The sequence below is a fragment of the Thermobia domestica genome, chromosome 3 (genome assembly GCF_964235325.1).
Source record: "Thermobia domestica chromosome 3, izTheDome1.hap1.1, whole genome shotgun sequence".
Lineage (NCBI taxonomy): Eukaryota > Metazoa > Arthropoda > Insecta > Zygentoma > Lepismatidae > Thermobia > Thermobia domestica.
The window spans coordinates 196,654,155-196,798,333 of NC_137456.1; the positions used below are offsets into that span (position 1 = coordinate 196,654,155).

The 144,179-nt window shown below is 37.8% G+C and overlaps 2 protein-coding genes across 4 annotated transcripts; one reads left to right on the top strand and one right to left on the bottom strand.

Moving 5' to 3' along the window:
• The first annotated feature begins 1,434 nt into the window (after nucleotides 1-1,434).
• On the top strand, nucleotides 1,435-105,099 carry LOC145681562 (uncharacterized). The gene is made up of 2 exons (XM_081753201.1): nucleotides 1,435-1,570; nucleotides 104,527-105,099. The coding sequence occupies exon 2, from the start codon at nucleotides 104,546-104,548 to the stop codon at nucleotides 105,089-105,091; it is 546 nt and encodes a 181-aa protein (XP_081609327.1). The 5' UTR covers nucleotides 1,435-1,570; nucleotides 104,527-104,545; the 3' UTR covers nucleotides 105,092-105,099.
• A 12,320-nt stretch (nucleotides 105,100-117,419) lies between these two features.
• LOC145680919 (uncharacterized) lies at nucleotides 117,420-142,977 on the bottom strand. 3 transcript variants are annotated; one of them, XM_081752082.1, is made up of 5 exons: nucleotides 142,648-142,977; nucleotides 135,534-135,682; nucleotides 133,613-133,769; nucleotides 130,616-130,866; nucleotides 117,420-117,772 (listed from the first exon to the last, which is right to left on the bottom strand). In XM_081752082.1, exons 1-5 carry the CDS (start codon nucleotides 142,709-142,711, stop codon nucleotides 117,716-117,718), a joined length of 678 nt encoding a protein of 225 aa, XP_081608208.1. In that variant the 5' UTR covers nucleotides 142,712-142,977; the 3' UTR covers nucleotides 117,420-117,715. The 3 variants fall into 3 exon arrangements, with proteins under 3 accessions (XP_081608208.1, XP_081608207.1, XP_081608209.1); XM_081752081.1 differs by lacking the exon at nucleotides 117,420-117,772 and having other exon boundaries at nucleotides 127,828-130,866; XM_081752083.1 differs by lacking the exons at nucleotides 117,420-117,772; nucleotides 135,534-135,682 and having other exon boundaries at nucleotides 127,829-130,866; nucleotides 142,648-142,973.
• Nucleotides 142,978-144,179: the final 1,202 nt, after the last annotated feature.

The window sequence follows — 144,179 nt, forward strand, 5'->3', positions numbered from 1 at the left end:
AGAAACTTATACATGAACCAACAAGTAAGTGTTAGGATAGGGGAAGAACTGACGGAAGAGAGTGCAATTGGAAGGGGAGTTCGACAAGGATGCTGCCTCTCGCCAACACTATTTAATGTCTATCTAGAAGAGATAGTGAAAAAGAGTTTACATGATGATGATGGTATTTCAGTAGGAGGTAGAATGATTAGATGCATAAGATTTGCAGATGATATGGCGCTTTTTGCAGAATCTGAAAAGAAAATCAATAAAATGTTAGAAAAAATGAGAAAGGGCTTTGAAGAATATGGGATGAAAATAAATGTTAGAAAGACAAAAGCCATGGTGATTGGAACGAAGGGGTCTGTGTCAAATATAAAAGTAGAAGGGGAGAAAATAGAACAAGTGAATAGTTTTCGATACCTGGGTAGTATTCTTAGTAATGACATGAAATGCGAACGTGAAATAAAAGCAAGGATAGGAATGGCGAAAGAAGCCTTTAAAAGAAAGAAAAGTCTGTTTTGTGGGACCTTGAACAAAGAGTTCAGAAAAAGACTCATAAAATGCTTTGTGTGGAGTGTTGTACTGTATGGAGCGGAAACATGGACATTACGTAAAGGTGACGAAAATCGACTGGAAGCCTTCGAAATGTGGGTGTGGAGGAGAATGGAAAGAATTAGTTGGGTCGAGCGGAAAACGAATGAGAGTGTTAGAAATGGTGGGTGAGAAAAGAACACTTTTAGATATATCGTTCAAGGTTACAAAGTGAATGTTTCATATGAAGGTTAGCCAATTACTTGTTTTTTTTTTTTTTGCCAGAGCACGTCACATACCGTGTCTAATTGTCATTTGAAGAAGAAAAATAATGCTATGGGGGGAACCGACCCCGCCGCCAGTGATTATGACTGAATTGGGGAAGGTATGGCGATCTAATCCGCTTCCGGCTTCTTCCGATCATGTAAGTGACGAACCAAGTTTATCTACAACTGGGTTTGCAAAGGATAACAGTGTTCCCGACGAATCTCAGTTTCCTGCTTTACCACCGAGATCCGTCGCGCCTTTACCATTATCAACCATGTCAGTATTGGAGGAGAAAAAAATCTTGGTGTCTGAGCAACAGCCCTCCGAGTCGTCTCTGGTCTCCACGATACATTCGGAGAATCTCAAGAATGCAGATGTGACCATGTGTCCAAGTGAACACCCCCCCCCTCACAGGGTCTTGATCCTCTTAGCAATTCAGTTATATCACCCAGTGCTACGATGATTGCCGTTGATCCGGCTTCCCAACAAAAACGCCGAAGGGTATCTAGATCGACTACAAAAAAGAAAGAACATACAGCTGTTGTTGGTGGTTCTCAAGGTGCGATACAGTCCAAGTCACGTGATCACAGCCTCAAAGGCCGTGCTCCGTGTGATTCCGAGATATAGCGTGCCTGCATAGTGTGTTTGTTTTTTTTCTTTTTTGCGCCTTCAGTTCACGAGTGCTTTTAGTTGCATTGAGTTGTGTGTTTAGCAAGGTGAAGATTTTTTTTTCGTTTTTGTGTGTTATACATTTCTTGTATACTGCAGTGTCTTTCTATGGGCGATACAAGTAAGTTTTTGTTTGTTCTGCTGTTAGTGTTTTTGTGTGGGAGTATGGCGCAGATCAATGCTTTTACTTTAATTACTCTCAACATTAATAGAATTAGTTTTGCACAGAATTTAGCGTTATTACAACAATTTATGAACGGAATCGTGCAGATGTTTATTGTTTAACTGAAGTCACTTTTCATACATTTGACTTTCTCTCTGACTATAATACTATAGTGAATTCTGAAAAAACCACTGGTGTCGCGATGTTAGTACGAAAGGGTCTACCTAATGATAGGGTTATGCTATCTCCGGATGGGAGAGCCATCCGTTGCTATATTCACGGTATATGTATTATATGTTTATATGCCCCTAGTGGATTTCTTAAAACACGAGGGAGGGAAGATTTTTTTCCAGTGTCATTCCATCGTTATTACCTCCAGGTCTTACTTATTGTTTATTAGCCGGCGATTATAATGCGGTGATCGACGCCCGTGATTCGCTCACACCATCACCTCCGTGTCATGCCTTAGTTGAGTTGGTGAGAGTTCCTCAGCTCCATGATGCTCTTCTAGCATCTCACTCTAAGCATGCAATGGCGTATACCTGTACTACGACACAAAGTTGCTTGGATAGGATTTACGTCGATGCTCGCTTAAGTAAGGCTGTCCTCGCAGTTCATACACGGCCTTTATCGTTCTCAAATCATGCATCTGTATTAGTTCATTTTAAGCTGCCTTTTTTTCTTCCGGCGGGAAGGGGACGTTCCTTCTGGAAGATCAACAACGAAGTGATGTTAAGAGACGACACTGTTGAAGAGTTTACCGAGCTTTTTAAGTACTGGCGTAAAATGCAACGTTATTTTCCAACGGATGTTGCGTGGTGGACTACTTATTGTAAACCCAAATTCCGTAGTTTCTTTCACTGGAGAGGGAAATTGTCCCAACAGCACGATCGTCAGCTATATGAGTTTTATTATAGGGCACTAAGTGACCTCTGGGCTGCACAGCCTTCTCTACTTAATCTGGCTTGTATTAACGATATTAAACGTAGAATGCGTCAAATCGATACTCGAGTATCGTTGCAGGCGTATTTTTCAGAAGATCTATATCATTCTTTTTCGGAAGAACCGTCTTCCTTGTATCATGTAGATCTCTTGTTTCAACAGCGACGAGCTACATGTATTGAACCGTTAGTATTGGCCAATGGCGATACCATTTCCCACCCTTTACAGATCTTACAAGAATTTACGCAACACTTTATAGCCTTCACGAGCGCATCGCATTCGAACTTTCTTTTTGCTGCTGAGTTTCTATCAGCCCTTCCCCAGCGGCTGCCTGCAGACGCTTGTCAGGCTTTATTGCGCCCAATTACGGCTGACGACATCTTGGCGGTTCTCAATAAGTCTAAGGGACGTAGTTCTCCCGGCATTGATGGCTTGAGTGTATCTTTTTACCGTCATTACTGGCCTATTCTTCGTGGTACTCTTGTGACACTTTTTAATTCCTGGTTGTCTAATGTGCCCTTTCATTCTAATACTGCGGTTGTCGCACTTATACCCAAATCGTCCCAGGCGAAGGTTGTGGCTGATTACCGCCCTATTTCTTAATTGCCAGTTGATTTGAAATTATTTACTAAAGTTCTTATAGCTCGATTACATACAGAAACTTATCAGTCCGTATCAAGCAGCCCTGCACGAATCCAATAACATTCAATTCACCCTTCGTACTCTTCGAGACCTTTTTGCATACTTTCAGTCTCGCGGTGTCCCAGCCGGAGCGTTAGCAGTAGACCTAGAGAAGGCTTATGATAGTGTCGACCACAATTTCCTTCCTCTAACCCTCGACGCTTGGGGTTTTCCCGCAGCTTTCTGTCAAGTAATTTCGAATTTATACACCACCGCCACGTTTCGTCTCCAAATTAATGGACATCTATCTGACCTCATTCCCTTAAAGCGAGGTTTGCGCCAGGGCTGTAGTTTAAGCTCTATTTTGTTTTCGTTAGTTATAGACCCTCTCCTCCATCGTTTGCTGCTTGTGGCTCCCCCAGACCCTACCCTCTTTACTTCTCAAAACATCTATTGTTTCGCTGATGATCTGACTATTACAGGGGTCGACGCGGTTGCTCTTCAGGGTGTCTTTCCGGTTCTCAAACGATTCTCGCGTTGCTCTGGCCTTCAGTTTAATGAAAAGAAAACTCAAGTATTACAATTTCACGGATTTTAGTTACCCTCTCCTAACCCAGGTACGCAGCCTATACCGCATGTGACATCCTTAACTATTTTAGGCATTCCATTCACGTCACTTCCCACTCCCCATTATGAAGAAGTTTGGCAACCTCTCCTTAAGCAAATTCGAGGGTTGTTCTTCACCCTACGCTTTCGTCGCCTTCATTTATGGCATCGTATTCATTTTATCAATATCTACGTGGCATCTAAGTTGTGGTATAGGGCTCGGGTATTTCCCCTCCCTGAGATTTACGCCAAAAGATTTGAATCTCTGTTCCTTTGGCACATATGGCGGGGTTACTATTTTCGCATTCCCAGAAATGCCATTTACCACTCACGTTCCCGCGGTGGTCTCGGTTTAGTTCATATCCGTCTCAAATGTCAAACTCTCTTCATGGCAGATTCCTACGTGAGTCTTTCATCCGTCGACTCTATTACAAACCATTGGTTTAGTTGTTTTTGGCCGGAGTACGCTCACCCTGTCACTCTCCCTTTTATTCAATTTGCCGATCAGTGTCCGAAATATGTTTTGATCTTTATTCGATATTGGATTTATGCCGGGGTGCCTTTGGTCCCTCAGCAACACAATGCTCGCTCATTATATTCTGTTCTCTTCACATTGTCCTCTCAGCCGACTCAGTTACGAGTCGTACAACAGTTTCCACATATAGAGTGGCAGCAAGTGTGGGCTAACATTTGGAACCCAATCTTACCTTCCTATATGCAAGTGTTATGGTTTCAAGTAGTCCATCAACTTATCCCAACACGTGCGCGGCTTTATGCAATACAACGAGCACCTGATGCTTTGTGTACTATATGTCGTTCTGAGGACACTTTGGCTAATCGGTTTACAACATGTGAGGGAGCGCCAGTGATATGGAACGCCTTGCAGGTGATGGTGGGTCGTATCACTCGTCGTCCGAGTGCACAGTTTCACATTGATCATCTGCTCCTGCCGGACTTTCATTTTTTTCCCCACTAAGCATCCTACAGTGCTTTTCCTGCTAGCCAGCACTTTACTATATTTCCAGCGGCATATCACGTTACTGGATGCACGCACTTACTTTGATTTTCTTCAACGTACACGCTGGAAATGTTATTCTCCGCAGCAGGAAAGGATTTCTTTTAGTAGGTTTTTAGAAGTGATTTTGTCATGAATTAAGTTCCTCTCTCGTTTTTTAATTATTATTATTATTATTATTATTATTATTATTATTATTATTATTATTATTATTATTTAAATATGCATTTCTTTATTTCTAGTTCTCTGCATTTATAGTTGTAGACCCAGCATTGGTGATTTTTATATTTATGTATAGTGCTTTTCTTGTTTAGACTCAGATAGTTGAGTCCATTTTGTATTTTTCAAGAAGGTAATAATAAAACTGATAGCGTAGTGGTAGCGTAATGGAGTTACGATTAATAAAATGTCCATCATAGGTTCAAATCCTGTTCGTGTAAAACTTGTATTTTTTACAAAGTGATAGTGAAGAGTCGATTTCTCATATTATACGTGCAATGCTTAAGAAAGTGGAAGCTAACACCTTTATCATGATAGAGATGATTTACGAATGTTGGTTGTGAAAGGGCAAGGGATTTACCAGGACATTCGAAACATTTCATTGATCTGCAGTAAACACTTTTCGTGTTATCGTTCTCAGAAAGAAATATTACAGCATTTGTTTAACAAAGCTTGGGTAAAACAATCTGTGGTGTAGTGGTAAAGTACCAGACTTCTAAGCAGAAAATCTGGCTTGGATTCCCCACCGGGTAGTATGACTTTTTCGCATAAAATAATGGCTGCAAACAGAGATTTATCTTCTGTTCGAGAACTTACAGAGCATCACTGACGAGAGTTCGAATAAACAGTGCGTGCGTTCTTCATCATACACTGTAATGATAAGTATGTTTCATATTTCTACTCGTCCCTCTCTCTCTCTCTTTCTCTCTCTCTCTCTTTCTTGTCGTTTCCCTATCCTGTCGTTGCATCTTTCACTTCTCCCCCTCTCTCTCACATTCACACGCACTTCATCTGCGTGTGCGTGTTCCAAAGTTAAAACGGAGCAAGAGAACGGTAGACGTGGTCTGGAGAATGTAATTAACTGACAACTTCAGCGTCGAGTTTTTCGTGCTCCAGTCCTGGTCATCTCTGAAAGAAATACTGTTTAAACGCAAGAGAATAAGCAAAATATCTTTTTTATCATCTGGGTTACCGAGTCTCAGTCGAATTACGGGTCACTATGGGTTTGAATCCTCGATCCAGTGGTGGTCCATAAGCTAACCAACATCATCCGACTGACACTATGATCCGTTTTAGCTCTAGCGTCTTCATTCTCTCTGAGAAAATTACAATGTTATATTCGCAAGAAATGAAAGTGATACTGGATGTTCGGTACAGATAAATCTTCGGAAAAGACTAGAAAATAGTAATTTCTTTGGTTATTTGAAAACAAAATTTTATTTATGCTAGTTCGACACAAATTTGTTTCCATCTTATAATTCAATGTGATTTATTCATGTTGAAATTTGAAACATGCAAGGTCTGCTACATCTATAAGGAACATCCAATTTTCCATTTGAACATTTGTAACTTTGCATTATATACGGAACGGACTTTTAATATAGGGTATTTCTGATAAAAATTTACCGGCAAAATAGCAATCATTCAATTTTATCTTTCTTTCTTTCTTCCTTTTTCTTTTCTTTTTCTTTTTTTTCACTTTGCATTAGTAGTCTGGAATGGAAGATATGACCTACGCTACCTACTGGGTTTATTAGAATGTAGTTTGCATCAGTACGTCCAATGAACACTACCGAATTTACAACCGAACCACGCAGAAACAAAGCATGTGTGTTAAACTGTTGACATTATCTTAGATGTATCTGTGAGATCTACAATTCTACTGGAAATTGAATATGCTATCCTTTATGAAAGGGACCTAATGAATGTTTCAAGCATCCTCCACATATTCGAATAGTCCTGAAAAAATATATAAAACAAACGTTATTTCTATATTACTGTTGGATTTCTGGTAATGGAATTTTATAATGTTAGGTTCTTTTCTTGCAAGTTTAAAATTCCTCATTTTTATCTGTTCTCCCTTTCACTTTTATTCTTCTCTCGCCTTCTCTCTCTCTCTCTCCCTGTGGCTCGTTTCTGAACCTTTGTGAAATAGACATTCATTGGTTTCAATTTTTAATTATGTGTGTGTCAGTTTCTCCCTAAATTAACTTATGAATCTTGTTTCATCTCGGTTTTGTTATTTCATTTTATCGATACTAATACATGTGTAGTTTGAAATTATAATTGCGTTCATGTTGTTAGCTAATTTTAGTATGGGAGAGAAGAAAGGAGGAGTGGGAGGGGGTCTCTCTACCAGACACGATTATGGAATAAGAAGGTGTATATTGGGTGGCCTAGCTGCACGGCGTTAAGTGTCGCAATTTTTTTTATGCGGAGTGTACAACGAATTTAGCGCCATACAATATATATATATATATATATATATATATATATATATATGTGTGTGTGTGTGTGTGTGTGTGTGTGTGTGTGTATGTGTGTGTGTGTGTGTGTGTGTGTGTGTGTCAAGAAACAATAAAAGTTATTTTAAATAATAGATAAATTTGAAAAGAAACGCACAGTATACTCTTTCCTATATCACATCAATCGCTATCTCATATTTCACAATGTTGATATACGGCAACATCACCTCCACCTTATTTACTGTATGTCAAAATAATGTGACCATATGGAAACACTCATATTCAAATCGCTATCAACAATCTATTAATCATTACTGATATGTTATAAGTGTTGCTTTTTGATTCTTGTTGTCATTGCGACACCTCCACTCTAAAAAGTTAATCAATTCACAGTAAATAATAATAATAATTGATAAATTATATTACCTCTTTTGTCCTCTACCCTCCGAACTGCTAAAAGCTACAGTTCAGCCACTGTGGAAGCTAAGCATTTCTGACGAACGCTGGCAGCGCTTGACAGTTGAGTCAAAAGGTTGTAGACAAATGTCTACAACGCGACATAACGGGCATGAAACATCAAAACTATATATTTAGCTTCAAAGAAACGAATGTTGCCATATGGTAACAAAAATTCTTTAAGGGTTAAATGACATACGAATGTAGACCATAACACAACAAATCTGATAGATTGGAAAGCAATTATTACGTGCTGTACGTAAACCACTATATTTTTCACCACTTGCTATATTTTTTACTCAACTTAATTCGTCCACCTACTGCAGTCGAATAGAGCAATGAAGTTGTAGCGGAAAATAAGTTATCGGGTGAGGTAGCTTTCTCGAGTCGTGCCGCATTATGTTTGATCAGTTTGTTTGCAATATGAATGAAGCCTTCGATTATTGAGATAATGTTGGCACGACTACTGTGTTCTCCAACGATAGATCATGATTGCAACTTCCGAACTTGCGAACCACTTTTCGTTTAGATATCACATGCTACATTCATCCCAAGTTGCTATTGCTTACGAAGGTGGATAAAGAACTTGAGTGAAAAATATTGTGAGTGGTGAAAATATTCTGGTTTATGTACAGTAAGTGATAATTGCATTCCAATCTATCAAATGTTATTGTGTTATGGTCTATATTGATAAGTATGTAATTTAACGAAAGATAGCTATATAAACCCCACATTGTTTTCGACCAAAAGCACAAGAAACAAAGCAATAAAAAAAAGCTGAAGCGGTTCTTCCAGACTGGAACAGTTCTCTTCGGCATTATATGAAGCAAATTGAAAGTAATGTCATGAATAATAATGTAATAATAAACAACTTGGATATCAAATTTCACTGTTAGTTTTCTTGGCTTGTATATTGTTTAACTGACATGTGTTTTCGTGATAATCCTAACTTTCAATATACGAGTATCAGTCTCCTAGAATTTCGTAAATAACTATAAAGATGATCTTAAATCTTCCAAATAAGTGCAGATAATGATCAATAAAGTTGATAATTGACTTTTTGAGAACATGCTGGTCCTAATTGATGTATCACATGACTACCTTTCCATTTCAAAAAATATCACATATTTCAAAATGGCGGATTTCAAGATGGCCTCGGAGGTTCGTGATCTACCCTGTTCATTCTTCTCTTGTTAGTATGTGAAACTACCACCATTTGCGTTGTCTATCTTTCACTATTTTTACGATTCAACAGTTTATTTGATGTATTTCAATAACAACATAGCTCTTCTCCCACCAACTTTGACCTCCTCTGTTTCTTATGGCGTTCAGCCGCCATAACTTTGTACATACACATATTTTCACACCCTCTATCAGATGCACTATGTCTTATGCCACAACTCGATTCACCAATCTGGACCCTTTACTTGTTAGCAATTCATGACAAACTATTGCATGACCCGAATAACTCTAGTAAATCCACAAACCATCATTTGTCTTATTTTACCGAAATACGTCATGAATTTCGGACAACCTGATATTTGAAATGTTGTTAATACGCAAAGTTCATTGATCTCATCACTTATTCTTTACGATCATCACAACCTTTAGGGTACTTCCCGTAGACATAGAAAGGTGAAATGGGTGTAGCATGCAAGTAAACCAATGAAAAGCAACAGGATAATATTTACCTCCTCCAGACCCCCCTGAAGTGGAATATGTTGATTATTCAACAAAAAGACTTGAAATCCAATCAGAAAATTCATAACATATAAAATATGTAGCCAAGTCTCGACTATGCAATAATAATAATAATAATAATAATAATAATAATAATAATAATAATAATAATAATAATAAAGAAATAACATAATTACAAAATCAATTACGTAAACAATACCTTCCAATTAAGAGAAATGATTGCCACGACAACGGGTCGTAACTTGTGGGGGCAGGGGGGCCATTGCCCCCACCTCAGGGAAACTCCCTGCCCTTCAAGGGGTTCCCATTTTAAGACAAAATTGTCTTACTCCATATACGATACGAAAATTAAATTATAATTCAGTAAAAAAAATGTCTACTTTTAGGGGCACTAGAAATAATATATATTCGTATATTATTGTCAGGTTTGTTAATACGTATATTACCAGCAATTAAACGGGTTGAATTTGTCACTGACAGACTTTCTTTTATTACTCTTAAGGGACGGTGGCGTGATATTATTGTTTTAAATGTACATGCCCCAACGGAAGACAAGGATGACGATATAAAAGACAGTTTTTACGAAGAAGTGGAACGGATATTTGACCAACTCCCGCGATACCATATGAAAATTCTACTAGGGGATTTCAATGCGAAGGTAGGACGAGAGGATATTTTCAAACCGATTATAGGGAACGAAAGTCTGCATAAGGAAAGTAATGACAACGGTGTTAGTCTCGTGAATTTTGCAACATCCAAAAACCTAATCGTGAAGAGTACAAAATTCCCACATCGCGACATTCATAAATACACTTGGACATCACCAGACGGGAAAACACATAATCAAATTGATCACGTTTTAGTAGATAGAAGAAGGCAATCTAGCATAATTGATGTCCGGTCGTTTAGAGGGGCTGATTGTGACACTGACCACTACCTGGTAGCAGCGATAATACGAGAGAGGTTATAGTTGAATAAAGGTAATATTCATTGTCCGAAAACGGATAGATTCAATTTAAAGAAATTAGAAGAGAGCCAGGTAAGAGAGAAATACCAGATTGAAGTTTCGAATAGATTCTCGCCTTTAGAAGATTCGGAGTGCACTAGTGTTGAGGATAAGTGGATTGAAATTAGAGATAGCATTAAAATTTCAGCAGAAGAAAAATTGGGACACGCGGAAATACGTAGGAGCAAACCATGGTTCGACCAGGAATGCATAAAACTAGCAGAGAAGATAAAACAGGCAAAATTACGCTGGCTACAAACTCCGAATGAAATAACTACACAAAATTTCGCAGATATCAGGCGGGAAACATCCAAAACTTTTAGAACAAAGAAACGCGATTTTCTGAAATCTAAAATTAAGGAACTTGAAGATAATAGTAAAAATAAAAACATCCGAGATATGTATAAGGGAATCAACGAATTTAAGAAAGGCTATCAATCTCGTGCTTATATATTAAAGAAATCTGACGGTACAGTTCTCACTGACACGGATAGCATCTTAAATAGATGGAAAGATTTCTTTGACGATTTGCTTAACACGCAACCGAAAACTAGTGTGCGTGGAGAAAAGGAGATACACACCGCAGAACCGTATATTCCAGAACCCAACCGAATAGAAGTAGAAACTGCTATAAAGAAATTAAAGAAACACAAATCTCCGGGTGTAGATGAAATTCCGGCTGAGTTAATTTTAGCTGGAGGCGAAAAATTGTGGAACAAGATACACAAACCCATTCTCCTTATCTGGAACAAGGAAGAATTGCCACAAGAGTGGAAAGAATCAATCATTGTTCCAATTCACAAGAAAGGCGACAAAACTGACTGTAATAATTATCGAGGCATTTCTCTTCTGTCAACATCCTATAAAATCCTTTCAAATATTCTATTAGCAAGACTGACCCCATACGCAGATGAAATTATTGGAGATTATTAATGCGGATTTAGACGGAATCGATCAACTATCGACCAAATATTTACCATTCGCCAAATACTCGAAAAAAAAAGAGGGAATACAATACCCCGGTACATCAACTATTTATTGATTTTAGAAAGGCGTACGACTCGGTTAGGAGAGAAACATTATACAACGTTCTTACAGAACTTGGAATACCGAGAAAGCTAATTAGATTAAGATATGTTTAAATGAATCCCAAAGTAAAGTCCGGGTAGGAAAATTTTTGTCCACGAGCTTTCACGTCGAAAATGACCTGAAACAAGGAGATGCATTGTCGCCATTATTATTTAACTTCGTTCTGGAATACGCTATAAGGAAAATCAAAGATAACAACCAGGGTCTACAGTTGAACGGTATTCACCAGGTTATGGCATATGCTGATGATGTAAATTTAATAGGTGATGATAGGAGAACAATAGAAAGAAATGCAGAGATCTTATTAAACGCTTGCAGGGACATGGCTTTAGAAGTAAATGCAGATAAAACTAAGTACATGGAAGTGCGTCGGGACCGGAATACAGCAAATTATGGATGCGTTAAAATATTAAATAATACTTTTGATAAAGCGGATACTTTCAAATATCTAGGATCAATATTAACAGAGGAAAATCATATTCACGAAGAAATTAAATGTCGACTAAAAGCAGGGAATTCGTGTTACTATTCGGTTCAAAATCTCTTGTCGTCGCGAATTCTGTCGAGGAATTTGAAGCTTAAAATATACAAAACGATAATCATGCCTGTTGTTTTGTATGGCTGCGAAACATGGTCACTTACTCTGAGGGAAGAACATAGACTGAAAGTATTTGAGAACAAGATCCTGAGACGAATATTCGGACCCAAGAGGAACGGGAATGGGGAAAGGCGGAAACTTCATAACGAGGAACTGTATAATTTATATGGTTTACCCAACATTGTTAGGGTCGTGAAGTCTAGGAGGCTTAGGTGGGCGGGTCATGTAGCTAGAATGGCAGAAAGTAGAAACGCTTTCAAAGTCTTGACTGGAATACCAATCGGAAAACGACCATTAGGAAGACCTAGGCGCAGAAGGGAGGACAATATTAAAATGGGTCTCGCAGAGATTGGAATACAAAGTAGAAACTGGATGCAGTTAGCTAAGGATAGAAGTCAGTGGAGATCTTTTGTGAACGCGGCATTGAACCTTCGGGTTCCATAGGCCATAGAGTTAGTTAGTTAGTTAATAATAATAATAATATTAAGTAGAAGTATTAGTAGTAGTAGTAGTAGCATCATTGATAATAATTGTATTGTTTATATAGGATACTTGAAGAAAGTACTTGAAACTACACACAGCATTTGGCTCGATTTTCTTCGTTTTGACTCGACTCGAGTCAAATTCGAGTAAAGTTGCAGGAAATTTTTCGAGTTGAGTTCTCAGTCGAGTTCAAAGATGTCTGTTTTGAGTCGAGTCGAGTTTGAGTGAAAACTCGAACTCGCTCGTGCCCATCCGCACAATTCTTCTTCTAGTTTCCAAACAAGAAAAGACGATAGAAATTATTTTCACATTCTCTGAATTAGTGCTCTCAACGGGTCGGGTCGGGTCGGGTTGAAGACCGACGCGACCCGACCCGTGACCCGAATTGACTGACCCGACCCGACCCGACTGACCCGAACCGTGATCCGATCTGATTGACCCCACCCGACAACCCGACCCGAATAACCCGACCCGAGCTGACCCGATTGACCCTACCCGACAACCCGATCCGAGCTGACCCGATTGACCCGACCCGACAACCCGACCCGAGCTTACCCGACCCGACAACCCGACCCGAGTAGCCTGACCCGACAACCCAATCCGAGCTGACCCGACTGACCCGACCCAAACTGACCCGATCCGAGTCGGGGCGGGTCGGGGCGGGTCAACCCAACCCGTTTGAGAGCACTATGGTCACGACACTGGGTGAACGCCAAAATGCACTCCCATTGGGAATTAAACCAGGACCACGTGTACCGAAGTCTTACACGTTAACCACTAGCTAGATCAAGCGTGGGATTTGTATATGCATCTTAATGAATATTTAGCACTTTTTAGGTTTAGTTATTTCTTTTTATAACTGACACCAATGTCCGACGTGGGAGAAATTTTTTTCTTGCTTTAGTTCTATGTGACGAAATTTTTCTTCAAGGTCAGTGTTCTCACCTGCTCGGACGGCAGGGGGTCTTGTCGGAAGGCAGTAGCAAGAGTATCTTGGCGGAGACAAAAGGAAATCGCTTAACTACAATGATAAGGGTTGAGGAAACGGGAGAACAACTGTGATTTTTTCCAACCCCTCAACTTTCATTCCAAAATAGGTTCCTATGATTCCGGGACCCGTGCCACTTTGATTTTTCTTTCTCGGTAATTAAAACGTATTTTACAGTATATATAGTAGCATGTAAGAAGATACATAATATGAATTTTGTAATTTAAAATTTAAAAATACAGTATGATAATTAATTATAAAGTACTAATTTTATTTCATCACTTTCAGCCCAACAAATGAAATTCAAACAATTCGCTCCCTGGGTCTTGGTCATCAATGCTGCGTCTTATCCTTTGTCTTGCAGTCAAGTCTTGGTCCTGAATTTCGTAGTCCTGGTTATCTTTCATGCTTACAAGAGCCAAGAATGCTCGCCTCATCGGTACAAATGAAGACCAAGTGTGATTTTGATTATGGTTTTTCATACTATACGGAAACCAAGAAAATACGCTCATCGCTACTTGGTGATCACCAAAACAAGGCCAAGAGCAAGATTACTATGCACTTCGTCTTGCATATCCAAACTTTATCTTGTTCTTGTATCGGTGTCCTTGGGCTTGGTGAAATAAAATGAAATATTCAGTTTAAGGTCCCTCGATTCTGCACCGAGGCTAAGGGATATAGTGACCATGAGAAATGAATGAAATGGAATGAAGAAAGTGAGAGGAAACAGGAGAAACCCGAGAAAACCCACTGCACGGCGTTTTTCCACCACAAAGCCCACTTAGCACAAGCTGGAATCAGTGGCGTCGGAAGTATTTTTCAGCTGGGGGGGCAAACTGCTGTCTTGAAAATAGACACAGGAATGTAACATAGGTAAGATAATACGAATATATATTTGTAATGTAACAATAATTTGATTTGATTGGTTAATAATAATAATAATAATAATAATAATAATAATAATAATAATAATAATATAATAATAAAGCTGTAAACAGTTTCGCGAGAGTGAAATTTCCATCTATGAGAGGCATCTTAGTTTACATCTTTAGATTAATTAATCCCGTGTCAGTTCTGTGCAGAAATTTTCAACCGTGAATTCTGCTCTGGTGCAGAAATTTTCAACCACTGAAATCAGAATTAAAAACATATAAAATTGTAAAATTTGTACTGCTCACAATGACTGTTTGTAAGTACAATTTTTACCATTTTATATACTAGTACATATCTTTAACTATATTGGACAAGGTCACACGGTCACTATTAAAGAGTCTTAAAGCTGCTTAAATCACTTGGAAACGAGAAAATTAAAATTATATTATTAAAAATCCAGTTCTAGTGTTGCAGTACATTGTAATATTAGAAATTGCTATTCAGAACTACAAACTTTGTAGCACTTTGTAGTAGAAAGTAACTTGAACATTATAAAACAGGCTACATAATCAAGTAAAATATAAGAAAAAATATTTTTTCTACCTCCTTGACTTCGTGCCAGAAATGGAAAAATGGAATTTTCACTAAAGACTTCATAAAATTTATATAGATTATTCAATTACGCTAATTATCCAGAGTTATTTGTATTTTTTACTACACTTACTTCAGTATATCTAGTTTATTACGTTCACCTCTCTTCCTAATCTCATTATATTCACTTCACTTCACACTAATAAAGTACGACACAATTAATAAGGAATAATTCAAGTTTATATTGAATTTTAAGTGATATTTTGTAATTTAAATAATTGATTATATAACGCATAACATTTTCGCTTACGTAATTCTACATTTATTTCTTTTCAAAATTGACCAAAAGTGTCTTTTCTTTCGCTTGTCTTTGATATGAATTCTCTTGCAATGATATTTAAATCTAAGTTTGGTCGCTACCCATGTGCAACAACAGCAGATGAGCCAATCTTTCCTGCGTCATGGACGTCCTCAAATATGGTTTTGGGCGATGCAAATAGCTGAATGATCTTTCGCAAATGCTCAAGAAGATGGCATAGTGAGAACGACAGTCCCTAGACGATTTGGTCGAAAAGGCTGCGAACAGTTGGGGTTTGAGCACTAATAGTTTTTAATATTCTGGTGGTCGTCAGCGACTCAGTCGTCATCAAAGTAGGTGGAAGCAGCCTGAGCTGAGCTCATAATCCATCCAGGTTAAAATCCGACGCGTGAACTCCCAATTCCTGCTTCAAATAACCTCTTGAGAGAGGCCCACCAGCACATGTAGCTCGTTCACAAAGTATCTTCTGGAGTTTTATGGGTTGTTTGAGGCCTGGATGATTGAAATGACGCTGTACTTCATTCAACATATAGTCAATGATTTCGATGTACTTTTTCGAAGAACTGGTACAGGTTCTAGAGTAGGTGCTATAGAAGTTTTATCAGTCTGCTCCAACCTGATTGGTGGTCTGTTTGATCTTGAAGTGGGCAATTTTAAGTGTGGTCTGTCTGCGTTTTCCTTTGCTTACTTATAGATGTTTTCAAATGCACTGTCCGTTCGTAGGTTTCTCAGAGTATCCTCTAGATAGAATCACTGCTGCTTTTTTAGCTCCAGAAGCAGAAGCTTTAGAATTTTGAAGCACTTTCGCCAGTTGTCCGTAAAGTACTGTACAAAAGCACGTATACTATCAGAAAAAAATATCATTCTGAATTTGTTCATTCTTTTCAAATACCCTTTTAGAGTTACTTTTTGATCATTATTTGGACCACTTCTATTACTGATGATTCTTTTCCAACGTGATTTGAATTCGTTTGTAGTAAATTGAAATCTGATTAGAGATTTTCGCCTAACACACCAGCGAGTAGGACAAAGACGCAGCAAATGTTTAGGATTACTTTCGTTGATAGTTTTACAGGGATCGAGAACAATGTTGGCGTATGTTGTCTGTCGTTTTGCAGAATCCAGGTTGATGCTTCAAACGTCTTTCACTATGGCCCGTACGTCCCACAAAATTTCGCATTTTCGTGCTACTTCCTGCAATGGAAGATCTAATGCATGATTATTGCAATGAATGTATACAGCTTTCGGATGTTGAGTCGAAATTATCTTCTGCACACCATTCACTCGTCCTGACATAATAGCTGCACCATCATGACATTATTCGCGTATATTTTCTGCATTCAGGCTAAGTTCCTTTAGAATATCTTTGATCGTGAATTCTGTTTGTGCCATGTGGGATGATCATTCCCAAAAATATTTTGTTGGGTTTGATGAATCAGAGTCAATACAGCGCACACAGAGATAGCTGTTCTTTCTTTGAAATATCAGTGGTGGAGTTGGCTATGATTGCATAAAATGCAGACTCTTTAACTTCTGCTACCAAGTCTCTCTATATTGCATGTTCCATAATCTTTAAAATTGCATTCTTTTAATCAGCACTAAGCCAGTTATCCTGTCGATTAATCCATTGATTGAGAACAGGCACATCCATTTTTCTTTCAGCCAGGAGCAACATCAAATTATCCGTACTATGCAAATGTTCACTGATTGCTTGACCACTGCTAGCTAAATATCTAAGACTACTAATTATTAGAAGCAGCGACTGTCTTCCTTATTCTTGTTTACGAACTTGGTCTGAAAGTTGAGCTGAAACAGGTGTTCCGTTTCTGCACTCAATCTTAACCCTTTCACTACCACTGGGACATATGTGTCCCACGATACATTCTCAGAGGATCCGTGAAAATTTACCGCATGTTATTGCTATGAATCGATATTCCACTAGTAAAGAGAAGCCTGCTAATAGTTCACAGAATTGTTATGAACATTATCAAATAGACAGTAGTGGAAGTGAACGTGGTGATAATGGAACAGATTAAAGTGAAGAACAAGGTGCTAGTGATAAAGCAGTAGTTGCATGTACTGTCATTTGGAAAAGGATGCTGAAATGTAAAATATTTGTAATCATAAATACGACCCAACTGTTTTTTTCTGACAATATACGTATCATAATTGAAAATACATGATGATCATTCATGTCACTACCACTGGGACATATAGATCCCACGTAAAAATATCAGTGAGATACATATGTCCCATCCTTCTCACGTCGAAAAACGAAACTGCGGAAAATGTTTTATATATATATATATTTCTTTTACATTTCAAATATATATGTTTGAAAACAACTTAAAGTAGCCATATATGAATGTTTCTCACTTCGAAAAAAAAATGGTAGTGAAAGGGTTAAACGAACGGAACGACAATGGAGTTCGCATTTTTCATGTGCTCTGAATTATTAATCCTACCTTGTATATTTTTCCTCCTCACTAAAAAAACTTACTGCACTCTGCATATTGTTTCTAAGAACATTAATTTCACTTTGTGGAAAATGTATTTAGGCCCTAAATGTCCTGTTACTCATTTCAACTGTTATATTTTTCAAACTTTAAAATCTCGCTCGACGACTCGTTTCATGTTGCAGACTTACGATTACTTAAACTACAATTTCTAAAGAATTTAGTGTTTTGAAAATGTACACCAATGGAAATAAAGAGAATTTTCAATTCTTTTTCCTAACTCTTTCTGTCTAACATGGGGGTAGAAAAAGCGCCCGGTCCCTTGTTTCAAAGAGAAAGATGAATCTGGAATAGAGAATTTTTTCATATTACCATAAAAAGCAAAATTTAGTAATTATAATCAGTGTTGTGTGATGTTTTTACAGTCTGAAAGTGAGGGGGCAAAACGAGAATCTTGCCCCCCCTGAAAATTTCAGGATGGGCAACTGCCCCCTTGCCCCCGATTCCGGCGCCCATGGCTGGGATCGAACCATGGACACCATGAGGGGCGGAGCAAAGGGAGGGCCAAGGGGGACCAGGCCCCCTTGCTCAAATTCTTGGCCCCCTAGTGCCCCCCCCACACAGATGATGCTATTATAGGTCGACAAACAGTGAGTTGTCAGTGGCTACAAGTGAAACTACTTCCAAAACATCTCTGACAACAAAGTTACGAACTGCAGAATACCGTTGCGTTCCGAATAAAATAGCTCCACTCGTTTTAGTTTGTAGTACGGGAAGATTTAATTAACGGAAATCTGTGGGATGCTTGCATTGACCATTGACCTCGCCCCTGGACATTCATTTTAACCTCTGTCCATTATCTAGTTATCTCCTTTGTTTTTGACAAACAACCAGAAAAATAGAAAATCAGTCGGCATTCTCATTCGCTTCAATGTTGAAAGTCATACTAAAATATCATATGCATACTTACAAATAACATGCACTGCAGTAAAACATTACACTTGTGTTGGACGAAAAAAGTCTTCGTACACTAAGTAATTGATTTCCATTGATTATGGCGACATAGAACAAATGCACAGCATCCATTAAATAATTTGGTATTATTATTATTATTATTATTATTATTATTATTATTATTATTATTATTATTATTATTATTATTATGAGTTTATCTACCAAACAAGTATTTATTGATTAATAAAAATGATTAATCAATTATATTTAGTTACGTATGGTAGATGACTTCAGATTATATTATTTACTGACCGATAGTATTCCACGCTGTCGTATCTGTGCATAAGAGGTAAGTTCTAATCTTTTCTTTGTAGAAGTTAAGTAAAAGAACCTGTTTTACCTCGAAATGCTTAATTTCAATTTTATTTACACAAAGACAATTCTAACATACAAGATGATATTAACGATGCTATTTGCATATACGAGTTACTTGTCACAAAAACTAATTACGCTAGGAAACTAAAACTATGCTCAAACTGTCTTTCTTAGCTAACTTTTGGTAGCAATTGAAACTCACATGAGTAGCTAAGTGGTAGCAATTGAAACTCACATGAGTATATGGTAACCTCTCACCCGAAGTCCAAGGTTAATCTCTTTGCACATGGCTAAAAAAATAAAATAAAAAAAAAGTCTCTGTTGCCTCCGTTTTCACTCTCCCCATCTGCCAGCCTGAATCCCCATTATACTACCAAATGTTATCAATCTTTAATTTCAAATTAAGTGCTTTATGATTTTTTTGAAATTATAAAGTCTCATTAGTTTCTATCACCGTTGTCACTTAGGACAAGTTATTATAACAAAGGAAAAACATATTAATGGTTCCTCTTGATTACTTTTCAAGGCTTTTTCTTATAATTCACTTAAGCACTATCACTTTTTTTTTTTTTTTTTACAAATTATCATATCCATTTATTCCTTTTTTTTTCATAAAATCTGTTTTCAACACATTATATTATCATGCGGTATTAAAAAAAAACTGGAACTTCTGATATTTATTTACCTCCATCATTTCATCCGGAAAATTAGTGTGATCTGTACATGAGGGAATGTTTTCGGGCTGCTAAACTTAAGATTACTGGTGCCATGCTATAACTTTGAGTTTCGCCTTATCTCAAGTAGATGCAGACATGTCAGAAGGTTTGATCCTTGTAGATACACTAGTTCAAACGCTGTCCAAGATGAGGTCTGGTAAATATGACTCTCAACGAACAATATTCGAACAAATTTATCAAGAATGTTTGGAGATGTGCAAAGAAAATGGTCTCGAATTCCAGAGCCGGAAACAAATAGAATATAGGGGTTCCCCGTAGAAACGAACTAGACATCCGCCATCGAAATATCACAAATTCATTTTGGATGAATCTTTTCCTTCATTGGATGCAGAAAACGAATTTTCTAAAGATAATATATATATCAAGAGACATTTTTCTCCCTACTATTGATAGACAATCACTGATATGGAAAACCACTTTGTATTAGTGTTGCCACGAGACGAGACAAGACGAGACTTCAGGATGTCTCGTCTCGTCTCGTGCAAAGCATGTCTCGTCTCGTGTCTCGTCTCGAAAAAATGTGCACGTCCCGTCTCGTGTCTCGTCTCGAGAGGTTCTGTCCCCTCCCGTCTAGTCTCGTCTCGTTTGTCTCGTTTTGTCTCGTCTTGTCTCGTAAACAATATAGCAGCATACCATGGGAACGAAAGTAAAATGTAGCAGGCTGCACCATGCTAATCAAGATACAACTAAGTTACAAGTATAACCCAGAACACACAAGACAAGAAATGTCACGGTAGCTACACCGTGAAGCCTTCACTTCTGGTGTATGTGGTAGTCGGTTCGATCTCGGTTAGTGCCATGTGAGCTTTGTGGTGGACAAACATTGAATGTGTGTGGGGACCGCGTTGGCTCAGTGGTAGGGCGTTCACCTCTGGTGCTTGGGGTCTCGGGTTCGATCGCAGCCCCGCCAAGTGAACTTTGTGGTGGACAAACACTGTGTGCGTGGGTTTTCTCGGGGTTCTCCCGTTTCCTCCCACTGTCTTCATTCCACCATTTCATTCATTACTAATCATCACTGTCTCCTTTAGCCTAACCGGCATAACCGTGGGACGTAAAACTCAAAGACTTCATTTCATTTTTCGAATGTGTTTTCTCGAAGTTGTCTACTATCCTTCCACTTTCTTCATTCCACTAATTTTCCCATGATCATCCATTCGGCCAAAGTTGCCTAAAGGTCTTAAAAGTAAATTCAAATAAGCTCACAAGGCAAGGACAAATATTTTACAAGATAATATATCTCTGCCGTTAGTTGTCTGAGACTTCTCGACCCTGGCTTTTTCTTCTTCTTCTTCTTTTTTTTCATTCTGAAACATTGAAATTTGTTTCACCAGTTTCAATACACGAATGTACAGGAAATTGCTCATAGGTACGTCGAAGATGAAGACACTAATGTCAAATAATGTTTACACGACAAGCAAAGTTCGATATATATATATATATATATATATATATATATATATATATATATATATATATATATATATATATATATATATATATATATATATATATATATATGAGGCGTATAGTTTCTAAATCCGCCATCTCCAATTTTCAAAAAAAATGAGGTAAGTAGATTTACTGGTATTCCTTTCCATGCCCTACATGATGGTGAAAAGAGTTGTTTGAAATGTCGCCACCTCCACCCTCAATTACTGCTTTAAAGTTCAGGGTATTCTTCAAAAGCCGCCATCTACACTCAGCAGTGTGTTTGTAAACCCCATCATCTCGATTCTATGCTATGAATTGAAGACCGACGTTAATGAAAAAAAGTTGCAAGATGTTGTTCAACTCCTAACGAAACACTTCGGGGAGAATTGGCGTGCTAATTCAAACTTAGCCATTTATGTTGATGCTGAAAAAAGACTGACTGCTTCAGCAGAAGAAAGTGTAGATGAGGATTAGGCTGAATGCCAGTGTTTCGAACATGATTCTGATGAGAACTATATATGAAAACAGTGTAAAGATCACTTTCAATCCTTTTCTTGTTGGTAAAGGTGGCATTTATTCCGAAGTTCCCATCCTGTTATGTCAGGCTATGTAAGGTTAGGTTAGGTCCCAATGTGTTAGATTAGGTTAGTGAGGTGAGGTTAAGTAAGCTAATGTTATGTTAGGAGATGATTTTTCTAAACGGGCTGGGAACTTCGGAACTTGACCCTTAAATGTAGCTAACGTACTATGATTATAGCTTCATTTTTTTTCCTTGTTTGTGCATATTATAATGTCACCCAACAAGTTAATATCGTTGTTTAGATTCAGTTTATCTCCATCTACTGTTCTGTTCTGAAATATTTATCAGAAATTATAATAGTAATGACTTGGAAGCAAATAAACCCCCAAAAAAACTTAAGTACGTTTGTTTCAAAGTCCTCCATCTCCAAAAGTTGTTTTCAAAATCCGCCATCTCCAAACTGCTTTCTGCAATAACCGAGAAATGGGATGAGAGAGATTTTTGCCATTTGGTACTTATAATGAATGTCCAGAAAGCAGGAAAGTATTTATAAAAAGAAAATGTTATCTCACATAATCTCTGAGTTATCAGTTTTTCCTGTTTTTCTCGAAACCTTTTATGAAGGAGATGGCGGATTTAGAAACTATACGCCTCATATATATATATATATATATATATATATATATATATATATATATATATATATATATATATATATATATATATATATAGAGAGAGAGAGAGAGAGAGAGAGAGAGAGAGAGAGAGATGGCAAGATATATAGATAAATAGATATATATATATATGTGTGTGTACACTTTGATTTCATATATTCCAGCCTTTAGGTTTCACAGTGTTAACCTATACCAATCCAAAAACTACTTTCCATTTTAGCATTTTAGATTTGTTGCAATTATTATTATTTTTTTTAAAAAAGAAAAAAGCTCGGAGCCAAATAATTTTATTGAGTAATGGAAAGTATTTGATTGAAATTTTATATGTTACTGCACAGTAAGCTCTACATAAAGTGCCATAGTAATTGGAGCTGAACGACACATCGGACGAAAGAATGCTTGGGGCCAGTCTTCACCTCCATGGTTCAAATCTGTTCCCATAACCGCGGGGTGTGTGCTACTATGTGGTGGTTGCCCCGTTTGTGTAACAAACTCATGACAGTACATCCAGATTAGCTAGTGGTCTAAAAAAAAAGTTGATTTTTGGGTAGCCACTTTGGATTAAAGTTTCCTATATTGTCGTGATCTATTTGCAATCATACAACGAACATCTTCAGGATAGGTGCTAATTACGACGGGTGGTGACTGCCCCTTCTAATTATTGGTGCTGACTGCCACGAGCCTGGGAGAAACTGTATATGGAAAGAAATTATTAATTAATTTAGTAGGAATTAATTTAATAATCATCACAGCAAATCTATGTGGTATCCTATAAGTTACAAAGTTCCTCACTAAGTGGAAGGACATACACTTGGATGTTTATAAAGGGATTTGGTCTTTTCTGTTATATGTACAATTGGCACATTTCATTGTTTATATTAATTGTTTTACTGTATTATTTAATGGATATGATGGTCTGAAGCCAGCTGACAAGGGAAGTTCGGGAGAAAGCACTCGCCTGCAGAGAAATAAGCATGTCATTTGAAGGACCAATTCATGCTGATTACAACAGGTAATAAAACTCTTGTACATTGAGAACTGTTTGAGATATTCAGCTTGGAAGTTTATATGAGAAAATGAGTAGATGCACGTTTCAACGCATTAAGTATTCTCTCCCATGGCGAAGCCTGATGGTTTGAACTTGCTATTGCTTGATCACTGGGCAAGGGCGCCGATTTCTCTGTAAATTTGAGGGGGGGGGGCATTCAGATACAGAAGGTATATACTGTATATGAGGATTTTAAGAAAAATTGCATTCAAATTATGCAAAATATAGTATATTCATAAATACACTACGGGGGCTCACATGAGCTTTGGGGGGGGCCTCGGCCCCCCAGGATCGGCGCCCTTGTCACTGGGGTCCATTCACAGACAAATTGTCCATTACAAGTTGCATGACGGATGGTAAAGACGTAATGGTTGAGAAGATACGAAAGAATTGCACACGATTTGTGCAACCATTTGATGTGTTCCGGTCAATCAAAGATTATGTAAGGAGATTTGTACATAGTATGAAACTTCTTCATCCGGACGTTATAATGTACCAATGAAACAATCAAATAAAGTTCGTGTCCATACGAATCACTTCCGATCACCGCGATACATTGGATTGTTTCAGTTTGCAGGTTACGAACAAATTATAGACCTATAACTTTTTGAATCACTTGTCGAATTTGCTTTTTGTTTTGGTTCTGCGAACTGTTCCCTTGACAAATGCAACGCAATTGCACATGTAAAAATGTTCATGGTGCAAGGGAGTCTTTTGCCTGCGTCATTTCTTCATAAAACAAAAGAACAACAGTGATCAATTTTCATCTCTAACCCATGATTATTGTGAACAATGTAATGATTAATTGTATCTAACAAACCCGTTAGTTATTGCGAAACACTTTTTTCTATTACTTACGATAGCTTTTAATTCGTTTGTCAATATTCGTTACTAATTATGTTGTACTTAACGCGTATAAATGCGCATATCCTCATTTTCTCGTATAAACTTCCAAGTTGAATATCTCGAACCGTTCTCAACCGTACAGGAATTTTATTAGCTTGTTGTAATCAGCATGAATTGGAGGTTCAAATGGCATGCTTAGTTTCTCTGCAGGTGAGTGCTTTCTCCTGAACTTCCGTTGTGAGGGACAGCCAGCAGTGCTTTTTTGATGGAACTTTCAAGAGATGCTCGAAACAATTTGTGCAGCTATACACAGTTCATGCTGACATAGGGAGTTCAAGTGAGAACACATAAATCGTACCAATTTTGTACGCACCGCTCCCTGACAAAACTGAAAGTACACTCATGTCCAAAATTATTGTCGCATATCTATAACTGTCTTCTTGTAAGAATATAATTTGATAATGATTTTGCAGAGTACTTTTAATACTGATATTATGTGTATAATCAGGAAATGTATATTTGTGGTAAATTTCATAGGAAAAAATATAAATACGAAAATCATATTGAGTGAAATAAAATGTAACTAAATGGACAGGAAAATTTTATTTTCCTTTCATTCTTCTTATTTACTGCTCTTTTGATATGAAATTTACCACATACTTGTCTTTGCCGATTATACACATACTAACATTATAAGAAATACCGGGTGAATTCGTTATCAAATTATATTACTAGAACAACATATTTATAGTCATGCGACAATAATTTTGGACATGAGTGTACATACAGAGACCTGTTTACTTTTGTTAGGAGTTGGTCTGAACAACACCATCCTAAGGGTCATCACGTTTCTTTCATGCTTCTTGGCGTCCGGTAATGTTACGTCTAGCAACTTTCTCTCAGGCAGTCAGCACGCCATCGTGGCAATCAGCACCTTGATCTTGGCAATCAGCGCCAGTCGTGGCAATCAGCACCAATAATTAGCTGTGGCAGTCAGCACCCCACCCATCTTCATACCAAGCCGAGCGGTCTGTGGCGATAGATCATCGGCTTGAAGGCCCCGAGTTGAGTCCCGGAAGGGTCATATGTATGGATTTTAACAGCATTTGTTTTTTCATATTGTTTCAGGGGGGATCGTACGGGATAAAAGGATTTCAGTCTGAAAAAATTGGAGAGAATATCCTCCCCAGGATACTTTCATGGGAGTAAGGAATTAGTAAAAATATAGGATATATATTTTATAGCAGGTTTAAAAATATGGTTTGCATATCCTATTTCTTTTCTGTTAATTATGTTCTTCAATGTTCGAATTTTGATCATTCTCATGATATTTTCTGCTTTCAACGGAGTTCCATGAATACTATACCAAATGTTCTTTACACTCTGCAAGAAACCATTTCTGAAGATAATTCAGGTCCTAATGAATATTATTCACTACGAAAGGGAAGTATTCCCCTCCTCTCAACATGAAAGCAGAGGGCAATTTCGCACTCTGGTCAGATCAAACATTTTCGCGTAACAAAACGAAGGTCCCCCTGTAAAACCTCTTCACCTAAAGTATTATTATTATTATTAGTATATTATTATTATTAGTATCATAAATTTGCTGAAAGCAAACAATTTGAAGGGTTCGTCCATATCTTTGCTTTCTTTGTCCTTCGCCCGCCTTCCAAAAAGGTGAATTTTACAACATGACTGCTGTATAATAAGCGAGCGATTGATAAAATGGTAAAAATGTGTTTTAATGTGTATGTATGTGTGTGTGTGTGTGTGTGAGAGAGAGAGAGAGATAAGACAAAATTTTAGTTGCAAGATGACATACTTCAATTGCCGTTTTCGGTTCATATAGCAAAAAGAACACCGCCACTAGAGAATAAAGACAAGTGTAGTCTGTTCTGTTCTCTTCCGCCATGTCAGTCAGAAGTTTCAACTACAGCCTGTAATGAGTGTAGACCTTACCCAGTTTTCAAATTGAATAGAGGGTGGTGGTAGTTCGGTTTCTTGACCTTGTAAAAATCTTTCCTGTCTTTGATTTTGTTTGTCATCATTCCAGCCAGAAATGAAAAAAATGAGAATTCCTCAGTTTACAGCAAGGGGAATTGGGGACAAGACATTAAGAATGATATTCCTGGAAGCTCATGTATCACGATTTTGTCATTCAATAGACAGAGGACACTTTTCTATGAAGGCTTTTCAACATGTTTTCTCACAAAGGGGATTTTCCTTTTGCAATCTATATGACCACTGGCAATTTCAATCTTGGCCATTCCCGCCAGCGTTTTCATTTTCCAGACACGAGACGAGACGAGACATTTCACGAGACGTCCTTGAATACACACACACACACACACACACACACACACACATATATATATATATATATATATATATATATATATATATATATATATATATATATATATATATATATATATATATATATATATATATTTAGGGTGGTCCTTATTTATATGGGGAAAAATAAATCTAGGAATTTCCTTGGACTCACCCCCTAAAATGGTTCCATATGGAACAAAATTAAGCCAGGAGAAAAATTAGATCCATTGAATAATAATAAATGGTGCCTCAAACGACCTAAAATTTTGAATGCTTTTACAATACATAGTATATGGGGAAAAGCTGGAATAAACTCTTGTAATTTACAAACGGCTTAAGGAAATGGAAAGATATCTTGGATAATGGAACTAGAAGAAATGACCAACCTAATTTTGTATAGCCTTATTATCGCGGCCATCTTGAAGTCCGCCATCTTGAATTCAGGTCAAAATTTTCAAATAGGAAGAGGGTTGTGTTACATATCATTTTGAGGTGGCGCTTTTCCAGAAGCACAAATCTCGTATTTTTTTCAAGCTACCAATAATCTTGTAAGAGTTATAACGTGTGAAAAACGAAATGCTTCGATGTAATGTTATTTTATTGTAGTTATGGACCACAGATTTGTAAGAATTTTGGAAGTATTTTACATAAACTGGAAACAAACTGCTAGAGAAAGTTAAATCTTTGTTTTCCCATGAACTACCAATAAGTTTTTCCATCAAGATGATTCATAGACCATTATGAGGAAAAAGAAAAAATATAACATGGAAGAAATTGAAGTATCCCTTACTTATGTAGTACTGTAGCTTTGGGGTAAGTTTTCAATAGGTTTTCACTCTTATACACTACACAGTTCACTTTTGTCACACCTAGGAAAAGATTATCTATGAGAATTCACTATGTGCAAAATAAACTTTTTCTGATACTCATTTTTCGTAAAAACGATGTTGTAATCTTCTGTTAGTTTGACTCCCCTTTCTGCTGCATCGTTTATTACGGAGATGAATTTAACTATTGTCTTTCCTTGAAGATAGTCATTGTTATCTGACCATGAAATCGGATCACACTTAAGAAACCCTTTGGGTAAATCTCACGAGAAAAACTTGTTTGTTGTATTAAAATCACTGATTTCTCTTTTCGCAAGAATTTTTATGATATTATCCTTGCGTCAAGTCTCTTTGCTGCTTCATGGTCTCTCCTTACAGTTTTAATTCTTTCAACCAATATTTGTTTTTCCACTATGTTAACTTCATCATCAAAAAACTCCAATGCTACGTATTCCTCCTCCAAGTACCAGAGATGCCGAGAAAATTTAGAAAGAGCCACTTCAGATAATTCATTATCTATTTGCCTATAACTGTACAAAGCTTTCAAAAATTGCAGGTCTTGTAATGGTGAATGGGATACTTGATCACATTTAAATCAAGCTTGGACATATAGTCGTATCAGAAAAATTCATGCATTCCGAAGACCCGTTTCTATTTGTTTCTTTAAACGAAAATGTTGGCGAAAGAGAAATATTTTTAAACAGTATATTGCTTTTCCCATCTACCTTGCATGGTGAATTGCTCCAGGCAAACGAAAGAAAACTCTTCAAGGAGGTATGTAAGTTCTAAAAATTTACTGTAATCTTCTTTGCGGTGTCCTGCTTCTACAAGTTTGATAGCAAAATTCAATACTTCATTTCTTACATCTGAAATGTTGTTCCTTACGTCATTATTATCATCAATTCTGGAATAAAGTTATTACAATCTATTTTAGACCAATCGTTCTGAGAATGCTTAAATAGGGGAACGTCCGGTCCAGATGCAAACGAAACACGACACTTGTCAAATACACATTTTAAAACCAATTCATAAATGTAGTGTCTACAAGGAAGGTATAGAAGATCATTTTGGAGCATCTGCTCTAGCAGAATGAAAGCACCGTTCACATGACACATATTGCAGGGAATAGTGTGACAACAAACTGCCTGCACGAACTTTACCAAGTTCAATTCTTCAAGCTAATAAACTGTAGTAGAAATAATATGTTTGTTCTCCTCTTCTTGATGACAAACTGAGAACACCAATTAGCCTCTCATGAGCATCTCCTCTGATAAATATTGATGACCCGTCGATAATCTCTCTACCACTCAAATTCGGCAGTAGTTTTCCGTCTCATTGCACAACTAACGCACTTGATGCACTCCGAAATTGTTTTTGTGGTCTTATGCAATTTCGCTACGGATTTTCTCTCAGCATCGATGCATATTTATTACTAGTTCCTTTACATTATGGCCTAATGTTTCTGCCGTCGCTGTCAGAATATGTATTCTCGTTCTATCAGTGCACTTGTATCGATCAAGAGCGGCAACCTGTCTTGGAGTTTTAAAATTAGTTTTCCCTTTTACATCTTTTGCAGGATCCGGGCGCACACAGGCACATATTTACATGTTATCTTACATACTCAACTGGGTTTTCCTCTTCATTTCTTGAAATGCTTACCTCCGTGTATTTTGGTGTAAAATTCATACAAATCATTTTCAGAAGTGCATTTTTCTTTTGCGTTCCTCTTTCTAAAAAGCCGCGCATATCCCTCTTGTTCTGTTCCAGACAAACTCATGTCTTTACATTTAGTTGTGTACGAGTTACTACTTGTGAAAAAAATAAATATTTTCACAGGTAATAATTCTTAGACGAGTAAAGCTATCTTTAAAATAGTGCCAGATTTGTGTGTCTGGTGAAACGCCACCTCAAAACGATATGTCACATGACCCTCTTCCTATTTGAAAATTTTGATCTGAATCCAAGATGGCGGACTTCACGATGGCCGCTGTGACAATACTATACAACATTAGGTGTGTTTCTTCCTCTAGTTCTATTACCCAGGGTATTTTTGCGTTCCTATAAGCCGTTTCTAAATTACAAGATTTTATTCCAGATTTTTCCCATATATTATGTAGGCCTACTGTAATCGGATTCAAAATTTTAGGTCGCTTGGGGCACCATTTAATATTATTCAATGAAGTTAATTTTTCTCCTTCCTTAACTTAGTCCCATATGGAACCATTTTAGGGGGTGAGTCCAAAGAAATTAGGAAATCAAAAATTAAGGACCACCCTAATATATATATATATATATATATATATATATATATATATATATATATATATATATATATTGGAGATGGTCCCCTCAAAATCCTCTTGGGCCCTTCATAGGCCCCCCCTGAAAAAAACTAGCTACGCTACTGGACACCATGCACCAGAGATGAATTCTCTACCACTGAGCCACCGCGGCCCTGCTTGGGCTTGGTCGTCCATATCCAATATCTCTTTTGGTTTTGCTTAAACAACTTCGTTTTGTTCTAAATCCAGACTCCATATTGGCGTAGATATTAATATTACAGTCGATTTGTAAAATCAATCTTCCACATTTAAAAATTAAAATACACACAAGTACAAAAATAAGCATTTACCATAAAAACACTAGCTGCAAGTGTTCAAAATAGATTTATGGTTTCCTTAAAATCAATTGAAAATTGCTATTTTTAATTAGGCAGCTAGTGAAAAACAGCAGCTTTCGACTCCAGCCGAGTTTAAACTCAACCTAAACTCAGTTGACCAAAGTGAACTGACCCGACCCGACAACCCGATCCGAGCTGACCCGATTAACCTGACCCGACAACCCGACCCGAGCTGACCCGATTAACCTTCGAGTAGTCGCGCCGCGGTCAAAAGCACCGCAGGGAAATTATTTTCGATCGTGTGTCCATTCTGTTTGTCCGACAGACTTTTTCGTCTAGCTAATCTTCCCCCTCACCTTCCTGAACATTCCTGCTCAATCACTCCGTTATCCGTTGTTTAGTTTAACTACTAGTGATTGTTTAGTGATTTTGCGGTGCTTTCCACCGCGCGCGACTAATCGTGTAATGTTTTATCTCAGTGTTTCATTCTGCACGTGACCTTTGCTTTGGAGATGTTTTAAGCTATATATATGTATAGATATATATATATGTAGTCAGAGCAGGAGAGCACGAAATAAGCGACGACGAACTGTAGAACAGTGTAAGTTTGAAGATAACTTAAAATAATTCAATGTAGTGCTGTATAGGTGAAGTTTCAAAATAACAAGACCGTAAAATAATTAAATGTAGATTTGATTTGATTTCAATTTAGCGCCCTTTTCAGCATCAAGGCTATGTAAGACGTGGACCTACTGCTTAAAGTGGGATCCGAACCACATGAGCTCCCACCGGGAATCGAACCCAGAAGTCCCACACCAAAGACGTGTATGCTAACCGCTTAGCTACGAGTGAGCTCTAATTGAGTGTAAAATGTGCTGTGAAGCTTTGTTTTAGTCTTATGTTTATATTGTATATTTTTTACTAATTTACTATTGCATTTAGACGAACCAGAATTGACAAAAACAAAAGATCGTCATCAGATTTAGAATTTTCAATAAAGCCAGTGCGTAGCTATCTATCTAAAGAAATATGTAACGAAAAAAAAACATTTTATTCCAAATAAGAAATAAAAAAAACAGTACATGTCTAATTGTAGGTTCCTCTAATAGTTGTTACTGTAAAACTTATAATAATAATAAAAATGTTATTCTCTCTTAATCAGAAAATATACAAAATTACGTTTCTAATAGAAGGAAAATGTTTAAAACGATATTTGCAACACATTATGTTCGTGCGGTTCTTTTGACCGCGCGCGACTACTCGCGTTACTTTTTCAGCGCGACTTCTCGAGGGTTAACCCGACCCAAGCTGACCCGACCCGACTTGACCTGACCTGACCCGACCCAGACAGCAATTTAAACTTGCTGTTGCAAGCTCAATTAGCTTGCCGCAAGCTATACTATGAAAGCCAATTAGCTTGCTGCAAGCTTGTGGCAAGCTAGTTAGTTACATCTAGGCAAGGCTTGCGGCAAGCTTGTCTTCACAAGTTAAACACAAGTCAAATTATCTCAAACGCAAGCAATTTAAACTTGCTGCAAGTTGCCACAAACTTGCTGTTGCAAGGTCAATTAGCTTGCCTCAAGGTATACTATGCAAGCCAATTAGCTTGCTGCAAGCTTGTGGCAAGCTAGTTAGTTACATGTGGGCAAGGCTTGGGAGGCAGGCTTGTCTTCACAAGTTAAACACAAGTCAAATTATCTCAAACGCAAGCCAAGTGTAAGCGTATTCTCAACAATGGCAAGCTTTATTAAGCTTATTGCAAGCAAAACACACGCCAAACAAGTTATATGGAAGCTTGCAGTAAACGAATTTAGATAAAACAGTATGAAATTCGTATAATTTAACCGTCTGACTAAATCTATACTACAATATATTGTCCCCTTCCCTTCCCAATTATTGAAGCAAATGCACAACCGTGAAAACACCCGTCTCCAATTCGCTTCTGCAAAACATCAAAATAAGCATAATTGTTACCGTTTAGTTGTGACAAGCAACGGTCACGGTCACGGTAATTTTGGAATTGTGAGTAGAGTATCGGGCCGAAGCCCCTGACTCCATGAGTTAGATGGTATAAGAGATATATACAACAGGTGCAGGTAGTTGGGTGGGTAGTACTATTGTTTTGTTTGGTGTGATAGGCTACATCGGCAACTGTCGCAGAGTAGCTGATGATGACATCAGTACGAACGCTAAGAAGATATTAAATGCGTGACGTGCGATGGACATTTCGTAGAGCGAATTCGGTGCCGATGTTAGCTATTGCTGGATTAATGTGTCTGGGTAAAGTGCGCCAGAATTTACTGTGGAGATGTCGTAGTAGTTATCTAACAGTAGGGAGCTCTAAATCTTCCAGAACCTGTCTGTTTGCTGTATATCTGTCGTGACCAGTGATTATGCGACCAGCTCTAGTTTGCACACTTTCAAGTGTTTGAAGATGACTGTATGAAGCGTGTTGCCAGGCAGGGCATCCATATGAAAGAGTGGACAGGATTATCATCTTAAGTATGTGAACACGGACCTCATGAGAAAGTGAACTGCAGCGAAAGATGGGATATAACGCTGAGATTTTACGTAAAGCTCTTTGCTTTATACCACTGATGTGTGTGGCGAACGTTAGCCCACGGTCTAAAGTCACTCCCAAGTATTTGGCGTGGGTGGCGTGAGAAATGTGTGCGTTCTCATAGATAAGATGTCGAGGGGCGCGGACGCGTCTTCTACTGTGGATGACAGCACAACTTTTGTCTGCATTTACTTTAATCCTCCAACGTCTTGCCCATTCTTGAAATCTTGTTAGTTGACGTTGCATATAGATGTAGCATTGTGCAAGGGAGCTACTTGTCTCGAAAAAGGCAGTATCATCGGCGTACGTTGCGAGAAAGCTATGTGGTAGTGTCGGTAGATCTACTGTATACAGAGTATACAAAAGCGGTGAAAGTACAGCGCCCTGTGGAACACCTGCTTTGATAATCCTAGAGGAGGATTTGGCACCATCAACAGACACATGAAATTTTCTGCCAATGAGGTAAGAACGAAGTAAATGCAGAAGACGATCCGGAAGACCTTGGGTGTACAGTTTATATAATAGCCCTGCTAACCATACTTTATCAAATGCTTTTGAGACATCCAGATATACGCCAAGGGTGTGTTGTTTTCTATTGAAAGCTACAGTTAAATGATGTAATGTAATACAGTTACAGTTACGCGTACGAGTTGCGTAGTAGTGCTATGTTGTGCACGAAACCCAAACTGATGAGATGGTATGAGATCATTATTGAGTACATGCTGTCTCAGCCTCCAGAGTAACACACGTTCAAATAATTTACTTAAGTGCGACAGAAGACTGATCGACCTATAGTTTTCCGGGAGCAACGGATTTTTTCCAGGTTTGGGGATGGTGATGATTCGTGCTTCCTTCCAGGTCTTTGGGAAGTAGCATAGTTCAAGGATGGCATTAAATAAATAGGTTAAGACGACCAGTAATTTCCTTGTGGGTTGTTTTAGTATCTCAGTTCTAATCCCATCAGGCCCAGATGCTGTCCTTGCCGGCAGACATTTTATATGTCGTTCTATTTCCCGAGGTGTTACTAAGGTTATATCATCAGTTGGGCTTTGTTTGCTTATGGTATATAATGTGGTTCGGATGTGCTGTTTGAAATAAGGATCAAGAATTGCTCTTTTGGGCTGGAACTGTTCTTCCAAAGAGTCGGCGAAAATATCTGCTTGCGACTGAGGGTCTTGAGTCAGTCCTTGAGGTCCTTGAATGACTCTAGCTTTTGAAGCGTTTGTAGTGCGTCGGAAGGACTTGGAGTGCGTCCAGATTTTGCGATCATTTACTGTGACATTTCCAAAAATGTCTTCCCAGTATTGTTGGTTTTGTCGCATAGTTAGCATTTTGAGCTTTGCACGCAGTTTGTTCCATAGCGTCTTATATGCTGGATGTAATGTGTGCTGCCATTGACGCCTAGCCCAGCGTTTTAGATGGATATACAGTTGTAGATGAAAACTGTCGCACTGACCGGTTTGGGTTGAAGAGATTTTGGTGGTGGTGCTAGCTGCTTCTGCAGTACGAAGTGCTAAGGTGACGTGAGAAACTGCTTGTTCGATGTCCTCAATAGTGGCTGGTCTATCTCGTAGTTCGATCATATTGTTTAATTCCTGTTTAAATACATCCCAATCAGTTTCTGTTGTTTTGATGAGAGGGCTGGTATGTGCGAGGCTGCGGTGTGAAACGTTGAAAATGACAGGATCATGATCAGAGTCTAAATTCGAGATGACATAGGGATGTACAGTAAAGGATACATGTTTGCAAATAGCGACATCAAGAACATCGGGTTAACCACCGAATTTTGGATGATAAGTCGGGTCTCGTGGAGCACTGATAATGAAATTAGACGTTAGGATATATTGGTGTAAGGCGTCCCCTGCGTTGTTAGTTTTAATTGAGTGCCATTCGCCATGCTTAGCATTAATATCTCCACCCAAGATGACTTTTGTTCCTAAGCTAGCTATGATATCAAAGTCTGTAGGCTCTAGTTGTATGGCTGGGGACCTGTACACAGTGACCAATATTAGTGGAAAGCCTGGAGTTATTAGCTCAACAGCAAGGGCCTCCAAAGTAAGTAGGGGTGGTATTGTAATCAACCTCACTGGGAATGACTTTTTGATGATAAGTAACAATCCTCCTTTCTGTCTACCCACTCCATCCTGTCTGTACACAATGTAGTTAGGTAAGCGCCAGCTAGTGATTCGAGCAGTAAAATGCGTTTCTTGTACAAACATAATATCAACTTTATGTTGGATGAGAAATCTAATAAGTAGGTGTTCATGCCCTTCAAGACCATCTGCATTCCACGTAGCAAGAATAAGGGAGTGATGGAGAACCTTGGATTTAGAAGCAGCCATCGTCAACCATTTTCTCTATAGTTTCTATTACAACTGCAGCCTTAGAAGCTGAATCGACTGCTTGTCGGTATCGTGTAATCCCACGTTTAATATGAGTTATTGTTTTACGGAAAGGTAATTCCTTGAGGAAAGAAAGAACGGACTTTAAGTCCAGATCTTCTTTAGAGTTCCCTTGATTGAGTGCAGAAGTTGTCTCGATGTTGGAAGAAATGGGAGCTTCAGGATCATTATCTGTAGTCATTGGCTGGTTATTAACAGAATTGGGAATGGAGGTTTTCTCTGTCGTTGGTTCTTGTAAATTTTTCTTGGGTGCTTCTGGGTGTTTCTTCGGCTGCTGTGCCGGTAATTTTAGCGCTTCAGAGTAAGACTTAAATACCGGGCAACCACGGTAATTTGCCGGGTGATCCCCCTGACAATTTGCACAAGTGGCGCGTGTTGATGTGTCTGGTTTACTGCAAGACTGTGTGAAATGCAGTTGTCCACATTTGAGACACCTCGGGTGAGCTTGGCAGGTATCTTGAGAATGCCCCAAGCGTTGGCACCTGTAACATTGCAGCACTGAAGGAGTCTCATAGGGTTCGATCTGGACCTTGTAGTACAGCAAGTTATTAATTGCATATATCTCTTTAACAGCTGCAGTTCTCTCCAAAGCTACCAAAAACAGTGGCATCAGTATTTTCTTATCATCAGTCTTGCTTTTGCGAGACATTTGGTGGACACTTATTGGTTTGAAGCCTAATCGTGTAAGTTCTTCCTTCAGGTCATCTAATTCGATGTCAATAGGCAATTTACGGACAACTACCTTTATGGGCCTTTCATTTTTTGCTACTCCTGTGGCATATTCAGTTTTCGTTTGCTCACAATAAGCTTTAATAGCGTTATAGTCATCTTTGGTAGACGCTTGAATTCGGATGCGCTCCTTATTGGGCTGAGCTAAGGGAGGCTCCTTCAATGCTCGCGACAAGGTCTTTATAAATGTATATGTGTTTGTTATTCCGTATATGAAAATCGGAGGCGCCCTGAAACTGGAGAGCTTGTTAGTCGGTCATTGTTGTTGCTGGTACTAGTATTATCTGCTTGCTCAGGTGACAAAATATCGAACCTATTACTGGTGGGAAGAGGTGGATATTCTTGGGTGCTATTAATTATTTTATCTGCCTTGTTGAGGTTCTCCAAAGAAGACCTTCGTCGCTTGAGTGTTCCCACTACTGTGAAATCGATATCTTCGGTGTTATGCAACGTTGATGGCTGCGATTCACTTGACTGTTTAAGTGTAGTTGTCGTTTTCGCTTTTAGCTTCCCTGGGGCGGTTGACTGTTTCTTTTTGCCTAAAGGCAGAAGAAAATCTTCCGGTTTATACGTTGATCTTATTATTTTGCCCCTGATACTAGGATTCTTGGATGATTGTGCCCTTTTCTCAGGCTTGACTGGGGTCTTCTGAGAAGTCATCTTTATTCCGAAAGTGGGAGATGGCGCCAGCTTACCACAAAGGAGGGTAGTGGAGTATCTAGTAAAAGATATGTTCTTAGAGCGATGCTCTAAGTTTGGACTTGAATAATATGGCTTTTCCTCCGAAGAGGAAGCACAGAAAGTAATCGTTAGCCGGTAGAGATGCCGAAGTCGTCAACTGGTTTTTTCGAGTATCACCGCCTCCGAAGAGGAGAGTCTCAAAATAAATCGTTAAGCCTAAAGAATAGCAAGGTCGTCTAAAAATAAGATCAAGTTAGTGTGTCAGCCTCCGTGGAGGCACAAAAACAATTCGACGGTTGTTTCCTTAACCTCGATGAGGTAAGTAATCCAACCGTATATACGAAGATCGCGAATCAATTCAACAAATGGGGATGGAATATTTAAATGACTCGTTTATTTTTCTCCGCCAGCTACGGATACCCTATTTTTTTTACCTGGTTAGAGATTCCAGGTGGCCAGTTCGAAGCAACGGTCACGGTCACGGTAGTGTTGAAGTTTTATGCAGAGTATCGGGCCAAAGCCCCTGATTCTATGAGTAGAATGAAAGAGATCAAAATACAGAGGTACAAGTGAAAAACTGGGTATTACTATTGAGTTGGTAGGTATGGTAGACTACATCTGCAACTGTCGCAGAGTGGCTGATGGTGACTTTAGGCGAGCTTTATAGAATCATTATATGCGTGGCATGCGATGGACGTTCCGGAGAGCGCATTCGGTGCCGATATTAGCAATAGCTGGGTTAATATGCCTGGGTAAGGTACGCCAGAACTTATGGTGAAGATGGCTTAAAACTTCTCTAACAGGGGGAAGCTCTAGATCTTCCAGAATTTGGCGGTTGCGAGTATATCTGTCGTGACTAGTGATGATACGACCGGCTCTAGTTTGCACACTTTCGAGTGTCTGAAGGTGACTGTAAGAGGCATGTTGCCAGGCAGGGCATGCATAAATAAGTGTGGACAAGACTATGAATATGTGCACTCGGGCCTTATGAGAAATTGAACTGCAGCGAAAAATAGGATATAATGCTGTGATTTTGCGTAATGCTCCTTGCTTTATGTCCTTGATATGCGCAGCGAACGTTAACCCACGGTCTAATATCACTCCCAAATATTTAGCATGTGTGGCGTGAGGAATGTATGCGTTCTCATATATTAGATTTCGACAGGTGCGTATACGTCTTCTACTGTGTATAACAGTACAACTTTTGTCGGTATTTACTTTAATCCTCCAACGTCTGGCCCATTCCTGAAAACTGTTCAGTTGACGTTGCATATAGATGTAACATTGTATAAGTGAACTGCTTGTTGTGAAAAAGGCGGTATCGTCGGCGTACGTTGCTAAGAAGCAATGTGGTGGGGTTGGAAGATCGGCTGTATACAGATTATATAAAAGTGGTGAAAGTACAGCGCCCTGTGGAACACCTGCTTTAATTGGTCTGGATGAGGATTTGACACCATCAATAGACACATGAAATTTCCTGCCAAAGAGGTAAGAACGGAGTAAATGCAGAATACTATCCGGAAGACCTTGGTCGTGTAGCTTATATAATAGTCCTGCTAACCAGACTTTATCAAAAGCTTTTGAGACATCCAGGTACACACCAAGAGTATGTTGTTTTCTGTTGAAAGTCACAGTTAAGTGATCTACTACTCTTACGAGTTGCGTAGTAGTGCTATGTTGAGCAAGAAACCCAAATTGATGGAAGGGTAGAAGATCACTATTGTCGACATACTGTTTCAGTCTCCACAGGAACACAGGCTCAAATAATTTACTCAAATGGGACAGAAGACTTATCGGCCTGTGATTTTCTGGAAGCAGCGGATTTTTCCAGGTTTGAGGATGGTGATGATACGTGTTTCCTTCCAGGTCTTTGGGAAGTAGCATAGTTGAAAGATGGCATTAAATAAATATGTCAAAAAGACCAATAATTTTCGGGTTGGATGTTTTAGTATCTCACTTCGAATCCCATCAGGCCCAGGTGCTCTTTTTGCAGGCAGACACTTGATATGGCGTTCTATTTCGCGTGATGTTACTAAGGTGATGTCATGTGTAGGTTTTTGATTACTCATGCGATATAATGTGGATCGGACATGCTGTCGGAAATAGGGCTCAAGACGTGCTCTATTGGTCTGGAACTGTGCTTGCAGAGAGTCAGCGAATATATCTGCTTGCGACTGAGGGTCTTGATTCATCCTTGTGGTCCCTGTAGGACTCTTGCTCTGGAAGCATTTGAGGAACGTTGAAAGGATTTGGAGTACGTCCAAATTTTACGATCATTTACGGTGACATTTCTAAAAGTGTCTTCCCAGTACTGTTGATTTTGTCGCTGAGTCAGCATCTTGAGCTTCCCACACCGTTTATTCCACAGAGCCTTGTATGCAGGATGAAGTGTGTGCTGCCATCTGCGTCTAGCCTAACGTTTTAAATGAAGATAAAGTTGCAGATGTAGACTGTCGCCTTGACCTGTGTGTGTTGGAGAGATTCTGGTAGTGGAGCTAGCTGCCTCCGCTGTACGAAGTGCTAATGTAATGTGAGAAACTGCTTGGTAGATATCCTCAATGGTGGCGGGCCGATCTCGTAGGTCGATCATAGTGTTTAGTTCTTGTTTAAATACATCCGAATCAGTTTCTATTTTCTTGAATATAGGGGCAGAATGGGCGATGCTTCTATGTGAGACGTGAAAAATGACTGGGTCGTGATCGGAGTCTAAATCCGAAATAACATAAGGATGGACAGTAAAAGACACATCTTTGCAAAGAGCGGCATCAAGCACATCGGGCCATCCGCCAAATTTTGGATGATGAGGAGGATCTGGTGGATCACTGATGATGAAGTTGGACGTGAGTAGATATTCGTGTAAAGCATCTCCAGCAGTGTTTGGAGTAATGGAGTTCCATTCTCCATGCTTAGCATTGAGATCTCCAGCTAAGATGACTTTTGGCCCTAAGTTAGCTATGACATCAAAGTCTGTGGGTTCTAGTTGTGTGGCCGGGGACCTGTACCCAGTGACCAATATTAATGAAACTCCTGGAGTTATTAGCTCAACAGCAAGTGCCTCCAAAGTAAGTAAGGGCGGTATTGTAATCAACCTGACTGGGAATGCCTTTTTAACTATAAGTAACAATCCTCCTTTCTGTCTGCCCACTCTATGCTGTCGGTACACAATGTAATTTGGTAGGCGCCAAGTAGTGATTCGAGCAGTAAAATGTGTTTCCTGGATGAACATGACATCGACTCTATGTTGGGTTAGAAATCTGATAAGCATATGTTTTTGTCCCTCTAGGCCATCTGCATTCCAGGTAGCAAGGATAAGTGTGTGATGCAATACGCTGGATTTAGAAACAGCCATCGTCAACCATTTCCGCTATTGTTTCTATTACCACTGCAGCCTTGGAAGCTGAGTCTGCAGCGTATCGGAAACGAGTGACACCACGTTTGATATGGGTTAATATTTTGCGGAAAGGTAAGCCCTTGAGTAAGGAAAGAACGGACTTTAAGTCGAGGTCTTCTTTAGAACTATCTTGAGGAAGGGCAGTAAGTGGCAGGGTGTGGGAAGAAGTGGAAGCTTCAGTATCTTCGGTATTTGTAATAATGGGTTGGATAGTGTCAGCAGCCGGAATCGAAGGTTCCTTTGCTGATGGTGTATAGAAACCTCGTTTGGTTATATTCGGTTGTTTCTTTGGCTGCTGTGCCGGCAATTTGAGAGCTTCAGAGTAAGATTTAAAGACTGGACAGCCACGGTAGTTTGCCGGATGATCTCCCTGACAGTTTGCGCAATTGGCAGGTGTGGATGTGTCTGTTTTACTGTAAGACTGCGTAAAATGTGATTGCCCGCATTTGAGACATCTCGGATGGGCTTGGCAGGTGTCTTGCGAATGTCCCAAGCGTTGGCACCTGTAACATTGCAGCACTGAAGAAGGTTTATATGGTTCAATTACGACTTTGTAATGTAGCAAGGTATTAACTGCGTATATCTCTCTGACAGCTGCGGTTCTTTCTAGAGCTACCAAGAACAGGGGCATTATTATTTTCTTGTCATCCGTCTTGCTTTTACGAGATATTTGGTGGACGCTGTTTGGTTTGTACCCCAGTCGGGAGAATTCTTCCTGGGTCGTTCACTTTTTTGCTACACCTGTGGCATATTCAGTCTTCGTTTGCTCGCAATAGGTTTTGATGGTGGTATAGTCATCTTTGTTGGACGCTTGGATTCGAATGCGCTCCTTATTTGGCTGTGCTAAGGGAGGCTCCTTCAATGCCCGTGACTAGGTCTTTATAAAAGTATATGTATTTGTAATGCCGTATGTGAAAATCGGAGGAGGCTTATGAGTGGGCGGCTGCTTTGGTGGAGCAGTAATATTGCTGGCATTAGCATTATCTGCTTGGTTGGAAGACAAAACATCAAACTTGTTGCTGACTGGGAGAGGCGGATAGTCTGATTTTTTGAGGTTTTCCAATGAAGACCTACGTCGCTTTAGTGTTCCAACTACTGTAAAGTCCATATCTTCAGGCTTATTTGAAGTAGACGGTTGGGAGGCACTTGATTGCTTGAGTGTATTTGGTTTCGATTTGAGCTCCCCTGGAATGGCTGTTTGCTTCTTCTTGCCCAAAGGCAGAAGAAAGTCTTCTGGTTTGTATGAGGCCCGGATTATTTTGCCCCTGGTAGCAGGAATCTTGATCGATTGCGAGTTTTTCTCAGATTTGGTGGATGTCTTCTGAGAAGCCATCTTTATTGTGAGAGTGGGGGATGGCGCCAGCTTACAGGAAAGGTAGTCGCGTTCCCAATAAGTTTTATGATCTTAGAGCAGTGCTCTAAGTTTTAATTTGCCAAGGCGTTTTCCTCCGAAGAGGAAGCACTACTAATCGTTAACCGGTAGAGGTGCCAAAGTCGTCAACGAGGTTTTAGGTATCTCTGCCTCCGAAGAGGAGAGTATCAAAATAAATCGTTAAGCCAAGAGAAATAGCAAGGTCGTCAACAGATATTATCAATTTGATGTGTCTACCTCCGTGGAGGGTTAAAAATAATTCGACGGTTGTTTCCTCAACCTCAACGAGGCAAGTAATCCAACCGTATATACGAAGATTGCGATTTATTTCAACCAATGGGGATGGAAAACCTAAGTGACTAGTTTATTTTTTTCCGCCAGCTACGGATACCCTATTTTTTTTTACCTGGTTAGAGATTCCAGGTGGCCAGTTCCGAAGCACCACGGTCACGGTCACGGTCACGGTAATGTTGAATTTTTGTCAAGAGTATCGGGCCAAAGCCCCTGACTCCATGAGTAAGATGACAGAAAGAATATATACAGATGTGCAGGTGGCTTGTTGGGTATTACTATTGTCTTGTTATGTCTGTGAGGCTACGTCTGCAACTGTCGCAGAGTAGCTGATGTTGAAGTCATTACAATCTAAGTAATGATATTAAAGGCGTGGCGTGCGATGAACGTTCCGTAGAGCGCATTTGGTTCCAATGGTAGCTATAGCTGGATTTATGTGTCTTGGTAAAGTATGCCAGAATTTATGGTGGAGATGCCGTAGAACTTCCTTAACAGGAGGCAGCTCTAAATCTTCCAGAATTTGGCTGTTGCGTATATATCTATCGTGACCGGTGATGATACGACCGGCTCTCGTTTGCACACTTTCAAGTGTTTGAAGATGACTGTTAGAAGCATATTGCCAGGCAGGGCATGCATAAGAAAGAGTTGATAGGACTATCATCTTCAATATGTGCACGCGGACCTCATGAGAAAGTGAACTGCAACGAAAGATGGGGTACAATGCTGATATTTTGCGTAATGCTCGTTGCTTTATATCTTTGATGTGTGAGGCGAACGTTAACCCATGATCTTAAGTCACACCCAGATATTTAGCGTGTGTGGCGTGAGGAATGTGTGCGTTCTCATACGTTAAATTTCGAGGGGCGCGGATGCGTCGTCGACTGTGGATAACAGCACAGCTTTTGTCCGTATTGACTTTAGTTCTCCAACGCCTTACCCATTCCTGAAAGCCGTTGAGTTGACGTTGCATGTAGATATAACACTGTGCAAGTGAGCTGCTGGTCGTAAAAAAGGCAGTATCGTCAGCATACGTTGCGGAAAAGCAATGTGGTAAGGTCGGGAGATCTGCCGTGTACAGATTATGTAAAAGCGGTGAAAGTACAGCACCCTGTGGTACACCTGCTTTGATAGATCTAGACGTGGATTTGACACCGTCAACAGACACATGAAATTTTCTCTCAGCAAAGTATGAACGTAGTAAATGTATAAGACGATCTGGAAAACCTTGGGTGTATAGTTTATATAATAGTCCTGCTAACCATACTTTATCAAAGGCTTTTGACACATCCAGGCATACTCCAAGGGTGTGTTGTTTCCTGTTGAAAGCCGTTGTTAAATGATCCACTAATCGTACGAGTTGCGTTGTAGTGCTATGTTGAGCACGAAACCAAAATTGATGGGAAGGTAGAAGGTCTTTATTATCTACGTGATGTTTCAGCCTCCAGAGAAATACCCGTTCGAAGAGTTTGCTCAAGTGCGATAGAAGACTTACCGGCCTGTAGTTTTCCGGGAGGAGTGGATTCTTGCCAGGTTTGGGGATTGTGATGACACGAGCTTCCTTCCAGGTCTTGGGAAAGTAGCATAATTGAAAGATGGCATTAAATAAGTAAGTTAAATAGACCAGTAGTTTTTTAGTGGGATGTTTGAGAATCTCAGATCGAATTCCATCAGGCCTAGATGCTGTCTTTGCCGGCAGACATTTTATATGTCGTTCTATTTCCCGGGGTGTTACTAAAGTGATGCCATGTGTAGGGTTTTGTGTCTTTATGCTATATAGTGTGGTTCGGATGTGCTGTTTGAGGTAGGGATTGAGGCGCGCTCTGTTAGGCTGGAACTGTTCTTCCAGAGAGTCAGCGAAAATGTTCGCTTGCGACTGAGGATCTTGTGTCAGTCCTTGAGATCCTTGTATGACTCTTGCTATGGAAGCATTTGTAGCACGTTGGAATGATTTGCAGTATGTCCAAATTTTAGGTCATTTACTGTGACATTTTGAAAAGTGTTTTCCCAATATTGTTGATTTTGTCGCGTTGTCAGCAGCTTGAGCTTTGCACGCAGTTTGTTCCACAGCGTTTTGTATGCTGGATGTAGAGTATGCAGCCATCGACGTCTAGCCCAACGTTTTAGATGAATATAGAGTTGTAGGTGGAAACTGTCACATTGACTGGTTTGCGTTGGAAAGATTATGGAGGTGGAGCTCGCTGCCTCTGCTGTGCGAAGTGCTAACGTGACGTGAGAGACCGCTTGGTCGATGTCCTCAATGGTGGCGGGCCGATCTCGCAGATCGATCATAGAGTTTAGTTCTTGTTTGAAAAGATGCCAGTCAGTTTCTATTTGCTTGAAGATAGGGGCAGAATGAGCGATGCTGCGGTGCGAGACGTGAAAAATGACTGGATCGTGGTCAGAATCTAAATCCGAAATGACATAAGGATGAACACTAAATGATACATCTTTGCAAAGAGCAACGTCAAGAACATCGGGATGTCCGCCGAATTTTGGATAATGAGTTGGGTCAGGTGGAGCACTGATGATGAAGTTGGAGGTAAGTAGATATCCATGTAAATCATCTCCAGCAGTGTTTGGAGTAATCGAGTTCCATTCTCCATGTTTAGCATTGAGATCTCCAGCTAGGATGACTTTTGGCCCTAAGTTAGAAATGACATCGAAGTCTGTGGGCTGTAGTTGTGTGGCCGGGGACCTGTACCCGGTAACCAATATTAATGGAACACCTGGAGTTATTAATTGAACAGCAAGTGCCTCCAAAGTAAGTAGGGGTGGTATTGTAATGAACTTGACTGGGAATGCCTTTTTGATGATAAGTAGTAATCCTCCTTTCTGTCTGCCCACTTTATCCTGTCGGTACACAATGTAATTTGGTAGTCACCAAGTAGTGATCCGAGCTGTAAAGTGTGTTTCTTGTATAAACATGACATCAACTCTGTGTTGTGTGAGAAATCTAATCAGCATTTGTTTCTGCCCCTCTAGACCATCTGCATTCCACGTAGCGAGGACAAGTGTGTGGTGTAGGACGCTGGACTTAGAACCAGCCATCGTCAACCATTTCCGCTATTGTTTCGATGACTGCTGCAGCCTTGGAAGCTGAGTCTGCAGCTTGTCGGAAACGTGTAATACCACGTTTAATGTGTGTAAGTATTTTGCGGAATGAAAGAACGGACTTTATATCCAGGTCTTCGTTAGGGCTCTCCTGTTGTTGAGTAGAAGCTGAATCGGTGTGGGATGAAGTGGAAGCTTTAGCATCGGTACCATCCGTAGCCACAGGTTAGACATTGACAATAGTGGGAATGGAAATTTCCTAATCTGATGGATCTTGGGAGCTTTTCTTGGTTTTATCTGGATGTTTCTTCGGCTGCTGTGCCGGCAATTTTAGAGCCTCAGAGTAAGATTTAAATACCGGGCAACCGCGGTAATTTGCCGGGTGATCTCCCTGACAGTTTGCACAAGTGGCGGGTGTGGATGTATCTGGTTTACTGCAAGACTGTGTGAAATGCAGTTGCCCACATTTGAGACTCCGCGGGTGGGCTTGGCAGGTATCTTGCGAATGCCCCAAACGTTGGCACCTATAACATTGTAGCACTGAGGGAGGCTTATAGGGTTCGATTTGGACCTTGTAATGTAGTAAGTTGTTAATTGCATAGATCTCTTTAACAGCTGCAGTTCTCTCCAAAGCAACCAAGAATAATGGCATTAGTATTTTCTGGCCATCCGTCTTACTTTTGCGGGACATTTGAAGGATGCTTGTCAGTTTGTAGCCCAATCTGATAAGATCTTCTTTCAGGTCATCTAATTCTGTATCAATAGGCAGTTTTCGAGCAACTACCTTAATGGGCCTTTCATTTTTTGCTACTCCTGTGCCATATTGAGTCTTCGTTTGTTCACAATAAGTCTTAATAGAGTTATAATCGTCTTTGTTAGCCGCTTGAAGTCGAATGCGCTCTTTGTTGGGCTGTGCTAAGGGAGGCTCCTTCAATGCACTTGACAGGGTCTTTATAAAGGTATACGCGTTGGTAATCCCGTATATAAAAATCGGAGTCGGCTTGAAACTGGAGGGCTTGTTAGGCGGTGGAGTGTTGTTACTGGAACTAGTATTATCCATTTGTTCCGATGACAGAACATCGAACTTATTACTAGTGGGAAGAGGTGGAAATTCTGGGGTTTTATTGTTTAGTTTTTCTGCCTTGTTGAGATTTTCCAAAGAAGACCTACGTCGTTTTAGTGTTCCCACTACTGTGAAATCCATGTCTTCAGACTTATTTGAAGTTGATTGCTGCGAGTTTCTTGACTGCATAGGTGTAGGTGTTTTCATTTTCAGCTTTGCTGGTGTGGTTGTTTGGCCCTTTTTACCTAAAGGCAGAAGGAAGTCTTCCGGTTTATATGTCGCTCTTATTATTTTGCCCCTGATACCGGGAATTTTTGTTGATTGTGCTTTTTTCTCTGGTTTGATCGGCGTTTTCTGAGAAAGCATCTTTATTGTTAGAGTGGGGGATGGCGCCAGCTTACAAGAAGGGCAATGGCGTTCCCAATAAATGATATGATCTTAGAGCAGTGCTCTAAGTTGTAATTTGAGAAGGTGCTTTTCCTCCGAAGAGGAAAAAATACTAATCGTTAGCCGGTAGAGGTGCCAAAGTCGACAACTAGTTTAGGTGAGATCAGCCTCCGAAGAGGAGAATATCCAAAACAAATCGTTAACTCGAAAGAATAGCAAGTTCGTCAACACTAAAAATCAATCAGGTGTGTTTAGCCTCCGTGGAGGCTTAAAACCAATTCGATGGTTGTTTCCTTAATCCTCAGAGAGGTAAGTAATCAAACCGTATTATGAAGTTCGCGATTCAATCAATGGGGATGGACACACTAAATGACTTGCTTATTTTTCTCCGCCATCTACGGATACCCTATTTTTTTTTACCAGGTTAGAGATTCCAGGTGGCCAGTTCGAAGCAACGCTTTTTTTGTGAAAGGAGAAGAGAGAAATGGCTTCTTATAAGGATGATGGTTTTCAAAAACTTTATTACTTCTCCAGCCTCTCAGAGGGTTACACCCTCTCTTTGGCATGCGGTTCACTAAACAAAAATACAATTTGGAAAATAATTTGTTGGGCTAAGGGAAGTTTGGGTAATGTCATCAGTTGAGAAAGGAGGTTATATCATAATTTATGTTAATTAAACATATCTTTATTATAAAGTACACAAGAACAGGCTGTGAAATGGAGGTGCGAAAAGTGAAATATAATGAATTTTAAATATAAGATAAGAAAAGGATAAATACTGTATTATAAGATAAAGAGTGAAATATAAATTGAAAAATAGGTGCAAATGTGCGATAAGACAAAACTGTGCGATAATTGTGGCGGTGAGCAAAACAAAAGATAATGATGATGTAATATGAGATGAAGTGCCATCACATCACAAACAAAGAAGTTAGTAAGACAGATGTAGGTTAAATCTTCTGTCCCGGGGCGACTCGGGACTAATGATCACAAGGGGAAGTCCTAGTTAGTTGTGAGGATGTCTGTGCTAAGATGGAAAAACATGAGGAATATGAGCATGAATGATATAAATGGCATAGATGTCGCGTTCTGCTACTGTGAGGTTTGCATGGCGGACATATAATGAAATGAGTATATTCAAAGGGGTATGCTTGTAACGATATGCGGTATCAGTGAGAGCATCCGTTCGAAGAATATCCAAGAAAAGTGGATGACCCGTTTGTATGCGAGATGTAATGTACCGATTACGAAGTTGGCCAATATGCTCTGTGATCTTCGGAAAGTTGATGTATTCATACGTAAGCCACGTAGGATACGGAAGTTTAAGTCGGTGGGCTAGACGAATAGCGTGACGCTCCAATATACAAAGTTTTCGTAGAAGGAAACAGAGGCATTGCACCAGGCAGTATGTCCAAAGGTGAGAATAGGACGGAGAAACATCTTGTAAGTATGGAGTAGAACATCGGATTTGAGGCCCCACGTAGTGCCCGTGAGACGACGTAGAAGATTTAAACGAGTAGTCGCCTTAGTTTTGAGTTTTTGCAGGTGTGCATTCCAAGTTAGTTTGGAATCAAACACAACGCCCAAGTACGTAGCAGTGGTGGTAGTGCGTATTTGGTATCCATCAACTGTTATTCGTAGCAGTATCGGGTTACGGTAGACTCTGGAACGTCTATGAGGTGATATGAAAACCAGTGCTTGCGTTTTGTCGTTGTTAATGGTTAAATGCCATTCCTTGCACCAAGTGATGAAATTATCCAGAGTTGCCTGTAGTACAGCGCTGATTTGATGGATAGTGTTACCAAGTGCAAGAAAAGCTGTGTCGTCTGCATATTGGAAAGTAAATACATTACGTGGTACTGTTGGAATGTCAGAAGCATAAAGAATATACAATAATGGACTTAGAGCCGACCCCTGTGGAACTCCAGTAAGCGGAAATATTGGCCAGGAGGGTGCTTTACCAACTGTGACATATGCAATGCGACTTGTAATGAACGAGTAAATAAGCCTGAGATGGCATGTGGGAAGTTTGAATGACTGTAGTTTTGTAATAAGACCATAGTGCCATACCTTATCAAAAGCCTTTTCCAAATCCATAAGAATGACGCATGATGGAAACCCTTTGTTAAACTGATTTGTAATTATGGTGCTGAGACGAAGAAGCTGGTCATTTATGGAGAAACGAGGCCGAAAACCTGCTTGGTGGATAGGCAGTAGAATAGTAGTTTCAAGATAGTTATGAAGTCGAGAGACAAGAATTTTTTCCAGAATCTTGCTAAATACTGATGTGAGTTGGATTGGTCTGTAAGAGCAAACAGAATGGGCAGGCTTATTTGGTTTTGGAAACATACAAATTTTAGAGACTTTCCACTCAGAAGGATAGAATCCAGTTTGAAGTATGAAATTATATATTGTTGTCAGTATCAGGAGAAATGAGTATGGCGCTTCTTTGATGTGTCTATAAGAGATGTTGGCAATCCCAGGTGCTGTGTTCCTTTTCCATTTTAGAGCCAATTGGATTTCGTAGGTAGTAATAGGTGCAGTGAGTGGGTGTTCCGGGTCAATCACATGTTCTGTGGAAGGTTGTAGTGCAGGAATACAAGACAGATCTTTCCGTTCAGAGCGTTTAGAGGCATGGCGTAAAAACGGTCTGTAGTTGGGTAGCAAAGGCGTTGGCTTTTTCTTCGTCAGAAAACAGAGGAATGTCATCTGCAACTAACGGGTAGGTTATCGTGGTGATCTTGCCAGTAAGTTGATGAAATCGCTTCCAGTAGCGAGAAGGGTGTGCTTCCTCGGATAAAGTGTTACAGGTCTTGATCCAATTACGGCGTTTATAAGCGACAAGATAGTTATGAACAGCTCTTTGCCATTGGCGATGTCGATGAAGACATGCTTAATTTCCGGTTCGATAATATTCTCGAAGATGCTGTCGGGCTTTCTGGATGAGCGTAAGATATGTCGGTGGTAAAGCCGGTTTGTGGGAATGCACTTGTTGCATCGGGATATTCTGATGGGCACTGGTTTGAATTGCCGTAGTAATAGTTGTAAGACAGGTAGTAAGTTCGGTTTCAGTATTTGGAGGCGTAATGCTAGAAAGTGAATGTTCCAGGTCTTCCCGAAAATGAGCCCAGTTCGCCTTATCATACCTCGGAACCTGACAAGGTGTAAGTATAGGACGTGGGGGCTTTCCTCGAGTTAATGTTAATTTAACTGGATGGTGATCACTTCCGATGGAATCTAGAACTGCAAGCTGACAGTCATTAAGAAGATTGATAAAGGTGATGACGACATCTGGTGTAGTCTGGCTGATAGGTCTGGTATGTGCAAGAAGAACATGAAGATAAAGCTGAAGATTATTAGTTATGTACTCGTGAAACTCTGTTTTTTCGCGATCAGTACGACTATGAATATTAATATCCGCCATGATGAGAATATTCCGATGGTTAGTGGCTATGTAACGGAAATATTCTAATGGTATAGGTTGTCGTGGTCGAATGTATATCGTACTGAAATTGATTATGATCGATGGAAAGTATAAAGTGACTAACAGGTATTCCGGGAGATGCCCTAAAGCTTGCGGAGTATATGTCCGAACTGGATATTTTGGAAAATATCCGATTGCAACTCCCCCTTGGGCACGAGCAGCTTGATCTTGAAAGTCGCAGCGTTGTAATTGATATCCAGGAATACGAGCACATACATTCGGCTTCAAGGCGGTTTCATTTAGAGCAAAAGCACTAATATGCTCCTCTAATAACAGAGTTTCAAGTAATAGTTTATGTTGCTTAAAGGATCGAATATTGACAAATAAAAAACTAATCCGCATTATGAAGAAGACTGTTTATATGGTTTTAAACCGTGGTTTCCAGCGATCCAATATGAAAATGAACATAATTATTAGAATAAGTGGCATGAAAATTAATGTTAAAAAGTAATTTGGCTGCAGAAATGATATGTTGTATGACATGAGCTCGCTGAAACGGAAATGTTTTGCATAGCGAATGAGATCTTCAACTGTGACCGAGGGTAATACTGATTGTGTAGGTGGTGTAGTTTTGTCTGCTGTTTTCAATGGAACAGTAAGTTCTGGATGCTCAGGCGTAGGTGCTGGTTTAGCCTTACACCGATAGCTATATGTGGGGTGCAGCCCACTGCCACATGTATTGCATTTAGGTGGTCCTTTTAAGTTGGGGCAAGTTTTGGTTTCATGAAGGCCGGAGCAGTAACCACATTTAGGTTGATTACGACAATTGCCCGTAGTGTGGTCGTTGTACAGCTGACACTTTTCGCACCGGATTGGTAGCGGACCCTGAGTTTTAGATGGTTCGACGCGATGAATTTTCTTATAGATAGGTGCTCCAAATCTGAGAAGATAGTCGACAGTATCTTGCCGCTGCGATAGAACTCTTACCATATATGTAGGACCAGTATTATTGCGAATGCGAATACATTTGTCCACTGAAATGCCTTCTTGTGCTAATTCCTCTTGAATTTCGGCGTCAGTTAGATCAGGAGAGACACCCCTTATGACTACCGACAGAAACGGATGTTTTCTAGGAGGTGGCTGTTGTTTCGGTCGCTTGTCCGTGAGTTTAGTGAGTTTCGCGTTCTTACCAAAAATTTCATAAGAAGCTTTATTACGGATTGTAATTCCAAAATTTGGATCATTAGATTTTAAGATGTAGCCATTTTTGGTTTTAACGATTTGTACTAGGGTGTCTCGAACCCGAGGAACATACTTAGCAATTTGTAGAAATATCATTTTAGGGTTTGTGTACTTAGTGTCATAATCAGCAAGTATGAAATGGAAAAGAGATGCGTGATTTGATGAAACTGCAGAAGATACACCAGAATTTTGTCGTTCAACCTCGATATCCATGGATGTTATTGGTGAGCGAGACCGGATGCGTTTCGCGGATTGCGTAGATTCGCTTGATGGATGTCTATCTCTAGATGCACTGATCGGTTCATGGCCCCAAGAAAAATGCCGAGTGCGAGTGGATAGTTGTGCGACTGAAGTGCTGGGAATTGAAGGAGATAAAGATGGTAAGCCAGAATGTCTGCCAAGATTCGTCTGTCCAGTGGTGTTGCCTGAGTCCGCCATCGTAGGTACGTAGTCTAGGGCCGAAGCCCAAATGAAGATGAAGATGAAAGAAAGAATGATAAGATGAGGTTCAAAAAGCAAGCTGCCCTCCGAAAGTGAAGACTTTCGTCAACCCTCTGAATGCAGTACGTGTGCTTTGCTCACAAATGCGTATTGCAACACTTGATCCTCGCTCGCACATTAACTCACATAAGAGAGGTTAGGCCTCTTGATTCAGTATGATGAGAAGCAACGCTTCGTTCGTTCGTTCGTTAGTTTATAGCTAGTCATAATGACTAGCACCCTTTTAGAGGGTTACGCCCTCTCTTAAGGAAGAGTGTTGCTAAAATGGAAGATTTAAGGGATTTTTTGACGATCTCAGAGAAGTTCTTTAATATAATAATTGCTAAGGTCTTAAGGATCTTTTTGAACCTTAACATTTGGTAGGAAATTAACGAGGAAATTGCAGTTAATTTAATATTGTACAGAACTGGAACAACAGATATATGAAAGTAATAATGGGTACCTAGTGGGAAGGCATATCATACATAGATAGATTGTGAATGATGAGCATGAAGGATGAGGCGAGGCGTGCTATCACATCACTACACTAAAAGTGTTAGTCCGACAGACGAAGTCATATTCTCGCCTAGGGGCTGCTCTAGGCTTCAAAGTAGACAATGGGAGTCCTGTTAGTAGCAGATGGATTCAGCGTGAAAATGATGGAAATATGAGTGGAAGATGGTCATGAACATGATAGTCTGTGAGGAGCTCCTGGTCTAAGGCGTCAGGAGGTAGAGTGTAGCAGTAGAGAGTCTAGAGTAACGATTGCGGTGTAGGGCAATATCGAGATGGAGAAGGATGGAGAGCTAAGTGGTGCATAGTATTCAGAAGTAAAGGATGTTGGGTGTTATAACGAGAGCATATGTATGTGAGACGTAAAGTTTCAAGATGAAACTGAAGTGTTGGAAACTGAATTCGGTCGTACAAGTCTGCTGTGGGACTAGGCAGTTTGACTCGATATGTAATGCGGAAAGCATGTCGTTCTAACACTAATAACTTTTCATAAATTTTGCGGGTGGCCGCAATCCATGCAACGTTTCCGTAAGTCAGCAGAGGCCGTAAAAAGGCCTTGTATGTGTTCAGAATTGTGTTCGCTTTTAGTCCCCAGGACGTTCCGGTGAGCCTTTTTAATAAGTTAAGTCAATTGTATGCTTTAGTTGTGACTGTTTGAAGATGTTGTTTCCAAGTGAGATGTTTATCGAATGTGAGCCCCAAATAAGTTACAGTTGATCGTGCCTGGATGGGAGTTTGGTCTACTTGTAGTGAAAGGTGGTTAGGATTTCTTCTGACTCTTGATGTTCGTTTCGGAGGAATGAAGACAATGGCCTGCGTATTTGTGGCGTTGATCGTTAGCTGCCATTTATCGCACCAGCGAAGAAAATTGTTAATTACTAACTGTAGAGCAGTGTTGATGGATTGGATAGTAGATCCTAAGGCAAGAAAGGCAGTGTCGTCGGCATATTGAAATAGGTGAATTTTATCATGAAGTGGAGGCATATCGGCAACATAGAGAAGATAGAGAAGTGGCGACAGAGCCGATCCTTGAGGTACTCCACAGTGAAGGAAAATAGGATGTGAGAGGCAGTTATTTATTGAAACATATGACAGACGGCCGATTAAAAAGTTGTATATCAGTCTGATATAAGGGACAGGAAATCGAAGATGAGTTAATTTGTATATAAGTGCGATGTGCCATACCCTGTCAAATGTTTTCTCGAGGTCAAATAATACAAGACATGATGGTTTGACCGAGTTATAGTGTTGTGTAACCATGGTGGTTAAACGAAGTAGTTGATCGTTGATCGAATAACCTGGGCGAAATCCTGCTTGGTGTATGGGAAGTAACTGGCGTCTTTCTATGTATGCATGCAGACGTCTTACTAGAATACGTTCTAGGATTTTACTAAAAGTAGACGTTAATTGAATTGGGCGGTAGGATGATAAGTTGGCAGGAGGTTTCTTTGGTTTTGGAAACATTAACGTCTTAGAAGTTTTCCAGGTGACAGGAAAATAGCCAGTTCGCAGAATGAAAGTAAAAATTGTGGCTAACAGAGTAAGCAATATAAGCGGGCTTTCTTTTATATGGCGATATGTTATTGTGTCGAAGCCAGGTGCACTATTCCTTTTGTTCCGTACAACTGTACTGATATCTTGAACTGTGATTGGCTCTGTTAGAGGTTCATTTTGCGGAAGAGTATGAAGGGCATGAGGTTGTAATGAAGGAGAAGATGGATTGACTGTGTCAGCTGGATGTCTATATGAATATGTGGAACTGAGTGGTGTGAAGATGTCTTGGAGGAAATCAGCAAAATCGTCAACTTTGGCGGAATCTGTTTGTATAGGTAAGTCACCATTAATAATGGATATGGTGTTTTAGCATATTTTCCGCAAAGAGCATTAAAACGTTTCCAGTACTTGCTAGGATGAGTGACGTCAGAGAGTGAATTACAGGTTTTAACCCAACACCTTAGCTTGTAAGCACATATGTAATTCTTGACCATCCTCTGAAGTTGCCGGTGATGACAGAGTGATTCTGGATTTTTTGTACGTTGATAGTCACGATAAAACTGTCGAGAGCGAGTGACAAATGTGAGATATTCTGGTGGCAATGTTGGTCGATAAGGCATTGATGTAGTTACTGGTATGTAAAGTGAACTTGCTTCTTGGATTGAAGTTGTGATGGTATGAATGTCATGATACAGTTCGACTTCTGATGTAGGAGGTTTTAATAGTTCAATTGCTGCCGATAGATATGTTCGGTATTGTTCCCAGTTGGCTTTGTCAAAACGGACGCTAGTTCTCTGAAATTCTGGAGAGGGAGACGTAGGATGAGTACGGAGGAGCAGTTTGATCGGAACATGGTCACTTCCTAATGAATCGAGAACATCAATATGGATTTGCGAAACGAGATTAGCAGAAGTAATGACAATATCTGGTGTGCTTTGTGATTCAGGCCTAGTGGGTTTTGGAAGATCATGAATGATACCAGTCGTGTGAGTTGTGACAAAGGTTTGAAAGGTAGATCTGTCTCTTTGTGATCTGCTGTGCATGTTGAAATCGGCCATAATTATGAATCTCTTATAATTATCGGAAATGTGTTGCACGAATGCAGTAGGTAGCGGCTTTCCAGGTCTGATATAAACAGTAGCAACAGTTATGGCTATATTACGGAAGTATAAAGTAATTATAAGATATTCAGGCAGATCTGGCACCCTACAAAAGTGTCGTCGTGATGGGATACGTGGAGAAAATCCCACGGCTGTTCCTCCATTTGCACGCCTCCTAGGAAGAGTGTTATCTTGTCGAATTAGTGTATATCCAGAAAATTGAAAAGTCATAGAGGGAGTGAGAAAGGTTTTGTTAAGGATAAACACTGCAGCTCTTTCCTCCAGTAACAGCGCTTCGAATAAAGATTTATTCTGCCAAATGGATCTAATATTGAGAAATAAAAAGACTATATCCATGATGAGTAGGTTAGACAGTAGTTTCCGAAGGTGCTGTATGAAAATAGACATTTTGACCAGAATAAGTAGCATGAAATGTAACATGGAATATTTCTCTGGCTGCGTGGGTGATTTGTTTTAAGACATGCGAACAATGAAATGGCTGGATATTTTGAAGAGTGAGCGTTAGAAAAGCAAGCATATTGCGCACTGTTATAGAAGAGTCCAGTGATTGTGGAACGTCTGCAGAATAGTTATATGTACGTAATGGTGCCACGTACTCAGGGTGAGTCTCGGTAGGGGCAGGTTTACCCTTACACTTGTAACTATATGTCGGATGTTGTTCGTGGCAAGTGTGACAATTCGGTGGTTGTTGTAGATTTGGACATGTACGAGTGGAGTGTTCACCAGAACAGTAGCCGCAAACAGTAGTATTTGGGCATGTTGCGGTAGAATGTTGATTATATGTCTGACATTTCTCACATCGAAGTGGTAGTGGTGCTGGTGACCGTGAAGGTTCAACTCTGTGTCTTCTGTTATAAATGTATGCCCCATTAGTCAGAAGAGAATCAATGGTGGTTTGAGAAGGAGTTAGTACTCGAACAATGTACGTGGGGCCTGCAGCGTTTCTAATGCGCATAACCTTCTAGAGTGTGTGTCCTTCGTAGGTAAGTTCCTCCTGAACCTCGTCATCGCTATAAGAAGGATCAACACCGCGAATCACCACGGAAACGAGGGGAAGACGGCGAGGTGGTGGTATTTGCTTGCGTTGAGATACATTAAGGTTAGTAAGTTTAGCATCTTTGCCGAAGGTATCTATAGGTACTTTGTTCTTTATACTGCTAAGCAAGTTTGCATCTTCTGTTTTGAAAATGAAGCCGTTCCTAGTCTTGACTATTTCTTTGAGTGAAGCACGAGGAAGGTACTTGAGCAGTTGTAGAGCAACTTGTTTCTCAGTCGAGAAGCGTGAATCGAAACTGGTCAACAGAAACGAGTAAATTGATGGTGATGAAGAGCGAGTTAAAGCTGGAGCCGCAGTAGAATCTGTTTCCATGTCCGTAGTGTTCTCCATTCTATCTGGTGCAGTGTGTGCTTTCTTTGCAGGTGGTGAAAATTGCAAGCGGTTAGAATAACTTTGCTTGATTGAAGAGCGGGAAGCCACAGACGTAACAGAGCTTTGAGATGAGCTTCTGGTACGACCAGAAGTGGTTTGAGATTGCACCTTGCGTTTTTTCACCTTAGTGGAGCAACCAGGAGGACCAGGGATGATACTTGGTAAAGTGTGTTTGCTCATTGTGCGTTTGCCTTGATCGATGCCATTGTCCGCCATAGTGAAAACCATCTGGTGGGCTAATCCCGAGTATGAGATGATGCCAAATAAACCGTAAAACCAAGAGGAATAGCAAAGTCGTCAATAGGTAAGACCAGTTAGGTGTGTTAGCCTCCGTGGAGGCTTAAAATCAACACGACGGTTGTTTCCTTGAACCTCAAGGAGGCAAGTATTCCAACCGTATTTAGAAGTTCGCGATTCAACCAATGGGATGGAAATACCAGTGACTTGCTTATTTTTCTCCGCCAACTACGGATACCCTATTTTTTTACCTGGTTAGAGATTCCAGGTGGCCAGTTCGAGAAGCAACGGTCACGGTCACGGTCACGGTAATTTTCAAGTTTTGAGTAGAGTATCGGGCCGAAGTCCCTGACTCCATGAGTTAGATGGTATAAAAGATATATGCATCATGTGCAGGTGGTTTGTTGGATAGTACTATTGTTTTGTTAGGCGTGGTAGACTACATCGGCAACTGTCGCAGAGTAGCAGATGATGATATCAGTGCGATCGCTGGAAAGATATTAAATGCGTGGCGTGCGATAGACATTTCGTAGAGCGAATTCGGTGCCAATGTTAGCTATTGCTGGATTAATGTGTCGGGGTAAAGTACGCCAGAACTTACTGTGAAGATGTCGCAGTAGTTCTCTAACAGTAGGAAGTTCCAAATCTTCCAGAATTTGTCTGTTTCGGGTATATCTGTCGTGACCAGTGATTATACGACCAGCTCTAGTTTGCACACTTTCAACTGTTCGAAGGAGACTGTATGAAGCGTGTTGCCAAGCAGGGCATGCATATGTGAGGGTGGATAGAACTATCATCTTAAGTATGTGAACGCGGACCTCATGAGAAATGGAACTGCATCGGAAGATGGGATATAACGCTGAGATTATTCGTAAAGCTCTTTGCTTGATGTTGCTGATATGTGCGGCGAAAGTTAGCCCACGGTCTAAGGTCACTCCCAAATATTTGGCGTGAGTGGCGTGAGGAATATGTGCATTCTCATAGATAAGGTATCGAGGGACGCGGATGCGTCGTCGACTGTGGATGACAGCACAACTTTTGTCTGTATTTACTTTAATCCTCCAACGTCTTGCCCATTCCTGAAAACTTGTTAGTTGTCTTTGCATATAGATGTATCATTGTGCAAGAGAGCTACTGGTCGTAAAAAGGCAGTATCATCGGCATACATTGCGAGAAAGCAATGTGGTAGGGTGGGAAGATCTGCTGTGTACAGAGTATATAAAAGAGGTGAAAGTACAGCGCCCTGTGGAACACCTGCTTTGATAGTCCTAGAGGAGGATTTGACACCGTCAACAGACACATGAAATTCTCTGCCAATGAAGTAAGAACGAAGTAAATGCAGAAGATGATCTTGAAGACCCTGGGTATATAGTTGTTATAATAGCCCTGCTAACCAGACTTTATCAAATGCTTTGGAGACATCCAGATATACTCCAAGAGTGTGTGGTTTTCTGTTGAAAGCCACTGTTAAGTAATCTACTACGCGTACGAGTTGCGTAGTAGTACTATGTTGTGCACGATACCCAAACTGATGGGATGGTATGAGATCGTTGTTGACTACATGCTGTCTTAGCCTCCAAAGTAACACGAGCTCAAATAATTTACTTAAGTGTGACAAAAGACTGAACGGCCTATAGTTTTCCGGGAGCAGCGGATTTTTTCCAGGTTTGGGTATGGTAATGATACGAGCTTCCTTCCAGGTCTTTGGGAAGTAGCATAGTTGAAGGATGGCATTAAATAAATAAGTTAAGAAGACCAGTAATTTCCTTGTTGGGTGTTTCAGTATCTCAGTTCGAATCCCATCAGGCCCAGATGCTGTCCTTGCCGGCAGACGTTTGACGTGTCTTTCTATTTCCCGAGGTGTTACTAAAGTGATATCATCTGTAGGGTTTTGCTTACTTATGGTATATAATGTGGTTCGAATGTGCTGTTGGAAATAAGGATCGAGAATAGCTCTGTTGGGCTGGAACTGCTTTTCCAAAGAGTCGGCGAAAATATCCGCTTGCGACTGAGGGTCTTGAGTCAGTCCTTGGGGTCGTTGTATGACTCTAGCTTTTGAAGCGTTTGTAGTACGTTGGAATGCTTTGGAGTACGTCCAGATTTTGCAATCATTTACTGTAACATTTCGAAAACTGTCTTCCCAGTATTGTTGGTTTTGTCGGCTACTCAGTATCTTGAGCTTTGCACGCAGTTTGTTCCATAGTGTCTTATATGCTGGATGTAGTGTGTTCTGCCATCGACGCCTAGCCTAGCGTTTTAGATGGATATACAGTTGTAGATGAAAACGGTCGCATTGACCGGTTTGGGTTGAAGAGATTTTGGTGGTGGTGCTCGCTGCCTCTGCAATACGAAGTGCGAAGGTGACGTGAGAAACTGCTTGTTCGATGTCCTCAATAGTGGCTGGTCTATCTCGTAGTTCGATCATATTGTTTAATTCCTGTTTAAATACATCCCAATCAGTTTCTGTTGTTTTGATGAGAGGGCTGGTATGTGCGAGGCTGCGGTGTGAAACGTGGAAAATGACAGGATCATGATCAGAGTCTAAGTCCGAGATGACATAGGGATGTACAGTAAAGGATACATGTTTGCAAATAGCGACATCAAGAACATCGGGTTGACCACCAAATTTTGGATGATAAGTCGGGTCTCGTGGAGCACTGATAATGAAATTAGACGTTAGGATATATTGGTGTAAGGCGTCCCCTGCGTTGTTAGGTTTAATTGAGTGCCATTCGCCATGCTTAGCATTAAGATCTCCAGCCAAGATGACTTTTGGTCCTAAGCTAGCTATGATATCAAAGTCTGTGGGCTCTAGTTGCGTGGCTGGGGACCTGTACCTTGGATTTAAAAGCAGCCATCGTCAACCATTTCCGCTATTGTTTCTATTACAACTGCAGCCTTAGAAGCTGAATCGACTGCTTGTCGGAATCGTGTAATCCCACGTTTAATATGAGTTATTATTTTACGGAAAGGTAATTCCTTGAGGAAGGAAAGAACGGACTTTAAGTCCAGATCTTCTTTAGATTTCCCTTGATTGAGTGCAGAAGTTGTCTCGATGTTGGAAGAAATGGGAGCTTCAGGATCATTATCTGTAGTCATTGGCTGGTTATTAACAGAATTGGGAATGGAGGTTTTCTCTGTCGTTGGTTCTTGTAAATTTTTCTTGGGTGCTTCTGGGTGTTTCTTCGGCTGCTGTGCCGGTAATTTTAGCGCTTCAGAGTAAGACTTAAATACCGTTCAACCACGGTAATTTGCCGGGTGATCCCCCTGACAATTTGCACAAGTGGCGCGTGTTGATGTGTCTGGTTTACTGCAAGACTGTGTGAAATGCAGTTGTCCACATTTGAGACACCTCGGGTGAGCTTGGCAGGTATCTTGAGAATGCCCCAAGCGTTGGCACCTGTAACATTGCAGCACTGAAGGAGGCTTATAGGGTTCGATCTGGATCTTGTAGTACAGCAAGTTATTAATTGCATATATTTCTTTAACAGCTGCAGTTCTTTCCAAAGCTACCAAGGACAGTGGCATCAGTATTTTCTTATCATCAGTCTTGCTTTTGCGAGACATTTGGTGGACACTTATTGGTTTGAAGCCTAATCGTGTAAGTTCTTCCTTCAGGTCATCTAATTCGGTGTCAATAGGCAGTTTACGGACAACTACCTTTATGGGCCCTTCATTTTTTGCTACTTCTGTGGCATATTCAGTTTTCGTTTGCTCACAATAAGCTTTGATAGCGTTATAGTCATCTTTGGTAGCCGCTTGAATTCGGATGCGCTCCTTATTGGGCTGAGCTAAGGGAGGCTCCTTCAATGCTCGCGACAAGGTCTTTATAAATGTATATGTGTTCGTTATTCCGTATATGAAAATCGGAGGCGGCCTGAGACTGGAGAGCTTGTTAGTCGGTGCATAGTTGTTGCTGGTACTAATATTATCTGCTTGCTCAGGTGACAAAATATCGAACCTATTACTGGTGGGAAGATGTGGATATTCTTGGGTGCTATTAATTAGTTTTTCTGCCTTGTTAGGTTCTCCAAAGAAGACCTTCGTCGCTTGAGTGTTCCCACCACTGTGAAATCCATATCGTCAGTGTTATGGGACGTTGATGGCTGCGAATCACTTGACTGTTTAAGTGTAGTTGTCGTTTTCACTTTTTGCTTCGATGAAGCGGTTGATTGCTTCTTCTTGCCTAAAGGCAGAAGAAAATCTTCCGGTTTATACGTTGATCTTATTATTTTGCCCCTGATACTAGGATTTTTGGATGATTGTGTCTTCTTCTCTGTCTTGACTGGGGGCTTCTGAGAAGCCATCTTGATAGCGAAAGTGGGAGATGGCGCCAGCTTACCACTAAGGAGGGTAGTGGAGTACTTAGGAAAAGGTATGTTCTTGGAGCGCTGCTCTAAGGTTGTACTTTAATAATACTATGGCTTTTCCTCCGAAGAGGAAGCACAAAAAAGTAATCGTTAGCCGGTAGAGATGCCTGAGTCGTCAACTGGTTTGTTCAACTACCTCTGCCTCCGAGGAGGAGAGTATCAAAATAATTCGTTAAGCCTAAAGAATAGCAAGGTCGTCTAAAGATAAGATCAATTTAGTGTGTCAGCCTCCGTAGAGGCACAAAACAATTCGACGGTTATTTCCTTTACCTTGATGAGGTAAGTAATCCAACCGTATGCAAGATGTTCGCGAATAAAATTCAACCAAGGGGGATGGAAAACCTAAATGTCTTGTTTATTTTTCTCCGCCAGCTACGGATACCCTATTTTTTTTACCTGGTTAGAGATTCCAGGTGGCCAGTTCCAAGCAACGGTCACGGTCACGGTAATGTTGAATTTTTGTGAAGAGTATCGGGCCGAAGCCCCTGACTCCATGAGTAAGATGGCAGAAAGAATGTATACAGATGTGCAGGTGGCTTGTTGGGTATTACTATTGTTTTGTTATGTCTGTGAGACTACATCTGCAACTGTCGCAGAGTAGCTGATGTTGAAGTCATTACGATCTAAGGAAAGATATTAAAGGCGTGGCGTGCGATGAACGTTACGTAGAGCGCATTTGGTTCCAATGGTAGCTATAGCTGGATTTATGTGTCTTGGTAAAGTATGCCAGAACTTATGGTGGAGGTGCCGTAGAACTTCCTTAACAGGAGGCAGATCTAAATCTTCCAGAATTTGGTTGTTGCGTGTGTATCTATCGTGACCAGTGATGATACGACCGGCTCTGGTTTGCACACTTTCAAGTGTTTGAAGATGACTGTTAGAAGCATATTGCCAGGCAGGGCATGCATAAGAAAGAGTTGATAGGACTATCATCTTCAATATGTGCACGCAGACCTCATGAGAAATTGAACTGCAGCGAAATATGTGATACAATGCTGATATTTTCCGTAATGCTCGTTGCTTTATGTCATTGATGTGTGAGGCGAACGTTAACCCACGATCTAAAGTTACACCCAGATATTTAGCATGTGTGGCGTGAGGAATGTGTGCGTTCTCATACGTTAAATTTCGAGTTGCGCGGATGCGTCGTCGACTGTGGATAACAGCACAGCTTTTGTCTGCATTGATTTTAATTCTCCAACGTCTTGCCCATTCCTGAAAGCCGTTGAGTTGGCGTTGCATGTAGATGTAACACTGTGCAAGTGAGCTGCTGGTCGTAAAAAAGGCAGTATCGTCAGCATACGTTGCGGAAAAGCAATGTGGTAAAGTCGGGAGATCCGCCGTGTACAGATTATATAAAAGCGGTGAAAGTACAGCGCCCTGTGAAACCCCTGCTTTGATAGATCTAGACGTGGATTTGACACCGTCAATAGACACATGAAATTTTCTCTCAGTAAGGTATGAACGTAGTAAATGTATAAGACGATCTGAAAAACCTTGGGTGTATAGCTTATATAATAGTCCTGCTAACCATACTTTATCAAAGGCTTTTGACACATCCAGCTATACTCCAAGGGTGGGTTGTTTCCTGTTGAAAGCCGTTGTTAAATGATCCACTACTCGTACAAGTTGCGTTGTAGTGCTATGTTGAGCACGAAACCCAAACTGATGGGAAGGTAGAAGGTCTTTATTATCTACGTGATGTTTCAGCCTCCAGAGAAATACCCGTTCGAAGAGTTTGCTCAAGTGCGATAGAAGACTTATCGGCCTGTAGTTTTCCGGGAGCATTGGATTCTTGCCAGGTTTGGGAATTGTGATGACACGAGCTTCCTTCCAGGTTTTGGGAAAGTAGCATAACTGAAAGATGGCATTAAATAAGTAAGTTAAAAAGACCAGTAGTTTTCTAGTTGGATGCTTGAGAATCTCAGATCGAATCCCATCAGGCCCAGATGCTGTCTTTGTCGGTAGACATTTGATGTGTTTTTCTATTTCCCGAGGTGTAACTGGGTTGATGCCATGTGAAGGGTTTTGTGTAATTATGCTATATAATGTGGTTCGGATGTGCTGTTTCTGATAGGGATCGAGACGTGCTTTATTGGGCTGGAACTGTGCTTCCAGAGAGTCAGCGAAAATGTCCGCTTGCGACTGAGGATCTTGACTCAGTCCTTGAGGTCCTTGTATGACTCTAGCTTTAGAAGCATTTGTGGCACGTTGGAATGATTTGGAGTACGTCCAAATTTTACGGTCATTGAGTGTGACATGTCGAAAAGTGTCTTCCCAGTATTGTTGATTCTGTCGTATAGTGAGCATCTTGAGCTTCATACAAAGTTTATTCCACAAAGTCTTGTATGCGGGATGGAGTGTGTGCTGCCATCGACGTCTAGCCCAACGTTTCAGATGAAGATAAAGTTGTAAATGAAAACTGTCGCATTGACTGGTTTGCGTTGGAGAGATTATGGTAGTGGAGCTCGCTGCCTCTGCTGTACAAAGTGCTAGCGTGATGTGAGAGACCGCTTGATCGATGTCCGCAATGGTGGCAGGTCTATTTCGTAGATCAATCATGGTGTTTAGTTCTTGTTTAAATACGTCCCAGTCAGTTTCTATTTGCTTAAAGATGGGGGCAGAATGGGCGATGCTGCGGTGGGAGACGTGAAAAATGACTGGATCGTGATCAGAATCTAAGTCTGCAATGACATAAGGATGGACGGTAAAGGAGACGTCTTTGCAAAGGGCTACATCAAGCACATCGGGTTGTCCGCCGAATTTTGGATAATGAGTTGGGTGTGGTGGAGCACTGATGATGAAATTGGACGTGAGTAGATATTGATGTAAAGTATCTCCAGCAGTGTTTGGAGTAATAGTGTTCCATTCTCCATGTTTAGCATTAAGATCTCCAGCTAAGATGACTTTGGGAAGCAACGTTTTTTTTTAAGGTAAGGGATTAGGTTTGTGAAATTTCTTTAATCATCTATTCTGTTTATTCCATCATATTTGGTTTCATATTAAAACAATCTAACCCCAGCCATTAGAGGGTTACGCCCTCTCGTTGGCGAAGGTTTTCAAAAAGACACGTTGGTGGTGCTAATACATATACATTAGGTGGTCTAAGTGCAGTGCAAAACAAACAAGAAATTGAAAAAAGAAAAAAACGTAAAATTAGTCTGGAGAAATGAACAATATGTAATATAGTGCAAGGTATCATATTAATGGTGCAAATATACAAATATATATATAATTAAAGAATAAACGTAATTGGATATATCATATATAAACAAGTATGATAATGATATGAAGTGCATTGACGTCACAATCACATTGGGAACATTAGTTGAGACACATGAAGATTAGATCTTCTGTCTCGGGGCGACTCGAGACTGATGTAAGACGTAATGATAGCCCAATGTTAGTGATGAGTGAAGAACATGTGCTAAAATGGAATAATAGAGGTAGATGATTTCTGACTATGTAAATGCCAAATATTGCTCTCTCTGCGGCGTCCAAATTAGTTGACTGAACATATAGTGTGGTGAGGATGTTGAGCGGTGAGTGCTGATATCGAGATGAAGCATCTGTACGGGCATCAACTCTTAACGTATCAAGATACAGTGGATGAGCATTTGTAACGCGGGATTGAATGTATCTTGTCCGAAGTGTAGCAAGATGTTCGAAAATAGTTGGAAAGTCTATATGTTCGTAGGTCATGTAATTTGGATATGGTAGTCGAATCCGATATGCCAGGCGAATAACATGGCGTTCCATAATTGCTAACTTCTTGTACAGTTGAGGTGAAGCATGACACCAGGCAATGTGACCAAATGTGAGAAGAGGTCGAAGAAAAACTTTGTATGTTTTTAGTAAGACATCCGCACTTAGTCCCCAGGTCGTGCCCGTAAGGCGGCGTAGAAGATTTAATCGACTTGATGCTTTTTGCGCCAGTTTCTTAAAGTGAGGTTTCCAGGTGAGTTTGGTATCGAATACCACACCAAGATATGTCGCAGAGGCGGTTGGTCGAAGAAAATGCCCGTCAACCGATACACAAAGATTAGTAGGATTTCGGCGTACTTTAGTTCTACGTTTAGGTGCAAGGAAAACAAGAGCTTGTGTTTTCTCCGAATTTACAGTTATTTCCACTTCCTGCACCAGATAAGAAAATTGTCGAGTGTCAATTGTAGGCTTCTGCTGATCTGAAGCATAGTTTTCCCAAGTGATAAAAATGCTGTGTCGTCAGCATATTGGAAAATATAGACATTAGGCGGTGGTCTAGGCATATCTGAGGCATATAAGATATATAATAATGGGCTAAGTGCGGAGCCCTGAGGTACGCCTGTATGAGGAAAAATAGGTCTAGAGAGGGCACTTCCTATTGAAACATACGCTATGCGATTACTTAGAAAAGAGTAAATGAGACGGATGTAACAAGTGGGTAGTTGGAGTGACTGTAGTTTGCGCAGCAAGCCATAGTGCCATACCTTATCAAATGCTTTTTCTAAATCCATAAGGACTAGACATGATGGAAGAGCCTTATTGTACTGGTTAGTAAGGACAGTAGTTAGGCGTAGCAATTGGTCGTTAATAGAAAAGGTAGGCCTGAAACCTGCTTGATGTATTGGTAACAGATTGTGTTCATTAAGATAAACATGTAGTCTGTTGACCAGAATCTTTTCAAACAATTTACTGAAGACAGAAGTTAACTGAATGGGCCTGTAGGAAGAAACATCATGAATAGGCTTGTTTGGTTTATGAAAAATGCACACCTTTGAGACTTTCCAATCTAGTGGATAATAACCGGTGTTGAGTATGAAATTATAAATAGATACTAGCAAAGAAATAAATAGAGGTGGAGATTCTTTCAGCATCCTATACGAGACACTATCAATTCCTGGTGCTGTGTTACGTTTCCGTCGGAGAGCGGAACGTAATTCGGGAGCAGTGATTGGTCTGGTAAGAGGATGATTAATGTCTGTTTGATGTGATGTAGAAGGTTGTAAAGAATGTATTCTTGAAATATCAATGCGTTCGCTCTGGCATGGAGACTCGGTTGGAGTGAAAACTGTTTGCAGTTGGTCTGCAAAAGCATTAGCTTTATCTGCATCTGAAAGAAGCGGAATGTTATTGACATGGAGCGGATATGTTGTAACAGTGTTTTTTCCCGTTAATTGATGAAATTTCTTCCAGTAGCGGGTAGGATGTGCCTCGTCTCTCAGCTTATTGCACGCACTTATCCAGTGCCTCCGTTTATATGCAATGAGTTTTTAACTGCCCGTTGCCATTGTCTGTGACACTGAAGATGGACCTCGTTTCCAGTACGATGATACTCTCGAATGTGCTGCCTTGCACGTTTTACAATGGCTAGATATTGAGGCGGTAACTTTGGTCTGTGTGGGTGGATTTTGTCCTCCGGAATGGATATTTGAGCAGTTGTAGTTAAGGTATCTGTAAGCCGTGAAATAGTGTGATACAATTCAGGTTCGGTACTTGGTGCTGTGAGAGGTCTGATGTCGTTTTCAATGGTTGTTCTATATGTATTCCAATCAGCTTTATCATAACGTTTAACAGTCCTAAACACTGGAGTAGTGTGACGAAGATGCCCCTTGTTCAGTGTTAGTTTTACTGGGCAATGATCACTACCAATTGTGTCAAGAACCTGTATTGTACAGTCACCGACTAGATTAAGTGATGTAATTACAACATCAGGTGTTGTTTGACTACTTGGCCGGGTATGACTAGGTAAGTCATGGATATGCAAATTTAACTGTTGAGTTATGTAGTTCCTAAAATAATGTTTTTCCCGGTCACTTCGACTATGGATATTGACATCAGCCATAATGACGACATTTCGAAAGTTTTGGGCAATATAATTGAAAAAGTCGAATGGGATTGGATGTTTTCGGCCGAATATAAATTGTAGCAACATTTATGACGATGGAGGGAAAGTAAACTGAGAAAAGATGATGTTCTGAATGATTGATACAAGCCTGTAAGTGATATTGTCTAAATGGTAATTTTGGTGAGAAACCTATTGCAACTCCACCTTGAGCTCTGACAGCAGGTTCTCTATAGTCATGTCGGTGAAGGAGATAACCTGTTAGGCGTGCTGTGATATCAGGTTTGAGTGAAGTTTCATTAAGAGCAAAAATATCAATTTGTTCCTCGAGTAAAAGATGCTCTAAGAGGAGTTTGTGTTGCTGGAAAGATCGTATATTAATAAATAAGAAATTCATGACTACAAGCAATAACGACATAGATTTAAACAATAGTTTCAAGAGGCGCGATTTGAAAATAAGCATATTGTCTTGAATATGTACCATGCATATTGATGTTAAAGAACGATTTTGCAGTGGCAGTAATGGTGCGAAGTATATGATCGCGTTGAAATGGCATCACGTTCTGGAGCACTATGGTGAGATAGCGAAGAAAATCTTCGATACTGAGCGGATGTAGGATAGATTGGGCTGGAGGTGTTGTTTTATCGCTACTTCGAATAGGTGCAGTAAACTCCGGGCGAGTAGGTTCTGCTGAGGGCTTAGCCTTGCAACGGTAGCTGTAAGTGGGGTGCGCCTCTCCGCAAGTGGAACACTTGGGAGGTTGTTGTTGATTTTGACACAACCTAGTTTCATGTTGGCTGCCACAATATCCGCATCGCGGTTGATTAGGACAGTTGTTAGTGAAATGAGAGTTGTAGGATTGACATCTCTCGCACCTAAGAGGTACTGGCCCAGGAGTTTTAGAAGGCTCAACTCTATGGATTTTCTTATAAATAGGGGCGCCATGTGCCAGAAGGTAATCAATAGCCTGTTGGTTTTGTGATAAAACGCGAACCATATATGTCGGCCCGTTATTGTTTTTTATGCGTATGCATTTGTCAATGTTGATGCCCTCTTGAACAAGTTCTTCGCGCACTTCGTCGTCCGTGAAATCTGGGAGAACACCACGAATAACGACAGATAACATTGGCGATTTCTTAGGAGGTGGTGGTTGTTTCGGCCTAGAATCTGACTTTTTTGTTAGTTTTGCGTTTTTCCCAAAGATTTCGTAAGATGCTTTATTTCGTAAATAGGTTCCGAAATTAGGATCTTTGGATTTTATAATGTATCCATTTCTAGTCTGGACTATTTGTTCAACATTAGCGCGAGGAACGTATTTAATGATCTGGAGAAAGATCATCTTAGGATGGGTGTATTTAGTGTCAAAGTCGGTGAGGAGAAAATTGTAAACAGGCTCTGGAATTACAGAGGATGATTCTGAAGGTAGCGATCCAATGTCCATTGGTTGGACGTTAGAAGATTGAGATCCACCGCGAAATCTCTTTGCAGATTGGGTTGAGTCAGTGGATGGATGTCTTTCTTTGGACGTACTCGCTACAGGTTGACTACCCCATGAGAAATGTCGAGTTCGACTAGTAGTACCAGTGGGTGCAGCTTGGGCACGCGAAGTTCCTATATTTGTCGGAAGAGAAACTGGTAGTCCTGTATGTCGACCGAGAACCGATTGTCCGTCAGCATTGCCAGAGTCCGCCATCACTATGGAATAGCCTGGGGCCGAAGCCCAAAGGAAGATGAAAATGAATGAAAAGATGATAATGATGAGGTTCAAAAAGCAAGTTTGCCCTTCGAAAGTGAAAACTTCCGTCCACCCTCTAAGTACTGTATGTGTGCTTTAGCTCACAAATGCGTATTGCAATACTTGGTCTTAGCTAGCACACTAACTGACACAAGAGAGGTTAGGCTCCTTGATACCAGGAAAGAATGGGGAAGCAACGCTTTTTTTTAATGCTAGCCGAAGGCTAGCTCCCTTGCGAGGGTTACTCTCTCTATTCGAGGTGAGTGGTGAAAGTATTGGGTTAGTAAGGAGATTGGAGCTGGTCTATGGGATGTAGGAGAACTGGAACATCATTTATTTAAGTAGCACTTTATTATATTTCAACTTTATTTCATTTTATTAAAGTATCCAATAGACATTATGATCTTGTGATCATAATCATTGGGTCAGGAAGAGATGATGATGAGGTGCACTTGACAGGACAAACACAAACAAGTTGTTAAAAACACGAATGCTGGTTATCTTCTTGTCCAGGGGCTACTCTGGACAGTGATGAAGACATGTGAAGCCCTGTTAGTATGATGAGTTTACAGTGCAACATATGTGGGCGAAACGTGATGGGGAAGATGGTCGGAAGAGTAGGCAGAAGCGACAAAATGATCGGGGTGGTCAGGTGGAATTGTTTTCAGATAAAGGGAGAAGAGCAATGATAGAGGGCAAGTGACGAAATTATATCCCAGATCGTAGTGGCGGTCGATGTCCATGGTGTCCAGAAGTAAAGGATGTCTTTGCTGAAATCGGGTGGTAATGAATTTGAGCCTTAACTTTTCTATGTGATGAAGTATGGTAGGAAAAGTTATGCGGTCATACAACTCCTGCGTTGGACTCGGGAGCTTGATTCGATAAGCTAAACGGAAAGCATGGCGTTCGAGTACTTTCAATTTGGCATAGAAAAAAGGCAAAGCACTAACCCAGGCAGGGTGGCCGTACGTCAAGATGGGACGTAAAAATACCTTGTAGGTATTCAGGACTGTATTAGGCTGTAATCCCCAGGTGGTGCCAATAAGACGTTTAAGAAGATTTAGTCGATTGTAGGCCTTGCGAATGATTTCTTTCAAATATGGCCGCCAAGTTAGGTGATGATCTATAGTGAGACCAAGGTAAGTAACCTGTTTGGCGGTTTGAATTCGTGTGCCATCGACTCTGATGTTAAGAAGGTTCGGATTTTTTTGTATTCGAGAGCGCTTGCGAGGTGGAATAAAGACAATTGCCTGCGTCTTAGTGGAGTTGATGTGAAGTCGCCACGTATTGCACCATCGAAGGACGGAGTCAATCGCTATGGTGAGAGAAGAATTAATCTGTTGAATGGTCCGGGGTGTGCAGAGAAAAGCAGTGTCATCGGCATATTGAAAAGTGTGCACATTGAGAGGAAGTGCCGGCATGTCAGCTACAAACAAAAGGTATAGAAGGGGTGAAAGAGCGGAGCCTTGAGGTACACCAGAGTGAATAAAAATAGGATGAGATAGAGAGCTATTGATGGTTACGTAAGAGAGGCGGTTAGAAAGAAAATGAAAGATGAAGCGGAGATAAGAGAGTGGAAGCCGGAAGCGGTGAAGTTTAAACATGAGAGCTAAGTGCCAGACTTTATCAAAAGCTTTTTCGAGATCGAAAAGAATTAGGCAAGACGGACGTGCAGTATTATAATGATTCGTAATGAGATTTATGAGTCTGAGTAATTGGTCGTTGATGCTAAAATTAGGACGGAAACCAGCCTGATGCACAGGTAACAGATTATGGGTAGTGAGATGAAGATGAAGTCTGATGACAATGATGCGTTCTAGGATTTTACTAAATACGGAGGTTAGTTGAATTGGTCGGTAGGATGCAACAGAAGCTGGAGGTTTGTTAGGCTTTAGAAACATGAGGGTAGATGAGGTTTTCCAGTCTGGGGGAAAGTAGCCGGTACGGAGAATGAACGTATATATATAAGAAAGAAGGAGGAGAAGACAGTAAGGTGCTTCTTTGATGTGGCGGTACGTTATCCGATCCAGACCAGGAGCTGTATTCTTTTTGCGAGTTACAACAGATGAGATGTCAGCAGTAGAGATAGGAGCGGTAAGAGGATTATTACCGGGGAGGATATGCGTTTCACTTGGTTGTAGATATGGTGCTGATAAGTTTAAGATGTCAGTAGGATGCCTCCGGGGAAAGTCTGGTGAAAAGGGTGTGAATGTAGTTTGTAGGTGGCCGGCAAAAGCGTTGGCTTTTTCTTCGTCAGTATGTAGCGGACAGTCGTTAATTAGCAATGGATAAGGCGTCCGGGTAAGCTTGCCCGTTAGCATATTAAAACGCTTCCAGTACTTAGTTGGGTGAGAAGTTTCTGCTAAGGTGTTGCAAGTCTTTACCCAGTTACGGAGTTTATATGCCTTGACATAATTTCGGACTGTGCGCTGGAGCTTGCGATGATGTCGAAGAGCTTCTAAGTTCCCAGTGCGCTGAAACTCATGGAAGAATTCACGGGAACGGTGTATTAGAGGTAAGTAGCTTGGTGGTAAGCGAGGTTGATACCTGGTTAGTGCAGTGGTTGGTATGTGGAGGTCAGAAGCATGACGGATAGAGCTGGTGATGTCGGAGATACGATTATATAGATCCTCTTCTGTTGTAGGCGGCTCAATATGGGGTAAGTCGGTGGTAATGGTTGAACGATAATCTTCCCATTTTGCTTGGTCGAAGCGTGGAATACGACGAGGTTCTGGTAATTCTCGAGGAGTAGGAGCCTGTGGTTGATCTATGTGGAGCTTGATGGGAAGATGATCACTACCAATGGAATCTAGTACCTCAAGAGTGCACCGTTGTGAAAGGTTGATAGAGGAAATTACTACGTCTGGTGTGGTTTCAGTGATAGGTCGAGTGGGCTTGGGGATATGAAAAATATTGCCTGTGGTATGAGTAGTGATATAATCAAAGAAACGTTGTTTTTGATTATCCGGACGGCTATGAATGTTGATGTCGGCCATGATGATATAGTATTTAAAGGTATTGGATATATATTGAAAGAATGAATAGGGGATTGGATGTCCAGGGCGTACATAGATGGTGGCTATGGTAAGGTAAAGAGAGCGAAAGTACAGAGTAATAATGAGATACTCTGGCAGATTAGGCAAGGATGGATGATACTGGCGATGACTGATTGAAGGATAGAAGCCGATGGCCACACTCCCGTTTGCTCGGCGTGCTGCTATCGCAGAGTCGCAACGAAGAAATGTATATCGAGGTACTTTGAACGACATGGATGGGGTAAGATGAGTTTCGTTGATGAGAAAGGCTTGGATGGTTTCTTCTAAGAGAAGCTGCTCAAAAAGGGTATAGTGAGAGGCTAGTGACCGGATATTAACAAATAATAGAGAAATACCCATAATTACGATACAGCAGAAGGTTTGGAAGTTTCGGGGGATGCATGTTCTTCAAGTGGGGTAATATGAAAATAAATGTGTGGGCCAGAGTATGTGGCTTGAAAGGAACACTTAAAGATGAGGCGAGCAGAGTGGTTGACCACGCCGAGAATGTGTTGGCGAAGAAAAGGATGGATATTTTGCATAGCGATAGTGAAAAATGAAAGTAGTTGTTGGATAGTAATAGCTTCGTCGGCAGTTGGTGGTGGTAGTGCTTGCTGAGTTGGTGGTAAAACAGGTCTTAACGGCACAGTTAGCTCCGGATTTAGAGGCTCAGCTGTAGGCCGTGCTTTGCAGCGATAACTATAAGTCGGGTGCTGCTCCGGACATGTAGAACATTGAGGGGGCTTAGCTAAGTTAGTGCAAGCCTTGGTGTCGTGGGCACCACTACAGTATCCACATTTGCTAGGTTGTGTGCATTTCGAAGTCGGATGAGAATTGTACGCCTGACAGCGTTCACATCTCAGTGGTAAAGGTGGCGGTGATTTGGACGGCTCGACTCTATGCTTCTTTTTATAGATAAGAGCGCCATAAGTTAACAAGTCATCAATGGTGGTTTGTGAATTAGTTAAAACTCGTACCATGTACGTGGCTCCATGATCGCTTTTAATGCGGATACACTTAAGTATGGAGTGACCCTCGAGAGTGAGTTCTTCCTGAATCTCTTCGTCTGTGAGGGAGAGATCAACCCCCCTAAGAACAACTGACAGAGCCGGTGGTTTTCGTGGTGGTGGCGTCTGTTTAAATTCCTTGGAGTCGAGTCGCTTCATTTGAGCATGCTTGCCAAAAATTTCAAAGCTGCAGTTGTTACGTACAGTGGTTAAGAATGTTGACTCATACGATTTGAAGATTATCCCGTTTCGTGTACGAACAATTTGAGCGACTGAAGCGCGGGGTAGGTATTTGATGAGCTGTTGGAAAGCCAGCTTGGTGTTTTCAAATTTGGCATCAAAATTAGTTAGTAAGAATGAATGGAGACGAGGTTTGGAGGAATCTTGCAGAGATGGAAATTCATTACCGTCGTCAAGGTTCATGGACGAGACAGACTGTTCTGATTCACTCACGGTGTGATGACGCTTAGACGGTGGCTGAGTTGAGGAAGTGTTATGTTTTTCCGGTGTGCGTGATCGGGATCTACCAGTATTTTTGCTTTGAGAAGCAGATGTATGCCTTCGGTCAGTCCCCTGGCCCACTAACGTGGGATTCAGAGACGGTCCAGGAGGTTGCTGTGGTAGTCCCGGATGGCCACCTGACGCCATCCAGATGGGCGCAAAAGATTGCGGCGAAGAGGATGAAAGTGACAATGAAATGAAGTTCTAAAGCGTCCTCGATCGAGAGGAAGCCCATTGTGGCTCTCACTTGAGGCAACAATACGTCCTCGCGGAGATGTCGGTCAGTGCAAGCACTGGCCCTCCACAAAAGAGATAAGAAAACGAATATGATGATGGCCACGGGCTCCCACTTGAGTCAGCAATACGGACTGCAAGGGGATGTCGATTGTCTGTAACAGTACAATCCTCCCTAAATGAACAAAAAATGCTAGACAATGCTCGTAGAACGTTAGCAATCGACCTCAGACCTGTGAATCGATAATCGATTCTGAATTCTGAGTGAGTATCTCGGGGAAGCAACGCTTTTTTTTTTCCAGCTAGCCGACGCTAGCTACTACCCGAAGAGGGTTACGCCCTCTGTAGGGGAAGAGATTTTTAAAATAGATTGTGCTGTTCAGGAAGCCGTGGTTGGGATATGGGTTGATACATAAACTTTATTGTACAATTGTGATGGTCATTATGGCCTTTAACCATAATCATGAGGTAAAGGAAATACATAAGCTTCAGTGAAGGAAAAGCATAACTGTAATATGATATGAGATGAGAAGATGAAATGAAGTGCGAAACTCACTACAACACATAGGTTCTGTTAGTTGAACAAATGCAGGTTATCTTCTCGCCTAGGGGCGGCGCTAGGCATCAATGAAGACAGAGGAGCCCTGTTAGTACAGAAGGTATTACTGTGCATATGATGGCCATATGTGAGGTAGGTGAGCGTCTGTAGAGTATGGTTCGTAATAAGCGGTGTCAGGGTGGTCTGGAGGTAGAGTGTAACGGTATAGAGTAAACAGTAATGAGAGCGGCAGGAAAAGAGCAGCGGTAGGGGAGATGCTTCGGGCGTGGTCTTCAAACGTTTTCTGGAGAAGTGGATGATTGCTGTGCAGGCGCTGGGTGATGTATTTGGTCCGGAGTGTTTCTAAATGATACAAGATGTGTGGAAACGTAAGTCTGTCATAAAGATCTTGAGTGGGACTTGGTAATTTGATACGGAAAGCGATTCGCAAAGCATGACGTTCCAGGATGCGTAATTTCTCATAGTAGAGGATCGGAGCAGATATCCAAGCCGTAAATCCGTACGTGAGAATAGGACGGAGAAAGACCTTGTATGTGTTGAGAATTGTATGCGCATTGAGTCCCCAAGTAGTTCCAGCAAGACGTTTCAGGAGATTGAGGCGAGAGTAAGCCTTCTTGGAGATATCTTTTAGGTGTGCTGTCCAGGTTAGATGCTGATCGAAAGTGACTCCAAGATATTTGACACTGCGAGTAGGGTTGAGCAATACATCTTGCACTGTGAGGTGCAGAAGTCTTGGATTTCTGTGGACACGGGAACGATGCTTCGGAGCAAGAAAGAGAATTGCTTGAGTTTTTCCAGCGTTTATTTTTAGTCTCCAGTGAGAGCACCAATCAACAAAGGCATTGATAGAATCCTGTAGAGCGAGATTGAGTTGGTGAATGGTTTTCCCTGTCGCAAAGAAAGCAGTGTCATCGGCATACTGGAAGAGTTTAACTGTAGCTGGAACAGGTGGAAAGTCGGAAACAAAGAGAATATATAATAACGGCGACAAAGCCGATCCTTGGGGAACTCCGGAATGGAGAAAAATGGGAAATGAAAACTGGAGTTGATACAGACGTATGCCAGTCGACAAGAGAGAAAATTAAAAATGAATCTGATGTAAGCAATAGGCAATCGGAGCTGTTTGAGTTTATAAATGAGAGCGGGATGCCAGACCTTGTCGAATGCCTTTTCGAGGTCAAACAGGACCAAACATGATGGATTGCCTGTGTTAAAGTGATTATAGATGGAATTGGAAAGGCGAAGCAGCTGATCATTTATGCTGAAAGAAGGTCTGAAACCAGCTTGTTCGAGTGGAATGACGTTGTGTAGTGCCAGGTACGGATGAAGACGTTTAACAATGATGCGTTCCAGTATTTTACTAAAGGTTGACGTTAGTTGAATAGGGCGGTACGAGCTAACAGAGGCAACAGGTTTATGTGGTTTTAGGAACATTAGAGTTTTTGAAGTTTTCCAATCAGCAGGTATAAAGCCAGTTCTAAGAATAAAGGTATAGATGAGACAAAGATGATATAAAACTACGTACGGACTTTCTTTAATGTGTCGATATGTAATAGAGTCCATGCCAGGGGCTGTGTTACGTCTATGAGCTACCACTGAGGTTATTTCAGAAATCGAGATCGGTGCAGTAAGAGGATTGTTTTCGGGTAAAGTGTGATGAACATTAGCCTGCAGATGAGGCGAATCCAGATTGAGGTTGTCGACTGGATGAGATCGATGGGGATATTCAGGTGCGAGAGGTGTAAAGATGTCCTGGAGATACCTGGCGAAAGCATTGGCTTTATCTATATCAGTATGAAGCGGAGTATTGTTGTCGATGAGAGGATATGTTGTATGAGTATTGAGACCAGTAAGTTGCCGGAAACGTTTCCAATACTGAGTAGGATGTGAAAGAGAGCCGAGATTATTGCATGTTTTGACCCAGCATCGCAACTTGTAAGCTTTAAGATAGTTGTGAACTGTTCGTTGCAATTGTCTGTGATGCTGAAGAGAGTCAAGATTGCCAGTTGCAGCATAATCTCTATAAAACTGTCGGGATCGTTTTATCAGCGGTAAGTATTGAGGAGGTAATGAGGGTCGAAAATTTGAAACTGTTGATTTGGGGATGTATTTTTCTGTGGCGTTTTGCATAACAGTGACGATAGAGTCCAGAGCATGAGATAGGTCGGATTCAGTGGTCGGTGAAGAAAGATCATTAAGATGATTCTCAAGGTATGATCGGTAGGCATTCCAATCTGCTTTATCATAGCGGTAGGTAATACGGGGCGGCGGCGTTTGAGAAGTGGTATTGCTATGAGTCTGAATAACTAATTTGATTGGAGCATGATCACTACCAATGAGGTCAAGAACATTAACAGAACTACGTTGTGATAGGTTGCTCGAAACAATGACTATATCAGGAGTAGTCTGACTCGTGGGGCGAGTCGGTTTGGGTAGTGGCAAAATCACTCCGGTGGTATGACTGATAATGTAATTGAGGAAACAATCCCGCTGCGTAACTGTCCGGCTATGTAAATTTACATCTGCCATGATTATGTAAGTACGGAAGTTGTTGGAAATATATTGAAAGAAGCTGAATGGAATATCATGACCCGGACGAACGTAAATGGTTGCCACAGTTACGTACAGTGCTTGATAATATAGAGATGTAATAAGGTATTCAGGAAGATTTGGAAGAACTGGAGAATGGCTTCGAAATGGAATAGAGGGCGAAAACCCAATCGCTACTCCCCCATTGGCTCGTCTAGCTGGCATCGTGCTATCTTGGCGTAACAATTGGAAGCGAGATATGCGGCAGGGCAGTCTATGGGTGAGATGAGTCTCATTAAGGATGAAGGTATTTATGTGTTCTTCTAGTAAAAGCGCTTCAAAAAGCGGCTTATGCTGTGGTAAAGAGCGGATGTTTAGAAATAAGAAAGAGAGCGCCATAATGCAATGCAGAATAATACTGATTGTGACTGGATAGCGATTAGACTTCAGTTTCAAGGACATTTGAATGATAATATACACTATTGCCTGAATATGTTGGACAGATGTTGGCATGGAAAATTGCCTTGGCCGCGGATTGAATTTGTTGAGCGATGTGATCTCGTAGAAAGGGGTGGATGTTTTGTAGCGAGAGAGAAACGTCAGTAACTGATGAACAGTGACAGGTTGTTGTAAAGCAGGATTGGTCGGTGGTTGGATTTGTTCTGGTATGCGTAATGGTGCCACAGTCTCCGGTTTCGATGGCTCTGGAGCTGGCTTGGAACGACATTTATAACTGTATGTTGGGTGAGAGTGATCTTGACATGTGGAGCAGGTCGGAGGTAGTTTGAGATTTGTACAGCTGCGTGTAGGATGTGGTCCTGAGCAGTAACCGCATTTAAACGGGTTTTTGCACTGTGAAGTAGAGTGCTGGCCATAAACCTGACACCGCTCGCAGCGAAGAGGTAAAGGAGCAGAGGTGCGTGATGGTTCAACGCGATGACGTTGTTTGTATATGTAAGCGCCACGAGTTAGTAAGTCATCGATAGTCTGTTGAGAGTTAGTTAGTACCCGCACCATGTATGTCAAACCATGGTCGTTTTTGATCCTGAGGCATTTAATGACATTATGACCTTCTAGTTTTAATTCTTCAAAAACTTCCTCGTCAGTGTAACTCGGATCTACCCCTCGTATCACAACAGACAGTGTGGGTGTTTTTCTCGGTGGCGGCGGCTGTTTTGTGCGTTGATCAGTGAGCTTGGTCATAGTTGATTTAGATCCAAAGATCTCAAAACTGAATTTGTTCCTGGTCGTACGCAGAAATTCCGGATCCGGCGTCTTAATAATCATGCCGTTCCGTGTTCTGACAATTTGAGTAATATTAGCCCGAGGCATATACTTAGTAATCTGCACCAAAAGAAGCTTAGGATTCGAAAATTTAGGGTCAAAGTTCTGGAGTAAGAAAGAATAAATTGGTGGGCGATTCGGAGGAGGCAGGTTGGGAAACTGGCGATCATCCTGTATGTCTATAATCATTGATGCTTCAGAACTTGCATCGCTTAACTTATGCTGGCGTTTAGCAGGCGGTAGCTTGGTGGATGCGATAGGAGAACGTTGACGAGAAGAAGAGCCCTGGCTGGTAGAGATTCGTTCCAGAGAATGGCATCTCCGTCTAATCGGTTTCCCGGAGGAGCAAGAAGGTTCCGGTGCTATAGGTGGTAAGCCAGAATGTTGTCCAATGATGGGTTGGGACGCCATAAGTCACGGTGAAGATAATGAATGAAATAGTGTGACGAAATGAAAGATGAAATGAATGAATGATGAAGCTAAGCTTCCAAAAATATGTACACTAATGTGTACGTTAACGCAGTCTCCACTCGAGTGAAACCCTTAATCTCTCCCACTCTCTCGCCCGTTGCTGAGACTTGCCGTACTTGCGTCCACAAATACGTAATAATCACAGCCTGGACTTGACACTGAAAAACAATGCCTCCAATGGGAAAGCTGGAAACCAGCGAAGTATGAAGCAACGCGCTGTTGCTTCTTACAAATATTTAATATGTTGCTTTCTTAGCCGCGAGTACTTGAAATTTCTACCTTTTTATATAAAAACGCAGAAAAATGTTTATACTTGAAACACAGCGTTCAGATAAAGTTTATATTGTAAGTTAAACTTGAAGTTTATATTAAAATATCAGCAACAGTTCTGTGTTCTGTCGCGAAATAAGTAGGCTCAAATCTGCTGCCATCTATGTTCACATTTATGCTTTACACATAAATACTACAATTCGTTATGCCTCATGGTTACCGAAATATGAGGAAATAAAGAGCGACATTATAGGTACGTGGGACTAGAGTACTAGAGTACTAGACGGCACAATTAAAAAAAATAATTAAGTTTGTCCTTTCTTCAAGCTGAATACTAACAAGACGCTAACAACGCGAACACTATCTTGTCACCGAAAGTTAAGAGGTCACCGTCACGTGGTTTTTGAAAACAACTGAAAATCGAACGCGCGCTGGCTTTTTACTTCAATCTAAAGAAAAGCGTCTCTTAAGTGAAGCGTGGGTTGCCCGCACTACAGCTTGCGCTAAGCAGAAATAAGCTTTTGTGTATAAGCCAAAGCGAAATAAAATCAAATAAAAGCGACAGGCAAGCTTGCGGCAAGCAAACATGCTGTCTCGGGACCCGTAACCCGACCCGACCCGTTTGAGAGCACTACTCTGAATTATATCAACACGTGTAGAAATAGCGTGTGCTATAATTATTTAACATAACTACTAGTTTATTTTCTTATCTTTATCTGAGGAATTGATGGCAAAGTGTGAGAGCAGAGAACTGCCATTACAGTCACCCGGGTTCGAATCCCGGCGTGGCATTTATTATTTTTTCTTTATTGGAAGGTATTGTTTACGTAATTGCTATTGTAATTCTCTTATTCCTTTATTATTATTATTATTATTATTATTATTATTATTATTATTATTATTATTATTATTATTATTATTATTATTATTATTATTATTATTATTATTACAAGGTCAAGACTTGGCTACATATTTTACATTTCATGAATTTTATGCTTGGATTTCACGTCTTTTTGTTGAATAAACACACTCCATTGAAGGGGATTCGGCAAAGGGAAATTTCATCCTGTTGCTTTTTATTTGTTTACTTGCATGCTACACCAAGCCTGTATACTACATTTCACCTTTCTATATCTACGGGAAGTACCCTAATGATTATGATTATCATAAGAGAGTAAGTGAATGTGTGCTGAGATCAATGAACTTTGCGTATTAACGACATTTGAAGTATCAGATTGCCACAAAAGTCATGATGTATTTCGGTAAAATATGACAAATGATGATTTGTGGATACACTGGAGTTATTCGAATCATGCAATAGTTATGTCATGAATAGCTAAGATGTTGAGCGTTTTCTGTAGCAGTATTGCTCTTTGTTTGGTTTGGTTTTACAGATTTCACAACACATACAAGATGGAAGACCAAAAATTGCATATTCTCCATATTTTATTCTTTTACTTCAGGCAAGGGAAGGACGCGCGAATAGTGTTTGTGATTTTACTCTCTTCAATGTTTCTGACTTTTTTCCCTCTTCTTAAAGAGTTAGTAGAAAACGTGTAAAAGTGCGTAAAAATAGGAAACAAGGTACTGAGGAAGGTTCGTTAAATTAATTAACTTAAAAGAACGATACAGTGCCCTGAAACACCACATTCCAATCAATATAAGTATCTGCCCAATGCCGTGCCGTAAAAATCAGGCCCGAGGCGAGAACATATGGCAGCCCCTCCGAGCATATGAGTTGTCAATTAAAAGTTGACTTCTCTGGACTATTCTTTCTGCATAACACTTTACTATTTTATCATGACTGAAATCAGAAAGTTTCAGCATTATAACATTGGAATAGTAAAAGCGTGTAATTACTGAATTCACTACAGCTTCATTTTTCCCTCTCCCAGAACAGTGATGTCTTAGAGTAGTGGCTTAAGTGTTAGTTCCATAATGTTGGGGACGCGAGTTCGATTCCGGGTGTGGAAATTCAGTAAATTTTTAGAATCTACAAAACTGATACTTCTGATGTATACGAACATGAAAAATATTCAATTTCTCTGGGTCAAAGAGTTGAGACGACTTTCTTCACAGGTGAATAGCCAACAACACAAAATTACATCATCCGTATCAACTTCATTCATAACTGTCTGGCAAGTAACGTATTTGGACAAGAATTGATGAATACATAAGGGCTAAACACGTTCTTACTGCTGTAGTATGGGCCAAAAATGAGTTCCAAGGAATTGTTCGTAGCTGTGCACAAATTGGAAATTGTGACCAAACCTACAACGCTAGTCACGGGAATGATCCTATTTAAGATGTCACTTCACCTTTCTATTTATACCTAGAAGAAGGGCGAAACAAAATGCATTACTGTTACCAGGTAACAATTTTTTATATTCCATTTCTTGTTGTCATAAAATGATAATTCTATTTGTAAATCCATAAACGTAATAATATTATTGCGTTCATGTGTAAACCTAAGAAACATCTGACATACTCTATATCTTTTCTGTTCCTATGAATCAGTTCGACTATGTTACTTTTTCTTTTCTTCTGTTGTAATAATAATAATAATAATAATAATAATAATAATAATAATAATAATAATAATAATAATAAAGGAATGACATAATTACAGCACCAATTACATAAACATTATCTTCCCATTCAGAAAAAAATAATAATTGCTACGACGGGATTTGAACCCAGGTAGCGGCAATGGGAGTTTCCTGCTTTCACATTTTTTTTTCAAGAAATCGCCCCAACAACACTATTGTTCGCCACTGGCACCTCATGTCCTTTCGACGTATTCCAACACTACATTAACACAAACACAGAAACACTGAGGACAGTTAAAATTCCGACCTTGCTCTTCAGAGGAATTCGAACCCCTAGTGGATTGCGCCTCATGATCATGTGGCCTCAATTTGCCACAAATTCCTCATATGAAGATAAGAAAATAAACTAGTAGTTATGGAACATAAACATAGAACTGTCTATTTCTATACGTGTTGATGCAATTTAAAGAATGTGAAAATAATTTCTGTCGTCTTTTCTTCGTTGGAAATTAGAAGTTATGTAAAAGACGAAATGTAATGTAAATCGGGACAATCCCCGCAACCGATGACCAGCGCCGTAACTTAGATTTTTTTTTGAGAGGGTCAAGCATTAATAAGCTTATTTGGGCACCCTAGAAAAAGTTGTTTTTCCGATTGTTGGGTCCCCTCTTTCCAACTTTTTCTTAATCTTTATGGGCCTCCCGGAGCCTGTGGACCCTCCCGCATGGCAAGGTCTGCGGTTCCGTTAATTATTCTTTGGGCCCATTCCATACATGACAAAGTTATTAAGGGGACAATATTGATGAATCTCAAAGCCATACGAGTAAATATTTCTAGAGCCCCTAATAGTAGACATTTTTTACTGAAATGGGTCCAAGAGTCATTTTTGTTCTATTTACCTTTTGTGTGCTGTTTTGTTTATGTAATGTAGCGACCCTATTTCACGCTTCATTTCTGATTTCACGTTCCATCGTATATGGAGTAAGAAAATTTTGTCTCAAAATGGGCCTCCTCAAACGGCGGGGAGCTTCTCTTGGATGGCAGTTGCCCCCTGCCCCCACAAGTTATTGCTCTCCCATTTAGGGATGCGCACGAGTCGAGACGAGTCGAGACACAGTTTGTAAAATTCGAGACGAGTCGAGACAAACGTATTTCTCGACTCGAATTTTCGAGTCGAGACACGAGTCGAGGCGAGACTGCTCGTAAAAATCTCGACTCGAATCGAATGTCTCGAAAATCTTTTTATAATTTTTAATATTATTTTGAAGAAAATATTTAGTCACAAACAGCCTTGAAACTAATTCAACTGAGCATCCATGCATAGACGTAACTTATGAGGCCAGGGAGTCGACAACTGCCCCCCCCCCCCCACATTTCTGAGGTTTATTTGGATACTCATCCAGTGTTATCTATGAACTGAGCTGAAGCGTACACAACACCATTTTGGTTAATTTTATGTTATTGTTTCACAGCATTAAGATCATTAGGCTACTAACGAGACCAAGAGAAAGGAGGGGTAAGGAAGTGAAAAGACAGCGACCCTGGCCTGACAAAAGGTACCAGGTAAAACCTCAGTCACTCAGTCAGAATGGCCGATCGGAACAGAGTTCGTGGCCATGCTCCACCTTTAAAATGCTGCTTGTTAGGTATACACACTGCCCAGGGCTTCAAGTGGCTTCAGTAAATAGCCACCTCGCCAGAATACTTATCCACAGCGATTTGCGGGAACACAGTCAACAATGAAAGTAAATAATCCCTGATCCATGTTCTTGATCTGGTTTGATAAAACATATTAATAGTCGTTTCATAGACGGAACCACATTTTTAATTAAAAATTCATGCACAATGTTTGTGAAGTGACAAGTGTTGCACACGAACTAAATTCTGACAGCAGGCTGATTTGCCGGAACGCACTGACGGTGCGTTCCGGCTCACTTTAAGCCCTAACACTGCCTCTCCACTACTAGCTGGGTAATTGTCACTCACTTTTGATGCATGTGATATGAATTGGTTAACACCTCACATTATTGCTTTTCTCGTTTTTAGCCATTTCATGTTCCTCTACGACGGTAGTAATAATTTATAAACTGTATTGTCAAATTCAGGATTTCTTTATTTTTCTGTTACATCAGAAATGCTTGTAATTTGAATAGATAGAACTTATTCTAAGCATGTTTTTTGGGAGGAGCGGGGAGAGATCACACAGGCAGTGTAAAATTGTGATTGAACTATATCTTTAAAAAAAAAATGCTTATGTTCAGAGATGTTCATATACCTTCTCCCTTACTGATTCTGGGTGATTCTTAGATTTAGGACAGTTATTAAAAATGTTGCCTTATTTATGTTGATATTACAAAATGTTCAACTGTTAACTGTCTTTAAGTCTGTAGAAAGTTATAGAATGACAACGGGAATGGAACTCTGACTTTAACCATATCTGGTAATGTCTTGCAATAAATGTTTTTCTACATCCATCTTAATAAAGGTCAGTGAACTTTGGGCGTGTTGGAGAAAAGGATAAGCAGAGACATACAGAGCTCGGTCCTTTTGTCGGAAATCTTGTGATCCTAAATACAAAAGATATTTTATTGCTTTCCCTGTAAGTCACAAAAATAGGAACATCTGGTATTGTAAAGTGGAAAGGGAGAATTGTAAGGTTCAAACAACGAGTTATTTTTACTAATAGCCTCCCTGGCACCCAAACCAAAAATAATACACTTGATTTATTCTGAAGTTTTTGTTTGCAGTGAGCAAGGGCGCCAATCCGGGGAGCCGTGGGGGCCGAGCCTCCCAAAGTTCATATGGGCCCCATGTATTTTTCTGAATTTGTATAGTGGTTTTCAAAGCTAAACCAAGTTTTCTTATCAGCAGTAAAACTGTCATATGGTTGTTAGCGGCCACGTGCGGTTTGTCAACCAGTTGGATGTTGCCGGTATTACAAAAGCTTAGCCGCTCTCCCTGTCGCCAGGGTAAACAATTAAGTCTCGAACTATTCTTTCTGAGTGTTGCAAACCAATAAGCAGATACATAAAACCAGAATAACCATTTAAAATAGGGATAAAATACGTACAGGTCATTCAACAAGTAATTTTCTCTCCTATTAATATAATAATAATAATAATAATAATAATAATAATAATAATAATAATAATAATAATAATAATAATAATAATATGATAGTTTTTACGTCCGAACCATTTCGGGCTACTGTGCATTTGCGGTAATGCTCGGAAAATAGAATAGAAACTGGATCGCACGTTTGTCCGATATTGTATTTTTACCCTATGAATCGGGTTTGCCCGATTGAACCGTATGAATAGGGATGATCTGATAATCCCGTTTTTATGAAAACAAGCTTAGTCTGTCATTATTGTAAATGATGTGTTGTTTCACTTTATTATCATAACACAAATTGTTCTAATTATCATGTACGAACTCATAACGAGTCTATCGGTTCAAACGGTCCAAACAGGCCAAACACGGGTCAAACGGGTTTATCAGGTCTAAGGATCGAGTAAACCAAACGCAATGGGTATCGGGCGGGTATAGTTTACCCGAAAAGTTCAAGCACTAATTATAGGTTAAAGTCAATACTTAAGAGCATTCACTTTTTTCTTTTTTCTTTCCTTTTTTTAGGTAGCCGACCAACGAACTTGAGGATACATAAATATAAATGCTCAAATCTAAATTATTGCATTATATTATTGCAATGAGCATCAACGTGATTTACTATTAGGAGTTACCGTGATGCACTAATGTTAGTCTTCTATAAATGTTATTATTATTATTATTATTATTATTATTATTATTATTATTATTATTATTATTATTATTATTATTATTATTATTATTTTGAAAATTCTCACATAAATAGATAAAATATACAATTGGAACTTAACACTTCAAGAGTTCAAAACATGTCCTCGTTTTCGTTTTCCTCAGTTTCTGAGGATGATTGATCTAATTATCTCGATGACAACATGATCTTTGTCTCCACCAAAAATATTTTGCAAGACATGATAACTTTGTTCAATGTCCTGGGAAAACATTATTATATTATTATTATTATTATTATTATTATTATTATTATTATTATTCGACAGGCCATCTGTCTATAATGACAATTTAAAACTTTCTTTTAAAAAAAGAAATGATTAAAAAGCATTCTATTAAGTACCTAAATCCTCATATGTATTAATGTATGCAGGTTAATATCTGAGTAATAAAGCTATCATTATTAATTTCCTGTGTCTAGTATCCTAATTTGTAGTTTGTCCAGTTTTTATATACGTGACGAATCACATTAGAAAGAAACTGATCAATTATATATTGACCTGTATAACTATATCTTAAAGTTAGAAATAATATACTTACAAGCAGAGCAGATAAACAGGCAGAATCTTTATTCTATCTATCTATCTATCTATCTATCTAATATTACATATTATTATTAGCAATAATAATAACGATAACTAAATTCCTGGCGCAACAGCCTTTAGAAAGCCTGGACTTATGGCACTCATTTCTGTGGGGTAATGTGTTTAGAGGTCTGTACGGGCTCGGGCTACTATGATAACCGTAATGGGGTTAGCCATACTGAGAGCTTTATACAGTTCTACCTAAGTTGGAGCGGCAACGCCGGAATCTAGTTACAATGAAGGATTTATGGTAGGGACAAGTAAACCCTTAGATCTTGACCTTCGAGGAAAAAATTGGTTATGTTTTGTCGCGAGCTATATTTTGTATTGTTATATGTATTGTTTTATGTATATACAAACCCACATCTGAATGGGCCCCCCCAAAGTTACAGAGAAGTCGGTGCCCTTGGCAGTGAGCAGTACGTTTGAAGTTTTTTTTCTGTGTATGTATAGCCTTCACGTGTATCGGTGTATAGTGGTTTCATTTTTTATATTTTATCTGTGGTACTTGAATATTTCTCAAGTTTCACAGGAAGTTGTTGTGACTAACATGCAGTGCTCAAAAAAAAAAAAAAAAAAAAAAAAACTTGGAATATTTTAGTAAGAAGCCGTAACTTAGCAATATTGACAGTGCCAGCGGAGATAATGAAATACTGACTAAACAATTTACTTCTTGCGTTTCAGAAGATAAGAATTCAAGTGCTAGTGTGAAAACAGTGTCAAAATATGAAGTCTCAAAATATAAGAATTCAAATGCCGGTACTACTGTGGAAACAGTCTCACAAGATGAAGTTTCAGAAGATCGTGATCCAGTCAAAGGTTGTGAAAATGCAAAGACGTTTCTGGCAGTAGGTCAAGGTCCCTTTCAACCGCAATTGAAAACATACCCCAATAAAATGGCAGCCGGTTCCGATCTGAGTGGTATAGAGAACTTGGTTAGATAATAGTATTTCTTGAGATAGTGCTTTTTGCTTTTATTGTCGCACATTCTCCGAAAATATTCCGAAATCTGAAGACACCTTTACTACGGAGGGTATCCGTAACTGGAAGAGGGTTAGTAGATAGGGTACTCATGAAGCAAGTAACGCTCATAAGACTTGTATTTCTAAGACTGCGGAAGTCCGAAACGCGCTATTGCACGGATCAGTTGCGCGTAAATTAGATTTGCAGACGAACCAAATATGTAGTTAACGGCAATAGAATATATTTAGAAGCACTTCTAGATAGTATTTTGCATTGTGCTCGCCAATGTGTTCCCCTTAGAGGCCATAGGGAAAATAACGAAAGTGAAAATAAAGGTAATTTACTAGAACTCTTATCGCTAAGATTCAAAGAGAATGACGTGATTTTTCGGTATTATATTAACAAAGAGAAAACATTTAGATACGTTAGTCCCGAATACCAAAAGAGGACAAAGGACGTGAACGATTTAGCCATTTATATCCATTGTTACGCTCACATTTTGAACTTACGCATTGTTGATGTGTGCCGAGAAGTGTCTGCAATTCGAAACGTGTTTGGTGTTCTGAGTAGTTTGCATTCCTTCATAGAAGCGTAGTCAAAAAAGCACGCTATTTTTGAAAATATTCAACGTCAAGGAGAAAACTTAAAGCAATTGGTAACATTTCTTTGAGCGACACTACATGGAACTGTGAATTGGAAGCTATTCATGCAGTTTTAGAAAATTTTGGATCTGTAGTTTAAACTTTAGAGGAAATAGCAGATCACTATCAAATTTACGGCCCAGATGCGCATTCTCTGGTAAGAAATGTTTATGACTTTTTTATTTTTGTTTCGTCTTAAACTGATGAGACGTGTTCTTGAATACACGAATCAACTGTCCATACACATACAGAATACAAGTGCCAATTTTTCTACTGTGAAAAATTTGTCGCAAGCCAATATCTGCAGCCTTCAGTCCTTACGGAGTAAGAAAAGTTCCAAAACGCTGTGGACAGAAACAGAAGAAATTGCAGAAACCATGGGATGCACTGCACCGAACGTTCCACGAAGAAGACGAATCCCACGAGCACTGGATGGTGGTGATACTTCTTCGAGTGCGAGACAGCAGCTGAATATTACAGACGCGAAGTGTATTATTCCGTTATTGACATCCTTGTGGGAGATATTAGCAATAAAAGTTCAAAGAAAGTGATATGCAGGTTCTTCATTCCCTCCACGACGTGATGAATCAACACAAGCCATCAGCAGAAAGTATCACAATTGTCAGTAACACCTACAAAATCCCCAAAGTTCAGCTGACATCAGAATTAACAGTTTTCTCCAATTTGTGTGCAGAGAGACAGACTGAAAATGATTTTTCATCGCTTCTAAATTTGTTTCAAAAATTGAATCTTTGCGAATGCTTCCCAAATTGGAATCAAGTTTATAAGATTTTTCTAACCGTGCATGTCAGTTCCAGAACCAGTAAACGTTCCTTTTCGTGCCTGAGACGGCTAAAAACATACGTTCGTAGCACTATGGGTTAAGAAAAATTTCGTAGTGGTGCCTTCCATTTCAACTCAAGCAAAAAAATATAAAATTGTACCATCACCATCTCAGATATTGTTGAAACTTTTTTAATAGCAACTAGACATGTTTTTAAGAGACCCATATTTTTTTGTTTTGTCGAAAAAAAATTTTCCCGCCAAGTAATGGGCCATCAAAGACGGGGAGTACAATTTAGGAATTGTAGAGGACATGGAAAATGGTCAACTTCGGAGCCTCACCATTCGGCTATGAAGACAGGTAGAGTTATAATTCTTGTTGTGGTATGTACATAGGGATATAAATAAACAATATTTTATTATAGTTTGGTTTGCGCATGCGTATCTTTTTGTACATAAATTAACAAATGAACGTCAATTTATCTGAAAAGTCGAAGTTTGCGAATTTTTTTCGAGCACTTTCAGTTTGAATTTTAAAATTCTGTTTTCACAGTTGGTAAGACGTAGCTACCCACTTTCCGAAAATAAGTTTTTGTCGCTTCTGTGTGCAACCGTTTTGTCGCAAAAAATTCGAGAAATTGTAAAATTTTCAAAAATCGCCATTTTTGGGTGACATTTTCTCGAAAACACCATCTTTTAAAATTCTGAAATTTTTTCGGATGGTTCAACTTTACATGAATAATAAACACACCAAATACCATTCTCGACCAATGCTTCATGAATTAACTGCAGCCTTTTAAAGTTAGCGAAGTTTCGTTAACTTTGATGTCACAGTTAGCAACACTGGGAACAATAAAAGTGCAATGATTTGATGATGTTTGTGGTTCACATTCATTAAATGAAGAATAAAAGGTTTTCTTGACTGTTTTTTTTTATTATTTTGATCAAGAAGGCTCTCTGAAATAGTAAAATGAGTCTCCCCATACTACTCCGTTTTCTTAAACCGAAATAATCTGAGGTGGAAATTACGATTACGAAACGCACAAATTTCAAATTCACTTATTTAAAATGGTCTTCGGAAATAAAATTTCACAGATTTTTTTTTTATTTTTTTATCTTTTACATGGACCAATCATTTGCTTGGTTGGTGTCTTCTTCGCTAATAACATGTAACTGTGCAGGTGCTCCAATAGGTGTTGGCTCACTCACAACTCGTTCAGGAGTGTATCTAGGGGGAAGAAACATTTTTTATTTTATATATAAATAAAACCGATCTCAGAGTTTGGAGCTCTTAAAAGTACCTCTAAGTAGCAGTATTACAACCCCCCCCCCGTTCCAGAAGTCCGTCCTGGATCCGCCCCTGCGTAGCACATTGTCGATAGTCACAAATGCTGAAGTTCCATGTGGAAGCATAAACAGCACTTCAACTTCACGTAATTCATGATTTATTCATAATATTTCTGCTACGCACCACTGGTTATCATTCATATATCTATGTAACAAAAGTTCCTTTCTGCAGATTTCTTAAATCTACACTTTGAATTGCAGAAGTTCGATTTTGTGGGAAGCATGAAGTTAGTTCATGATGACCCGTTACTGCCATAAAAACTTCTCCATTTTCCGAAAGCCAAAGATGACTTCGTTGAATACCAGTTACCGGTCGCATACGTTCCCTTTTTTTCTTCCGGAAGTCGTCGAATTCAGTTCCAGGCGACAAAACGAGAGTAATATCCGAAGTTTGTACGAGGGTAAGTCAACTGAAAACCATAAAAGTAGAAATAAAAATCCGCATATGGCGCCAGTGAGCTGTAAGTTGGCATGCCTATTTACGATAGTATGCCAAGTGTCTCCTAGGTGGCAGCAGCCGGCAGATGCACAGACACCGGCGCAACAACAGTTCAAAATGGCAGCCCCACTAGCCACATGCACCAGCGAGGAGCAGCGTTCTGTGATTCGGTTTTTGCGAAGTGAAAGTGTGAAACCGATTGACATTGTTAGGCGAATGAAGGTTCAGTATGAAGATGCGTGTTTGTCACAGCCACAAATCTATGAATGGTGCCGGAAATTTGCAAATGGTGTTACGTCTGTGGCCGATGCTCCACGCCCCGGCCAGGCTCGGCGCGTAGTGACTCCAGAGACCATTGCAGCCGTTGAAGCCATCGTTTTGGAAAACCGCCGTGTGACAATAGACGAAATTGCAGCATGTGTACACATGAGTCATGGATCGGCACATCATATTGTGAATGATGTTCTCCAGTTTCATAAGGTGTCTGCAAGATGGGTGCCCCGATAACTTACGCCTGAACTGAAACAGCGACGTGTTGATGCGTGCGAAGACCTTTTGTGGCGTGCTGAACGTGACGGTAATGCCTTCCTGTCACGAATCGTCACTGGTGACGAAACATGGGTGCATTACCATCAGCCTGAAACAAAGCGAGCGAGCAAGGCTGTTTGGTCCGCTCAAAGAAGCAATGGGCGGCAGGAAGTTCCACTCCGATGAAGAGGTACGCAACGCGGTGCACGAGTGGTCGCGCCGTCGCCCAAAAGACTTTTTTTCTGCAGGTATTCAGGCTTTTCCGAAGCGCTGGCGGACTTGCATTGAACGAGGAGGGGACTATGTTGAAAAGTGATTTACTTCTGTACCCTGTGCGACCAATAAATAATATTTTTAAAAAATAATTATGGTTTTCATTTGACTCCCCCTCGTACTTGCACTATACTCTCGAATTCTTCTGCGGTTTTAGTGGGGGCGCGGTGGCTCAGTGGTAGAGCGTTCACCTCCGGTGCTTGGGGTCCCTGGTTCGATCCCAGATCGCGCCCTGTGGACTTTGTGGTGGACAAACACCGTGCTCGTGGGTTTTCTCGGGGTTATCCCGTTTCTTCCCACTTTCTGCATTCCACCATTTCATTCATTTCTCATAATCACCGTCTCCTTTAGCCTAACCGGCATAATCGTGGGACGTAAACCTTAAAGATTTCATTTCATTTTTTTCTTCTGCGGTTTTAATACTGTGTATCTGTATTTGCCTAAGGTTATTCCGCGTTGCCACATTCTTTACACCTCCCCCCCTCCATACCGTCGCAGAAACCCTTGCATGGCCGGTTTCACTGCAAACCCACTGCTTTATCGAACCTGCCTCATCTCGAACATCTGAAAGCGATTTTTAAAGTGGGATGCAGCACCATCAGAAATCACTGACACGGTTTGGGAAATTGTAGACACTTATTTTCTCGTATTCAAACCTTTTTCTATAAAATATATTTTCGCTTTTCTTCGAGTATTTTTAGAATCTTGTCTATGGCTATGAGTACATGAGCCGAATCATGTGTTTTATCGTCTTTTATTACAACAAAACTGTCAGTTGTTTCATATTCCGGTGATAACTCTGAATTTCACTTTGCAGAATAACAGTCCAGTTTTCAGCGAAGTCCACATGAAGTAAAATAGAATTTGTGTCTTGCAATTTTATACGTTGCTTTTCGGTAGCAATTAATTCTCTTTGAGATTTTTTTGATGTGGTCATGAATTACAATTCTTACAGTTAAACCAGCAATGTACGATACGAAAACAGAAAGTGGCACAGTTTTTTAACGAAATTATTGTTTTCCCATATGACATACGTAACACTTTCATTTTCATCAGGATCAATAATTAAAGACTCCACGCTTATTCCTTTCTCTCCAGGACATTCACCACATTCTTGAAGAAGACAGGTGTCATTTTCTACGGATCATAGTACTAAAGGAAATAGGTCACTCATGACAGCTTCAATACAGGCTGCACCTTTGATTTGTAGCAACGCAGTAGCAGCTAACTTAAAATTTGTACAATACACACACACACACACATATACACACTTCCCTCGCAGGTCGCGGACTGACCCACTTTAGTCGAATACTGTAAAATTCCGAGTGACCCATTCTTATGTTGGGGTTGTTCTGTTTAAAAAGTCAGTAAATTTCTTTGGAACGCGTAAGAAAACGTTTCGATTTTTTAAATTTTTGTCCTTTTTCGATCACTGTAATGACATCGCACTTAATTGAGACTTTGTCTAGAGCAGCGTTTCCCAACCTTTTTTCAACTTGCGGCACACTACGGGTGTTACTTGGATTCTCGCGGCACACTGTAAATATAAAACACAGTGGTATTTTTTCTGTGATTATTGATCTCCTTCTCACAGAGAAGAAAGCTCTATCACTGTTTTTTCCCCGCGGTAAATCATTATGCTTATTTTTCATTCTAATTTAAAAATAGAAAACAATTGCAATGAAATATTGGACTCAGGTTTTAAAAAAATAAACTTTCTCTTTAAAAACTGTATCCAACCTTTCACTAAGAAGTAAGATCACTAAATAATGATCGAACAAACACATCTCTTCTAATTTTGAAACACAAATGTAGGTAATTTTTCGAAAGGATTGGATGATATTTTAAATTTTCAAGTTACGAAATAGTCTGCAGCAGTAAAGAAGCAATAATGGTTATAACAATGATAACAAATACTTTTTTCAACATTAGAAATGTACAGAACAGTAACCCGGTATGAAACTTAAAATTGTAGATTCATAGTAGAGGTTCATAGTAATGTGAAATACAAATATAAATTTCCCCTACATTTGCAATTTGATTGCTATAAAATTAATAATTTTGTTTCGATTCCACGCGGCACACCACTTGGGAAACGCTGGTCTAGAGCATTCCAAATCATCACTGAGGTAATAGTTTAGGCTTTTAGTAGATCATCAGAATTTATTGGATGGCCATTTCAAGTAAACTTAAAATTTGTATGTTTCGTAATCGTAATTTCCACCTCAGATTATTTCGGTTTAAGAAACCGGAGGAGTAGAGGGAGGCTCATTTTCCTATTTCAGAGAGCCTTCTTGATCAAAATAATAATTAAAAAAAAACAGTCAAGAAAATCTTTTATTCTTCATTTAATGAATGTGAACCACAAACATCATCAAATCATTGCACTTTTATTGTTCCCAGTGTTGCTAACTGTGACATCAAAGTTAACGAAACTTCGCTAACTTTAAAAGGCTGCAGTTAATTCATTAAGCATTGGTCGAGAATGATATTTGGTGTGTTTATTATCAATGTAAAGTTGAACCATCTGACAAAATTTCAGAATTTTAAAAGATGGTGTTTTCGAGAAAATGGCGCCCAAAAATGGCAATTTTTGAAAATTTTACAATTTCTCGAATTTTTTGCGACAAAACACACAGAAGCGACAAGAACTTATTTTCGGAAAGCGGGTAGCTATGTCTTACCAACCATGAAAACAGAATTTTAAAATTCAAACTGAAAGTGCTCGAAAAAAATTCGTATTATTAAAGTATTATAAAACATGCGTTTTCAGTTATACGTCTGCTGTACGTTAAGTCCAAAAACTACAGGAATTACGCATGTAACCTATCTTTTTAAATACGCCACCTACAATTTTTTTTCTCAGTGTACATTTACCGGTAAGTGAAATATTAACTTATGAAATCAAAATTATATCTGCGATATTTACTGGCTACTGTTTGGATTTCATATTATTGTGATTTCCTTGTGTTATTGATCAGCAGTATTTCTTTCAGAGGGTGAGCCGGGGCTTTTTCCCTCCATACACACACAGTCAAGTGCAAAATACCCTTCAGGCAAATTTTCAGAGAAAATCAGGATATCAAGAAACATATGTTTAACTATAATTCCCCTTTTTACTTTTAAAATACTCTCTTTGGGGATTTCTTTTCTGAAAGAAGCACTATTAATGAGCAGGGTAAACGAATATGTGGATATTGCGATGATAGGTTGTTCCAGGTATTCTTAACAACATTTAAGGCTCAGGTCAACATGAGAGATTGGGCAAAGATCAGGGAAAGATTGGCTAAGCGGGGCTTGAAATGGGCCGAAGCGCACCAGTTCTGCGTTCCAGTAAGTCAATGTGGAGTCCGAATTCAGTTCCTGTGCTGTACTTGTCTCGCTTAAAATTTGAATCTTTTCAATTTATTATTGTCATATTTTAAGCAGATTAATATCCTATTAAAGCACGATAAAGAAATAATCTAGAACTTTTCGTTCTGCGTCATTGTGTTCCGTGAAATTATTCTAGGGAAAGGCGTTCCGGCTATTGACTAAAACAATTTTTAGAACAGAGACAAAGGTTTAATTTTAGGTCTCATCCGCAAAAACTGACGTAAAGTTAGGCTGGATATCTGCCTGAGTAGTATTTATATCATTCCCACACTCCAACTACACAATGATGATCCAAAATCAGAGAGGGTTTCTCGAAACTACGATGCTAAATATTTGGTTAAAACATTAGAAGCAAATGTATGGTTGGTTTCAAAAAGTGGCAATTTAAGGTCGAAGACTACCTGCCCAAGTGGAAATTTGTGAATATACTTTTGTCGAAACAAAGAGAAGTTTACACGTGCACAAGTGAGCAATGTATATTATATACTTCTAATTACAGTTTGTGAATCTTAAAGTCAAAAAATAAAACTTGCTGTCTTTTAATAATGAAAGAAAAGAAGAATCGCAGTCCACGCTCATGCCATGTAGCTTGCCACCGCAAATTCAAACTTTATAATAGATTTTTTTTTATATACCAAAGGCAATAATTTGAAATATGTTGCTGCTTCCAATCAAAAGTAGGAATTAAAATCTACGCCTTGTTTGAATTCACAACTTTTTGTGATTAGTTGTTAATGTATAATGCTCTTTCTGAAACTTCCATAGGGAGAGATCATATACAACTTAAATAAGCATGGAGAGATGTATGCTTGGAATAACCCGGAGAGATAGAAAAAGAAATACATGGATCAGGAAGATAACAGGAGTGACCGATATCATCTCGAAAATAAAAGAACTCAAGTGTCAGGGAGCTGGTCATATTGCAAGAAGAACTGACAATAGGTGGACAAAAGCAATCTTTGATTGGATCCTAAGGGAACAAAAACGATCCAGAAAACGTTGTAATACATTATGGTGTGACGAAATTAGGAAGCAATGTGGAGTAACGTGGAAACGGACTGCCGAAAATAGATAGTGTGAAAAAGAATTGGAGAGAACTTCATCCAGAAGTGGGTCGACAAATTATATATATATATATATATATATATATATATATATATATATATATATATATATATAATATGTGTGTGTGTGTGTGTGTGTTTGTGCACGAATGATTTGCCCAACCCGCAACCATATGGGCCAAGGTTACGCTTATGCATCCATGTGTCTAGTGGAGCTCGAGTAAAGCACCATGACGGCCAAGCACACTGCTTGCAGACTACGTACACCTCTTCATGACGACCATGTTTCCCAACATTAGTGGCATTTTTCGACAAGATAATGCACCATGTCACAAGACCAGGAGTGTGATAGAGTGGTTCGAGGAACACAGAGCGAGTTCCAAGTAGTGCTCTCAACGGGTCGGGTCGGGTTAAGACCGACCCGACCCGACCCGACCCGTGACCCGACCCGATGACCCGACCCGACTCGACTGACCCGAACCGTGATCCGATGATTGACCTGACCCGATAACCCGACCCGAGCTGACCCGATTGACCCGACCCGACAACCCGATCCGAATAACCCGACCCGACAACCCGACCCGAGCTGACCCGACTGACCCGACCCGACAACCCGACCCGAGTAGCCTGACCCGACAACCCGACCCGAACTGACCCGACTGACCCCACCCGAGTTGACCCGACCCGTTTGAGAGCACTATGATCACGACACTGGGTGAACGCCAAAATGCACTCACATTGGGAAACTAGTTTTAAAAGTATAATTTTAGAAAATAAAGCATAAAGCATAATTTAAAATATATAGCACGATTCTTGGAAAATTCTCTTTAACTGAAAGTTTAACATATTGTGTAAATATTTTTTAAAACCAATATTTACAATGCAAAATCATTGAGAACATAACAATGCAACAATGAAAAGCTTATTTTCATTTCTGTAAACTTTTCGGTGTAATCCTTTGATGTGGAGAAAAGAAAGTAAAAGAAGAAATTTTTCCGCCAACAATGAATAGTATGCAAGAACTCCATACTATATTGTTAAAGTGACGACGCCAGCTTTAAGTTCTTAGGGGGGCAAAGGAGGGGCAGATACATTTTCGGGGGGCGGCTATTTGCCATACCAAAAATGACATATTTATTACGTTTGACTTATTTTACATTACATTGTGTATTTCGTTGCTGTTTTTATGTTAGATCTATATGATTATAAATTAAACTTATTTCAAAATAAAATTTGTAACTAACAACTAAGTAACGTCTGCACATGAAATATTTTTCAATGAAACTTTTGAAGCCTAAACATAAATTGAATTACTTTCGCGTATGCTACAAGTAACACATTCGTCTATATGCTACGTATCTCTCCCTCTCTCTCTCTCTCTCTCTCTCTCTCTCTCTCTCTCTCTCTCTCTATATATATATATATATATATATATATATATATATATATATATATATATATGTATAGAGAGAGAGAGAGAGAGAGAGACAGAGAAAGAATTTACGAGGAGCTGCTGAAAATGTCGTAGTCCAATCCAGAAGGAGTGTAGGTACTAGGTAGAAAAATGAAACCGTAGTTTAGAAAAACATATCTCTGTATGTACAAATATAAATTTTCATATTAATAATGAAATTCTTATTGTTTCTCAGGCCTCTGAAGTGATTATGTGTGCCCAAATAGATAATTAACGAACATCCAGATCCTTACTGTTATAACATTTTTGTTCCACCAAGGAAAGTCACCGAAGTAAATTAATTAGGAAATCAGTGAAACACCACGGGACTCTCCTCCGTTATATATAGTGGTGAAGAAGTAAGTGGCTTAGTATAAACGTAGCAATTTCTCAACAAATTATGCTTTACATCCAGGATGATTAAAAGCAACGACTCTTCCTGAAATTATGGATGGAATTTGTGACATTATTCTTGAAAATTGCAGCATTTCAGCCAGTGGTGGATATAGCCCGGGGCCGGAGGGCCTAGGCCACCCCAGTTTCTGTGTGTGACAAAAATAATTTAAGCTATTTATATTTTATTATAGTCTGAGGTCTGCACCCCGCTTTCTCAGTTTTTACCTTCTCAGCAAAACTTGTGTCAGGGATTCTGGGCATTTCTTTGGAACTCGTCGGTAGCATAATTCAGAATGGCTTGGGTATGCGCAAGTTCTCGGCATAATGGGTTCCCAAAATATATGTCAGGAGAATAAAAGGGTAACGGCATTAAGAGAAGTATTCTTCCAATTTGACCGTAATGCTGATCAATTTCGCTGACGAATAGTAACCATAGATGAAATATGGTTGTACCACTATGATCCTGAATCGGAACAACAGTCAATGGAGTAGTAGCACTCATTTCTCCATCGCCCCAAGAAGTTCAAGACACAGAAGTAGGTTGAGAAACTGTTTGGAACATTCTTCTGGTATAAGTATGGAGTGGTAGACTACCTCCTCAATGGTCAGATATTTAATCCAGAATCTCTACATTACTTACAAAACTGAAAGAAAAATTCAAAGTACAACGCTGCGGAAAATGAAAAGAAAGGAATTCTGTTCCTTCAGGAGAATACACCTGTCCATCAAGCCCCTGCAAACATAACTAACATTGCATAATCTAGGATTTCAATGTCTAGATCATCATTCTTATTCTGCAGATTTAGCTCCGTCTAACTATTACGTGTACTTATTTCCCAAACTTAAATAACACTTGAAAGACGCCATTTTAGATCTAATAGGGGTGGTGCTACGAACAGTGGTGCGAGGAAATCTAGATTTTTTTAAACTTTTCTGCAAAAGCTGGAGCACTGTACAAGGTAGTATATTTACTCTCGGGGGAAGAGAAGAAGAAGTAAAACCTCACCAATCCACGTTGCACTCCTTCTGGGTTGGGCTACGAATTTTTCAGCAGTTCCTAGTCAATATGGTAGACGTCACGTCAGTACTTCGAAACAAAATAAGTAAAGGGGCACTAGTATAAACCAATTACTAACTAAAGATCAGCACTCTGACAATACATTTTATTGGGAATCAATTTCATTCAATTATTTTATTATTATCATTTGCAGGAAGGGAAAACACAACTCTTTTTATCTCCTTCAAAAAATTAAGCCCTGGTAGTTGCAAACTAAGCTGTTATAAGCACATCCTCTGAATATTGGAAGCCGAGAATAATGTTTCAGAAAAAAGAAGTTTTAAATAAAACAAAATATGAAACTGAAAACTTCAAACCTGGACAAATACAAACAAGTTACGTAACTGGTTTTACCTTTCTTTTGTTTCCAATCGAAGTTGATACAATGAGAAGAAAACAAGTCGACCAAATCTACTATTGTTCGCTAGGCACAATTATTAAAAATCATAAGAAAGAAGTATAACTAAAATTTACCTCAAAAGGGGCTAAATTAGAAAACAGAAATATGGGTGCATACCCAGACGCTCAAAGAAGAAAGCTTGAGGATTAATCTGCCACATAGTAAATTTATTGAAAGTAGACTATAATTTGTCAATGAGATTGGTTATGATACTGATATATAATACTACATGAAGAATGTTTAAAGATTGTACGAGTCTGGGGGGGCAGTCTAGGTGGCAGTCAGGGGGGCAGAAGTAGCTACTAGGGGGTCGCTCGCCCCCCTTGCCCCCCCTCTGGCGTCATCACTGTATTGTTATGTTTACTTTTTGAACTTAAGCACTTTCTGTACTTTTTGGTGGCATCTTTTACTTTCCCTTTCTGTATATATGTACCTGTAAGGCGCACACAAATGATAGAAAAAATTTATTCGAGCAAAGCACATCTCTTTACAATGAATTAAGTAGAAAGTTCATTAAATATGAGAGAAACTAGTTGCAAAAAAATATCAATAAATAGATCAAGATATTTAGAATATTTGATGTATAATAAATATACATTATACACGACTAATGTAAAATAATCATTGAAATTAACAATAAAGCATAATTTAAAAAAGCATAATTAAACAAGAAATAAAGCATAATGTAGGTTGCTCTAACAATTAAGTTGTATGAAGACGAGAAGAAAACGAAAGCTGATTCCTTAACGAATTTCGTTGAACTTCTTTGTGTCTACAAAAACGCATTCCTAGAAACCTACAAGCTAGGTATCATCTCTGTGATTATATCAGTTTCTAGTGCTACATGTGAAAGGTCATTCTCTTCTTTCAAAAGATTAAAGACTTGTATACGCAAGTCAATGACTCATGATAGGTTGAAAAACTTAGTGTTACTTTATATTGAGAAGAAAATTGCTAAATCGTTAGATCTTTAACAAGTTGTGGATATGTTTGCTCCTGCCCACACGAATAGAAAGATCCTCTTCAAGTAGAGGCATGAACCTATAAGTTATTTTCTTTACCTGTAAAAGTGTATTTGCTTCCACTTAAGTCAACCAGCTACACATATTTTAAACGCCATGATTAAATAACTATTTACTTACATTAGAAATCAATTGCATTAATGAATGCTAGTTGTTTGAGGTACTAAATTCTTATATTTTCACTGTTTTCCAAAGAGTAAAATCATGAACAATAAAGATGGAAACATTCACCTTGAATACACACACACACACACATATATATATATATTGGAGATGTCCCCCTCAAAATCCTCTTGGGCCCTTCATTGCCCCCCTGAAAAAAACTCTAGCTACGCTACTGGACACCATGCACCAGAGATGAATTCTCTAGCACTGAGCCACCGCGGCCCTCCTTGGGCTTGGTCGTCCATATCCAATCTCTCTTTTGGCGTTACTTAAACAACTTCTAGTTTTGTTCTAAATCCAGACTCCATATTGGCGTAGATATTAATATTACAGTCGACTGGTAAAATCAATCTTCCACATTTAAAAATTAAAGTACACACAAGTAGAAAAATAAGCATTTATCATAAAAACACTAGCTGCAAGTGTTCAAAATAGATTTATGGTTTCTATAAAATCAATTGAAAATTGCTATTTTTAATTAGGCAGCTAGTGAAAAACAGCAGCTTTCGACTCCAGCCGAGTGTAAACTCAACCTAAACTCAGTTGACCAAAGTGAACTGACCCGACTGACCCGACCCGACAACCCGACCCGATAACCCAACCCGATAACCCGACAACCTGACCCGATAACCCGACCCGAGTGACCCGACCCGAGCTGACCCGATTGACCCGACACGAGCTGACCCGATTGACCCGACACGAGCTGACCCGATTGATCCGACCCGACAACCCGACCCGAATAACCCGACCCGACAACCCGACCCGAGCTGACCCGACTGACCCGACCCGAGTTGACCTGACTCGACCCGACCCGTTTGAGAGCACTAGTTCCAAGTGATGTGTTGGCCCCCAACTCGCCGGATCTGAACCCAATTGAACACCTCTGGGATGTGATTAAACGTGACGTCAGGGCGCATCGCCCCCTCCCGGAATTTACGGGAATTAGGTGACCTGTGTGTACACATGTGGTGGCAATTCTCTCCAACGACCTAGCAAGGATCATTGGGTCCATGCCAAGACGCGTCACCTTTGTTATCCGTGCCAAAGGTGGACATAAAGACAATTAGGTAGGTAGTCATAATGTTCTGGCTGATGTGTGCCTATATTTTAACTCGTATATTTTGTCTCGACTCGAATTCGAGTCGAGTCGAGACACGAGTCGAGACAGAAACATTTTTTCGAGTCGAGACAACATTTTCTCGAGTCGAGTCGAGACAGGCTTAAATCTCGACTCGTGCGCATCCCTACTCCCATTGGCGTAGCCTCAACTTGAATAACGTTTTGTGATATGTTTCCTCATTGAAGAACGTCTCTGTAACTTTTTTTTGAGTTAAACAAGGGAATCTTGAGTAAGTCATTAAGACAATCACACAAGTTGCTTATATTTTCTTATTTATATTTTGTTTATATTTGTTTGTTTTTGTTATGTTTGGGTAACTTGAGTAGTTGTATTGCTATATGTCCACATTCCAATCGACGGGGTACCTTTGTTTAAACAATGGATAGAGAGTATTTGTAACAGAGAAGCTCTTTGTGTAACAATGACATAATTTGAACCTCCTGTCATTAAAAGAAAAGAAGAAACTGTCACTTGAAGGTGACATATAGGTTTTGGTGAATGCTGTAGTTGTAGGAACCAAGAAAAGAGTATTTTAAACATGTCAAATAACTTTTAGAAACATGGGAAATGTCGATAAAGAACAAATGTTAAAAGACATTGAATGTTAGCTAAGGATGGTGGGAGGTTGGAGGTGGAGGTAGACATTAAAGAAATGTAAGAGAATCCTTTGATGGGAAGTAAAGAAAGGAAAGAGACGCAGCTGTGATGTATTTTTGAGTGGTCCAAAAGGATTGCAGGGCGAACTCGAATGTCGTTTTTTTAATAGGGGTCTGACTTGCACCCTATGGAGAAATAGTACTCATTATTGTAAAGGACAGAGATTTTAAGAAACAGATAGTTAAATGTTACATGTCACTTTGTAAAAATTATTGTATTGCCCCATACTGAGGGATTGCACATAGGATTGCAGGGGAACTGTGCTCTCCTTTTGAGTAAAGGACCACTTTTTTAAAAAAAATTGGGGTTGTGAATTGTTAGGCATTTGTTAAGGACCTTGCCCCCTAGAGGGAGATGTGGAAAATTATTGCAATAGAAAGCGAAAGCTACATACGAAAGAGAATAAAACGAGAAAACGTATGTGATATTTAGTGTTGACTGTGGATACAAGGTCAAATTATTTGCGTAACCCCTGTATGTGTAACCCTTTTTAGAAAAAATAAGATCTTTTGAGTTGTTAGATAGATAAATGTGACATTTACCCTGTAGATGTCACTTGTGAAAGGGTTTTGAGAAAACGTATATGGCATTTATTATTGTTGACGGTTGAGACCCCCTGTAATTTTGAGTTGAATGTAACCCTTTTTAGAAAAAAAGATTTTTTGACTTGTTAGACAGAAAAATGTTCCATTTAGGAAAAAAGAAAAAAAGAAAGAAAAAGCCCTTTTTTGTGGAAAAAATTGTTGCTAACTTTAAAGAATAGTCAGTGTACTGCTTTAAAAAAAAGAGAGGTTGAGAATAACAATGGTATTATGTCACTGCTCGAAGATAGGTAGAAAAGAATGAAAAAAGAAAGAAAAGTATTGTTGTTGTTAGGGTTAGTGCCGTGAATGGGTTTTTGTAGTTTGAAAAGGAGTGTGAGAAACTTACGTAAAAATATAGATATTTCGGGGTTATGGATTTGTTTGGAGTTTTAATTTATTTGAATTTTTATGCCATATAGTTGAAAAGATGAAGATGAGAAGAGATAAGATTGGTTGGATATTATATTATAGTTGAGAAAAAATAGATTAAAATGTGAGAAAATATATATGGTGCGAGCTGAGGAATGAACCAAGGTTGTGTGAAACATTAAAGATAAATATTTTACTGGTGATGTCATAAATTAAATAATATTGTGGGAAGAAACATAAGTACTTTGAGAATTGGAACGAACAAGATATGAATTGAATGGATTTTGAGTTTACTTGATGTTAGTTTTGCGTTGCTTTGAACAGCGAAGCTATATGAGACGTGGACTTAGTGAATAATAAAGGTATAATACTGATGATTACAAACTTATATCTTTGTAGTTGGAATATTGAAAATTAAATTTTTGAGTTTACGTCCCACAAATTATTCCCTTTAGGCTAAGAGAGGCGATGATTGAAGCAAGTGAATGATGGAAGAATCGGTAGAATGAGAATATGGGAGGAAAGGGAGTACCCCGAGAAAACCCACGCACACGGTGTTTTGGTATAGTGTAAAGGAGATAAGAAAATGCAAGATGAGAGTACTTAGATGCATTTTTACACTGACCTAGTAGCTAGGGCGCACACCTTTGCTGTGTGTGTCGGTTAGCTAAAGGAGACGGCGATAATGAGAGATGAGTGAAATGGTGGAATGAAGTGGGAGGAAACGGGAGAACCCCGAGAAAACACATGAGTACGGTATTTGTTTACCATAAATTTGAGTTAGCGTGGATTAGGATTGTATGAGGGATTGGAAGCACCGGAGGCGAGCGTTATAGTATTGAGGTACCGCAACCTACCCTTAATAAATATTGGAATTTTTATTAGAAAGAGAATATGAAATATAAACTTTTAGTTAATTGTTTAACTGGAAAGACAGAAGCAATGCTTAGTTGTATTTTAAATTTAAAAGCAAGGCTATGTAATATAAGACTTAGAAAATAACATGGAATTGGAATTAGTTGAGTTAATGTGATGAATTCAACTGAATTGTTTTATGTTAAATGCACCGCTATCGTAATTGCAAAACTGTAGATTGGCATGTATTTTTTGTATGTACATAGAAGGTTACGTAATAGTGGCATGGCTTTAAACGTACTGTTATTATGTAACAGTTTTCGGATGAGAATTTCTTAATATTGGAAAGACTCATGAACATTTATGACATGTAAATTGCCATAGGTGCAAGTGTACCATAATTATTTTGCAGCAGAGATAATCGAATTATTAGTAATTTATTGTGTCCTGAAACAATTATATTTCTTAGCTAAAGAATTAGGCAAAACCCCCCACGTGTGATATTAGTATGGATTCAACTAATAACTTGGAAAGAATTGTTTTAATTCCTAAAATTATTTTAAATTGAAACCTATAAGAACTTTTATTGAGAATAACAGTATTTGAGGGAGTGTGCTCGCGACTTAAATATTATTATTATTTTTGGAATATATGATGTGTTATAAGTTTTGTACAGTATTATGTGATTGACCTTATGGCACAAACAATAAAAAATGAAATGCAGGAAACATGAAAGCATTGGGGGGCTAAAGTATAAGCATTTGCTTAATATTTATTAAAATAATGGTTTGAATGTAGATTAGAAGATAAAATATTTAGTTAGACTGAAAGTAAATTCATGATTTATATTATAAAAATATAAGTATAGAAAAATCAAATGAAATATATTGCATGACCGTATTTAAAATGTAGATATAAAGAAGATTTAAGTTAAGTTGATGATAGTTTACCATCCCGTTCAGCAGCAAGGCTATATGAGAAGTGAACGTACTGATTAACGTTGAATTTGAACGACATGAGCTCCCGCCGGAAATTGAACCGGGTGTTATACGCAAAACGGGCGTACGCTAACCGCTTAGCCACGGAGGAGCTTATGAACAAGATTTGTTTTTAGAAAAACTGAATTTTGTTTTCCTATATTAATTTATTGAAAATATTGAATTGTTTTTATGCCACTTAGCACTTTATATTGCACGGTAATGCGAGTTAGGGTAAAGGGAAATGATAATTAAGGATTAGGAAGGAAACGGAAGAATTCCGAAAAAATTCATTAACATAATATTGTTTATTATAAGATTACTTAGCCAAAGAACGAAACTATGAATGAAATGTACTAGAGGAAATTACTTTAGGATTTGTGTAGCAAAAGTAAAATAAAAACGTAATGATAACTGAATATTGCCTTGCTAGTATTGTAAATAGGAATGTTTCCTAGGAAAAACTCTTGCTTAATTTTTGTGGAATTTCATATAAATGATGTGAAAAAGTTAATTGATACGAATATGTCCATACATTGGTAATAAGGATGTATGTTATTTGATATTTTGGACATTTAGGGAGTCACATAGAAATTTTTTGTTGGGAGGGTTACAAAGTAATTCTGTTAGAATATGTTTGAGATTGGTGATTTTTAAGGCCTTGTCAACAGTTATATGTAGGTTACTTTTAAAACTAAGGTAAAAATTGTAGAAAAATATTAGTTTGTTTATGATTGAAGGAATGAAATATTACTATTGTTGGAAATATAGGTAAATTGCGTTATAAACATGATTTAGGGAGCTTAGCTCCCCACAGTTTTTATTGGTGGGAAATAAATAAATAAATAATAGCAGCTTGTTTAGAAGAGAACAAATAAAAAATAATTAGTCATTATTTGTATTGAAAATTCAAGTTTTAAGAACTAATATGTAAATAATGAAATAACTTTGGCAGATCAAATTATAGGCGCTAAGCGAATAACTATAAGACTGATAACTAAGTATTGAATGTATAGTAGCTATTTATTTTGAGAATAAAAGCGTGAATTGTTACTGATAGTTACATAATTGATTGGATGAATTGTTTAGAGACATAAAAAATAAGGTCATACATATTTTGATATATTTTTAACAGCACGCTTGCTTAAATATAACCTGTGAAATTTTATAGTATTATTTGATATTTATAATTGTTATTTTTGTTTTTTTTGCAGGATAGCACACCGCAGAGAAATGGAAGATAAAAAAGAAGTGATAGTAATAGAAGATGAGAAAGAAGTGATAGTAATGGAAGATGAGAAAGAGGAGGAGGGGGACATATTAATGGAAAATGGCGAAGAGGATGATGATGACGTGTTATTAGTGGAAAATGGCGAACAAGATGATGATGATGTGTTATTAGTGGAAAATGGCGAAGAGGATGATGATGATGACGTGTTATTAGTGGAAAATGGCGAAGAGGATGATGATGACGTGTTATTAGTGGAAAATGGCGAAGAGGATGACGATGATGATGTGATATTAATGGAAAATGGCGAAGAGGATGATGATGACGTGTTATTAGTGGAAAATGGTGAACAAGATAAAGATGATGTGTTATTGAGAAATAATGAACAGGAGGAGGAGGATGAAAATATGGAGGTATTAATAGACAATCACTTTTGTGAAACTATAATTAGGTTACGAAATTTTTTAAAGTTAGCAATGGACTGCAAAGGAATAGAAACATTTGATAAAATAGTAAATAAATATGAAAATGTAAATATGGAAGACAATTAAATGTAAAACAAAAGAAAAAATTGTAAATATGAAATAAAAATAAAAATAAAAAAAGAAAATTAGATTAGTAAATATAATTTGTGTGTTTTATTAATTCCTATGTGTTTACTTTAGGTAATTTGAACTTTGAAAAAATCAAGTTTTAAGGTTGGTTGGTTGGTTGGAAAGCTTTATAGCGACCACATTTTTTATGGTTTTCTTTTTCAGTTTTCCGTTGGATTGTAGAAAGACTGGAACGAACAAACGCAGCGGAGTAAGGTATTGTATATTTTTTATGAAAGACCCAGCGAAGGATATTAGTTTCACATGGATTTAAGAATGTTTTGGTGCTAAAATTACAGGGAAAAAGTCTATAGAAACCTTATAAGAAGAAGAGTGCCGAAAATATAATTTTGTAAATAATTACCAATTGTTGGTTAAAGATGCTTTTTGAACTTGGAAAAACGCTAATAAAATTAGAAAATGTACGAATAAAAGACAAATTTTAGGTAATGCGAGCTGGAATTCAACCAAGCATTCAGCTATCTAAATATTCATTTTTATTATTATTATTATTATTACTATTATTATTATTATTATTAATATTATACATTTGACAGACCTGGAAAATAATTTTTACGCTTTATGATTTTGACTCATCTGTTTTTAAAATTATGCTTATCTTATTCTTCCTATCCCTTGCTTTCCTTCTACATTTTCCTTTTATAGTAATATAAAGAAAAAAACAATTTTTCGTAAACTATATGCAATGAAATTGTCAAACATAATCTCTTACTCTGAGGGACGAACATAGACTAAAAGTATTTGAGAAGAGAATCCTGAGAAGAATATTCGGACTCAAGAGGAACGAGAATGGGGAATGGCGCAAGCTTGATAACGAGGAACTACATAGTTTATACGGTTTACCTAACATTGTTAGGGTCGTCAAGTCTAGGAGGCTTAGGTGGCCATGTCGTAGCTAGAATGGAAGAAAGTAAAAACGCTGTCCATCTTGACTGGTAGACCCATACGAAAACGACCATTAGGAAGACCTACGCGCAGATGGGAGGAAAATATTAAGATGGATCTTGTAGAAATAGGAATACAAAGTAGGATTCAGTTGACTAAGGATAGAAGTCAGTGGCGAGCTTTTGTGAACGCAGCACTGAACCTCCAGGTTGCATAGGCCATTGAGTTAATTAGTTAGTTAGTTTTATATGCAATCAAAATAATATTATTAACAAAAAGAAAGATAAATAAAACTCTTTTCTGCTACCCGTTTTTAAAAATAATTTTTGCTGTCATTATATACAGATTATTTGTCCCCCTTAAAAACACTCTTGAAACTTTATAACATGCGTATTGCTAAAGTATTTTGATCCTGATTCAAGGAACACTGAAGATCGAGACCAACTTCTTTGTAAGTGCAATATTTACTTAAAATGATTATTTGTTTGGCTATAGGGTTTATTTTATTTTTATTTCATGAAAATTTTTGGGGAAAAGTAAAAAATGTAAGGCTGTTAGGCTTTAAAATTTTGATTGATAATTCATGATTTCCATGGGATTTTTTGAATAGGTTTTTATGTCTCACAGTTTAGCGATTATTTGCATATTCCCTCGAATGTTGTATTTTAATGGATTAATTTGAAAAATATCTCATAAAAAGAAACTGAAATGATATTTTTACTCTTTGTTTTGTATACAAATTTTAATTGAATGGACATTACCAAGTATATTATCTAAGAGTACTCTATTATTAAATAAAGATATATATTTAAACCAAAAATCATTAACTATAGAAGACTCCACTGAATATTTTATGTAGTTAAAAAGGAAATATTATAAACATTTTTCACTAGTGAAACTCATCATATAAACGAAAATGAATGGGTAATATTAAAATGAATGTTGCACAAAGTAGAACCTGAATCCAGTACCAGTGAACTGAATGAAAAGCTTTTGTTATCATTGTTATGATTGAAGAAGACATTGAGATTTGTTTGTGACGATTTTAAGATTAAAATACGCGTGCCATGTATTTCCTGGATAGTTTTATGAGGGTTGAAAAAATGGTTTAGCTACAATTTGAAACGCCAAGAAGCGAATATGGGACTAACAGGTTACCTAGCATTGCAAACAAGTATGAACGGCAACAGGAGGAACGAGAGAGAGAGGGAAGAAAAAAGAAAAAAGTTTGTTTGACTGTAGGCTACAGTAGGGGCTGGTAGAAGGGGGCGGGAGGGTAAATTTGTGTTTGTAGTTTGAAGGAAGGAGCGATAGAGACGCGAAAGGAAAGAGAATGTATTTTTTGTATTGGTGTGTGTGTGTGTGTCTGTGTGTGTGTGTGTGTGAGAGAGAGAATGTCTGCAAGGATGCATAAACGCATTGGTGTGTGAGAATGCTCGAAGCACGCATAAATGCGTTGGTGTGTGTGAGAGAGGCGGAGGTAAAAAACCTTAACGTCAATGGCGCTTGAGGCGGTTTTTATTGCTAGGTGAATGGGATGGAATTTAAGACATTGTAAAGTAAGGAAAAAAGAATAAGGAGCATTCTTGTAAGTGTTCTGAAGACAACTTGTTTTTTTGAAGAGCAAAACTGCATAAGTTTTGTAAGATATATATTTTTTAAAAAAACGAATAGTAAATGTCTGAGTTGAATTAACGAAAAGGAATAATTTGCTTGTTGAGAACAGTGGCGTATGCAGAATATGATTATGCGGGCGGCTTATTGAGAATAAATTGAGATTGTAAGTGAATATGTAAATGCTTTTGAGGGATTATTTTTTAGCTATTTAGCCTTACTCTAAAGATATGTTTGTCATTTAAAAGGGGAAAAAATTAGGTTTTGAGTATGATATATGCTTATGTAAAGCTACATTATACTGTTATCGTGACTACTGAAAAGCAGATGCAAATTAGAGAAATTTTAAAACGTTGATAATTACCTAAGACAAGATGTCTTCTTTGATGTTTGAAGCACATACGGGAACTGTATACGAACAACTACAATATGGCAGAAAAAAAACACGGCAAGGGACAAAATATTTTTGTCGGTAACCGTATGAGGCATTGCCGTTTCTACAAATAACACTAGGCCGATAAGTTTTGGTGTTAAGTGCACGAAAGCCTGTATAGTACTGACATTTGTTGCTATATAGATGGCGCGGATGGAAAAAGACTAAGATTTTTCCGTATAATAAATTTAAATGATCATCAGTCGTAAACTATTGATCGTAGGACAAAATGGACTACAGAAATCGATTTGTCAGGTCAAAATCTATACAGAAAGACACCCTACACGATAAACTTGAACAATTTGTTTCGAATTAATAAGAGGGGTGTTCAAAAAGTATTTTTATATTTTTCGCTTTTTACGGCAAACAATTGGTCGTAGAAAGTAAAGAAAGGTATTTTCTTGAAGCTTAGGACCTAAGGAACAATACGATACAAGTTAGAACAATGTAACTTTAAAATAAAAATTTAATGAATTTGCATAGACAATATGGCGTCGATTTTTTTGAAACTTTGGAAATATGCTTATTAAAGGATATATTTTTATATGAATAGGTAAAATGAATGATATTAATAAAATAAACACTATTTTCGGGCGTTTTTACCGCTACTGGTGCGCGCCGCGTGGTATTTCCGCCCGCAAAAAGGTTTTGGCGACGCGGGACGCGTAAAATATTGCCGCCCGGAAACTGCGCGGGATATTGCCGGTTATAAAAACAAACAACACTCTTTAACTCGCTATGGTACATGTACACACACGCACAGTCTTATACATACTAATGTTAATGTTCTGTGCACAGATAGCGTTGTTTCAAGAAACAAACATGGCGGTTGGATTTTAATGTTTTTTCTTTGCATTAATGATATGTAGTATATGTAATAAGGTTTATAAAATTTGTATATGACATATAATAATATTAATTGGAATGCATAACTTTGAAATATTTACAATTAATCTAGTAAACGTTATTTTTAAAATATTTTATTATATTATTATAAAACAAAAATAATTAGAAATTTGAACAAGTCAACACGAACTTTACCAAAGTTTTACGAACATTGCCGAACTTAACCGAACATAAAGATAAGAGTTTATCAAATATTTTTGTACATGTTGGTAAATGCACCACACGAACGGTTCCGAACAATGCCGAACTTAACCGAACTTTTCCCGAAGTTTTACAAAAATTGCCGAACATAAAGATAAGAATGTATCAACAATTTCTGTACACGTTTGGTAAATGTAACTTCCAAAAGACTTATAACTTTAAAAATATACTTCAAAGTTTATTATTAGATGTAACTTTGTAACGAAATTAATTATAATATCAACAGTAAGTATAACACTACTAGTTGTATAGGATGTAACACAGTTTGTTGTGTGAAATTCAATCTCGTACCCAAAGACATTTAGTTTTGTAATCTCGTACCCAAACACATTTACATTTGTAGTCTCGTACGCAGGTGTTTTAACATATTTTAAATTAGTAACAGTAATATTACATAATGTGATATAATTTACTTGAACAATTTGTAATTGTAGTATAAAAGTGTGTAACACTTGAAACAATTTTAGGTGCTTATATTTTTTTAATATAACACTCATAGAGTGTGATCATATTTAAATTGATGTGCAAACTCCTTATTTATTTAACCTCTCGTAATAAATTACTCGAACACTTCGTGTGAGCATACCAAAGATGATCAAAAAGTATTAAAAATTGTTGTGAACTTGTAAATAATTCGTTTGTTACACAAACTCAAAAAGAAACTACGTTTCGAAGTTGTAAATAAGTCGCTTCCATAGGAATTTCACTTGGATCGTTTGAGGTGCAAACTCCTTGTTAAAATTAATTTTGAAAATACTAAAAATTTAAAGTTCTAAATAACTTGCTAGAAATTTTTGTGCAAGCTCTGCTTATTTTTCTCTTAACAAAACACTCATAGAGTGTGATTAAATTTTGCAATAACTTATTTTTTTATTCAACCATTTTTTCTTATTATTATTATATCGTATTATTTTGAAAATACTCATGCAGAAACATTATTGCAATTTTATTCGTTTACTTGATTAGAAAGTCAGTTTATTTTTGTTAACAAAACACATATAAACTATAATTCAACAAATAATATAATGTTTTCTTCATCATAATTTAATGTATAATCATATTTAAAACTTTGTACCTATTTTTAAAATTAACTTTTCTGTTTTTCAGTACAATAAAGGAAGTGTTTACAATTAATGTTATATTATTAGATTTTTAATATTTATTTTTATATTGTCTTCTTCTATGAAAAGTTTTAAGAATACACACTTTATATTCATAATTTTGTACGTGTTTGCATTTCTTATATTCTATCTTTAAAATATTTATATTCTTTTTAATATACTAAAATTGTATATATATGTATGTGTCAATAAATAATGTTTGCAATTTTACACTTTTTATATTGCTTTTTTCAGTATACCCTACTATATGTTTTAGTAATCGCATGTATACCTATGTCAATATTTACATTACTATATTGTTTATTATAGTTTAAAGTAATTATTTTAATTTACAATATATTTTTATTTTTTAGTTATTGTATAAGTGTTATATCGTATGCGTAGCATACTCTTAATTTTTAAGGAATCGCTTCCAAAAAAATTTTTACTTGAATCGTTTGCGGTGCAAACTCCTTATTTATTTAAGCTCTCGTAATAAATTACTCGAACACTTCGTGTGAGCATACCAAATATGTTCCAAAAATATAAAAATTCCTGTACAAACTCGTATATTTATTCATTCATTTCTTACATAAGCTCGTTGTTAATTTTTTATTTGCTCGCTTCCTGCGGAAGCTCTAAACAATTATTGATTGTGAAAATATAAAAATTGCTTTGCAATCTTGTAATGGTACGCTTCTGTTCTTTCATTGTTTTGCTTCATTACAATGTCAGTGAAAAAATTATGTACAAACAATATTTGCGTATATTAAAGAAAAGCTCATTTTTAAATATGTGTAATTTAAGTTTCCCTATTATTAGTTTGTATATACATACGTATTTCTTAAATTTCTTTCCAATATTTCTATTACTCAGTTATATATGTATGTATGTATGTAAGTTTTTTGTTTGATCGCTTCATTAGAAGCTCGATATTAATTTGTAAGTGTTTCTATTATAACTTTTTAAAGTAGTTATTTTGTTTGCTCGCTTTATTAAAACTTTGTTGTTAATTGTGTAAGTGTTTCACTTATTGTTTTGTATTTTACACTTTTCATTATTTTTGTTTTTCATTATACAATATTATATTTTATTACTAAATGTATATGTCTATGTGTACATGTATCTTTTATGTGTTCAATATACTTTTCTTAATATTTTTATTACTATGTAGTATGCGATTTCAACTTTTTAAATTATTGCATTTGTAGTATGTGTTTACTAAGAAATCTTTTTTTCACTACTGTTATACTTTTAGGGAAATATAACAGGAAATATCAAAATAAACTGTTAACGAAAATATCAATAGCATAAAGCAATAACGTTCATAATACAGTTTTCTGTAAACTTTTTGTAAACATTGTTTCTTATTTTTTCATTATTAGTACATGTGTATTTAAATTATTTTTATGAATCGGATCTTTTTTCATTCATTCTTTCGCTTCGTTAGAAAGTCAATGTGGAAAACAACTTGTCCTAACAATATCTGCGTATACTAAAGAAAAAAAACTCAATTTTAAAATTTCTTGTTATCATATTAAATTATAAATATAAACTACAAATTAATTTATATTATCAAAATAAACTAAACATTAGTTCTTTTCTACTATCCTTTCAAAAATTTTTTTCTATATATGTATTTCAAACATGATTATTTTTTCTCGTTTACAAATGTTATTTCATTTTTTATAATTTACCTAATGTATTAAAATATTAAAATAATTATGCAATTCGATTTTATGCATAATTACAAAATGAAAACATGTATGTAAAACAATACAAAATAAATTTCAATGTGTGCAAAATTACAACTAAATACGATTGTATATAACATTACAAACTATTTGTGTATACAAAAACAAGAAACTATATATTAAAACAAATGAAAATAACAAAAACACTTTTATAGAAATAATATTTTTATTTTTCACATAATTTAAAAGTGGTTACATATAAATAATTTCTTGCGAATTATATAATATAAATAGATATTTAATATTATATTCTATTTTAATTTTAAATTCATGTACATGTAAACAATTTCATCATACTAAGATTTTTCTGTATCAAATTATAATAAGTATTTTACAATACAAAATTTATTCTATTTACATTGTATAACTTTTACTTCGTTTACTTATTTCACTAACACATGAAACAAATTAAAAATTATAAAAATTATAAACAAAATCTTTTTATAAGAAAACCTCTGTAATTAAATCGACAAAATTTTTGTTTAATAAAATATTTTATAACACATAAATAAAGGTCCAATCATCTATTTCAATATTGTGATATGATGAAAAGATTTCATACAGTTCATCAAAAGTATCCCCTTGTACCATAACACGCCATGCATTAAAGCACATCATTTCATAGTCACCAGTAATACAATCATGGTGCTCTATAATACGTGAGTTTTCGAAACAACCTTCACATACAAGTTTATATTCTGGTTTCCATCTTGAAATACATTCCAACACGCACTGTTCATTCACAAAAAAGAACTACAATTATACACACACGGTCTGTTTCCTGTAGGCATCTTTGTCTTTTTTTAAAAACAGTTCCACTGAGAAATATAAGTATCACAAAATGTAAGTGATTCATATGATAAATCTATTTAAAAGCGTTTTGTTTTGTTTGTGATTATCGTTTAAACAATGTTTCTTCAAGTACAATTCAAACACTATGTCACGAGTTGTCTTCTTAATTATAAATTCCCACACAGCACGTTTCAATCGATTATTATATGATAATAAACATAAATGAAGGCGCTCATCTTGTATTCTTAATGAACAAGCACAACAAAGTAGTGGTTCATTCAGTTTATAATTTTCAAAAAGTTCTTTTATGCACAACTTACTTACTTTAAACCGATTGCACTTACAGTTCACCTTATCTAATTCACGAATTTCAATATGTGTATTAGGATACACTTTTTCAAATTGTATTTCATCATCATTTCGATAAAATCTTCTAAACGAATTACAATGTTCTTCATTAGGATATAATAATTTCACTTCAGAAATATTATTATCTTCTACAAAAATAACTTTCTTCCTATTAACAAGTTTAAGTTCTTTCTCTTGTTGCGAAATGTACTCGTAATGGTATACTTGTCTACTACACATCTTCACAAATACTATACTATTTAAGTATTGTTCCTGTGTATACATAAATAAATTTGCGCATGCGAATAAACTTTTAACAAATGCGCATGCGTGTTACAAGTTGATATTTACTTCCCATTGGTAAATATAGCTTCCATTGGTTACCAAAGCTTCCAATTGCAACATGTGTTTTGCTTTTCATAAATAAATTTGCGCATGCGTATAAACTTTTAGCAAATGCGCATGCGTGTTACAAGTTGGTATTTACTTCCCATTGGTAAATATAGCTTCCATTAACTACCAGAGCTTCCAACTGCAGCATGTGTTTTGCTTTTCATTATGCAGGTATCTATATATGTATTTTCAAAAGTATACTAACATCAAAACAAATTAAATTTGTATTCTATATCCAAAACACAATAAATATTAATATATGTTTTTCTAAGTTCACACATTTTATTATTTTCAAATCATTTTTATTAGTTCACACGAAATGTTCGTGTAATTTATTGCGCGAAGTTAAATAAATAAATAAATAGTTTTCGTAAAACGATTCTGTTAACAATACGTAAGTTTAAAAATAAGAAACTTTACTTAGTAAAACAAATTCTCCAAATATTTTCTACATAATGTGTTAGTTCAAATGACAGAAAAAATATTCGTAAAGTCGTACTTTTTAACTAAAAGTTTTTCCAAAAGAAACGACAAAATACGAAGATAAAGTTTTCTTTGCAATTTTTAACACGCCAATACAAAGTGTTCAACTAATTTAGTATTTTCAAAACATTTCTTTTTTAATAGTTCATACATAAATTATTTAAGCATTAAAGTTTCATTTTACTTTAAAGCAATATATGTTTATATACATGTGTATTTTAAATTGTAATACTTTATTAGGTATTTTTTATTATTTGTATTTATCTTTAAATATTTTCTTAAAATGTAAAATAATATTACGAAAAATTAAAAAAATGTAAACATGTGAAAGAATACTAATTACAATATAATATAAGTTAATGCCAAACAAAATAAATATCAAACAAATGTTACTTTCAATCATTTTCAATTTTTTCGAATTATTTATTTCATTAACAATTTTTTAAAAAAGAAAACAAAAATTACTATAATGCAAAAGTTTATTTCTTTATATTTTTATCACATTACAATACTATAAAATTACAATAACAAAAAACTTAATGCTATAATCAATCATGACACATAAGAATAATAATTATTATTTCTTGTTTGCATACAATACATTCAATGTTATAAAAATATTAGTTAATGCAAAAATATTTTTCATCAAATTGTTTTTTCTGCACCTTTACAATAAAAGGTTGCATCTTGTTTACAAAGTTAATATATAAGGTTACGTATGTGTGATACAGTATAACCGCATTTATCATTCCAAGTTAATCCATGTAAGTTTAATGTTAACCATTCAATTTGTTTTTGACAACCTAATGGAAGTACATTGTATTCTACTGGTGATTTTATTAAACAATGCAAATTTACTGTATCATCACACGCAGCTAAACAAATTTCACGTATAATAAATTCATGATTTGAAATCTTAAAAGCTTGTATATCAATAATGTATTCATTAACACATGGCGAAATTTTATGTTTACGTTCTAAGAAAAACGGTATAATTTGTCCAACAAATTCAGTGTTCTTTAAACAATCACGCGCTTTGCGTATAAAGTGTATACTTGAAATTTCACTATAATGTTCATCAAACACTTCAAATAAATCAATAAGAGTTATATCGTTGGATAAATGTTGTACACCAAAAGTTCCAATATCATAAAAAAAACATTAATGTTCAAGATGCAGCAAGCATTGTTCACAAGAAATATTATTATTAAAACGTAAGTATGCACTTATAGTTTTTAAAACACAAACTTCACTAATATGTTCTTCAGTACATAATACACAAAAATTATTTTCGGAATACATAATATGTATACATACATAGTTAAAAGTTTAAAGTATAAATTGTTGTTTCAGTTTTTGTATGTCTTTACACTATTTACACAAACACAAACACAAAGTTCACTTTACATCTCTAGATCAGTTCACACATGTTTTCTGTCTTTCATTCTAAAAATTTCAAACACTTTAGTTAAAAATGTCTTATCCCTTTCTTCAATCAAATCATAATACAATTCGTAAAACATCTCCTGGGTACATATGCCAATTATATGCGATTTGGCATATGTATAAAACAATTCTTCAATTTCTATTTCTATTAAAGTTGAAATGGGTTGTTCCACCAATTCTTCTTGACTCATAAATAAACATTCATCGGCCATTTGATTATCAACACTTTCAAAACATCCACTACAAATTAAAATTTTATTTTTTCCCAGTTTTTATAGCATTTAAAATGCACTTTCTATCCACTTTAAAATTTCCACACGTACAATGTAATCTACAAAATCGTACTGTTCGTGATATTAAGGATGGTCATCCTGGCACAAATTCTTCATCTTCTTCAATATCAATATCATCATCCGAAGATGATAAATAAATAGTTTTTACACTGTCTGGAGAGTTTGCTGTGCCGTTTACCGATAAATCGCTATTTTCGGTCTTCGGGTTATTCTCCACACACGGCGGAAAAAACAACGTCTCTTTATCCGCGTACACAAAATCTTCTTTCTGTATACCAGCCATAGCTAAAATACATACAACATTTTCCAAAACTTCCGTATTTAAGCAGTTCAAACAAACAAGATGGCGTCCACCAATACCATGAAGTTCATACAAGTCACCTACTTCTTTTCAAACAATATTTAAACATGCCAATAACACAATACACAAACATAAAAACTTTTCTTTACACTAACAAAAAAATCCCAAAATTCTTTTCATATATACGTTCAAGGTAAATACTATTGTCTTCTTTTAAAAATTATATATCATCCTCTCTTTTACTTCATTTTCAAGTTTATTACCATCCGCGTACACATTTGTTTTACCGTTCGCGCCCGCGCACGCGGGTATTTTCCGTTCGCGCCCCCGCGCCTTCCCGCGCCGCGACCGCGTTTCCGCCGCCGGTTTAAAAAGTCTTTTATTTTTCTTTTTAACAATCCGCTATTGTTCATCACATAAATTATTCTTCTTTAAAGCATACACCTGCGAGGTTTCTCTTCTATTATTCTTTATAACAATTTACCCTTGTTCAATGATTTTCCCAAGGTTTCTCTTTTATTATTCTTTAAAGCATATAGCTGCAAGGTTTTTCTTTTATTATTTTAAGGCATACACCTGCAATGTATTCTATACTTCTATTATTCTTTTTAACAAGCTGCCTTTGTTCAACAAGTTTCCAATGCTTTTTTTAAAATCATTTATCTTTACAACTTTGACATCTTTTATTATTCTCTTTTGTGTAAGTCCCATACATACAATAGTACACTACCCATTACCTGTCATCATATGTTATTTAAACAATAGTGTATTTCTATACAAATATACTCTCTATCCATTTATTAAACAAAGGTACCCCGTCGATTGGAATGTGGACATATAGCAATACAACTACTAACTTGTTTATATTTTTCCATGAAACGATTTTAACTAGGAATTAGTTTGGGTGGAAGTTTAAATGGCGCGAAGGGTGAGTGGTTAGCGCATTGAACTACTATTTGGTGGACCGGGTTCGAGTCCCGGCTAGACTGAAGCTTTTTCAAGTTTTTTTGTTTTAATTTCAATGTCAATGCATACTTAGTGTGATAAGCAAGATCTTCTCTCTTCCGGAAAGAAAAAGATGTTGGAATGAGGAGAATTGGACAAGGTCTCTCAATGGAGGCAATCATTTACAAAGTTAATTTCAGCAGTTGTTCTAGATTTGACATTTTCAGCTAATTTCAAGCATTTTCTAACTCATATGTGATCAGTGTTTTTATTTCTTTGATTATACAGTATATAATGAAAAAATACATTACATACACAACAATATTGAGATTAACATATGATGTTCATTGGACAACACGCTCTGAAGCAGAGAGATTGATCTCAGAACGGAGAATGTTTCGTGTGTCATCTACTCACAATTTTACTTCCATACAGACTTGACTCAGTGCTACCAACTGCTGTCAGTACCGAGAAACTTACGTGTAAGTTGGGTTGCATCTGTCTAGGCGTTCTCACAACCGCAAATGATCTGGACCCCAAGCAATGGAATGAGGGGGGTATTACATTTGTGGCTGGCTGTAGAGTGCCGGTGTTTATGAGTCCCCAAAGCAATTAGTTTCGCATAATTTCTGCTTCGCACAGTAATTTCGAGAATATTACATGCTCTTCACTGAACCACCATAATCCATTTTCTCCTGCTGATCATTATAAGATGCGTTGTTATCTGTAAAAACAAATGCAAATAATTAGGAACATTATTTACTTTTCAATGCATTCAGAAATTGCTTATTTTGAGCAACTACTTTGTTTCACCAGTTTGTATAACGACACTACTATACAGGGTTGTAAATGTTAGCTTTTGAAATGAGCTTAGCGCCAGCCGCGTAACAACATTTCGAATATAGGAGGAGGCAAGTCTTTTTGTTGCGCCCCGCTCTCAACAGCGTCACCCCCATCACAGCGCGTAATTTCCACTAATCTTTACAGTATTACTGTTATGTATTTTTTTCGTGTGTGTGGGAAAATAATTCTAATTTACAAAAACAGCTATACATTTGAAAAATTAAATATTAGACACTTGAAGTAAAGACAGCTTCTTCACCTACCCAATGTATTCATTCAACACAAAAGTCATACATTAGTAAAAGTAGTAGACCTCATTTGATTTGCGTCGGGATACGTATGAAGTACAATTTACTATTAATTAATCAGTAAATAGTACGACGTGATTGTTCCGTATACGTTCGGCACTGAAGCCACATTCTCACTCTTCAGAACTCATAGGCTGAAGACATATCACAACCGAAAACATTTTTTCAAAAGTGATCAACAGATTCACACAACACACCTACACGCACACTTTTCTTATTTTACTTTCACACCACTAATCTTCAAATGTTTCAGTACATATATTGAACTGCACTTTGTATTGATATACCGGACTAGAGATGCAAAATAGCCGGATTATTGAGACGTGCTTTATTTTCATTAAAAAAAAACGGCTTTAGGAAAGAAAGCGGAATTTTTCGCTCTTTTGACACAACTAGGATCTCATACGTCCCAGTTGGTTGCCTAACCATGATATGAAGTTCTTGAAATTTATACATCTTGAATTGTGTTGTTTGGGTTGCTTAAAGTCAGACTGGCAGACAAGAAAAAAGTATCACGGCCTTTCCAGAAACATACTCTTCAATACCTAATATTAGAGCCGAAAAGGCTTCATAATTTTGTTCATATTTCAGAAGAAAATGTTTCACTAATAGCAGCTGCATAATATGATTTAGTTTAAGGAACTGGAGCAACAAAGCTTAGTGCGGTGGCTCTTACCTTTTATATTTCTTCAGAATACAGTGTTTTTTTTAAAATTGGACTATGATGGGAAAAGAAAGCTGGAACACAATGTTGTTTCTTCACTAAATACGAGGGTCACTACGTAAGTTTTGTGATGTGAAGTAACTTACATACTTAAAGTCAATTTAACACTTACATTTTCTCAAAGTATTCACCATTACACTGTACACACTTTTGCAGCCTCGAAAACCACTTTTGGAAGCAGTGTTGCCAGTCTTTTTCAAGTGTTGGAAGTTCATTCTCGTAAGCCACTACAGCTTCTTCAGGGCTGCAAAATCTCTTCCCATGCATGCGATCTTTTATCCTGGGAAACGGAAAAAAATCACACGGGGCCAGGTCAGGGCTATACAGCGGATGAGTCATAAGTTTGACCTCCATAGATTCTAAAAACTGAATTGTGATGTTGGCCGTGTATGCGGACGCGTTGTCATGATGAAGCAGAATCCCACGCAATCCAGTTCTTGGACGCCGTTCCCGAAGCTTCTAAAACACTTTTGTTAGGCAAAAACTGGTGTACCACTGAGCAGTAACAGTCCTTTGTTCTTCAAGTGGAACAGTTGCAAACATGGCCAGATTTGTAGAAGAAAGTTGCGACCATCTTCTTCCCCACACTTCGCAGTCGCTTCACTTTCGTGGGTGGATTTTCGTCTGGATAGATCGAAACTATAGACTGGCGTTTATTTTCAGGGTTAAATTGATAGATCCAAGTCTCATCACCAGTAACAATGTCAGAGATGCGTCGAGAATTTCCTCCATCAAATCTTGCAAGCATTTCTTCACACCATTCCACACGCATGCGCTTCTCCTGTTTAGTCAAAGTGTGAGGCACCCAACGAGATGAAACCTTCCTAAGCCGAAGGTGATCATGAAGAATTTTAGTTAATAGTGGCGATGCAATGTTCACTGTAGATTCAATGTACTTGAAAGTTGTTCGAGGATTTTCTTGGACCATTTGTTCCACAGCGGCAATGTTTTCATCTGACACAGCTGTTGCCGGACATCCAGCTCTCTTCATCTTTAAGCGATGTCCGGCCTCTTCTGAATTCACCAAACCACCGAAAAATTGTAGCACGGGAAGAAACAAGGTCCCAAAATGCCCCCTGCAAACGATCAAGGCTTTGTGTCTCGTTCAAATCACTTTTGAAATCGTAAAGGATCATTGCCCGAAAACGTTCCCTTTCGAGCTCCATTCTAGACAACCGAATACTGCTCACATCAACAAACAAGTGAAGGCGATACGGCCACGCCGATAAGCGAGGCTTGTTGAAACTTGCTTCGCTTCTTCGGTCTTGATTCCACTACCGAACGCAATTGTTGGAATTCAAATATTGTGCCACAACAATGCGTATCTCAAAACTTTCGTAGTCACCCTCGTATGAAATATTAAAAGAAAAACAAATCCCAAACCGAAAAAATATGAAAAAGATATTCGTTTTTTTTAAAGTTTTTTTTCGAGACCATAAACAACTATTCAGAACAGTTATTGTTCCCACCACTAACTTTTCACTAAAACTTTTTTTTGTCGTTAAACATTATTCTAAGAACTGTACATACAATTCGTTCGAACTAGAAAACCTATACATGAACCCTTTTGAGATTTCCACTTTTTAAGGTAAATTTTAGACTTTCAGTCAAGCAGCTATTGCATCGAGACTATTTATCATAGAATCATGGTTCATACCCGTTTTATTTGGAATGAAACAGTATTCTCCTAATTTATAAAATTCCCTATATGTACCTAAGGCAATAAAATTCCTGTCCAAATGGGGATTTTTTAAAAAAGTCCCCATTTCCTGCGAATTTCTTGCCTCCGGTACACAACATGGACATGTGACTGTTACAAAAAAAATACTTCACTCCAAACAAAACGAGGTATGAACCATGATACTGGGATAAATAAATCTTGGTGCTACAATTAATTTACTATTTTTTCCTAATATCTACTATTGTTATTCGACAAGCTCTAGTATGAAGACTGTTTATCGGAGGATCATAGTTCGTAATTCTTTGTACTTGTAATGAAGGAATGTTTCCAACTGTACCATTCAAATTTCCCCATTATGTACCCTCATGCGCAAAGAAAATTGCGCGTATACTGTAACTCACGATTTTTCGCAATTATTCCATTTTCCTTATGTTTATGGGTAAAATTCAGTTATTAGTAAGTGGAGATAATAGAAAGTAATCCATCTAAGGAGATATTTCCCAAAAATATAATAAAATAATAATAATATCAGCAAAAAACAAAATTATGTTCGGTTCAGTGTTTACTGGCAATAATGTTTTCGAGGGATTTTTTGCAGAGCAGAGCGTGTTTGCAGAGGGAATAACAGAATTGGTATGGGGAGAGTTGAATCAAGGAACTGGAGAGTGGAGTAAAATATTGCATTTATTGGCTTAAATCTAGGGTGTAAATTATCTGCCAAATATAAATTAGCTTCTGTAACCAAGATGTTGTACGGAAATATAGAAACAAAGAGAAAAACTGTTCTCTTAAGTTTGGAAGCGACATGCTCTGCAACCATGAACATTATTTGTTAAGAAAAAGACAGGCACCAAAAGATAGTCTGTGTGGTCAAGTGATTAGCATGGCGGACTGGTAATTCTTATACTGTTTTGATACCAGATCGAATCCCATCCGATACCATCCAATTTTTTCTTTTCAAAACATTGTAGAAAGTGTATAATTTTTATGTTAATAAGAACCGAAACAATATGATAATGAAATAACTTTTTGTTTTTTCTGATGACGTATTTATTCTGAGTTATCTTACTATTACTAATAGCTATTGTTTTCAGTTTATGGTATGGTATGCTTAAATTATTCCCTCTCCGTTTTTACACAGCAGAAGTACTGTAACTTCAACTCACTGTGAGTGTGTCTGTGAGTCAGGAACAGAATAAAACAAAACATGCGCGACCTGCAGCCTTACACACAGCGTGACGAAGACGGTCCACAGTCACAGCGATAGCTCTTTGTCATGAAGAAAAAAAAAGCTGATGTTAAATTACTGTTCTAGTGTTTCTGTGCGTGTTTTTTTTAGAGTATTGACTCTTTCTTTCTTTCTTTCTTTCTTTCTTTCTCTCTCTCTCTCTCTCTCTCTCTCCCCTTTTCTTTCATATCCACAAGTGCAACTTGCAATCATAGGTCTGTGTAAGAAATAAAGAATGCTTTCTTTAACCCTAGGACACCCGGTGGGGTCCAATGGACCCCAAGACTATGTTTGACATTTCGTCAGTATTATTTTCCGGGATTTTAAGGGTTAAACAAAACTAAATTTTACAGCTCTTAAAGAAGGAACACGAATGCTTGCAAAAGATGCGATCTGTAATCGTACCGTTCTTCCGAATTATACAGTAGCGTGAAAAACTGATAATAAAATGATATAACATGCATAAGCTTTTTTTTAGCTGACAACACATTAAACATAACAAATTAAATTTTTGGGATTACAAATTATCACATCACATGTCGGTGTAGGCCTGTTCGTTTTCACATTCGAGCGACGAAAGAAGAAAGTGTGATGATAGTTATAAAAACCGAATACCAGATTTCAATTATTTCAATGGCTCCTACATATCGAAAAAATGATTTTTCGATGTCTGTCCATCTATTCGTCTCTCAATTCGTCACGCTTTTACATGCACTCAAATAGAGGCCATTCTGTTCTACGTATCTGGACCGAAATCTAGACATAACGTTTTAATAAGATACTATCTTTCGAATTTTATATCCTTCGACACGTAAAAGTAAGGGTAATTTACTGAAGGATTAAAATTTAAAATAATTCAATTTTCTCAAGAAAGAAAGCTGTGATGATTTTATTTACTTTTTATAAATATATATTTTATTAATAAATCTCCACCGTATATGAATATTTTTTCTGAAAAAAATATATATATGGTGTAATTTACTGGTATGCGTTCTTTCTGCACAATTTTCACAACCACATTTCATAAATAAACGTATCATTAATAACCTAACAATATGACAACTCGTTCGAAGGAGTAGTTTACTCTTAGGGTGAGCTTTGCCCCGATGGTTTTCCCATTAACGCCTCAGGCAATTTTGTTCATATCTCGTAAAGAAATGTTTCATTAATGAACTGACATCCAGCATAAATTGTTTATTCCGATAACATACAGAAGAAGTGGTTTTCTCAAGGATTGAATTTTTTGGGGACAATTTTCTCAGTAATAACTGAGACAAATTTGTTCTAATTTCAGTAAAAAGATTATTTGTAGTAATCTTACAATAAGTATAACTCGCTTGTTCCGAAAAGAAAACCCTGCTCCAGCCAAGTGAACTTTGTGGTGGACAAACACCGTGTGTGTGGGTTTTCTCGGGGTTCTCCCGTTTCCTCCCACTTTCTTCATTCCACCATTTCATTCATCTCTCATCATCACCGTCTCCTTTAGCCTAACCGGCATAATCGTGGGACGTAAAACTCAAAAATTTCATTTTCATTTTTCATTCCCTCAATATGATACTTGTGGTTGCTTAACCGTATACAGACAGGTGATCCATGGAAGAATCGTTGATAATAATAATAATAATAATAATAATAATAATAATAATAATAATAATAATAATAATAATAATAATAATAACAGAAACTCGACAAATATTCTTGCAAATAATAGGAAAAAGTTTGCGTCACACTGTTCACTTTGCTGGACACACCAGTGTGCCGCGTTGTACCGATTGTGGCACATTGGAATATAGGGTATGGCTTTTTAATTTTTTCCAACTGTTCCAACTGCTTCAATTGAAATGGATTTATAATAATAAGAGAGTGAATTTAGTCTTCTTACCCATCGATTTAGAAATAAGGTTCGCGAGAATTTCATAAAAGATTAATATACTCTGCATTGTATATAGTAGTTTGTTTTATTCGAAACTACATACATCCTGCAACTGTTTTTTGATTGAAATTATTTGGAATGAAATCTTTAAGTTTTACGTGCCAAGTATATGCCGGCTAGGTTAAAGGAGACAATGATGATGAGAAATGAATGAAATGGTCGAATGAAGAAAGTGGGATAAAACGGGAGAACCCCGAGAAAACCCACGCACACAGTGTTTGTCCAGCACAAGGTTCACTTGGCGCGAGCGTAGTCCGAACCAATGACACCATACACCAGAGGTGAACGCTCTACCACTGAAACACTGTGGCCTCAGAAATTACTTAAAGAAGAAAGGGACTACTTTATGAAACTTGATGAAGAACACATTTGTTATGTTAAAAAATACCAGCTTTTTGGGAGCTCTATGTTAAGAATAGTTCCAGTGCATACATTTTCTTTGCTGCCTTCCACAGCCTCATAGGCTTATGGAACTACGAAGAACTATGCTGTAATATTGAATGTGCTCCAAGTTTACAATAATTAGTTTAGTTAAATTCATTATTAACAATTAAATAATTGCATTAATTATTAACAGTTAAATGCTGCTGAATGGAAAGACTTAAATCTAGGGATACCACGAACGTAACGAGCGGGAAAAAAATTAGCATCGGTCTGAAGCCTATAATATAATAAATTGATTACTGTATTTTAGTATTAAACAGAGGGATTTTAATGGGTCCCCTGAGCTTGGGGCCCCGAAGCCTGGGCTCCATTGGCTCCGCCTTTAATTTGCTAATGCCTATAGATTATAAATTAAAGGGGCCGGGCCGGGTCCGTTGTAAAAATTCCGGCCCGTGCAGACCTCTAGCTCCTGTGTATATGCTATCTTTGGAAATACAGTAGAGTTTCGCTTATCCGACATAAAACATCCGGCAGGCAGAACGCCGGATAATATGGATGCGGCCTATTAAAAGTCAAACTATGATATAATTTTACATATTACGCATCTAATAATCATGTTTTGCAAGAAACATATATAATGCATTGACTCAGGGACGTATCCAGCGTGAGGTCATGCAAGCTGTGCCTTTCTAAACCTCAAGCACTTGTTAATAAACCTAATTTTTTCCTTTTGAGGTTCTTTTATATCAGATTACTTTGAGTCAGTGTCCAAACTGTGGGCAATGCGTTGTTGTTATAATTCTAACAAGTAACACTTTCCAAGTGTAACACTCTGATTTTGATCAAATTTGGCAGGTAGATACTACACATAAAATAAATAAGTTTTTTTTATTTTTTTCGGAAAAACTGTTTTAGGGGGCAAAAGCCCCCACCCAAAATTTTGAAAGTTGACGCCCGAAAGGCAAAAACAAATGAACCAAAGTGAACGAAATTTTGCACAGATATGGCAGACGTAAAATTAGGGAATACGTGTTTTGTATTTTCTTGGAAAAAACGGTTAGTTAGGGCGCAGACCCCTCGAAACCTTTGATCATGAAATATCAAAAGTGCTAGTAACAATATGTCAGATGTGTGTAAAGGACATGAAGAATTTCAACGATACTTTGTGTATGAACAATACGCAAAAAATAAACAAATACGACTTTTGTTTATTTTCTGCGGAAAAACGGTTCTAGGGTGCAAAAGTCCCAACAGAAAATTTTGAAAGTTGACACCTGAAAGGCAACAAAAAAAGAACCGAAGTGAATTAAATTGTGCATAGATATTGTAGACGAAAAATGAGGGAATTCGGGCTTCGTATTTTCCTGAAAAAAAAAAAAACCTTTACGTAGGGTACGGACTCCTCCAAAACCTTTGACCATGAAATATCAAAAGTGCTAATAACAGTATGTCAGAAGTGCCTAAATTTACATGAAGAATTGGAACAAAACTTTGTGTTAGGACAATAAGCAATAAATAAACAAATGCGGTTTTTTAGTTCCTGCGAAAAAACGGTTTTAGGGGGCAAAAGGTCCCACCCAGAATTTTGTAATTTGACGCCCGAAAGGCAAGAAGAAATGGACCGAAGTGATTGAAATTGTTCTCAAATGTTGTAGAGGTAAGATGAGGGAATACGTGTTTTGTATTTTCCTGAAAAGAAAAAAAACTGTTGAGTGGACCGAGGCGTTGAGTGTCGGAAGAAGTTGACCGAAGCTAATGAAATTGTCTGTAGATATTGGATATGAAAATTAAGCCTCTCGTGTTTCGCAAGTGTCTCCATCAGATTTCTTCAAATTTGACTGATCAACAACAAACACAAACAGTATAGCGTATTTTATAGTATTTCACGAGGCAACTTTAACCCTTACAATGTTTTTCCGCATAAACAAAAACACGTGCCGATTAATTTCCTGTTTGCTGTTGGTGCCAAAATTGATAGGGACATCTTAAAAACACGAAAGTCCTTATTTTACATACAGTCTATACAATATCTACACACAATTTTATTTGCTTCGGTCCACTCCTTCCTGCACTTTTACGGTAATATTTACTTTTTTTCGGAGGGGCTCTAGGACCCAACACTCAGTAGAAATTAAAACACATTTCATTTATTGTTTTGCAAATTGTTTCTATACGAAGTTTCGTTGCAATTCTCTATTCTCTTTAGGAACTTCTGACGTACTGTATATTATTTTGTACTTTTGATATTTCGTAATCACCAGCTTAGAAGGCCCGTGCCCCACTCAACGGCTTTTCTTTTTCTCAGGAAAATACCAAACCCGTATTCCCTCATTTTATGTCTACAATATCTGTGCACAATTTCATTCATTTCAGTTCATTTCCTCTTGCCTTTCAGGCGTCAACTTTTAAAGTTTTGAGTAGGGGCTTTTGCACCTACACTGAGAAAATTTTTGGGGTTAAATTAGCCAAAATTCGGTTGCCAGTAACCAAGTTGCTTTGTCAATATAGAGCATGCCCAGAGCTCGGTTACTGCAACCGAGTGCTACTCGGTTAATTAACTGTCGTGCATTTAACCGAGTAGTTGGCTAATTCAACCGAGGGGGTAATCAACCAAGTAGTACAGGGTAAAAATGACCGAGCAAAATTCGTTAATGTAGCAAATGTACTTGGTAAAAATAACCCCCTGTACTCGGCTGCCTTAACCGGGTATTATTATTCTTGCCAAGGTACTTGGTAAAAATAACCGTCTATGCTCGGCTGATTTAACTGAGTATGTTGGTTACTGTTGCCAAGGTAGTTGGTAAAAATAACCTTCTAACTCGGCTGATTTAACTGAGCATGTTGGTTACTGTTACCAAGGTAGTTGGTAAAAATAACCTTCTAACTCGGCTGATTTAACTGAGCATGTTGGTTACTGTTACCGAGGTAGTTGGTAAAAATAACTATCTAACTCGGCTGATTTAACTGAGCATGTTGGTTACTGTTACCAAGGTAGTTGGTAAAAATAACCTTCTAACTCGGCTGATTTAACTGAGCATGTTGGTTACTGTTGCTAAGGTAGTTGGTAAAAATATCCTCTCCACTAAGATAATTCTCAAAATATTTTTCAGATCTATAGCTCTTGTCCGCGCCAGTCTAATCTCCAAAAGACACGTTTCTTAGCATAAATCTGTTGACAGAAGATAGGTAAATAAATTATTGTGAAGTCAAGTTTTGATTGTTTCCTTAAGGAGATTTATGTCGAGAAACGTGTCTTTTTGCGAATAGAATGGTGCGGATAAGAGTTATAGTTCTGAAAAATATTTTACGAATTATCGTAGCAGAGATAATAATTTTACCAACTACCTTATAAACAGTTATCAACTAGCAGAGATGTTTTAAATACCAACTACCTTAGCAACACTAACTAAAGAAGGAAAAAAAAAGCTCTGGATGGGCCACTGTGTTGTCAGAAGTTCCTGTCAATAGCAATACGCATTTACGTAAGACGACGTAAGAAATGAAATATGAAAACAAATATGAAATAAAATATGGAATCAAAATATATATATACAAAAAAAATATGAAAACATTTAATTTGAACTGAAATAAACAAGATTACGGTTCTATTTTCAGTTCAAAAAATGACAAAAACGCAAAAGAGTAGAAAAATTTCTTCCTGATATTTACGGAACATAACCGTAGCTAACTCTAGGAATTTCTGACACTCAGATATTGCAAGAGGGAAATACGTATTACTTATTGAAAGAAAATCAATTATTTATGCTACATAATACACTTTATTTCATGAATTCTAGTAAGTAGAGAAGAAAGAAAACAAAGGAAAGCACATTTATGACATAGATAAGATTCAACAAAACAAATCTCTCTTCGTAAGAGAAATACAGATAATTCAAAGCTTACTTTGTTATTTTTAGGTAGTCAATACTCTCTTTCAAAACAAGTACCTGATTATTTACATTGGTACCCTTATAACTTTTAACAGAAAAAGAAAATATTTGAACATACACATATATCTTATATAGGCCGAATTTGTAAGTGCAAGTAAATAATTTTGCAGACCACCTATGCTCACTTACAGCTTATTCTCTTTTTGTGCCGCATTGATTCGAGATTGGTTGTAGTTTGACGTCCTACGTTTGTACTTTGATGGCTAAAAGAGGCGTGAACTTATTGATTAAAATGAATCCGAACCACTTTTTCGTTCAACTGTACTCCACCGGTAATCGAATTAGGGACCACGCACACAGAGGGTAAGGATTCTAGCCACTGGACCAAGTAGGGTCTGTATTGGTTCTAGACTCAAGAATAAAAACACGCTCAATGGCATAGGAGAGCACTGAACTAGTTACTTTCCTTTAGCATAGTTTTTTTTTTTAATGCGAGTACAAATTGGGTGGCATTGGCTAAGTGGTAGAGCGTGAGGTCCGTGGTTCGATCCATACTCGCGCCAAGTGAGCTTTCTGGTGGACAAACACCAAGTTTGTGAGTTCTTTCAGGGTTATCTCTTTCCTCTCATTTTCTTTATTTTACCATTTCATTCATTGCTCATTATCACCGTCTCCCTTAGCATCAATGCAGAAACGTGGGACGTTAAACTAGACATGTCATCATTTCAAGCGATTACAAAGAGTTGGAACAGTTATTTACTTACACCTAAAATTCCGGAGTACGATCATAATTAACATGTTTACCAAATATGAAAACTTAATAATAAAAAAAATCAATATAACATTCATAACATTTATATAGACTTGAAGGTCTTCCTAAAGAATATAAAGGTAAAACAAAACAACTGTCTAATAATGAACATTAATTCTCAAACGCACTATTGAACACGTTCAATGAAAAGTCACTCGAGAAAAATCTCCTGACGTGTCTCTGCCGTGACTACCCACACATAAAACTGATAAATGTTAACTTTTAAAATATGGACAGTTTCGTCTTTATGAACTTCACATTTTAACATAATGTTATTTTTAAGTACAACGTTTCCCCTTCATTTTCAAAATTACATTTCAAAAGAGCTGGGGAATTTGTTTTGAAAGCCTTACTGAGAACACCATTTTCCTGAAATGTCGCATATGATAATTATGAATAGATCTTGATTTTATTTTATTTGGAGGTACCAGCAACAAGACTACATGCGACACGGACCTACAGCTTAACCTGGAATCCGAGCAACATGAGCTCCCATCGGGAGTCGTACTCGGGTCTCCCACTCAAAAGGCGTATATGCCACCCGCTTAGCCATGGAGGGAACTCAATTACATTAATAATGTACATGAAACTGTATGAAACTATTTGATATATTTAACTTCAAAATTAAATTTCTCATATATTTCATATTTTTATATATAGTAGGACGTCGATAATCCGGACGTCAAAAATCAGAACGTGGTCCCTAGAAGCTAGTGACAGTACACTAATTGAGTTTTCTTTGTCTGAAGTCAATGACTTTACAAAAGCTCATTCATATGTAATTATTTTGCATACATATTTTTATTTTCCCTTAGGCCTATAAAAGATAATTTTAAGAGTGTTACAAGAACAGTGTAATTTAGTGTACGAGCAGGTTCTTCAGAAACATTAAATGTAAATAGTCTTACGTACGGTATTGTAATTACTGTATGTACTGTATAACACTGTATCGATAAAAGTGCATACCGTACAGTATATTTAAGCCTAAATGGCTTTCTTCTGGTCATTTTCGAAAATCCGAACTACCTGTGGCCCCAAATAGTTCGAATTTTCGACGCCATACTGTAATTTAGTATTTTTCATAACAGACACTGAAGGCCGCACTTTGAGATCTTCCTCTTTGCTAAGTAAATAGTATACGAGCCTTTGGCGCGGGACACCCGGGTTCGATTTCCATCGGGATGCTACGATAAGCTGTAGGTCCACGTCTCATAGAGCCTTGTTGCTGAAGGGGAGTGAAAACTCAAAGGAACTGAATTTATTAGCTTCTTATTTCTCTCAGCCCAGGGGTGGAGGTCGCATGTTTTCCATCCCTGGGCTAGGAGAAATAAGAAGACAATTATAAGTGACAACGAAGTATCACATATTGCTTACCGTTCATATTGAAAAGTTATTATAACAATTAATGACTGTTACATTCAAGTTACACTTTTATACATATTATTACAAAAGCTATTAAACTAAATATACTTGGATGGTAATTATTTAAGAATTGTTGTTTCGTAAAAGATAAAAGTCAGAATATAGAACATGTATATTAAGCTACTCCAATGTCACTAAGGAGAGTGTTGATGGCTGTTGATTCCTTGTCGTAAGTTGACGATAAATGGTAACATGATCTTTGAAGAAATGCCCACACATCATGAGATTCTACCGAATAACTAGCATTTAAGGACCATATAATCTTAAAACAGCAGTCCACGGCACTTATTATATTTGGTAATGTATATACCACATCATCGACTATTACGTGAAAGCCACTTACTTCATTCAGTTCTCTTCCTACAACCATGACGTATGGCTGTACTGTTAAATGCAGATCTTTGAACTTCGCTTGCCTTGCACTTATGCTGTCTTTTAGTTCTGTACACGTTTGTATTCTTGAGATGAAGCCCTCTTGTACTTCGGCCTTAGTTGGTCTCCAAATCTTCTGCGAAGTTTTCACATGAACGCTATTTACGTTCATAAGATAGGGTATGAGTAGAAAAGCTGCTAATGTTGATACTTCTTCCGAATCTGGAATAAAGTTGAAAAGTACTAGTAAATAAATTTATAAATGAATTTCTTACAAATAAGATTTAGTTCCATTGCAGAAATATAATATTCTTTGATGACGACAATGACAAAACCTTCACACACAGTATTTGTCCCCTACAAGTTTCACTTAGCATGAGTGGGATCAAACTAGTGACTCCACGCACCAATGTGAGCGCTGTAACATTCAGCTACTGAAACTGTACGAATTCTCTGCATAACTCGGCTTTATTATTGCCGTGTCACGAATGAAATTTTCTCAGTTGCTACTAATTATAATTGTATTGTATTGTATTGTATTTATTTTCATCCAGGCCCCGCCAAGTGAACTTTGTGGTGGACAAAAACCGTGTGCGTGGGTTTTCTCGGGGTTCTCCCGTTTCCTCCCACTTTCTTCATTCCACCATTTCATTCATTACTCATCATCACCGTCTCCTTTAGCCTAACCGGCATAACCGTGGGACGTAAAACTCAAAGATTTCATTTTTTTTTATTTTCATCCCTTTTCATACAAATTGTTCACAGCGTGAACGTATGAGTTGGACACGTCATAAGAACACTGAATGTGTACATATGTATAGGTTTAAATCTACATGCAATATTAAAATAATGTGAATTTATGTTAAAAAAAAGATACAATTTTTCATTATCCTAATTTACATACATCTATATAAAACAGCATAACAGTTAATAAAACCTTACATTATAGATATACAAAATATATATACTTTAAACATTATTTACTACAGGCGAGATATTCTTCTACAGAATAGAAACAGTGCTCGAGTAGGTAGGACTTGACTGCTTTATTGAAACCAGATATTTTGTTTTTTAAAGTGGAAGGAAGCTTGTTATAAATATTCACTGCCATAGGAAATGTACTATTCTTATGTACTTTTAAACGTGAGGACTCTACATGAAGGTCAGACGCTTGTCTTGTATTATGCATATGAATAGTTCAACCGGAACCTGCTTGTATCTATCTGTATATCTTTTCTTACAAATTTTAGAAGTTCATATATATATAAACATGGAAGAGGTAAGATTTCCAGAAATTTAAATAGAGGTTTACAAGAAGGTCGAAGTTTACTTCCGGTCATAAACCTTAAAGCTCTCTTTTGTAAAACGAATATGGAATTTAGCAGTGCAGTAGATCCCCAGAATGTAATACCATATTTCAATTTAGAATGAAAAAGTCCAAAATAAGTTGTGAGCAGAACATGTTGACTGAATGAAAAAAAAAACTAATGCAATTTCCATAATATTTCAAGCGCTTTTAACCGGAAAGACATTTTTAAAACAAAAAATCTTAGGACTTTGTTTAAGAAACTACAACTATATAAGTATTTATCCAGTTAAGAGTTGAAACTCCAATGACTAAAAGGTCTGCCCTGCAGAGACAAAGTAGGGCTGGGAAGTATCGTTCTGAACCATCTTTGCTGGTATTGTCCCATAATTTGTTTGGTACATCTATAGACAAACCTTGTTTCTGAAGATCTTATTAAGGGATTGAACAGTGACCCTGCCGACAGAAATAAAGATAGCATAATAGCTATTGAAGAAATATGTTTCTCATGCAGGAACTAGATGCCTTGATCTAGTTTAATTTCCTGCTGTTGTGACTGTAGGTTGAGTGAAAAGAACAGATGAATGATAATAATAGACTTGCTGGAAGGAGAGTAAGAGGAAATTGAAGTACCATGAAGAAACCTATACACACCATTAATACACAATTGGTTACTCAGCAAAACCAGATATGCACAAAACACTTGTCATATTTTTCAAGAAGAGACAGAAGTGACGAATTACATAATGTAAACAAGTATTATTCCACAATTTAAAGGTACAGTATACTTCAAATATACAAATGCAATAGTAAAACCCTGAATCAATTTGCTAAAACTGTTTGAGCTACCTATTACCGTTTTTGGGTTGTAGTCCTTACTGTTGAAACAGGAGGTAGTAGATTTCTACCACTTCCGGTTCAAGGAAATGGCATCTAATCTTGCGATGCTAAATCAATTCCCAAAAGCCGCTTGTCGATACCACTGACTATTTCTTATTTATGACCATTAATGTTGAAACCGGAAGTAGTAGTGAATTTCTACAGTTTTCGGATTTAGTATAAACGCAAGAGTAGAGATGGTTTATTTTCTTGAAATCGTTAATCGATTTCCGGAAACCGTTTGTCGCTAGGCATTACCATTTTTGAGTTATGACCATTAGTATTGAAACCAAAAATGGTCCATTTCCACCATTTTCGGTATAAGTGAATGGTTGTTGAAGGAGATGCAACCAATTCTTTGGATGCTGAATCGATTTCCGAAAGCCGTTTGTCAATAATTCTCACAGTTTTTGCTGTGACTGACAGACAAAAAAAAAAAAAAAAAACTCTTTATATATATAAAAAAAACTTACTTCAACCCTAAAAACCTGGTTTAAACCATAGAACTTGCTTTCTAGTTAGTACAAATATTTTTCTAATCTTTTTTCATATTTTCCTAAATGATATGTAAAAAAGAAAGTCCATCTTTAGCGTAGAAACTTTTCTTTCCTTAAGCAATTCGTTTCAGGATTTCCATGAACTTACTTCAATAGAATTAATGAAACAATTTACTCTGGATGCACACTTACGTTAATTGTCAAAGCATAGTAATACCCTTTTTTGGGATCACTGTTTAAAGGTTCTGCTTTGTTACATACTTTTACACAGGGAAAAGTTACGTACCGTTCTTGTACTGTAGGAAATGAAACAGTCGACCATCAGAGTTTCGTGGTTTCTTCTTTTTCGTGGCAACGTCAAAAAGTTTTGATTTTAATACTGGGAAAGTTTCAAATAAGCTGATTGTGTTGTCTGAGTACATGTACTCATAGTCCTTCAGGAGCTGGAAAGAAAAAAGTAATTATTTTCATTATTGTAGTAGCTAATTGCAATATAAATTAATATTACTTACAAAGACATTAAGATATATTATCATTACGGTGTTTCGCTGCCAGTACTTGAGCTAGTTAAAGAAACGTGCCTGAAGAAATTACGCCTACTTCGTTAAAATACAGAATACTAGTATGTTTGATTCTTTCTTGCTTACAACAAAAGGCCTGCCATTAAGTGAATATTGTATATCTTTCCACATTTACTAGTTTGACAATAAGAAACATTTAATAAATGATGTTAGTAAGCATGCATCCAAAATCTAAATGAGATACATATGAAATTTATTCCAATGAGCAATCCTGCGAGAAATACTGATAGCGAAGAACAGAAAGTAGATGTTATAACACGACAAGAATACCTTGATATATTTCCAAGACCAAATGAAAAGTGTATGGTTACTTCTGTTAACAAATGTTCTTTTATGCATCATTTTCTATTACATTTTTAAAATTAAGATCTTAAGCCATTAAATACATTCAATATTAAATATAAGTCCAAAAACCTCAAGGTATTCTAATATCAACTTATCCCGTTTGTCGTGGATGTCAAATAGAAGGAAGACGTGTGGTCATTTATGCTTCCCTGTGTGTGGTCATTTATGCTATTATTTTCTGTTGTGCTTACTGTATACTGTGATCGGCAGAGAAGCGGGAGGTATAGTTGAATTTTATGCAACTCTGTTTCAAAGTAACTGTTTATATAAGGAGCCTGTTTGATTTCTGCTGTTACGACTAAAAGGGAACAGTTATTCGCCAATGGGAATGTCTCGTCTAACAATCATTAACGGGGAAATTAGAACATCTTTAGGGTAGCACGTATGCTCCTTGCTCTCTGGTACTATATTTTATTAGGTTTACAATAATAATTTCTAAACCTATATTTAGTCACAAACACCTTTGTTGGAATTTAATATCCCAAAATGCCATTATGTAAAAGTTATTATGACAAAAATAGCCTATGTGCGCAGGTCATCACTACTGGAACATATGTATTAGGTAATTTATCACAAATGGAATAGTATTGTGCAATCAGAGTTATTAGTTAACTATATTTCAAATCAGAAGTAATTAAAGGTATAAAACACATTCTAAATTTAACATACTAACATTATATGTTCCAGCAGTGTTGAGCTTTTCTGCTCTAAAACATCTCAATAGCTCAGGTGTAAATAGAAAATAGAAATAAAAACCAAATAGGTATTATAATGGTTGGCTAAGCTGAAATTGGTGTACAATTAATGTTAGAAAAATATATTTTATAAAATTTCCCTGACTTTCCCTGATTTCCAGTCTTTTCCCCTGACCTGCAACATTTTCTCTCAGTTCTCTCTGAGAAGTAGGAACCCTGTTCTTACACTTATGCATAGCATCGTTTGGAAGTGTAATATAACTATACGATACCTTTAACCCTTAACGAGTTTTCGTAACCATTTGGCTACACCTTTGTTTGATCTTGTGTATTGCGTTTGAAGAGTATCAGGTATTGTTCGTTATGATTATTTGTGTACTTACTTTCCGCGATGGTAGCAGTTATTGCCCCTGGTGACAACTCTGGTAAATTTTTCGCGGGAAGTTGTCTGTGGATATATTGTTTTGCAAACAGTGCCGGAAGCAGTGAACCGTTAAGGGTTAAATACTTCAGAAGCTTTGTCATTTATATACTTCAGATATGTTAGTAATGATAAAACTACGAATAAGTAAAATATACAACTAACCGCAGAATCACAGTCTACTAGTGGATGCATATCTTTCTTCCACATGTTCCAATGTTTCCTGAACAATGCTCTGTGTCCCACTTTTGGAAACAGAGAATTTATGTCTTCGCCTTGGAGCATGGCCATTATGTTGCTAGTAATTTCATTCTCTGGAAAATATATTAAATAATTACACTTCTGTAGGACAAAATAAGACTGCAAGGTGTGATGTGATTACGGGGGCTGACTACTAAAAATGATACAAAAGCTAACATAATTTCTTTTGCCTGTTTCTCGTAAGTGGAAAGAGATAATGAAATGTAACTTACCACAATAATAGATAATGTTATTCTACACCCGAAATATGAATCGGAAGAATTTTCAGTGTTGCCATCATAGAAATTAAAGTGTGGCCAGAATATGAATTACCCAAAAATCTAGGTTAAGGCAGGACCAGAAGAAAGAACTCAAGGATATTTGATGACTTATCATGTACTGGTTCCTTGTTAACTACTTTCTAAATAATATTTGTAATTATTTTGTAATGAGCTTTCTGTATTTGTATTTATTATAAATTTTCTGTATTTGTGTTTATTATAAAGTTTATTAATCATCTCTGCCGATGTTTGAATGGTGCAAAATTTCAACGTTTTCTGTCTTAGTGTTTCAGATATTTCCAGAGTTTTAAATGCCTCACCCTATATATAATAGTAGCTTCACATACCCACTTCGCGGCGTCTGACCAACAATTCCACCCTAGTAAACAGAATTTTCGAAATTCCCATTTTTACTAAGATATCAAACACCACTGAAACACGTGTCAAATTATTTAAAATCAGAATTCCAAATACACAACTTCAAAATTTCTAACTTAATGGCCCAAAAGGGTATTCCGAAGAATGCTAATGATTAGGAAATATGCCCATCTTATTAAAATACTTTCCCCTCTTCCTCGTCGAATTTCCATAAATCATTCCTTAGAGATACTCTATGTCACGAATCCTACGTCCCTTCAAGTTTCTAAGTTAAGCAATTTCCATCTTATTAAAATATTTCCCACCCCATTTTCCCCCTGCCATCCTTTTATTTTCTTCTAGGCAATATGTCAAAAAACCCCGAACCACGTGTCTAATTATTTTAAATGAGAAGTCCAAATCCCAAATGCCATGTTTTTAACCTTCAATGTTTCGACATATCGATATTTTACTATAATACTTACAAACACACACCTCTCTTCATTTTCTTTTTTTTTCTTCCCATTTTTTGTAAAATATAATAAAAAACTGAAACACGTGTCACTGTTTAAATCAGAAGTCCAAATACAATTCGTCAAGTTTCTAACCTTAAAGAATTAGAAGATACGGCCATCTTTACAATATTTCCCACCCCCCTTTCCCACATACCCGCCGAATTTCCAGAAATCCTTGTTTAGTACTACCCTACGTCACAAACCCTATGTACTGACCAAATTTCAAGTTTCTAGCGTAAGCGGTTTGGCTTGTGCGAGGGTCAGTCATTCATTCAATCAGTCACTCAAGATTTTGCATTTTATACATAAAGATCTGATATTGACCCATTGCACGAAGGCACCATACTTCAAAAGAGGTTGGTTTTAATCCAAATTAATATTAGCTTTCGTATAAAGTAATTGTATCACCATATAGTATAAGGGAATCGTTTAAAAAATCACTCTCCATTATAAAGAATATTGTATGTACACAGCCTAAAAATTTGTAATAATTTCAAAATCGAATAAACTAATCACCATATAGTATAAGGGAATCGTTTAAAAAATCACTCTCCAATATAAAGAATATTGTATGTACACAGCCTTAAAATTTGTAATAATTTCAAAATCGAATAAACTAAGTTGAAGGCTATGAATTTGTACTACTTCCGTTGGTAATGAGTGCTGCGTCTCAAGCACTTACAGCAAAAGCCAATAACTACCATTATCGAGCATCGAACAAATGAACCACAGTGGGGACTTGTGGTCTTGCACTATTAACTTTGTCCTCTGGTTATTATTTTGACTAAGACACAGCCACAACAAGATTTTAATAAAATCTATTTAAACTTTCACTTATTAAAATTTAACTTTTTTAAATACCGGAAATCAAATACGGAGTAAGTTCAATATCTGAAAGGAGCATGCAGCACTGAACACTTTGACCTTACTAGAAAAAAATATCTTTTTTTTTAAGATACTTTCAATATTCACACTCTAAAACTATAGTATGACTTACTGAAAGACTTTATGCCTAATTTCTACCATCTTAAGACGTATAGTACGTATAATAGTTAAATAACAATAAAATACATTGTATTAACACATTTAACATTACTAGATCCTAAAGACAACTTTCAACTTTATGTCGTTTAGCATTTATTAAAAATTCAAATTGTGATAAAATTTAGTTGTGATTAAATTTACACTTGTTGATCTTCCAATTAAGATTTAAGAAAAGTAATATTAAATTATTAGAAGACTAACATTGCCCTGCAGACAAGTAGGACAAATTCAAAGAAACAAATTTTATCACATGATCTCACCCCACTCCCTTCTTCTTTGCTCCTCCGAGTGCGAGTTATTCGTTAGAAAATCTTGTTTTTCAACAACCATTCTTTAAGCTATCAGAAAACATTTGAAGAAATCGGTGTATAAACTGAATTTGTTACATGAAACCTTTTATCTAAATTTTTCTAAATGATTATTGTAAGCATTACAAAAGATTTTTTTTTTTTTTTTTTTTGCGCAGCGATTTGACCTCTTCATTATACATGTAGTAAAAGCTCTGTTATTACAATTTTGCGGCTATTTACTGATTCCTTTAGTTTTAATATTAATAAAAGGAAACAGCTACTATGGAGGCTAGTCGTGAATGTATCATATCCAATTAAAAATCTGCGGAGAACACATAAGAACATATTCAATTTCTACAATATTTATTATTTTTATATGTATACCGTTGGAGAAGGTAACTTATATTATTTATTTTCATTACTTTTACTTTCGCATTCTCTGTTTGTTTATATTTCTTTTCAACACCCACATTATACCTAAGCAAATAGACTATTGACAGAAAGCTTCAGACACTCCGCGCTCTCGTTCCAGTCGTAGCGTTTTAGCATCTTGGAACCTGAGAGGATGCAACTTTATTCTTTTGATAACATATACACTGGTTAACCCATTGTAGATTTACTACCGGTATTTTATATTTAAGTCACAACAACTTTTCACTTGCACTTACTAGAATCTCATAAAGATGCATAAGCTATTGAACATTTCATGGACACGGTTAATTAACAGAGCTGCAACATCGTACACTAACACTAATTTTTAATTAATAAACACGGAAGAGAGGAAAGGACTCAAAGCAAAAGGGGAGAAAATACAAAAACTGAGACTTCGTAATGTGAATCATAAACGAACAGATTCACATTATGGGCCTCTTCTATATTCCCTTTCTTTTCATATTAAAAGCAAGAATAAAACAACTCCTAACCAAAATTGACACTTTACAACACAAAGATATATATATTAGCTGAACGTACTCGATTCGCTGCGTCAAACAAAAGAGCCCCTTTCACCTTCAGTGTTGCTAACAACCTCTGAAGAAAAAAAGGCTAGATGGCCCTAACAAGTAAGCTTTTTTTGATTTTGCGCTGCTAACCTAAATTATAGATTCTAAATGCCTTTTAGTGTGTGCGATTAAAAGTAAGTTATAGTAAAATTTGAAATGTTGAATTTTATTCAGTGAAGACTAACAGGTAACATATATGACTTTCAATAACAAATTACTTTGTGAAGGTAGACAGCCAGAATTATCAGTCGAATATAAATAAATCATAGATGACGTCGCAGCTAGCAGAGGTGTGGAACTGGATGCACCGTCGTTGGATTGCGTATTGGTTGTGTAGGCTGGAGGGCGCCATGGTTTAGTGGTAGAGCATGCGCGTAGCCTCTGGTTTGATCTTAGCTCGTACCAAGTAGGGTTTGTGGTGGACAAACACCGTGTGCATGGGTTTTCTCAGTATCCTCCCACTTTCTAGATTCCACCATTTCATTCATTTCTCATAACCAGTTGTTTTAACCTATGTGGCGCGGCATATTTGTGGGTCGTAAAACTCAAAGATTTTTTTTCTTTGTGTAGGCTGCCATTCTCCCAATTTTCAGTAGTATTTCTTTCGATCCTTACAACAGTATAATTTCTCCGCAGACCCACACGAATCATCATGGTTGCATTGAGTGTTTTCAAGCTAATTAGAAGTCCTATTTGTTTCCTTTAATAAACTAAAACAATCTCCGTAGCATGAAGAACCGAAAAAGTTAATAAATTTGTATGAGGAAACTCTCATTCTTGCAATGAAATGCGAAATTTAAAATAATTTAAAAGCACTTCACCGTTACGGGAGCGACATTAAAATTATTTCTCAGTCGACAATTATTGTTAAGTACCTGTAAAGCTGTAGGTAGGAAGAGAGAAGAAGAAAAATTAAGAGTTTGTTGCGTAATAAAACACCCTTTCATGGGAAATCAATTAATGCGATTGTATATAATGACAAATATTCTTCTCTTTTTATGTTTACACTTTATTTTCAAAGAAACAGTATTTTTAGAATTAATTTAAGGGCTAACAAAAAAGGGAAAAAATGGCAAAAGAGCTTCATCAAATCAACTATATTTAAGGTTTTCGTAAATTTGCATAGCTAAATGCCTCTTCAAATAGACTAGATTTTGTTCTTTCCGCCTCTTTTCTCCTCCTTTTCACTAAAATATCAAAACAATTAAACACGTGTCAACTTATTTTAAATAAGTCGTCGAAACAAACAACTTTAAGTTTCTAAGCCTAAGGGATTCAGAGATATGGACATCTTATTAAAATAATTTCCACCCTCTTTTCCACACCTACGCCGTCAAATTTCCAAAATTTCTTCCTTAGCGGTATCCTACGTCACAAATCATATGTACTGTCAAAATTTGAAGTTTCAAATTCAAGGGTCACTCAATAATAATGCCGGAAGGGACCGCGGTGGCTCAGTGGTACAGCGTTCACCTCTGGTACTTGAGGTCCTGGGTTCGATCCCAGCCCCCCCAAAGTGAACTTTGTGGTGGACAACACCATGTGCGGGGGTTTTCTCGGGGTTCTCCCGTTTCCTCCCACATTCTTCATTCCACCATTTCATTCATTACTCATCATCACCGTCTCCTTTAGCATAACCGGCATAATCGTGGAACGTAAAACAAAGATTTCATTTCAATTCATTTCAATAATGCCGGAAAGGATCTTAAAAATTTCGCTAGTTTTTACGAACAGCCTCACTTGTGCTGATACATTTCATTTTTCAACACTATGATACCTCCCTTGCATTGCTTTTGCAAATTATAAATCTTGTCATTCAGTTACACCAACTATTTCTCAATTAATTGTTATTCTGGTTAAATTCATTCATTCAATTTCCTTCGTCTTTATAATCATGCATATTGCACGAATTTGTGCTGGTGAAGAAGACTCGTCAGGGTAAAAGATACATAAACATATATACCAATTAAATTGAAATACTAAGCTACATCTACTACATAAAAGAAACACAAAAATAGGCATTGCAAATACTATCAGTAATCAAATTCATTTACACATCGTATATAAAAGAAATGAAATAGATATCAAAGAGAAATTCAGTTTGTAACATGCAGTGACTTTCGGCATTACATACTGCATTAAATACCATATTCGCCGTCACTGTCATGAAGCCAACAAAATAAGCCACAATTCGGTGCTGTAGTAGTTTTGGAGCACCACATTTTGAAAGATTTACAGGCAAATTTTTAATACTTTCCATGAAAAGACATTTATCAGGATGAAATTTCTGCAGGCTACAGAATGAAACAAAATAATACGACTATATTTCAGGTTTACAAGTGTAATAGCGTTACAAGTTCTTTACGACCGATAAAATAATTGAAGTTTCTATTTTCCACCGGCTGCATATTTCTCCACCGTGTACAGATCCTGTTATGTTTAAAAGTGGAGCATTATACTACTATGAAACCATGACAAGCTTTAATGAAACTTGTATCCTGGCCTAAACCCACTTTCTGCTACCCTTGCCTTCGCGTATACCCACCATCGCCAACGCGCAGTCCCTTCGGATTCAACCCGCGCTAATGCGACGGCGAGTCAGCTTCGCCCTTCTATCACTCGGTTAGATACGATTCGTGCTTTTAGTGGCCGCCTATCATAAGTTGGTTTGTGTTTTGTGCACTATAGTTTTTACGTTACACATCCGAAAGCCGTATTTATGCACAACTTGTAATTTTTAAAGAACTTTTTTGTTTGCCTCCTTGAATTTTATCTATGTCACGTGAAATATTTTTATACTGCCCAGTAGAATCGTTTAGGACACAATAAGAAGAAAACTAGTGAAAGAATTTTAATTTTCCAACAATTCTTTCGGCTTACGTCCAGTTTCAAACCTTCAAAAATGCAGTTAAACCATTAATAATTGTTTGATTAGGTTAGTTTAGGGTTCCCGGTAATACTTTACTTACACTAGAACTGTGACTTTAGCCGCTTTTCACAGAAGTTGGTTTTCACTTCATAATAGATTCTATTTTCTTGTGTAATTCGGTAAAAGTCAAAGTAAAAGAAATATCATATTCAACGTACCGATTCACCATCCTATACGATTATCATGCTCCTCGATCATCGGAACATTCCTCGTATTGCAGATAGTATCAACTTCTACATGCATTTTCTCTGTGTTAATGAAATTCGTACCCTTGCCAAAACCCAGTTTCTAGTATTCTAGCCTATTAAACATAACTTCACTGCCAAGAATACACGCATAAATAACACATAAGAACTCCAAATCACCATTTCTTACTTAATTTCTCTCTTTTTTTTTTAACCTTTAAACTTAACCCATCCTTCCTAGTGGTGCGCCAAAAGTAAACCTGTACGCACAATTCAACAGCATTATCACATCAAATTTATGTGTGAGGTGTCTCGTACAGACGTAAAGTGAAAGCTACGTTTCAGTTTATGTTAACAACTAGCAAGACACTGCTATTTTTCGAAGGTCTATGAGCCGGGTGTAACGATACATACATACATGATCAACACAAACTTACCTTCGAATAATGGTATATATTGTTCCAATTTCCATGTTGTTAATAATGTTCTTGTTTCCTGCATCTTAATCGATTTAACGGAAATATTACACCACTTTCCTCTGTGATTACACTATTGCATACGCATATGCCGCCTTACAGATAACCGCGACAGAACAGCGATGTTATTTTTTCTTTATCATAAAGCAGAGCGCCAATTTCCCTGCAACGGCAATTTCATTGTCTAAAATACCACACGTACTCGGTAATTATCAAATGCGTTGCGTGTTTACCGATCTCTCCTTATTTGAAGTAGCCGAGTAAATTAGTTAGATATAATTTTTCAAAATTAGTAGCCTAGAATTAGGTTAAAACAGCAAAGTATGATTTAACCGAACACTGCTAGGTTACAATAACGCAGAGAATTTCTTCAATGAGAGTATTTTTAACAGAAATTCGGCTACTGTCAAACGAGTTTTCATTTAACCCTGGCTTAGCAAACCCTCCATTTTCTCAGTGTAGAACCGTTTTTCTGCAGAAAATAAAAAAAAAACCGCATTCGTTTATTTTTTGCGTATTGTTCATACACAAAGTGTCGTTGCAATTATTCATGTCCTTTACACACATCTGACATATTGTTACTAGTACTTTTGATGTTTCATGATCAAAGGTTTGGAAGGGTCTGTGCCCCACCTAACCGTTTTTTTCAAGAAAATACAAAACGCGTATTCCTTCATTTTACGTCTGCCATATCTGTGCACAATTTCGTTCACTTTGGTCCACTTGCTTTTGCCTTTCGGGGGTCAACTTTCAAAATTTTGGGTTGGGGCTTTTGCCCCCTAAAACAGTTTCTCCACAAAAAATAAAAACATGTGTTAGTTTATTTTATGTGTAGTATCTACCTGTCAAATTTTATCAAAATCGGAGTGTTACACTTGTTAAGTGTTACTTGTAAGAATATACCGTAATACCATTGATACCAGGTGAAATTAAAGAACACTTTTAAGTGGGATGACAATTTCGTTTCCGTTCTGTTTATAACATTACTGTATTAAAACGATACACTCATTGCCATTTGCTATTTTCGTTCTGTGATATACGTAGCAGACAGTTTTCCTTACATGTCTCTAGAAAATATGTTTTGATTTCGTTTGTGTTACAATGCAGTTTGACCGATTCATAAATGAAAAGTAAGAAACGTTTAAGAGAAATACAGAACTGTTGCATTCTTACGATTATTATTATTATTATTATTATTGATATTTTTGAAACATTAGAATTACGTGCTTACGAGGAATCGTGTGGGCCCCCTCCGGAAAGAAAAGTTGCATATGTGCCTGCACTGAATGATAGACGTATGAGTCATGGTATAGACGGGCGTGCTAGGTGATCGAAGCATCAAAAACAGACTAAGACCATAACTTGCAGTTCTTCTTGCCGATTGATGCTGCTTTTTATCTGCTATGATATGTCGGATAATAATGTGGAATAAATGAAGGTCGAGACCATTGCCTATTGGTGTTTCATGCACCTAAACCTGTAAAATATTTGTG

Excerpts from the sequence above, each read along its gene's own strand:
- LOC145680919 (XM_081752081.1), bottom strand. The coding sequence starts at position 142,711 with ATGCAGGAAACAAGAACATTATTAACAACATGGAAATTGGAACAATAT. Across the intron at positions 135,683-142,647 it reads ATATATACCATTATTCGAAG|AGAATGAAATTACTAGCAAC; the intron begins GTAAGTTTGTGT and ends TATATTTTCCAG. Across the intron at positions 133,770-135,533 it reads TAGTAGACTGTGATTCTGCG|CTCCTGAAGGACTATGAGTA; the intron begins GTTAGTTGTATA and ends TTTTCTTTCCAG.
- LOC145681562 (XM_081753201.1), top strand. The coding sequence starts at position 104,546 with ATGGAAGATAAAAAAGAAGTGATAGTAATAGAAGATGAGAAAGAAGTG.